Here is a 137,411-nt window from a genome sequence, read left to right on the forward strand (position 1 = left end):
TGCCACAGATTGGGCTTCAGGCGCCTTTCCCCACACTAGGGGAAAAAAAAAAGACCCAAAACAAAACCTTACTACGCCGGAAGCCAGGTAGTTTGCCATAATCACCTGACCCGTCAGCTGCATTCTGATTGGGCGTTGATAGTACGTGTCCAACGATACGCCGTTCTAGGGGCGGGGCCAGGAGTTAGAAGCTACGGTATTGGTTAGAGCCTCCAGGGCTCATCCAATCAGAATCATCCTTCTTGCGGCGCGACGCGTGCGGCGCGAGGGCAGTGTCTGCGCGCGGAGTTTGGATTGTGGTTCAGCGCGGCGCGACGTAAGCCTGAGTGAGGTGAGTTCGGCGTGCACTGGGTTGCGGTAGCTCCGCCGAGTAACCGGCTCCCCGCGGCTCGGCCTGGCCCCGAGCCCGAGGCCTTGGCCATTTCCCCAGTCATCCGCCCCAGGTACTCCAAGCCTAGCTTGTGTCGAGAGACCCGGAGACCCAGAAAAGGCCATGTCAGGCGGCTGAGGCTTGAGCCTCACTGTCCACACATTCCTTAAGGTCTAGGACCTTGATTACTGTCTGTCATTCTCGAGAAATTATCTTATCTGCTTCCCGTAGTATGTGTAATCCTGCAACGACCCCTCATAGCATGCATGCTTTCGAGATTCTAGAAGAGGTGGAAATGCTCTCTTTTTAGCAGGGGAAGCCGGAGCTCAGACCTCGTTTGCCAGAAGGGCGTGCGGGCTTGGATGCCAGATGAGATTTGAGTAAGACCTGCCCAGCCCGTAGTATATCTCACTGTCCCAGGCCTTCTTCCAGTCCCTCTAACTGTCATAGGTTGCTGTGTGACTGAGATGAACCGGCCTTCCACCTGCCATCTCCCGATGTCTCCTTTGAATTCACAGCGTTCCTACCTCAGCGAGGGTCTGGGGTGGGAATGACTGAGAGATGGAAAGATGGAGCAGGAGAGAGGCCGACGCCTGAGAGGTAACACGTTTAATTGAATCTGTGGTGGAGCTTGCTAGGATCTTCTTGCCCCAGCCATCCAGCGCTGAGTTGACATCACACCAGCGTGCATCAACATTTTGTTAGCCTGGCTGCTATTCTGTTTGAATGTCACTTTACATTTGCTTGGATGAACTGGGATTTTTAGGTTCCCAACATACGGAATTATTACCAGTTTGTTTGTTTTGGCTCTTGTAGTCCAGGCTGGCCTCAAACTTGTAGAGTGGAGGGTGACTTTGGACTTTGTAATCTCTTCAGCCTCAACCTCTCAATTGCTGGAGTTACAGACCCATGTCACCATCCCTGTTATTTAAAATACATATATTCTGAAATGTGTACCTTTAGAAGAGAGTAGCACAGATTTCTCTGTGTAGCCCTGGCTGTAGACCAGGCTGGCCTCAAACCCAGATTCCACTGCCTCTCCCTCCTGAGTGCTGGAATTAAAGGTGTGGGCTGCCACTGCCAGACAGAATGTAACATCTTAAACTTGGTTGAGGGACACGCTCTATTTTCTGTATTTTTACCTTTTGTCTTTATGGAGAATGAACCTATGAGTATGTTCTTGTTCATGTTTGTGCAAGGTGTGTGTGTGTGTGTGTGTGTGTGTGTGTAAGACCAGAGGTACATTCTGCAATTGTCTTCCATCTTAGTGTTTGGGGCAGTTTCACTGAACCTGGAACTTACTGATTAAACTAGCAAGCCTCCTAGGGCTGGCGTTATAGATGCACATTACCACACCTGACTTTCTAGGTGGGTTCTGGAGATCTGAAATCAGGTCCTAATGTTCATACTACAAGCACTTTACTGACTGAGCCATCTTCCCAGGCCTTTTCTGTCTTACCAGGTCCTAAGTAATTGAAAATTTATCTGTACAACCTAGTGCCTAAAAGCCTCTGAGCATCTTGCCTACCTGTAGAATGAGATCAGTTGCCATTAGGAATGGTGTTTCATACCTATTACCCTAACACTTTGTATAAGACAGGAGGATGGAAAGTTAAGAGCAACCTTATAAAGACTATCTCAAAAACAAGCTACCTCCCAGAACAAGCCTATAATCCACACACATAGAAGGTGGCGGCAGAAGGATCAGGAGTTGAAAGTCTTCCTCAGATACATAGTGAGTTTGAGACCAGTCTAGACTATATGAGACCCTGTCTCCAAAACCTAAAACAAACATTAAAATGTGCATTACATTTATAATGCTGTCTTTCTGTCACTTTAGCTATTATTATTGTCGTTGTTATTGTTTTTGTTATTATCATTTGGGGGTGGTTTCAAGTCACGGTTTATCTGTGTAACCCTGGCTATCCTGGAATTTACTCAGTAGACCAGGCTGGCCTTTAACTCAGATTTGCCTGCCTCTGCTTCCTGAGTGCTGAGATTAAAAGTGTGCAGCACTACTGCCTGACTCATAACAAAATGTGAACAGTATTTTTTATTTGTGTGTGAGCTTGTGTGTGTCAGAGAACACCTTGCTCTCTTCCACCATGTGGGGCCTGGGGCCTGAGCTCAGGCTTACGGGCTCAGGGCTCAGCACAAACGCTGACTGCCTAAGCCAACCAAAAGGTCCTGTTTTTGTTTTTCATAAGCTCCTACCACATTTCAATTATAAAATAAGCTATGTAGATTTTCTTAGGTAATTGTTTACAATGTATTCATGCTTGAGTGGTTCAGGTTTTTTAGTTTAGCATTCTATGTTGTACTCTAACTGTGAACTGCATACCATCAGCTCTTGGTTTTGAGACAAGGTTTTATTTATAGCTTAGACTGACCGTGACCTGGCTATCCTTGCTTCAGCCTCCTGAGTGCTGGGATTATAGGGGTTTTTTTTTTTTTTTTTTTGTCACCACACCAGTTCTTTGTATGTTCTGTGGGTTGTTTTTTTGTTTTGTTTTGTTTTTCTTTTTTGCTTTTGTGATGCTGGGATTTGAACCTATGGCCTGGTACCTGCTAGGCAAGTGTTTTGCCACTACTAAGTTGCAATCTAGTAGTTTATAATGTTTCTAAGATTCACGTGAGCAAGAGAGATGGTTCAGTTGTACAGTACTTTACCTTACAGGCATGAAGACCAAAGTATCAGATCCCACAGTGAGATGAGCCAGGAGCTTGCTGGACAGCCAGTCTAGCCAGATGGCTGAACTCCAGGTTCAGTGAGAGGACACCTAATGTTGACTTCTGCCTCCACAGTAACTCACATGTACACACATGTACATTCTCTCTCTCTCTCTCTCTCTCTCTCTCTCTCTCTCTCTCTCTCTCTCTCAGATATGCCTTAAAATTACATTATTCATAAAGTTATGTAAATGATACATTTTAACTTATTACATTTATTTATTCATTATATTTCATGTGTGTTTTAGCTGTATGTGTACATGTGCTCTGTGTTCCTACTTGGTGCCCACAGAGGTCAGAATGGGTCTTGAATCGCCTGGAGCTGGAGCTCTGGATGTTGTGAACTACCTTGTTGGGCTGGGACTGAGACATAGGTCCTCTGCAAGGGCAAGAAGTTCTCTTTACCTCTGACCATCTCTCTAGCCCCCAGTGTGTAATTTTCTAAAAAATGTATTTAACATTTATGGGTCATTTGCCAGCATGCATGTCTGTGTACCTTGAGTGTGCCTGGTATCCTTGGACGTCAGAGAACAGTATCAAATTCCCTGAACCTAGAGTTACAAATGGTAGTGAGCTGTAATGTTGGTGTTAGGGATCAAACCTGTGTCCTCTAGAAGAATAGAAAGTGCTCTTAGCCACCGTGTTATCTCTTTAGCTTTGATTTTTATAACTTAGGAATAAATTTTGCTAATAAAATATTGTGTTATGTGATTATACCAGTTTCTATTTTATTGTGAGAAGCACACCTGGCATCTTCTTTCTCAATGGACTGACTGTATATTTGTTTTGAGACAGAGTCTCACTGCATAGCCCAGGCTGGTCTTGACCTCTGTGTGCTTTCTCCAGTTTCTCTGGTGAATAATACAGTATAGGGGAGTGCTGCGCTGCACACCTCCAGACTTGCTCATGGCACTGCGACTGCACTGCCACTGGACTTATGCAGTACTTGACCTTCAGTAACTGGCTATTTTGCTTAGCAGAATGTGTTCAAGGTTTGTCAGTGTTGCTTGCTGTAGGATTGCCGTCTTTTTAAAGGCTAATATGCCATTGTGTGCATGTACCACTGAACAGGGGCTTCCTACCCATCTCATACTTCATTCCTGTCCTGCTATCAGGTCGGGGTGCCCTCATGTTCTGCAGTGTTCCTGCTGCCTCAGCTTCCTGAGCACTGGGGTTACAAACATGCACCACCACGCCTGGCCCCTCATCTTTCTTTCGTCTGCTTCAGACTCTAACCACAAATAAGGAACCCCAACATTACCTACAACTATCTAACCTGGCTACAAATCAGATTTGCATGATAGGGTTTTATTTTGTTTTTTGAGGAGTTTAGTAATTTGCTAAGTCAACATATAGACCTCAAGGAAAAAAACAGACATCTGCTTTCTAGGTTATAGTTTGCTTTTAAAAGGGTACATTTCAGGGAAGTGGAAGAAATAACTTAATGCAAGGGATGTGGGAAGGGGTGGAGCCTCCATACCCCAGCTCAGGAGTTCTTCAAAGCCTGTGCTTTCCAGGGTTTGTGTAGTCTTCATTTCTTAAGTGAGATTGAGTCTATCATTGTCATTGGTGACTAAGTCACTCCTCACCAGTCTCCCCACTTGGTAGCAAGAGTGTACTGACGTTCAAGTGGTTGAAGTCAAGAGTAGACATATTTTACTGCTAATGTTAAGTGGTTGCTTATCCTCCACTGTACTGATGTCATGCTGTCCCACATCCTTGCTAATTCTATATACACATGTGTATACACACACATGTGTCTTTTTAAAATATTTTGAAGGCAGGGTCTCATGTAGCCAAAGATAGCCTTGACTTTTGCAAGTCTAGGAAGTATAGGCGTGCACCAACAGCCGAGCTCTTTCACTGTTGTTTGCATTGCACTGGGAGGGTGCAGTGGTCAGGCAGAAAACAGGAAGTTACGTCCATTTCTTTGTTTTGTGATACTTACTCTGTAGCCCAGGCTGGCTCGTCACTCATACAGTCTTCCTGCCTCAGCATCCTGAGTGCTGGGGCTGCAGGAATGGGCCGCTCTGCCCAGCTCTCAAGGTGCCGTTGTTATCTCATTTAATACATCTCTTAAAGGTTAAAAGTTATTTTTGTAATTATATCCTAGAGACTTTATTATTTGTCTTTCATACTTAGGTCATTTGGTTTGTTTCTTTCATTTGGATGAGTTTTACAAATTTTTTAAATTTTAATTTGTGAGCACTGCAAATAGGGTATTCTATGTCCTAGACTTTCCTCAAACTTGCCAAATAGTTGGAATAACTGGACATTTTCTCTTCCTGCCTCACTTTCTGAGACCAGGTTGCAGGTGTGCACTCTGGTCAGTAGTGGGTGAGCACAGGGCTTTGTGCAGGCTGGTCAAGCATTCTAGCAGCAGAGCCACACCCCAATGCAGGGGTGAATACCTTCTGCCTGAGGAAGCTCCAGGTCTTAGCACCAGGACCGTGCTCACCAGTACCCGCAGTATAGGTCGGGTATGGGTTTATGCTTGTGTTTTGAGTCAAGAGTTTCATTGTGTAGCTAAAGTTTTTATGTCGTTCTGTATCTTGCAGAGCAAATCTCAGTATTGTTTTTCATGGGTATCTTGGCTATTTTTTGCCATTTTATATCGTATGTGTATGTATATATGTATATATACATATATATACATACATACATACACACCACACACACACACACACACACACACACACACACACGTGGTTTTTCGAGACAGGGTTTCTCTGTATAGCCCTGGCTGTCCTGGAACTCACTCTGTAGACCAGACTGGCCTCGAACTCAGAAATCCGCCTGCCTCTGCCTCCCAAGTGCTGGGATTAAAGGCGTGCGCCACCACTACCTGGCCTATCTATTATAATTTTACATCCAAGGGGTTGATACAAGTGCTTGTCATTTCACAAGCCTGACGGCCTGAGTTTGGGTTCCCAGACCCACGAAACCAGATGCAGTGGTTCAAGAGAGTCTCTAGAAGCTTGTAAGCCAGCTAGCCTAGCTTACACAGTGGTGAGAAAACCTGTCTCAAGCAAGCTGGGATGCCAAGGTGCCAATAACTGAAAGTTGTCCTCTAACCTCCACACACATGCCACACTGATGCAGCCCGGTGTGCACACAGATCCACTATTAAGTAACTCCAGAAAAAGAAAACTGAGAAGTTTGATCGGAATTTTATTGTCATAGATCAGTTTGGGATTGTGGCATCTTGAGAATATTGCTTTCCTGTTAACGAATATGGCTCATTTGTCTGTTCTCTAACTTTTTAAAAATAACTTAATAGTTTCTTGAACAAATATGGCCATAGTTTGTCAGATATTTTTGAAGGGTACTTGAATGTTGATGCCACTGTAAATCAGTCTTTTGGTCTTTATTTTCTAGTTGTCCATCAGTGACACATAAAAAGAATGTTTTGTGGTGACTTCTTTTCTAGCAGCCCTTCATAGAGCTGCTGTACCAAGTTCCTACAACATGGTTGCTTAGATGCCAGCTTTATCTTACAGTTCAGTACTTCACAAGTCTGAAGGGCTTGCCTGGAGTGAGGTCTAAAGGGTTTCCAGAGCTGCATTTGTTCTTCAGGCTCTAGGAAAAGATGCTCATTGCCCTTCTCAGCCGCTTACAGGTGACCATGTCCCTGGCTTGAGATTATCAAAACCAGCAATCTTGGGGGGAATCCTTCTCAAGTTGTCAGCTGTCTGGGTGCCACCAGATTTTTCTTTCTCACTTAAAAAAACACTGTGGTTACACTGGCCCTGCTTGCACAGTTCAGGAAAGTCTGTAGTTTTGGGGTTTTGTTTTGTTTTTTTCTTTTCACCTTAATTTTTCACCCTAAAGACCCTTAAAAAGCATTTTTAATACCTCAGATATGTTTGGCAAACTTCCTAAAATAAGATTTCAAAATTAAGTTTTCAGTTTGGAAATTATTTTGGGGTCAGATGTGGTCACTTTAATCCTAGTACTTGGGAAGCAGGGGCAGGAAAGTGTCAGTGAATTTGCTGTCAACCTGGTTAACATATGATTTCTAGATCAGCCAGGGCTATGTAGTGAGACCCCATAGCTTCTTATACCTATTACTCCAGTTCAGGGGATCTGATGTCCTCTTCTGATCTCCCCGGGCACCCTGCATGTGGTGCACATATGTACATGTGGGCAAAGCACTCATTCATATAAAACAAGCAAATATTTTAAAAAAAATAAATAAGTTAAAACAAAAAAGAAACTAATGAGTTTATAAAACCACTAACCAAAATCAGAACAAAAATTCACTAACATAAATGTTGTTTTAGTCATTCTGGGTTTTTTGTTGTTGTTCTTCGTTTTTATTTCTGTTTTTTGTTTTTGAGACAGTTTCTCTGTGTAGCCCGGCTGTCCTAGAACTCACTATGTAGAGCAGGCTAGTCTCAAACTCAGATTCACCTGCCTCCACTCCCCAGATGCTGAGATGAAAGGCATGTTGCTACCAGCCAGTGGTTCTTCTGTTTTAGGATGACCCACCTGCAGCAGTAGTAGCTCTCCATTATCATATGACTGGACAGTCACAGCTTGAAAAGATTAGGGTGTAGAGCTCTGTGATAAGACGAGTACTGGGCATTATTCTGGGTTAAGTGTTTTCATAGTTTAGTCTGAAGATTGCTTTAGGTGCTATACACACAACCATACAATTTGTAAATGTTGATGGCCTTGCTTCTCTCCCCAGGAACCTTTCGTTTGTCTGCTTCTCCTCTTTGGCTCAGGTTGTATGTAATGAATGTCCTCTGAAAGTGGGGCTCACACTGCTGCACTGAGAACAAACCTTTCTGTGTGCAAAACTTTCTGCACTTGATGGCACAACAATGCCACTCTCTTGAACATTAAACATTTAATTTGGTCTCGTATTTTTGATTCATGGTACACATGTGAAGGTCAGAGAACCACTGGTGGAAGTTGGCTTCCTCCTGCCTTAGGTTTCCAGGGTTTAGTTCCAGTTATCAGGCTGTATCAGCAAGAGCTTTTACCTGTTGACCTCTCTTGCCTGCCCCACAGAACATTCTATAATGACAGTGAGAGTAAATCACGTGTCTTATATAATTTCATGCAATAAGCAACTTTAAAAAGCCAGCTTGAAGCAGTACCAGTCCCATTGGCCATATCCCACCTCAGATGATATGCATGTCAAAATACAGTTATCCCTTTATGTGTATGAGAGATTGATTTTGAGATACTCTGGATATACTTTAAGGATGTATGTAGAGGCCATATGTGAAATAGTCTCATTTGCTGGTGACAAGTTACTGAATTTTGATCATTTTAAAATATGTGTGTGTGTGTGTATAAAATATGTCCCTAAATATACTAAATACATACACACACACACACATACACACACACACACACACACACACACACACACACACACACACACACACAGCCTTATTTGCTGGATCTTCTGTTTCCTGAGTGTTCAGATTATAGGTGTATGCCACTGTACCCAGTGCTCTCTTCTCTTCGTGTGTGTGTGTGTGTGTGTGTGTGTGTGTGTGTGTGTGTGTGTGTTAGTGTGTGTTAGGAACTGAACCCAGGATACTTGTACATGTTTGGTAACTCATTGTAAAAAATAGATATACACACACACACACACACACACACACATATTTATAAGTGCATGTATGGGGCACCTTTTGTTTTGTTTTGTTATTTAGACAGGGTTTCTCTGTGGAGCTCTGCCTGCCTCTGCTTTCCAAATGCTGGATTAAAGCTATGGGCTACCGCTGCCCAGCAGCAGCACTTTTTTTGTAAAAAAAAAAAAAACAAAAAACCAGCTTTATTTTATTATCTATTATTAAAATAACATATATTTCACATAAAATCCATTTATTTAATGTGTACAATTCATTGGCTTTTAATATATGCAGAGGTGTGCATCTGTCACCACAATCAAGATTAGCCCATTTTCATAAACCCAAAGAAACTCTAGGCCCCTTGCCATTAACCTTAAGTTCTGTCATCCTCCCAAATCCTAGACCGTCTGATTTTGGGGTTTTGAGACTTGCTATATAGCTCTGGGTGTGCTTGTACTTGCTCTGTAGCTTAAGTTGGCCTGGAATTTGCAGTGAACTTGAAGTGCTAGGATTTTAGACATGTACCACATGTACTACAGTACCTGGTTAGTAGCCTTGAGTTTTAATTATTTTTGTTGTCAAAGCAATGACAGGTTCTTCATATTGATGACACCAAGTTATTTATTTGTTGAGACAAGATTTATAATCCAGGCTGGACTTGAATGCTCAACCTTCCAGTTTAGGCTCCTCTTGAATTAGAGATACGCATCATGCTACTTACTCTTTTGGCTTACTATCCAGTTTATATTTTCTAAGTCTTGCAGATACTGCCAAACACGCCTTTTATTTTTGTGAGAATAGTGTCTGGTTGTCTTATACTCAGATCTGGAAATGTTGACTCTTGGGCTCTACTTACTCATCTTATTTCCTATGTCTTGTTTGCATGTGTATGGCTATTGCAATGCCTGTTTTCTTAAGTTGTTCTTGCTCTAAAGTCGCATTCTTCCCTACAGAGTTTCATGCTTGCCACGTGTTTTGGTGTTAGGCTTTTGAAGTCACACCATAGACTTTTAATTACGATTATGCAGGTAGTGAGAGTTATTCAGGTTTGTGTTTTAGTTGCCTTTACTTAATCCTTCAAGAACAAGTAACTTTACTTTTCCCGTAGATTCTTAGGAAGTAGGACTTGGGTTTTTTGGTTTCCGTTTCCGTTTCCCCAGTGGAGATAATTCTTGGGAATGCTGGTTTATAGAAGACTTCACACCTTCCTGGGCCTTAGCCTTGACTTCTAAGCTCCTCCTCAAAGGCATAAACTGGTGTTCTAGTTCTCAGAATTAGACAGACATCCTCACAATAGAAGTCTCTGTGCTCTGTCACCTTTCTGGGTTCCCAGTGTTGTTGAGATTATGGCTCCAGAATTTTTTTAGAGAATATGTAAAAGATTGGATAGATATACTTCAGAATTTTTTTTTTTAATCTAGCAATAATCTAGGGCAACAGCCAATAAGCCATGTCTGCAAAGGACCAGTTAGTGAATGACTATATTTAGGCTTTGCCCTACTGCCAGGTCCTGAGATTATTCTGTACAGCATACTTACAAACCAGGCCTCAGCTCAGAATCGGCCTGAGCCATGGACTATCCATTGTTTATCTGGAGAACAGTGCTGACTTACTGTCCTGGGAACATTTGTTAGGGATTGTTTCCAATCCTTATGTTGTTGTTTCTCTCATTATGTATTATAATATAAAATATTATACCTTATAGGTCAGATGCTTGTGTTGCATATTTTGAGGATGAGTAGTATAACATTTAAATGTATCATTATAGGAAGGTGCTATTGGGACTTAAACCTAGGGCCTCTGCCTGGCAGGCTGTGCTATGCTGAGCTGCGTCCTCAGCCCCAACATGTTTATATTACTAAAGCCTAGTTGTAACTCTAGTTATGTAATATCTCTATCTTCTGCTTTTGTTAAATGAATTTTATTTGGATGAATTTTTTAAATTTTTTGGCTAAAATAGAATTACTTCATTTTTTTCCCTTTCCTTTTCTCCCTTCAACTCAAGTTGATTACCCCCCCCAACTCTCTTTCTGTCTGTCTCTCCCGACCCCCACAATACAAACACAATTTGTATTATGTTTTATTGCATATGGAAGTCCCAGAACAACTTGCAGGAATTGTTTCTCTTTTCCCATGTTCCCAAGGGTTACACTAAGTCCTCAAGCTCAGCAGCAAAAGCTGTTTTCTGCTGAGTCATCTACCTGGCCCTCAACTGAATTTTAGTGGCTTTTTTTGGGTCAAGTTTTGTAAAATATTCTTTTAGTATTTTAATTAGAATTTTGTTAGCTTGTACTAAATTACATTACTGTTATCTTTAGTACTGTTATCCTTATATCTATTTAGGAGCATGAAATGTTTCCCTAAGTCTTTTACTTTTCCCAATAGTATTTGGTCATTTTCTTCTTATCATTTTATATGTCTTTTGTTAAGTTAATTGCTAGTTGTTTAATACTCTACACAGCGAGTGCAACTGAATGTCTTTTTAAAACTGTTTTCTAGTTAGTTATTACTACTATATGATAATGCATTTGACTTTTGAGAATTTATATTATGTTTCATTTTCTGAAGTTTTAATTACCTATTGTTATGACTGATTTTCTTGGATTGTGTTAGTGTATAAACAAGTTGTCTCCATATAAGGTTAATCTCATCTCTTCTGTTATTTCCATTTTTTCCATGAAAAGAGTGGCCAGTATGAGAGTGGAAATGAAAGAACAGTCTTGGTTTTTGCCTTTATTTTTAATAGATTTACTGTTAATGTAAAGTTTGACGCTATAATGTCTGGTTTGGTGGTACGGTTTTCGGGCTTTTTTTTTTTTTTTAAGATTTATTTAGTTTTATATGAGTAAAAGTTTGCCTGCATATATGTCTGTGTACCATGTATGTTCCTGATGCTTGTAGCGGCCAGGAGAAACTGTTGGATCTCTTGGAATCATAGTGATAGGAACCAGTTTGTGGGTATTGAAACCCAAACTAGGTCCTCTGTAAGAGTAGCAAATGCTTGTAACTCCTGAGTTAATTCTGCAGAGTTAACTGTAGAAATGGCTAGGGTTGAAAGGATACAGTGTTCTTGCAGAGTGCCTCAGTTTTGTTCCCAACCACCCATATTGGGTGGCTCACAACTGCCTGCAACTAGACGGATCCAAAGACTCTAGCATCCATGGGTATTTTGCACCAACAGATAGACAGACAGACAGATAGACACACACACACACACACACACACACACACACACACACACACACACACAGAGTTTGAAATAAAATAGAATAATGGTTTGAGGTTTTTTTTTTCTTTGGTTTTTCGAGACAGGGTTTCTCTGTGTAGCCCTGGCTGTCCTGGAACTCACTCTATTGACCAGGCTGGCCTCAAATTCAGAAATCCGCCTGCCTCTGCCTCCCAAGTGCTGGGATTACAGGCATGCGCCACCAGGCCCGGCATCACACATCTTTTTTTTTTTTTAAATGTATTGATAACAAGCAACATGTGAACCAAGAAAGTTCAAGGAGCTACGTGTAATGGTTATTTCTATAATCCCTGCACCCAGGAGCTAGAGTCAGAAGAATTGTGAGTTCCAAGCCAGCCTGAGCTACATAGTGAGACCCTGTCTCAAAAAGAAAACAAAACAATAGGCTGAGATGGCTCAGTGCTTAAGAGCATGACTGTTCTTACAGAGGACTTAGCTTCAATTCCCACCTCTCAAATGGTGGCTCACAACCATCTGTAGCTACATTTCCAGGGCTCCAACATCCTCTCCACCCTCTGTGGGCACCAGTCATTGCAAATGCAGACAAAATATTCGTAATGTTTAATAAGCCTAATAAGAAAGGAAACAAACCAGAAAAGAACAGCAAAATGAATCTAACTAAGAAAGGACTCAGGAAGCCTCCTGTGCATTGGGAATGATCTGTGCATTGGCTGTGTATGTAAATGAAACCGTTGAGCCCATAGTCACAACTTTTTTCTTTCCTGAGAGAGGGTTTCTCTGTGTAGCCTTGGCTGTCCTGGAACTACCTCTTTAGACCAGGCTGTCTTTGAACTCAGAGAACTGTCTGCCTCTGGTATGAGCCACCATGCCAGGTTTCACAATTTTTGCATATCATTGCATAAATGCTACATCTTGTTAATACAAAAGTCTTATTTTAGTTATCTGGTTATACTTGTTTTTATTAATTAAACTGTTTGAATGATAGATTATTAGTTTAACTTAATTTGTTCCAGCTTTACACTTCAGGGATAAATCATAGTTGATCACAATTTTAATCCTTTTCAGACATCTTTTTTATATTCTTTAACATTTTTTGTTCTCATTATAAATATTGGTTGAGCTGAGCATGGTGATGCACCCCTTTAATCCTAGCACTCTGGAGGAAGAAGTCTGTGAGTTCAATTCAACCTGACCTACATAAGCTGTACATGGTGAGACCCTGCCCATAGATAGGTAGGTAGGTAGGTAGGTAGACAGACAGACAGACAGACTGACTGACCTGCCGGTAGGCACGCAGACAGACAGACAGACAGACAGACCCTGCCTGTAGGTAGGTAGGTAGGTAGGTAGGTAGGTAGGTAGGTAGGTGGGTAGGTGGGTGGGTAGGTGGGTAGGTGGATGGATGGATGAATGGATAGACAGACAGATAGACAGACAGACTGACCAACAGACAGACCGACCCTGCCTGTAGGTAGGTAGGTAAGTAGATAGATAATTGGTTAAGCTCTAGACATAGAGATGGTTAGAAAACTAGTAATAACTCATGTTTGTCTATGTTTACAATTAAGTGAGAAAACAGCCAGTCAAATAATTAATAAAATTGCAACTATAAGTACTCTAATTGAAAGCTCTTTATTCTTTTTTTTTCTTTTTCTTTTTTTTTTTTTTTTTTTTGGTTGGTTTTTTGGATTTGTTTTTTTTCCGAGACAGGGTTTCTCTGTGTAGCCTTGGCTGTCCTGGAACTCACTCTGTAGACCAGGCTGGCCTCGAACTCAGAAATCCGCCTGCCTCTGCCCCCAAGTGCTGGGATTACAGGCGTGCGCCACTACCGCCCGGCTGAAATCTACTTATTCTTATGATAACATTATAGGGTAACTTAACTGAACTCTTGATGCTTATTGTTTATACTCCCTTTTGTACTTGTGTGACCCTGTTCTTAGGTAGATGTGAGCAAATGTCCATTCTCCTCAGACAAAACTGACAGTAGACGAAAGGGCTGATATACCACATGATTGCCACTTGGTTAGCCAGTGAACTTTAGTGTGGGGCCTTATATATTAATGTATTCTGTTTGCATAACAGGAATATGGGAGAGAGGTTACTTACAGGAACAGAAATGACTACGCTGATCTCTAAAGCTCACCCCAGTAGGGGTGACAGCTCATGAAAGCTGGAAACATGAAGTGCATGGCACATTTAAACAGCTCAAAAGCGACCCGCCCAGGCTGCTCAGTTGATCTGACTGAGAATGTCTCAGCCGCCTGTGTGCATCTGAGTGAGTGTATGTGCTTGCACAAGACTGGTCAGTTTCAGGAACCTCCTGAAGTCATTGAGTGTTTACTTCCTGAGTTTAACAAGCATCCTTTTAGGATAGAATATTCTACTTCCTTATAGGATATCTTATTTCACTTCCCCTTTAACATTCTGTCTTAAAAAACAAGATTTCCCTTTAAGATGGACAGGTTTTTGGAGGAAGTTGCTAGATAACAGTACCTTAAATATTAATGTATTCTGTTTGCATAACAGTCATATGAAATAAGCAGGCTTTTGTTTTACAAAAGCAAAGGTGGGCTTTATGAAAAGGTTTCGATACAGATTTGAGTGTAAGCATTGAAAGAAAGGAAGACTAACAGGGTTGTTTTATGTACCCAAGGATAGATGGCTTCTCTGTAAAGAGACACCTAGGTAGACCTGGTTGTGTTGTTTATCTTTGAAGACACCCTCACTGTAATCTAGGTGGACATTTTTGTTTGTTTGTGTTTTGTTTTTTGTCTTTTTGTTTTTCTTTTTCAAGACAGGGTTTCTCTGTGTAGCCCTGGCTGTCCTGGAACTCACTCTGGAGACCAGGCTGGCCTTAAACTCAGAAATCCACCTGCCTCTGCCTCCCAAGTGCTGGGATTAAAGGCGTGGGACACCACTTTCCAGCTCCTAGGTGGACCTTTTATTCAAGATCTTTTTGATAACCCTCCTGCCTCAAGTGCTAGGATTACGCAGGTATACAACATCCCTAACTTTGTTTATATGTCTACTTTTAGTTTTCTGCACTTTCTTGTTATGTTCTTATAGATGTCATATAAATTAAATATAGTTTGGATATTTTAGCATATTTTTATAACTTTTTAATTCCTGAATTGTCTTTTTATATAATATGTAGATTCTATTTATTTTTTCTATCAATTGTTTTGCTTAATTTTGCCTGTAACACATTATTGAAACATAGCCTATTTGTAAAAGGCTGAGATTACTTGACTACATTTTTACTGTAGATTTATTTTTAATGAGACAAACCTATTTCTTTAAAAAAAAAAAAACAGTAAATGAGAAGAGTCTTGTAAAAAATGGGCTAAGACTCTGATAAGCATAACTAATTCAGGAATACATTGGACAGCTGTTTTGCTACTTTAAGTTACAGAATATTGCAAGTCTTGTCCTAGTTTCTTTTGCTGTTGCTATGCTAAAATTCCTTGAAAAAGGTACCTTCAGAGAGAAGGGGTATACAGTCCATCATTTCAGGGGGATCAAGGCAGCCACAATCAGAAAGCAGGGGGGTGAGTGTGTGCAGCCTCCCAGCTCCCTCTCTTCACCTTAGATCCCCAGCCCAGGGAATGCCCTACACATGGTTAAGATATGTCTTCCCATTTCAGTTAATGTAATCAATATGTTTTCTCACAGACATGCCTACAGGTTCATTTCCCAACTGATACTACATTCTGTCAGGTTGATAATAAACCCTCACATTACTTTTTCCAGAAGATAAACTATGTGTATGTGTGTGTATTTACATATATATATGCATATACATACATATGTATTTAAAAGAACATAAAGTTAATAAGAGTCCTGTCTAAACTCTCTGTCCAGAAATTGTTTGCTTAGTGTTTGGTTTCATGGAGAGCCCTTGTTTCTAAGGTCGTAGCTTTATGAGCTATGTTCATGTGTGAGATTTACTACTTTTGTCCCAGGGAAGGTCACCTGGTAAGAGGCTCACAGAGCTTGGCTGTGTTTTCAGGAACAACTTCCTAAAACCTCTACTTTTAGCAGAAAACTAGAGCATGCATCTGACTGTTACTTGGCATCAAGTGTCTTAGAATAGTCATTTTGGCAGTCCACCTCTTGATATTCTGAAATAGCTGTCTTATTGCAACAAAAAGAATGAAAGGAACATTTGACCTAGAAAGAGAAAGTACTCCTAATTTTTTTTCTTAATTTTTATAGATCGAAAAATTATTTCATTTATTTGAAAGAAAAGGATCCTCCACCTCGCCCCCAAACAACCTGTTCTTTCTATGTCATGTCTCTGTGTTAATAAAGAGGTTTATTTATTTATCTTTTATTTACTGACTTGATTTGACTTTAAGACAATCTGTATAAACTATCACGGAACTCACTGTGTAGACTGGTCTTAAAGTAGATCTACCTATCTCTTTTCCCCAAGTTCTGTTGTGCTAATATGTTTGATCTGTTTGTTTTATTGTTTTGTTTTTCGAGACAGAGTTTCTCTGTGTAGCCCTGGCTGTCCTGGAACTCCCTATGTAGACCATACTAGCCTCAAACTCAGAGACCCACCTGCCTCTGCCTCCTGAGTGCTGAGATTAAAGGCGTGCACCACCACCACCTGGCCATGCTTATTAAAATATGGTGTGATGTATAGTGTATGGTCATTGTGTGCTTAGTGAGTAAAGGTACCTGCTGCCAAAACAACTTGGATTTGATTTCCAGAACACATGTGGTGGAAGGAGAGAACTTTTTTACAGGTGTCTTTGGAGTACCACACAGAACAACTAAACAAATAAATATTTAAAAATCAAAGGGTATACAATAGCACAGGCCTAGCACTTGGGGAGCAGAGGTAAGCAGATCTCTGTGAGTTCAAAGACAGCCAAGGCTACATAGAGAGACCCTGTCTAAATAAATAAATAAATAAATAAATAAATAAATAAAAATAAGGGTGGAGGGGGGACCTCCTTAGAAAATATTTCCCTTCCTATCAAATGTGAGTGAAAGTTACCTGTTGTTTTTCCTAATATTCCTAAAAATGTTCTTTTCTATAGTTCTCAAACAAAACCCAAAAAAGAATGGTATTCTTGTTTGCTGCTTTTCATTATTGACTTTTTTTTTCTTATCCACTTGGAGAATTTAGACATTCTTTTTCAATTGGCCTAATTTTATAAGATACCTCTTAGGACTCTGACTGAGGAGATCAAGGCTGATATCTTGTATCAAGGTCAATTGGAAAAATTTAGTGTGGCCCTGTCTCAAAATCAAAGTTTTAAAAGGGGTAAGAATGTAGCTTAGTGACAGAGCACTTACCTAGAGTGTGAAGCCCTACATTCAGTCCTCAGTGTTGCAGGATATTTGATCACACTGTGGACCCCAAGATTGTGTTTACTGGAACACGTTTGTTTGCGGTAATGGTATGGCTCAGCCTTAGCACATGCCTTTAGTCACAAACAGTGAAGGTAAAGGTAGTTTGTAGAGGAAGCACCATGATGAACCAGAGAGATTTGACAGAATAAGATATGCTCAATTTCATGACGACAACGAGAAGAAAGGCTACTCAAGAGAACAACAGAGAGAAAGGAGGAGGAGGCAGTTTTACCAGGAGAGTTTTCAGAGGCAGGTAGAAGACAAGCTAAACAGGTGTCCTGGCTGGTTTTGTGTCAACTTGACCCAGACTGGAGTTATCACAGAAAAAGGAGCTTCAGATGAGGAAATGCCTCCATGAGATCCAACTGTAAGACATTTTCTCAATTAGTGATCAAGGGCCTTCTTGTGGGTGGTGCCATCCTAGGGCTGGTAGTCTTGGGTTCTATAAGAAAGCAAGCTGAGCAAGACAGGGGAAGCAAGCCAGTTAGAAACATCCCACTGTGACCTCTGCATCAGCTCCTGCTTCCTGAGCTGCTTGAGTTCCAGTTCTGACCTCCTTTAGTGATGAACAGCAATGTGGAAATGTAAGCTGAACAAACTCTTTCCTTCCCAACTTGTTTCTTGGTCATGTTGTTTGTGCAGGAATAGAAACCCTGACTAAGACAATAGGTGAAGATAGAATGAGCCAGAGAATAAGAGGGAGCCTGAAGATTAAAACAGATTGCTAGAATTAGTTTGAAGCCAAGAAGAGCAATTCAGTCAGAGGCAGAGAGAGGTAAGATTATATCAGTCAGCTTGGAGAGGAGTTTAAGCCAGATTAGCTATTTGAACCAGACAGAGTTCAGAAAGAACAAGAAAGAGTGAGCTTATTCAACAATAAGTCTCAGAGGATGTAAACATTCTAGGCCTAGATAAGATTGTATGGAGGCTAGAAGGTTCCAGGACTAGGCCTAGGTTAGCAGAAGGAGATAGTTCTTGGAGCCAACAATTAATTCAGGCAAATAAAAGATAAATTTACACCTCAGTACCACCAAAAACAAAAAAACAAAAAACAAAAAAACAAAAAAACAAAAAACAAACAAACAAAAAAAAAACCCTACCCTGGAATATCATGGCTTGATAGGCTCCCTCTGTTTCTGATCTAAAATCTTAGTGTCAAGACATAGTTCAAATAAGATTCCTTTAATCATTTATTCTTTTCATCATTTGAATTTTTTTTTTTTTGAGATAGGGTTTCCTTGTGTAGACCATGCTGATTCTGCGCTCACTATCTAGCTCAGGCTGACTTCAGACATCAGTGATCCTCCTGCCTCAGCCTCCCAAATTTGAGCTGCATGCCTTTGCAGTTTGTTTGATTCAATACTTTTACTTTTTTCTTTTTGAGACTGTGTCTCATTCTGTTGCATAATTTTCTTCACACATGAGCTGGGTTCCACACACCCTGTGAGCATATATGCTCTGCACTCAACTTAGCTTTTTGCTTACTCATGTTCTGTTAAAATATCATAACTTCTCTTTTTCCATGTAAAAGACATTTTTAATCACTTCCCAAGTTGTGCTTGTGATTGATATCTGATTTGTCTGAAGCAAATTCCATTGGCCAAACACTGCACATGTGACAGTCAGAGAACAGCTTTGGATATCAGTCTTTGTCTCTACCTTGTTTGAGACAGAGTCTCTTCATTGTTGTCCACTCTGTATACTAGGCTAGCTGGCTCTCAAGATTACAGATATGCACTGTACATGTATTTTAGTCTCAAACTCAGGTCTTCACACTGAGTTTACCTACTGAACTATCTCCCCAGACCAGATTTATTATTTTGAAACTAATAAGACAATTCCAGTTACTGAATTAAAAAATTATGATTCAATTTAAATATTACCATTTTCAGAAGTGGACTTCTAGAACAGTGTAGTGTAACCTATCTAATATTATAATCCTTCCTCCAAATATATGGTATAAAACAAGCTGTATTATAAAAGTAGAATGATAAACTGGGAATGATAGCATTTGCCTGTAATCCCAGCACTGGACACAGGAAGTCTGAGGTCAGCCAAGGTTATATAGTAAGACCTTGTGTATTAGTCAGGATTCTCTTGAGGAACAGATTCATAGAACTAATCTATATGTGTATATAAAATTTATAATATATATATGTAAGTATATATTATATATGTGTATTATATAAGGGGATTTATTAGAATGACTTACTAGTTATGGTCCAACTAATCCGACAGTGGCTGTCTACCGAAAGAAGTTCCAGGAACCCAGTAGTTCTTCAGTCCATAAGGCTGACTCTCTCAGTTGATCAGTTGATCTTTTTAGTGCACACTGGAATCCTGAAGACGTAAGCTCTGATGCCAGTAAAGGAGTTGATTAGCCAGTGAAATCAAGCAAGTAAAGAGCAAGCTTCCTTTTTCCATGTCCTGTATATAGGCTGCCAGCAGAAGGCTTACCTCAGATTCAGGGTGCATCTTACAACCTCAGAGATCCAGATTAAAAGTGGCTTTTCCATTTCAAATTAATTAATAAAAGAATGGCTGGGATAGGTGTGCCCAGCCATTTGAGTTTTAGTTAATTCCAGGTGTAGTTGATAACCAAGAATAGCCATCACAAGTCCATCCCTTACCCACTTGACATAATCATATCTCCTTGTGTCATGCTTAATTTCTAAATGAAAACAATAACCAGGTCATAATTACACCTAACATGATGTAACTATCCCACATACAATCACAAAATTCATTATATATTTAACCAAGTTATAATTACACCTAACATGATAAAAACTACTTTACATACAACCACAAACACTTCTTACTCAGTCTTCTGTTGCTGTGAAGAGACACCATGACCACAGCAACTCCTAATTGGAGGTTTGCTTGCACTCTCAGAGGCTTAGTCTGTTATATCATTATAGTAGGGAGCCTAGCAGCGCACAGGCAAACATGTGCTAGAGAAGGAGCTAAGAGTTCTACATCTGGGTCCTCAGGCAGCAGGAACCTGCTTCCTCTAACAAGGCCACACCTCTAATCCTTCTAATTCTATCTGAGTCCCCTCCCTGGTGATATATATGAGCCTATGGGAGCCGTTCTTAGTTAAACCACCACACCTTGTATCAGGAAAAATCAGAGGGGCCTATAAAGTGGTTAAGTGAATAAAAGTGCTTCCTCTACAAGCCAAGGACCACTATTCATCCCTGGAACACGCAGAAAAGTGGAAGGAAAGACGCTGCTGGAGAGTTGCCCTCTGACCTCCATGTCTGTGAGTGACAGGTGTGCTCCTCCCCCATGCACACATACACACTAAGAGTAAATTGTATTTTAAATCCAAATTAAGTGGGAAAGAGGAATTATAATTCATCCGAAATAACTTTTTAAAACATGTTTATAGATGGCAGCTGTCTTTAGCTCAGTGATTTTGAGGTGACTTGAGCAGTGCTTTATCTGGTGAAAACTAAGCTTGTTACATAGGGATATAGATGTGTGTGGCCCACTGCCATGGGCTGGGGCAGGGTGGCTGGAGTGTGTCTCGTGCTGGCCAGCCTTTGCACTCGCCGTGGGAGTCCTTTATTTACTGGGTCTTTACTTGTGCACAGGGACTTCACTGAGTGGGTGTCCCCTGGGTTCCTAGCTTGCCTTGATCACTCCTCCTGTCTCACTCCCCTGTATCCTCCAGGCCTGGGCCAGGTTCCATTTTCGACAAGCCTTCTATTATCTGTTGTGCTGATTTTAGCGTCTGTTGAAGAAAAGAGGAAACCAGGCCATTTTGCTATTCAAGTAAATCTTTAGTGAAAAAATACATGTTTTAAATGTCACCAGATGTAAATGTTAAAGCAGCCTGTTGATGGGGGGGGGGAGTGCAGAAAAAGTAGCAAAAGGCTGGGCACATCTCCTTTACCTCCTGGGTAAATATGCTGAACAATACAAAATACCTAACTCCATTAATGCTTGTCCTCTTCCTTTTTAGGATCATGGCTGCTGTTCCTCTGAACAATTTACAAGAACAACTACAGCGTCACTCAGCCAGAAAACTTAATAATCAACTCAGCCTTTCAAAACCAAAATCTTCGTAAGTATCTTCATTCTCATGTATCGGACAGCTCGGGTATCATACAAATGGAGCTCCTGCCTTTCAACTGAGTCTGGGATGTCAGCAGGATCCCATGCGTGGCCCCTACTGACCTGGAACTTAACTCCAGTCCAGGCTGCCTAGGCTCACACTTGCAGCAGTCCTGCCTCAGCCTTATGTGGGCTCCGATTCTCACCACACCAGGCTTCCTCCAGCTCCCTCATTTTACAGAGAAAATGAGGGGCCCAGTGATTTTCCCACTTTGCAGGTTAATAGTAGAACCTGTGCTAGCACATCTGGTTGTGATTGTTCTAGCTTTACACGGCTCCTGGCACATACTTGTTCAGTAAAGTCGGATGAACAAGTAATGAATTTTCTTGTACATTTGGGCACATATTATACTTTAGTGTAATCTCATATTCTCTGCAAAACTGTATAGGGAAACGACCACTCTCTAGTTCTTGTGTCTCCTGCAAGCTATACCCCAGTTCCCAAGGTGCCTCATAGTAAATTGTACTTAGATTGTGCCCTCACCAGATCACATGTGTTCCAGGCATGTGACTTTAACGTCATTTTAATGTCACTTTAATGTCACCGTGGACCCTCAGTCACTAATGTCAGCAGACAGGCAGGCCTCTGCCTCATGTGTCCTTCAGATCTCAGCAGCTTTTTTTAAAACTCCTTTCTCCCTTCAAAATATTTTTGTCACAGTAGCAAATTCCACTCCATCAGTCAGCCAGTCAGTCTGTCTTTTTCTGTCTCTCTCTGTCTGTCTCTGTCTCTGTCTCTCTCTCTCTCAACAAATCCTGTCTTTTCCTTCTGAAGGGACTATTAAGGACCTCCAGCCTGACAAATAACGTGTGGGACTAGCCTGAGAACTCTCAGTGCCCAGTAATTAGCCTCTGAATGGGAAGGATCAGAGCAACCAAATGTATTTAAGTTACCCGGTAAATTTTCAAAACCACAGAGTAAGACGGCTTCTGTGCTCATTTATAATACAATTAATGTGACTTGTACTTGAAATGTTTTATAGGGGAATAAGTTTATTAAAATGGAAATGGTTCCATCGGGGCCTGGGATTATAGGTTATAATAGAATGCTTGCTTAGCATAAATGAGGCCCTGGGTTCAGTACTCAGCATCAGAAACAAATGAATTCACTAATTCAGTTTTTCCACTGTTTTTCAGAGGTTTTACGTTTAAAAAGAAAACATCAGAAGGTGATGTGTCTATAACTAGTGTATCTGTGGTAAGAACACCTGTGTTGAGTGATAAAGATGTGAATGTGTCCGAGGCCTTTTCAGTCACTGAGCCTGCACTCCACAGACCAAAGCAGCAGACAAAGATAGATGGCTTCTTTAACACGTCCCCTGGAGGGCAGCAAAGCAAGGGGACGTGCTCTGAACTGTCACTGCCGGACCTGGTACAGACTCCTCAGGACACTTCATGTGCTACCCCAAAAGCCCCAGCTGTAAAGAAACCCCACATGGCACTTTTCAAGAAATTAGAGTTTAGTTCTTCAGCAGACTCCCTCAGCGACTGGGCTGATATGGACGACTTTGATATGTCGGCGTCGGATGCATTTGTTTCACTGACCACAAGAGAAAGCACCGCTCAGAAACCAAAAAAGACTAAGAGAAACGTCTTTAAGCCACCACCTCATAAAGCAAATGCAGTAAAGCCTGACTTGACTCCTCCTTCCCCCGAATGCCTGCAAGTGGATTTAACAAAGGAGGAGGAGGAGGAGGAAAAGGTGGACTGCCCGAGCAGGGATGTGATCTGCATTGACAATGACCCTGCTTCTGAGGAGCTCGTGGAGAAAGACACGCAGGAGAGTCAGGCTTTGAAAGCTCACTTGGGAACTGAAAGAGGTAGCCGTCATCTCCTCTTCATTTCGGTGCTTTCTAGTTTAAAGCTGAGCATTGGGAGCAACAGTAACAGAACAGTTGTGTCCTTGAGGGTCTTACTCTCTGCTCTGTTGGGCTTAGGTCCGTGAGTTTAGATATGAAGAAGGTAGGTCCGCAGAGGCTGAATGGGTATCTAGTGATAGGACTGGAAAGTGAGTGTGTCATTTCTTAATGGCTTGCCACCACCAAGTGTACGTGCAATACTGTCGGGAATAGGTAATACCTGATCATCCTGTTTACTGCAGTCACGTATCACTTAATAACAAGGATATGTTCTGAGAACACTACATCATTAGGCCATGTTAGGCAAACATGGTGTAACGATGGCAGAACTGACTACGCATGTCAGCCCTATGGCTTGCCTTGTGCTTGGAGGCTCCACACCACATGTCTGAATACTGTAGGTATTTGTAGTACAATGAAATACATTATGTCCAAATAGTTCTAGAATACAGAAGGTACAGTAAATATAAATACTGACCTTTTTCCAGAATTGTTTGTACTGAATAGAGTACACACCATGAATGGAGCTATACATCCAGAAGCTTCTGAGTGAGTGGGTAGTGACGCACGCAAGGCTTAGGATGCTGCTAGCCATTTCTGTATGGTATAAGTTCTGCACTTGCCCATCGCAATTTCATAATAAGGGTACCCTTCCTCAATAATTGCTTTCAGTTCATTTTTTAAGCTTTAATTCTTTAATTAAACACTTAACTTAAGGCATAAAAAGCACTGGTTGTAGAATCATGTAAAATGTTTTATTTTATGTTATACTGGTTAGTTTTATGTCAGCTTACACAAGCTAAGTTACTTGTGAAAAGGGATTCTCAATTGAGAAAATTCCCCCACCAGACTGACTGGTGGTACATTTTCTTGATTGATGGCTTATTAGGAGGGCCCAGCTCACTAAGCGGTGCCACACCTGGGCAGATGAGCCTGGGTGCTGTAAGAAAACAGATGAACAGGCTGATAAACAGAGCTCGGTGGCCTCTGCAGCAATTCTTGCCTCCAGGTTCCTGGAGTTCCTGCTCTGACTTAACCTGGAGGGTGGGTGGACTATGAGTTAAGCAATGAGAAACATTTTCCTCTCTAAGTTGCTTTTGATCATAGTGTTTCATCAGAGTAATAAAAACCCTAACTAAAATGCATGTTTATGAGTGTTTTACCTGTATATATGCACACACACACACATACACACCCATGTGTGTGCTTTGTGCCTTCAAAGGCCAGAAGTCATCAGATTCCTTGGATTTGGAGTTACAAATAGTTGTAAGCCATCATGTGGGTGCTGGGAACCCAATCCAGGTCCTCTGCAGAAGTAGCAGGAGCTCTTAAGTGCTAAGCCATCTCTCCAGCCCCTGGTCTTAAATTCTTGATACTCCTGTCTCAGTCTTCTGAGTGCAGAAATTAAGGTTATAAGCGACCACATCCAGTTCATCCTTTTCTTTTCCTTTGTTCCTTTCCCTTCCTTTCTTCCCTCACTCATTCCCTTCCATCCTTTCTTTCATCTTTCCTTTCTTTATTAACATTCTTTAAAACTAAGACATGAACATTAGCTTAACACACAGTCAGGACTGTAAATACCATTGTCTTCTATAATCACATCTCTTCCCCAGAGTAGGCCTTTGGGAACAAGAGCTGGAAATAATTCTTCATCTTCTGTGCATTTCTTTTGTTTGATTATTTGCTTCATTTATTTTATTTTAATTTATGCTCATTGGTGTTTTGCCTGCAGGTATGTCTGTGTGAGTGTGTCAGAAGCCCTGAAATTAGAGTTACAGACAGGTGTGAACTGCCATATGGGTGCAGGGAATTGAACCTGGGTCCTCCGGAAGAACAACCACTTAACCACCATTGTTTGTTTTCTTTTTTTGTTTCTTTTTTGAGACAGGGTTTCTCTGAAATTCTGGATACTCTGGAACTCACTCTGTAGATCAGGTTGGCCTTAAACTGAGAGATCTGCTTGCCTCTGCTGAGATTTAAAGGTGTGCACCTCTACTACTGACATTAAATTTTTTTAAGTTGGGTGTTCAGTGGTGGCACACGCCTTTAATCCCAGCACTTGAGAGGCAGAGGCAGGTGGATTTCTGAGTTTGAGGCCAGCCTGGTCTACAGAGTGAGTTCCAGGACATCCAAGGCTACACAGAGAAACCCTGTCTCAAAAACAAAACAAAAAACAAAAAACAGGCCCACAATGTTTGTGCTATTAGGCTTACCTGCTTCATATTACTCTTATTTAAATATGAGTAGAAAACAGAAGATCTGAAACACAAGTTTTATAATTTAACTAGAGCTAGACTGTGTTCCCTAAGCAAATCATTTGCGCTAGTCCAGCCTCAGCCTTCTAAAAGTTGTTTCACTTCTTTGTGACAAAGTCAGCCAGCATTAACCTGCACAAGACTCCCTCCCATAGCAAAGGTTCTGGTGGTTTATGACTTTCCCAAAAAAACCCACTCACTCATAAGAACTCATGCCTGTTCTGTCTGATTATTAAAATAATCTGTGTTTATCAACTGTTTTTCTGTAGATGACAGTGAAAAGAAGAGCCCTGAAGACAACGCTGCCTTCCACTCAATTCAGAACACTCTACACTTTGAATACAATGACAATGATTATGATATAGATTTTGTTCCACCTTCTCCAGAAGAAATCACTTCTACTGCTTCTTCTTCCTCATTAAAATGTTCCAGGTAAAAATAATCAATAATCAATATTCTTGTTTGTTTCTAAGATGCCTTAAGTAATGTAGCTTAGCTAGAGATTATCATTTCTATATAAGTATTCTTTGTACTTCTGTAGCTTATTTTGTATTCAAATGAAAGCATCCCCCCCAAAAAAATTGTTACTCATTTATTTGGTTGTTTAGAAACTATTCTTAAGCCAGGTGGTGGTGGCGGCGGCACACGCCTGTAATCCCAGCACTCTGGGAGGCTGAGACAGGTGGATTTCTGAGTTTGAGGCCAGCCTGGTCTACAGAGTGAGTTCCAGGACAGCCAGGGATATATAGAGAAACCCTGTCTCTCAGGGAAAAAAAAAAAAAAACCAAATCCAAGAAACTATTCTTAGCTGGGCTTGGTGGCTCATGCCTTTAGTTCCAGCACTGGGGAGACAGTACAGACAGATCTGAGGCCAGCCTGGTCTTCATAGTGAGAATGTGTCAAAAACCAGAAACAAATCCTCTTACTATGAAAGAGGCCTTAAATTCAGGATCTTCTTGCCTTAGCTCCCAAGTGCCAGGATTACTTTTGGGAACTTCCACACTTTGGGGAAGGGAGGATTACTATTTATTTTTACTGGTAATAGTTTAAAGACCTCCTACTCCAAAGACTTAAGGCAGGAGATTGACTGATCCAAATCTCAACCCAGTTATGTGGGGGAGATCCGCTATTATATTGTTTAGTCACTAATTTGAGAGAAACCTCCCCATAGTATATTGTCTGGATTAGGAAAAGAAAGAAGGGTTTTATATGCAACCTGTGCAGTTCCTTGTGCTTTGTGCCTTAACATTTTTATTATCAGATTTATTCATTTATGATGTGTTTTGCCTGCATTTATGTATGTGCACCATTATATATGCTCCGTGCCCAAGAATGTCAGAATGAGGTATCATATCTTCTGGAACTGGACTTAGGAGAGGTTGAGCATCATTATGTGGGTTCTAGGAACTGAGTCCAGGTTCCCTGCAGGAACAATGTGCTTAACCTCTGAGCCATCTCTTCAGCTGTGTGCTTTAACCGCTGTATTGTGATATCTGGAGAAGTGATGGAGGTTGAAGTGTGATTACTATTTGATACAAACAGTTTATGAAACAGGTAAAATGTGGCTAAGATCCATGTATTGTCTTTTCTCACCCTGCTGTTGACTGCCTAGCTTTATTCTTTATTAAATATGTTTGCTGCACAAATGACATTTTAGCCACCTTAACTAGAATTTTAAATAAGAGGGAAGAAGTATTTTTAGCTCCTAGATTCTAACAAACTATTTTCTTGTCCTTGTTGGTTTCTGTCTTTCTCCATCTGCTTGATTGTTGTAATTGACACATCTATAATTTCAGGTTCTTTCTCTAACATTATTCTCCATAGTGCTACATTTAAAAATTGATAATTTTGCCATGCAGTGATGATACATACCTTTAATCCCAGTATTTAGGAGGCAGAGGCAGGCGGACCTCTGTGAATTTGAGGACAGCCTGATCTACAGAGTTAAGTTCCAGGATAGCCAGGGCTACACAGAGAAACCCTGTCTTGACAAACAAATAAAACAACAAGAAGATTATAATTTCATACTTTTTTGAGTTCTTACATCATGAGTAACTTTACTTAGCGTATTGATTTTCTCACTGGTGTGCCAAACAACTTGAGGGTCTAAGTATTTTGGCTTACAGTTTCAGAAGTTGCTGGCCATGCTGATAGGAGCTGCATGTGGGGTAGAAGCTTAGGACATGACTGTCACAGGTTGGTGGGTCAGGATGTAAAAATGGAAGGTCGAGCTAAACTGGACTGTATTTTCCATTGCAGCCTAATGTGACTAATTGTACATATTGTGTATTAGTTAGTGTTCTGTTGCTATAAGAGACACTATGACTTTACAAAGGAAAAGCATTTCCTTGGGTTCCGAGGTGCAGTCCATTATCGTCATGGCAGGAAGCATAGAGATAGATGCCCAGGCAGAGATGGTGCTAGAGAGTAACTGAGAGTTCTCCACCCAGATCTGTAGGCAGCAGAGAAGGGGACACTGGGCCTGACTTGAGCATTTAAAACCTTAAAGCCCACTCCCAGTGAAATACTTCCCTTAACAAGGCCACACCTGTGCCAGGCAGTGGTTACGCACGCCTTTAATCCCAGCACTTGGGAGGCCGAGGCAGGTGGATTTCTGAATTCAAGGCCAGCCCGGTGTACACAGTGAAACCCTGTCTCTACACAGAGAAACCAAAAACAAAAAACAAAAACAAAAAACCCAAGGCCACACCTTCTCAAACAAGGTCACACCTCCTAATAGTTCCACTCCTTATGAGCCTATGAGGGCCATTTTATGCATATTTTACTTAGTATTATGGCTCTTATTTGTTGTATTTTATTTATTTATTTATTTATTTATTTATTTATTTATTTATTTATTTATTTTTGAGACAGGATTTTCACCAGTTTGGCTAGGCTTACTGTCGTGTAACCCTTATGTATCCACATGTCTCTGTCTCTTGGGAGTGTGAAGTAGATATAAACTCAGCTTCATATGTTTGCAGTGCAAGGAACTGAGCAGTCCCACCAGCCCTGTGTTTGTTTTGTAGAAAAAAAGATATCAACTTCAACTCGTTTCATAGCCAAGAATGACACTGAACTCCTGATTCTCCTGTCCCCACCTCTTGAGCACTGAGCCACACCTAGCTTAAACAATTTTCCTATCCAATTAAATAAACCATGTTTTTAGTTAATATATTTTTGCATAATCTATAAAGTGTGTGTGTGTGTGTGTGTGTGTGTGTGTGTGTGTGTGTGTGTGTGTGAAGGCCCACTTTCTGGAATACAGATTGCACCTTCTAGTACACACACACACATACACACTGAAAAGTTCAGGTAAAGCTGCTTGGAGTCTCAGAAAACGGTGTCATTAATAACTCCTCTTCAGGGAAAGCAAAGAAGTAATGCTTGGACTCGAAGAACTGGGGTACAGACTCTGTATGACTGGGGTACAGAGAGCTTGGGAAAGTGGATTTTCCAGGTTGAGAGAACAGACGCTGTGACCTACACAGCACAGAGCTCGTATGGAATGTCAGTGGTGGAACTTGATTGGAGCCTGGTGTAACAGGAAGGATATACTTGGAGATGAGAGTTAAAAGGGTCTCTTGGGGCCAGAAGATGGAAGGCTTCAGGGTCAGTTAAAAAGAGATACAAAAAATTTTCCCAGCTAGATGTGGTACGAGACTGTACGCTTGGGAGGGGAGGCGGGAGGATCCAGTCTAAGTAAGCCTTGGTCATATAGCAAGTTCCAGGCCATCCTGTGCTACTTGATCCAGTCTCAAAAAAACAACAAATAGCAACAACAAAAACCATTCCTTTATCTGTTACATATATAGAGAAAAATAGTGGGAGGCCAAGTTCGCATTGATTTTGTCCAGACATGATTGGGGTAACTTTTTTCTTGCAGTGTGCTAAAGGATCTTGATGACTCTGACAAAGAGAAGAACATTTCTAGCTCCTCAAAAGATCTTCTGTCAAAACCAGAGAAAACAACTACACACAAATCTGATTCAGGGACCAATGAAGACTGCGATGGTATGAAAACATATTTTGGTTACTTCTGTAAATAAAATATCTACATTTCCATACTGTAACTACATAGTATAAAATGGTACATGTCCTGATAACATAAATAATTCTGGCTTATTGCTTAGCTAGTGTTTACTTGAACTTCACAGCTCAATATCTCACAAGGCTCATCTTATCTTGAAAATAATGCTTGTTGGCTCATTTCACAGGTAGAGCCAGAAGTTGCCATTTGACTACCTGTGAACTTAACTTTATTAGGTGAATTAAAAACCCCTAGAAATTTTATGAGTTTTGGTGTGTGTGTGTGTGTGTAGGTGTGTAGGTAGACGGTAGACAGGGCCTTGTTATTAGCCCAGGCAGGCCTTGAACTCATTGGCCTCTTGATTTCTGAAATTACAGAAAGTTCCTCTAAGTTTTACACACACACTTTTGAGTCTCCTTTACAAATTACAGTGATTTTTTTAGATCATTCAGCTCCCCTATTGTATATGTTCTGATCTGGATCTGGATGTCCATTGTAAGTCAGTACTTATTTTTTGCTTGTTAAATTATTCCTTTTCCTATCTTTAATGCTGGACTTGAACCTAGGGTCTCTGTGCTCTACAACTTATCTGTATATCCAGCCTTGTCTCAATTCTTTCTGATTCTCTTTTGTTGTTGTTTCCTCCTTTCCAAGTATCTAGTATAAATAAGCCAACTTTTTTTTTTTTTTTCTGTTTTTTTCGAGACAGGGTTTCTCTGTGTAGCCCTGGCTGTCCTGGAACTCACTCTGTAGACCAGGCTGGTCTCGAACTCAGAACTCCGCCTGCCTCTGCTTCCCAAGTACTGGGATTAAAGGGGTACACCACCACTGCCCGACCTAAGCCAACTATTTATCTTTTTTTAAAAGATGTATTTATTATATGAGTACACTGTAGCTGTCTTCAGACACACCAGAAGAGGGCATCAGATTCTATTACAGATGGTTGTGAGCCACCATGTGGTTGCTGGGAATTGAACTCAGGACCTCTGGAAGAGCAGTCAGCGCTCTTAACCTCCAAGCCATCTCTCCAGCCCCACTAAGCCAACTTTTTAAAAATTTATTGTTTTTATTTATTCAGCTCCTAGAAGCACAGGAGCTCTTTTCTGTTTTCTGAATATTTTTATAGGTCAGGAGACTCGTGACATACTCTTGAGACACTCATGAAACATAGCCATACTTTCCTGCAGTGAATGTGCCTGTGTGGGGGTCGTGTTCTCTGCTGTTTGTTCTCCCCAAGCTTATTTTATTTCATTTTGATCTCTGCTTTTCTTACTGGAAATGTCCCTGAAAATGTTTTTCACTCTCCTAAGAGCCCTACAGTGCAAACTGTTGAATCCTCTTTTCATCCCCCTAAGTTAATTACTGTTATCTCTCATTGGAGATAAGGAAAAAAGGAAACTAAGTACAGGAGAATTTAATTAAGTAGTTGTAGAATTAAGGCAGCAGCAGAGCTGGGATTTGAACCAGCAGCCTGGAAGCTCTTAAATTTCACCCTGATAACCATGGTACTAGCCTGTTTCTCCATCTGTAAGTTTCCCTATTACGTTGGCTCCAAGGATAAGGATGTGGTCAGAGGCCTTAAGTGTCATTAGAGACTTCCCTCTTAGCTAGGATCATATAAATATGAACCTTTCTTCAAGATATTTCTCTTCCTCTCTATGGAATTACAAAAGACTAGGATACAGGACTCTAGAAACACCACGGTCTGAGGCAGGAAGAGTGAAGGGATGTGGTGTTAGCTGTACGTGCAGACCTGCAGCAGATGCCTGTCACCTGCTCCTGGGACTGTGGCTGCACTTTAACTGAACCTCCTTGGACCATACTGAGTTTGTGGTTTTTTTGAATAGGGGTCTCACACTGTAGCTGAAGCAGCTTGTAGCCCACAATCCTGCTTCTACCTCGTGAGAGCTGGGATCACAGGTGTGCAGCAGGGCACCTCTCTCGGGTATTCTTGTAGGAAACAAAGAGAATAATTCAAGTGTTCTGTAGGCCTTCAGGAAACGGCAGCTATTATTGTATGCCAGTCTAGTAATCCTTCCAAGAAGGAGCATTAAGATGGCTATTGTGCTTTTATGAACTCTTCCTAATTCCATAATTGTTTCCTCTTCTTAGAGCTACAAAGCAGCATTTTGATAACATGTTCTAGAATTTTGCCTTGAGTCCACACAAAAGTTACTAGTTTATAGCTTTTGGCAACCTCCCCCCACCCACCCCCCCCACACACACTTTTCCCTGAAAATCAGAACAATGGTTATCTGTCATGTCTTTCTCCATGCCTTGGTCTACAGTGAGATGTGGCCTATCTAGCAGAGAAATCTCAACTCCTTGCCACTGTGTGGGTACTGGTGTCTTTCTGAGCCTGCCTTAGCTTTAAGTGTCTTCAGACCACTGGGCAACCTCCTCTTTCCAGTCTGAGGCTCCGTAAGTAGAGCAGCAACATGCCACAGGAGCTCAGCCGCTCACAGCCATGCCATTTCCCACAGTTCCTAGCAGATGACTGGACTTCCTGGCCCTCCTGCAGACTGTTGTTTTCACAGTCTTTGTATGCCTGTTTTTTCCTCGGGTCTCCCTCCTGCCCCTTAAACCGGTCAGCAGTTTTTCTTATTTTATGAGACAGGGTTTCTCTGTGCCCTGGCTGTCCCCAAACTCCATCTGAAAACCTGGCTGACCTGGAATGTGGGGGTCACGTGCCTCTGCCTCCCAAGTGCGAGGATTAAAGGCGTGCACCATGGCCAGCCCCCGCTGGCTGATTTCATCTGCAGCCGTGTGTGCTCATTTTCTTCTCGGAGCACTTTTGTCCTTTCTTATTTCCTTGCCTCCAGAGAATGCTGTCTCCCTGGAGCCCGTGTAAACTCCCTTCATATTATAAACCCTGAAGTTGAGTGGACACTTTCTTTGCTTATATTACTTCCAGACCTCATTTCTTTTCTTTCTTTCATCTGAAACATCAACTCCTTTGAAATTACATCTTAGTTGTATGGGTTAATAAAGAAAAAGGTGGAGGGGCCAGTGAGGTACCACGCTGGTAGAGACTTGCCTGGCATGTCTGGGCTCTGGGTTCCAACCTACCTATCCATCCATCCATCCATCCATCTATCTATCCATCCATCCATCTATCTATCCATCTATATATCTATCTATCCATCTGTCTATGTATCTATCCTTCTGTCTATTTATTTATAATTGTTTTATAGCCCAGCAGATGAGCATACAGCAGCAGCTTATTCATGTGATGGAGCACATCTGTAAATTAGTTGATACTGTTCCTCTTGATGAACTGAAAGCTTTGAATTGTGGGACCGAACTGCTTCAACAGCGAAACATAAGGTATCTTGATTATCCTCCTCCTGGAAGAGGTCTGATTGCAGTTCCACTACTCCAAGTAACAAAATGGGCCAAGTGTCCAGGCTGCGGCCTAGACATAAGGATGGTAGTCACACCACTAAACTTTAAATTTATCCAAGTTTCAAACCATTCATTTAAGATTCATACTCAAATTTTTGAGATGGGGGAGAAAGTTCTATAGTTCTGTTGGGGTAAACTTTATGGCTACTGTAGCACTAATCATATTTAATATGTGAATCACATTCTTTCTTCAGGAGGAAGCTCCTAGCTGAAGCGGGTTTTAATGGAAATGATGTCAGTCTTCTGGGTTCTCTGTGGAGGCACAGGCCTGATTCACTTGCTCACACTGTCCAGGGTGACTCCTGCCCTGTGGGGCATCCTAATAAAGAGTTAAATTCTCCATCCCTTCTCTCACATTCCCCTTCCACCGAGGAATGTTTGCCCGCCACCACTCCAGGAAAGACAGGATTCTCAGCCACCCCACAGAATCTCTTTGAAGGGCCGCTCCTGAATTCCCATTTACAGAAGTCCTGTGTAAGAAGCAACTGGGATGAGACGCCAAGGGTGGAAAACAGGAACGAAAGCACTTACTTCCCAGGGAGTGTTCTCACAAGCACCACTGTGAAAGATCTGAGTAAGCGTCCTGCTTCAGAATTTGACAAAAAGAGAGATACCCAGGCTTCCTGTGATATCGATAATTTTAACATTGATGACTTTGATGATGATGATGATGATGACTGGGAAAACATAATGCACAATTTCTCAGTCAGCAAATCTTCCACGGCTGCCTACCCACCCATCAAGGAAGGTGGGCCAGTTCAATCTCTGTCTCAAAGGATTTCTTCAGCCAAGGCAAAATTTCTTCCAGTGGCATCAACCGCTCAAAATAAAAACCCCTCAGAGTCAACTCAGAATTGCTCTGGTAAGTCTCAAGTAAATTGAATGTATAAATGTTATAGGAAAACAAAACTGTCCAAAATAAAAATTGTATAGCATAGCAGCAGCCATTGCCTGAGCATTACTTTGTTTCTATGCAAATTTCTACTGATAATATGAATTACAAATCACAATTTCAAAAGCAAGTTGCTCTTTTGTCTATGTAGCAGCTGCAGGCTTATAAATGTGTAATTATAACCTATTGTAGTAAAGCTCTAAAGTCATCACAAATGCCTTTGCCTTTAAAGTATCATTTTTTAGTCCCTAAAACAATAAAGTTCGTGGGTGCCAAATTTTTACTGATTTGGAGGTAGACAAAATAAAAACGTGAATTTATATACTCAAAATATGTATATTTTTAGAACTCTGAATGTTGAGAAGTACTTCATTTATAAGCAGAAAATTGTTGAATATCTCACAGCATCAAAATGTGAGACAGCATAAGGATGTGAAATCAGAAATCCAATAAATATTAAGTTAGTCATGGTGGCTCACATCTGTAATCCCAGCACTTGGGAGGCTGAGGCAGGAGGATGGACTAGAGAGTGAGACTGTGTCTCAAACAAATATTCCTTAACTGCTCAGAAGGCTCTGTGAGCCATGTCCTGAACTGGGCTGTGGGAATTTTTCAGTGGAGCCATGCTGGAGCTCACTGTTTAATGAGGAATGAACTAAGCTATTGCAAAGGCTTCAGAGTGAAGCCTAAATTAATTTTAAAGCCTTACGTCAGCCCTATAAAGTTATCTCAAAGTGGTTTTACTGAAACAAGAATACATGTGCAAAGTTTTATGAAATACAACCCTCCCTGTTTTTGCCATTGATGACTTAATAGCTCTGAGTTGTTCTTAGAGTGATGCTGTTGACCTTTAAAATAGCCACTAATGGATTTATTTTGGTATGTTAGAATGTGTCATACTTGATGTCTGCAATTATCTTTGAGACAGTTGAGTGTTGGAGTGAGAGGAGCTGCCAGCGCTGGTGTGTGAGAGAGAGCCTCTTGTTCTCTAGAGCCAGTACGGCCCTGGTAAGAATGCAAGCAGGGAGAGATGTGAGAGACAGTGAGGAAGTATCTGAGAAGTTCAGGTGGCACTGAGGTTTCAGATCTGGGTGACTGTGACACCATTCACAGAAATAGGGAAGTCACAAGGCTGAGTTTGATTTAGAAAGCAGTTGAGAAAGGCTATTTTCAGACTGTTGAACTTAAAACAATTGGAAAATCATTCACGTAGACATGTCTTTAGGGTGTGTGTAGAGATGGCTTGTCAGTTAAGAGCACTGGCTGTGCTGAGGACTTTCATTGGGTTTTCAGCACTCCCATAGCAGCTCACAGTTGTCTGCAACTCCAGTTCTAGGGGAGCCAGCACCGTCTTGGCCTCCTCAGGCACCAGGCACATAAGTGGTACACAGATATACGTGCAAGCCAAACACTCATACCTATAGAATAAATCCAAAAATGCTCAAAAGAAAACTGTCTTATAGGCAGTTAGATGTGTGTGGGATGGGAACTTAGGAAGATGTCAGACAGCTAGTCATTCTCTGTACACAGATGATGTTTAAAATAACAGGACTAGAAAAATTCCAAACAAGAATGTGTCAAGAAACTAGTCCAAAATATTTGAAAAACTACCAAAGTTAAGAGCAGAAGTGGAGCTAAGAAAGGGAATTCAAGACTGGTAGAGTGGCTGGGCACAGCTCACTGTGTGCTTCACACTGCTGTGCCCTGGTGATAGGGCCCCTCAGCCCAGCATGGACAAATCCTAGGTTTGCTCTGTAGCACAGCAGAAATAAAACAAGTAGAAAGGGAATGGTTATCTTGAAGACTAAAGGAGAAGAGGAAGGAAGGATGGACAAAGTATATTGAGGGTGCTACAAAATAGTCAGGAAAGTCTGGATTCGGCCCGGAGGAATGGCTGAGACTAATTGGGAAGGAAGCCATGTAAACAGTACAAAGTGTGCTGTAGGGAAAGCACCTTTAGTTCTCCAGGGGAAAGGTGAATGCTAAATTGTGTTACTGTATTAATGTACTGATGTTTTTTTAAACATTGATTGTTTTGTAGATAAGTTGGCACAAAATTTATCATCAAAAAATTCAAAATATGAACATTTTCAAAGTCTTAATTTTCCTCACACAAAAGAAATGATGAAGATTTTCCATAAGAAATTTGGCTTGCATAATTTTAGAACTAATCAGCTAGAGGCGATCAATGCTGCACTGCTTGGTGAAGACTGCTTTATCCTAATGCCTACTGGTATGTATTTTTAGATCAGAGTTGGCAGGAGTCCATCGGCAGATGTTAAGTGAAAGCCTTTTAATAGAAATAAAAAGAATACCTCACATTATTCTTACTGTGTAGGGACCCTTTAGACCCCAAAACCACAGTAAGAAAGTCTGTCTGTTCCCTCAGCCTTGGCTCTAGTTGGTGACGTGGGAAGCTTCATAGTTGTTGACCGTTGTTAACTCAAAGCTCATTGGGTTGGCCTGATGTAGAACTTTTCCATGGGAAATTTTTTTTCTAATCTAAATAAGCCTAGAAGGGAACAGAGGATGGGTGTGGGTGTGGGAGACTGAGACCACTCTGGCTGGGACTTTGATAATGCTGCTGTCCATTCTGATCATCTGCTCCGGAGTGAAGGCCTGGAGTTCAGTGTAGTCTACCCCTCGGGAAGGTGGGCCCATGGACAGGCACTTCGAGTTCTGTGGGTATGTTCAGGACAGGAAGGAGGATAGTGTCCACTTCACAGATGAGGATCAGATGAAGAGGATGCAGCATGGTTCATTCTTAGCCTAGGCGTTGAAGACACGGGGGCTGTGCATTGTTATAAAAGCCTGTAAGCTGCTTAATGATTTCAAATCAAACACATAAGGATGTTAGCTAAAGCCACTCAGAGGCTAATGGGCTAATGTCTTTAGTTTCAGCACTTGGGAGGCAGAGGCAGTCGGATCTGTGAGTTCGAGGTCAACTTGGTCTGCAGAGTGAGTTCCAGGACAGTCAGGGCTACATAGAGAAACCCTGTCTCAAAAAGCAAACAATAAAACAAAAATGAAAACAAAAAAGAATGTTAGCTAAGCAGTTAGGCTAGGAGCAGGTTCAGTTCGTCCATATAGATCTTCTGTGTGGTGTTTCTCTTGTTTGGCAAGGCCCAATTGTTACTGCTGTTATCATCACATACTATTGACTAGACATCTGAATTTTTTCACACTGGTTTGAATTTTTAAAAAATGATTATCACATAATTATATATGTGATGGGGAGTGAGAGAGCTGTGTGCACAACAGGGCATATATGTGAAGGTCTTGTCAGACTTGGGCAGCAATCTTTATCCAGACCCTCAAACTAGTTTTAAATGTCAGACAGAGATGGCTCATCCACATTTCAGACTTTATTACCTTAGTGACACTGTACCTCCATTTCAACCTGGTTTGGTCCTTGAAAGCTCTGACCTTGGGAAGGACTGTAGCAGTCATCCAGTCAGAGGTTTTCACTGCCTCTTCCCAGCTTCAGGAGTTATTCAAGACCTTCCTCTCTGATTTCAATCTTTTGACAGATATAATAAAAATATTCCAAATAAAGTTTCTCTTGGACAACTCTTTAAACCATTGATTGACCTTATGGATTTTACAGGAGACTAAGCCTAGGCAGGTTGAATGTCCTGAGTTCATGCAGCTGGTAGAGCAGGTCTCTATTCTCAGCATCCCACTATTTTTTTTGACATGTCTATGTACATGCCAAAATGAAATTTATTCACTATGTGAAAAAAAAAATGCCGTATATGTTTTTAAAATAAATTGAAGCCCTAAAAACTACCTATCCCAGCTTTTGCCATTAGGAGAATGGTGAAATTGCACATTAACTAGAATATAATCATGTCGTTATTTTAAAATATGTTCTTGGGAACTGGAGGCATAGCTCAGTAGTAGAGCACTTGCCCACTGTACACGGAGCCCTGGTTTTGAGCCCCAGCATGGGGCAGAGCAGGCAGGGAGAGGGAAGTCAGTACGTATGTAGCTTTACCCTTTTATTTCAAAAGAATAATTTTTATAATAATAATGTTAGTCAGAGACTTAGGATTTTAGAGACCCCTTATATTACCAGAAGCAAAAGAAGTTTACTCTATTTGAATTTCTCTGGCAGTTTTTAAGCTGTTCTCTTGAGAGTTCATTTAGTTCATTATGGCAGATAGCTAGCCCTGCAGGTAATACTATTTAACATCCTGCTAATTATTTTGAATATTATATTGCTTTTCTTTGTAACTTTCACCTTCACACTCAAGTTGGAAACTGACATGTTTTTTCATTATTTGTCTCTTAGGAGGTGGTAAAAGTTTGTGCTACCAGCTCCCTGCCTGTGTCTCTCCTGGGGTCACTATTGTCATTTCTCCCCTGAGATCACTAATAGTGGATCAAGTCCAAAAGCTGACTTCCTTTGATGTAAGTTATTACATAAAACTATTAATAAAAATGCACTTTAGAAACACATGTCAGTATGCTAGGAAATCTTATTAACTATTGTTTAAATTGTAAGAATGATTCACAAATTATTCTGGGTATATAGCTTCATGGCAGAATGTTTGCCTAACATACTGCAAAAAAAACAAATAAGATTAAATAAATAAAGCATACAGTTAAATTAAGCTGTAGAGTTAAGCACATGTGTTAAAACATTTTGATTCAAATAACCATCTGTAATTCAATCTGATTTTATTCATCTAAAAGAATGTATTTTAGTAAAAACTCTTAGCCTGCATTTTGCTGATGTAGGTTTTTGGGCTTTTCTTACTAATATAAAGGGGTTTCTTTTCTTGGCTAGTGATCATCATAGTTCTCTTTCCCTATGCACACGTGTGTGCCTGTGTACCTGTCTTTTTCCTCGTTGCTGACTTGAAGGAATTATGACCGCTGCACTCTATTAAGGTCTTCACGTTGCAAAAGAGTTGACCAGTGGTTATGCATCATACCATCTCAGTGTGACAACTGGTTTGATTTTTCTTCCAAAGAATGTCATGGCAGTGTTGGAAACCATTGCCCAGCTGTTCACCTTGCTATAACCAGCAGTCACCATCAAGGCCATGAGACCTGTAAATGTAGCCAGACCTTTAAACCCCAGCACTTTAGGAGGCAAAAAGAGGTTCTTCTCTGACAATTGGAAGCAAGCCTAGCATACAAGCAAGTTTGGGGCCAGCCAGGGTTATATAGTGAGCCTCTGTGGGTTATATAGTGAGTCCCTGTGGGTTATATAGTGAGACCCTGTGGGTTATATAGTGAGTCCCTATGGGTTATATAGTGAGACCCTGTGGGTTATATAGTGAGCCTCTGTGGGTTATATAGTGAGTCCCTGTGGGTTATATAGTGAACCTCTGTGGGTTATATAGTGAGTCCCTATGGGTTATATAGTGAGACCTTGTGGGTTATATAGTGAGACCTTGTGGGTTATATAGTGAGTCCCTGTGGGTTATATAGTGAGCCTCTGTGGGTTATATAGTGAGTCCCTGTGGGTTATATAGTGAGTCCCTGTGGGTTATATAGTGAGACCCTGTGGGTTATATAGTGAGTCCCTGTGGGTTATATAGTGAGCCTCTGTGGGTTATATAGTGAACCTGTGGGTTATATAGTGAGTCCCTGTGGGTTATATAGTGAGCCTCTGTGGGTTATATAGTGAGACCCTGTGGGTTATATAGTGAGTCCCTGTGGGTTATATAGTGAGTCCCTGTGGGTTATATAGTGAGCCTCTGTGGGTTATATAGTGAGCCTCTGTGGGTTATATAGTGAGACCCTGTGGGTTATATAGTGAGACCCTATGGGTTATATAGTGATTCCCTGTGGGTTATATAGTGAGCCTCTGTGGGTTATATAGTGAGCCTCTGTGGGTTATATAGTGAGACCCTGTGGGTTATATAGTGAGACCCTGTGGGTTATATAGTGAGCCTCTGTGGGTTATATAGTGAGCCTCTGTGGGTTATATAGTGAGACCCTGTGGGTTATATAGTGAACCTCTGTGGGTTATATAGTGAGACCCTGTGGGTTATATAGTGAGACCCTGTGGGTTATATAGTGAGACCCTGTGGGTTATATAGTGAGCCTCTGTGGGTTATATAGTGAGTCCCTGTGGGTTATATAGTGAGTCCCTGTGGGTTATATAGTGAACCTCTGTGGGTTATATAGTGAGACCCTGTTACACATGGACATGTTTTTTGTTTTTGTTTTTGGGGTTTTTTTTTTTTTTTTTGTTACAGATAGAAAAGATGGAACAGTGGAGAGGCTGTTGCAGTTTTTCTTGACACAGAAGCATCTTGCCATAGCACAGGCTAGCTTCAGATTTGCTAGGATGGCAAGGCTGGCCTCAAATTCCTAAACCTCCTTTCTCATCCTCCTGCATGCTGGGATTCCTCATGGTGGGAAAGCTATTTTGAGTTGCGTTTAATATGAATTTACTAGCTAGATGTGACACATGCCTATAATTATTTATAATTTGGAAGCTGAGGGTACAGAAAGGTCCCAAGTTTGTAACTCAAAGTGAAAATTTTGACTCAGAAAACAAAACTTAAAAATAAAAATGGTTCCAGGCGGTGGTGGCGCACGCCTGTAATCCCAGCACTCTGGCAGGTAGAGGCAGGTGGATTTCTGAGTTCAAGGCCAGCCTGGTCTACAGAGTGAGTTCCAGGACAGCCAGGGCTATACAGAGAAACCCTGTCTCCAAAAAAACCAAAAACAAAAAACAAAAAACAAAAAAAAAAAGGTCCATTGCTTGTTATGGTGAGGTATTTGTTTCTTTTGGCAAGTGTGATAATATGACTTATAAAATATAAAACCTAAACACAGTCATGTCTGATTAATACATAAATAAATGTAAATTGTTACTTTTAACTTAGATTCCAGCTACATATCTGACAGGGGATAAGACTGACTCAGAGGCTGCAAATATTTACCTCCAGTTATCAAAAAAAGACCCGATCATCAAGCTTTTGTATGTTACTCCAGAGAAGGTTTGTACGTCCTTCCCTCTTCAGTGTAGTATTACAGCACTCTGAAAATGAATGATACAGTCTAAGAACTTTGTGATCATTTTTTATATACATTAATGGATTCTTGTATAACTTTCATCTAAGCCACAAATGGTAAAGCCGTCTCTGCCTCCTGCATTGTTCATGCTTTCTCCAGTTTGTTCTGAAACACTTAATTGCAGTGAGTTGCAGACCTGCCATTTTAACCCTGCTTTACCTCACTGTGCATTTCCTGACCATATAGCATTCCCTTAGTAACCACTGTATAATTTACCAGGCAGGAAATGTACAGTGACACATACTGTTACTTAAGCCATTAACCTTTCAGTAATGACCTTTGTAAAAAAGAAAAAAAAGAAAACCCCTATTTCATCTCCTTCTGTCTAAATGGTTTCAGTATTTGGCATCTTTGAAGAGTAAGGGCCAGTTCTGAGGACCGCCTCAGTTTGAACTCGCCTTCTTTCCTGCTGACTGCATTCACCTTCCTCACTTTGGCAGGGGTGCCGCAGATGTGCTGTGTGCTATCAGTGTCTCACCCCGTCCCCAGTGTTCGCTGACTGATCTCTTGATCAGAACAGTGTTGCCGAACTGCTGCTATGCTGTGCTTAGCTTTTCCTTCCCCTTCCAACTTAGTAGTGAGTACTCACTCACTCTGCTGTAGGACAGGAGGTCTGGGACTGTGCAAGCACCATGTTAGACAGCAGAGCCTCCCACCAGCTTTACTATCACTGAGGAATTCTTTTCTCAATCAGTTATTACTATAATGAATACCAGGTTTTGAATTAATACAGTTCATCCTGGCATTATGAAAGCTTTGCCTGGTGCTGCATATTTGTCAGTGTGACCTTGGGGGGGGTCTTTATTAATTTAGTAAATTATAGTCAGTCTTCTCTATGTATTTTGATGCTCTAATTGCCTAGATTCTACCAGTGAGGAAGCTTCATCAGCCTGACTTCTCTGTCTTATGTCCCTGTCAAGATTTGCTTGTTATTGAGATATAACTATCTATATGTGTAATACATAGAGTTCTTCCCCAAGTAGTATGCATGTACCAAACACACATCCAAACTCCCATTATCAGGCTGCCAGGGTGGCTCATGGGTAAGGGTGCTTGCCATATAACCTAAGGACCTGACTCTGATCCTGGTAGGAAAGAACCAACCACCTTAAGTCTGAATTCCTTGCATGTGCACCATTGTGTGCACAGACCTACCCCACATGTGCATGCACACAGAATGAATACATGTAAAAAAAAATTAATTCCTGTAACCAGAGTAAATATGCGGTAACTCTCAGGTATGTTGAGACAGAATAGAGTTTTAGAGCTGCTAGCCTGATAAGTAAAACTGTTGGATGTGGATGAGGTACTGAAGTGTCTGTTTGCCGTTTGCTTCTGCTCTCTTCATAGACTGCGGAAAGAATCAGTCGTGTGACTAGTTCTAACAGGGAGTAACTGGGAAGGTAGTGACGGCAGTCATTCAAGTGATATGTTTATATCTCTCATGTCTCTCTGTTCTAGGTCTGTGCAAGTAACAGGCTGATTTCTACTCTGGAGAATCTGTATGAGCGGAAGCTCTTGGCACGTTTTGTCATTGATGAAGCGCATTGTGTGAGTCAGGTAAGTTATTCTTGGATATCAGTTTGTTTATACCACCAGTAGTACTCAGAGCCACAGCATTGAAGTCGACCTACAGTGGCCGACTGATCGATCTGCTGCCTCACCGGAGAATAAAATGCATCTTATATCTTGACCCAAGAGGTACAAATAACCTGAAAGCAATATTTTTTTCCAATTAGTGGGGTCATGATTTTCGTCAAGACTACAAAAGGATGAATATGCTTCGCCAGAAGTTCCCTTCTGTTCCAGTGATGGCTCTCACGGCCACAGCAAATCCCAGGGTGCAGAAGGACATCCTCACTCAACTGAAGATTCTCAGACCTCAGGTGTAAGTTGCTGAAGGTTGTAGTTTCGCTTTTCTGATTCAGTACATTAGCATTACCTATAGGGCTTTATCAAGCCAAGTATCCAAGGACAGCTAAATCAGAATATTTGAAATTGGAAGGAAGTTTGGTTTTTTTTGTTCTTTTTTTAATCCTCAAGTGATTCCAAGTGCAGTAAAATTTGGGAACAAAATCTGGGGTTGTTTACTTAACAAAAGTAAAACTCTAGGGCAGCTTAGATGGCAGCACACATAAAGGTGGCTGCAGCCAGGCCTGACCACCTGAGGTCAACCCCTGGTATCTTTGAAGGAGAGAACTGACACCTTTCAACTTCCACAAGCAAGCCCTGATAAACAAACTGATAGAAACAGAAGGAAAATCATCCCACCCTCTGCTTTAGAAGTGGGATAAATCAAGTTTGGTACTGGGTGACCCTGATGTAATCCTTTTAACAGATAATGTATTGCATATCTTACTTTGGCTTCCACACTCCCCGTGCCTTCATGGGATGAGCAGGTGAGCCTGCTTTGTCATCCTAAAGTCTCTGTTACATGTGTGATTTGAGAGCAGTCCAGAACCCTCCTAGCGCAGCACTTTGACTTGGATTTCATCTCAGCAGTGTGCGTCTTGCTACCTCCAAATCTATAACTAATTGGTAACAAGAGCCACTAAAAATATTTACCTGTATACATTTAGGTGATGCTGGGATGTTGTGCCTCTGCCTTAGTTTGTCAATGTTTCTCTATTAAGTTAATTTGCTCAGCAAACACTTAACATGTTTGCACACTGAGGTTTTTCTGAGGTTCAGGGAGACTGAAGGAATAAAGGCTGAACACAACAGTGAGGTGAATTTTTATATTCTTAGTGACTTATTTTTATTTTATGTGTATGAGTGTTTTATCTGCATGGGTATCTGAGCACCACACGTGTCCCTGGGACCCAGAGAAGCCATCAGATCCCTGGTGGTCTGACTTTTATATACCACTGATGACCATACTTGAATACAAGAATTATTGAGTTCTCAGAATGTTTTTTGTGTACAATCACAAAATATGGAATGGAATGTTTTAATTTAATGCCATTTGTATTGAGGATTATTTATGTAAATTTGGGGTAAGAGAATACATTTTGCTTTTGTATTATGTGCTCTAACACTATATTTAAGATTAATCTTATACTTTAGGTTTTAATAAATACTGAATGCTAGAAATTTGTTTCTAGAAATGCTATACTTCCTATAAAATGTTGTATTTCAATTCTATGTGCACCCCTCGCGGTTTTTATTGAGATGAGGTACAGAGTCTTAGAGTCGTGCTATGAAGCCCCAGTTGGCTTGAACTTAAATGTAGACCAGGCTATCCTTGAACTTACAATGTAGACCAGGCTGTCCTTGAACTTACAATGTAGACCAGGCTGTCCTTGAACTCTTGGCAGTCTTCCTCTTTCTGCCTCATCTTCCCCAAAACTGTGATTGCAGATGTACACCACCATGCTGGATTATGTATATTCTCTCTCTCTCTCTCTCTCTCTCTCTCTCTCTCTCTCTCTCTCTCTCTCTCTCTCTCTCTGTGTGTGTGTGTGTGTGTGTGTGTGTGTGTGTTCATGTAGGTGCTTATGTTTGTACCTGGATGCCTCTGAAAGCCAGAAGTCAACCTGTCAACCTCAGGTGTCATTCCTTAGGAGGCATCCACCTTGGTTTTTGGAGGCTGGATTTCATTGTTGTGGATGGAGTTCACCATGTTGACTAAACTGGCTGGCCAGAAAGATCCAGGCATCCCCGTTTCTGCCTTCCCAGTGCTGGGATTACACGTGGTAAGCAGATGCTGGACCACTGAGCTATCTGTCAGTTAGTTATATTAATTGGCAAAAGCCCACAGTTAAAAGAAATTGTGTAAATTCCCTTACATATGAATGATTTTTTTTAAAATATGGGACTTATGTTTTATGTTTGAGTGAATAGTGCAAGTATTTATCTAGAGACAGACACCTTGAATAGCTTTTCCTGGAACCGTAATAAAGTGATGTGTTGAGAAAGCAAAATTATATATATCCGGATGTTAGCACATGGCGCCTTGTGCATATCTGATAATCAAAAGAATGAATAAGTAAAACATGGAAGGATTTGGTAAATGTGTATAAAATGGAAGTCTGCTGATTCTTTAATATATTTGCTATTTCTTCTTTAGAAAAATATAAATCTCTTAGTAAAAGTAGATTTTAAGAAGCACTTTCTGGTGCCGGGCGGTGGTGGGGCACACCTGTAATCCTAGCACTTGGGAGGCAGAGGCAGGTGGATTTCTGAGTTGGAGGCCAATCTGGTCTACAGAGTGAATTCCAGGACAGCCAGGGCTACACAGAGAAACCCTGTTTCAAAAAACCCAAATCCAAAAAAACCAAAAAAAAGAAAAAGAAAGAAAGAAGCACTTTCTGGTAGTTTCCTGATCTTTTCTGCCAGTAGTCCCTTATTTGAATTCATTTGCCAACTGCTGCCGTGTCATGGTGTTAGTGGAGTTGGGGGCTCCTCTCCTACAGCTCAATGATAATATTCCTCCTCTTAAGCTGGCAAAGATGAAGTCTACTTGGGAAGTGCAAGAGTGGCTAATAACAGGTGAGAGCAAAGAGCCAAGCACACAGATGTAACTGCCACAGCCCCGGCACAGCTAACACACGCCTCCCCACAGTGGGCCGCAGCTGCTCCTGGCACTTTGTGACATTTTATGTATTCAGCCTCACAAAAGTCTTACATGATATATAATCCTCCATTTCCTCATTCTCTAGATAAAGAAACTGAGTCACAGCCAAGTGACAAACCTGAGTCACAGCACACAGGATAGCAAATGCCTGAAACCCCAGCACGTGAGGTTTTTTTTACTTGTGTTTCTGAGACAGGGTCTTACTGTGTAGCCCTGGAGCTCACTATGTAGACTGGGTTGTCCTCTAACTCAGAGAGATCCACCTGCTTCTGCTTCCTGGGTGCTGAGATAAAGGCATGTGCTACCACACCAACATTTCAGCACTTGGGATCGGAAGCAAAGGCAGTAGGATCAGAAGTTCAAGGCCATCCTCGCTACAAGCAAGCTAGAAAGCAGCCTGTAATGTAGTATATGAGGTGATGGTGTGGGACTGGAGAGATGGCTCACTGGTTAAGAGCACTGGCTGCTCTTCCAGAGGATTTGGGTTTGATTTCCAGCAACCACATGGTAGCTAACAAGCATCTTTAACTCTAGTTTTAAGGGTTCTAATGCCCTCTGGCTTTAGAAGGCACTATATGCATATGGTATAAGGCTATATATGTAGGTAAATCACTCATACACATAAAACATAAAAATAAAATTTAAAAGACTGACAAGATGCATCGGTGGGTAAAGGCACTTGCTATCAACCCTGACAATCTGGTTTCAATACCCAAGGCACTCATGTGGAGTGAACCAGTTTCCCCAAGCTGTCCTGAGACCTCTGCATGCCCAGCATAACACACCATTCACATGCTTAGGCACAATATCCAATAAGTACATGAGAATAATTGAAATTTATTTTTTAAAGCGTAAAAGAAATAGTCACAGAGAATTAAGTATCTTGCAAAGTTCATAACCCTAGCAAATATAGGAGTGAGGGTTTTGAGCCCAGCAATCTGGTTGCAGAACCTTAAATACTGCTCTAAAATGCAAAACAGAAGTCACGACTGAAGATAATTGCAGACAGGATGGCCAGAAAGTCAACATTCTAACAGAGTGTAGCAGCTAACAGTGTGAAGAGGTCAGATGATTTTAAAAGGATGCGGGTCTTATATTAGGAGTGGTTTGGTAGACACTTTCTGTAGCTGGACTGAGATCCGCCTTTCATACCATAAAACTCACTTATTGAAATTGCAGGATTCAGTGCAGTGTTTAGTTTTTCATGGAGTTATACAATCATCACCGAGGTCTTTTTAGGACATTTTGTCTGCCTTAAGAGCTCTGTTCTCCTTAACAGCTAATTTCTTCCCCTCTGCCCCAGGCAATCATTCCTTGTCTTTCTGCCTTCACAGATTTTTGCTGTTCTGCACATTTCACATACAGGTTAATTATTCCCAGTGCTTGGGACCAGAAGTGTTTTAGGTTTGAGGTTCTTCTAGATTTTGGAATATTTGCGTAAATATAATGAGGTATTTTAGAGATGTGACTTAAGACTAATTAGACATGAAATTCGTTTCATATATGCCTCATACAGTTGGAAGGTATTTTTCATTTTTTTGTTTCATTTATTTACAATTTTTCACTTTTAGGGACTGGAGGGATGGCTCAGTAGTAAAGAATGTTACTATTCTTTCAAAGGTCCTGAGTTCAATTCCCAGCAACCACATGGTGGCACAGAACCATCTGTAATGGGATCTGATGCCCCCTTCAACTGTGTCTGAAGATGGCAACAGTGTTCTCATATATATACAATAAAACTTTTGAAAAATTTTTCACTCTGTGTGTGTGTGTGTGTGTGTGTCCGAGCATGAATGTGCTGTGTGTGGAAGTCAGAGGGAAACTTGTAGCAAATGGTTTTCTCCTTCCACCTGGTAGGAAGATCCCTCTGGGATCGACCTCAGGTTGGTGGGCTTAGTGGCAACTCCTGTAGCTGCAGATGCATCTTACTCATTTTGAGACTGTATTACTGTATAGCCCAGGTTGGCCTAGAACGAACTAGGTAGCCTAGCCTTTTCTCAGATTTCCTGGCATGCAGAATACCAGGAGTTCAGGCATTCACCCAGCTTAGGAAGATAATTTTATTTTATTTTTACCTTTTTTTTCTTGTTTCATTTCGTTTTTGAGCTGAGTCTCATACCTGTCAGACTAGCCTCACATTCTGTGTAGCAGAGGGGTGGCCTTGAACCTCTGATCCTGCCTTTACCTCCCAGTTCTGAGATATAGACTGTCATATCCATGTGGTCATGGAGATCCTGTCCAGGGCTTTGTGCGTCTTGCGCAAGCACTATACTAACAGAGCTCCAGCTCCTTTGTGAATAATATGTTTTTCTCTCATGACCCAGATCTTTAGATTTATCACTCCAGTACCCAACAGCAACACCAAACACGTGTGTGGTCATTTGTCAACAATAACATTTAAAACAAATTTTAGATGTATTTAATGTATATGCATGAGTGTTTTGTCTATGTGTATGTATCTGTGCTGTGTGCCTGCCCAGTATCTGTGGAAGTCAGAAGAGGGCTTCAGATCCCCAGGTACTGGAGTTGTAGATGATTGTTAGCCACCATCAAGTTCTGGGAACAGAATCAGGACCTCTACTAGAGCTCTGAACTCTGGGCCATCTCCCTAGCCCCTGAAACAACATCATTTTAAAACTATCATGTAGCTCCTTAGTGTTTACGCAATAGAGCATAAATACTATCACCATTTTATGCTCACTACATGAAACTCACAGATTACATTGTGAAAGTATAATTTGGAGCTGGAGAGAGGGCTCAGTAGTTAAAAGTGCTTGCTGATTAAAGGCGCATGCTGCCAAGCCTAGTGGCCTGAGCCTGGCCCCAGAACCCGAATGGTGGATGGTGGAGGGAGAGAACTGCCTCCCACAAGCCGCCTTCTGACCTCTACACATGCACTGTGGCATGCTGCATTAATGCATGCACACACACACACACACACACACACACACACAAGTAATTAGATGTTAAAAATAAGTAAAGAAAATCATTAGTCATCATTACTGTAGTAGTTACATACATGTCTATATTACTTTTTTTTTGTTTTGGGGTCATTTGGGGTTTTTTGGGGGTGGGGTGGGGTTTTTTTTTGGTGTTTTTGTTTTGTTTGGTTTGTTTTTTTCGAGACAGGGTTTCTCTGTGTAGCCCTGGCTGTCCTGGAACTCATTCTGTAGACCAGGCTGGCCTCAAACTCAGAAATCCAACTCACTCTGCCAGGCTGGCCTCAAACTCAGAAATCCTCCTGCCTCTGCCTCCCAAAGTGCTGGGATTACAGGCGTGCGCCACCACGCCCGGCCCTATGTTACTTTCTTTAAGGCACATACTTCATTTAGTATAGCTAAACAGAGTCTTACTTTATGTAGATGAGTACACTGCACCTGTCTTCAGACACACCAGAAGAGGGCATCAGATCCCATTACAGATGATTGTGAGCACCACCATGTAGTTGCCAGGAATTGAACTCAGGACCTCTGGAAGAACAGTCAGTGCTCTTAACCTCTGAGCCATCTCTTCAGCCCCAAAGGAAGTCTTGCTATGGTACCAAGACTAGTCATGAATGCATGGGCTCAAGCTATCTTCCCTCAGCTTCTCCAATAGCTTCTGGAATACGCACCACTACATCCATCTTAAATGTGTTTCACAACAGATCCGCCTGCCTCCGCCTCCCAAGTGCAGGGATTAAAGGCTTTTGCCACCACTGCCTGGCTCAAAAATAATTTTAAGCATAAGTTTTTTACTGAGATTATATCTCTGAGATACGAATTTTTGCTTTGCTCAGGTGTTAATGGCAAAGGCCTCTAATCCCAGCATTTGGGAGGCAGGTGGATCTCTGAATTTGAGAGCAGTCTAATCTATAGAACAAGTTCCAGGATGGCCAGAGCTACACAGAGAAACTCTTATCTAGAAAAACAAACAAAAAAGAAGAATTTTTGTTTTACAGTTCATATAACTACAGATGAATTGACTCAGTTCATATATTTTACTTTTATGGACATAAACCCAAGAAATGTTGCTAACATAAACATGTAGATGGTGATGAAAAACTTATTTCAGCAGAAATAAATACTCAATTATTTGAATTCTTTCTGAAGCATATGCCAAAATTACATCATGATCTGTCATCAAAAATTATTTTTGATGATCTGTCAACTGACATCTCAGGTGCTCTAAATTTTGTGGGAGGTAAAAATTTTAGAAAGTATTTGACTAACAAATCTGACTACAAATAATAGTCTTTTAGTCTTTTTTTCTGAACCATATACTGTTAAAATTTTTTGCTAGGTTTTATCTGAGGTATTCTCTTTTTACTTTTTCAAGAGGAACCTCTACAGTGTACCTGATGTATTTGAAATATCCTGACAGGGCTGGAGAGATGACTCAGTGGTTAAGAGCACCGCCTGCTATCCCAAAGGTCATGAGTTCAAATCCCAACAACCACATGGTGGCTCAAACCATCCATAACAAGATCTGATGCCCTCTTATGGAGTGTCTGAAGATAGCTACAGTGTACTTACAAATAATAAATCAATAAAAAAAAATTAAAAAAAAAAAAAGAAATATCCTGACAATACATTCTGTTCATCTTCCTAAAAACAATTGCTTTTAGACAGGTTCTTGCTCTGTGCCCTGATTGTCCTGGAACCCACTGTGTAGACCAAGCTAGCCTTGAATTTAGAGAGCTCCACCTGCCCTTTCTCCCAAGCTTGTCTCCTGAGCAACAACACACCTGGCTTGGTTTGTTGCAGTTACAGTTGTAGTAGTTGTTGTTGTTTGAGGTTTGTAGCCTAGGGTAGCCTCAAATGCGGTATATAACTAAGGCTGGTCTTGAGCTCCTGATTCTCCTGTCCCTGCTTCCCTCATACTTGAAATTACAGGCATGTATCAACATGGCCTGGTAAATTTTCCATTTAAAGGCAACATTTAATACTTCTATATTTAGTTAGGAGTCAGTGAAATCTAATTTGGGTTGTTTGGGTTTTGTTTGTTTGTTTTAAGTACTTGTTGAGATAATTCATGTATCTTAAAACTCAGCTATTCTTAAGGTACAGTTGGGTGTGGTTTTTACATTTTCATAGAAGGCTGGGGAGTGGTGATGCACACCTTTAATCCCAGCACTTGGGAAGCAGAGACAGGCTGATTTCTGAGTTTAAGGCCAGCCTGGTCTACAGAGTGAGATCCAGGACAGCCAGGGCTACACAGAGAAACCCTGTCTCAAACAAAACCAATAAAGGGAAAAAACTAAACAAAACAAACCCATTTTCATACAGCATGAGTCTAAATATACTTCCATTATTTTCCACAATGGAGTTAAGTTTTATCATACTTCCTCCCTGTTTTCCTCTCCATTCCTTCACTAATCATGTTTGCAAGAATCGTCTAGGTTATATTATAATATGTGTGTGCGTGTGTGTCTGTCTCTTTGCGTGCGTCTGTCTGTCTGCCTATCTCTGATGGCTTGATGGGGATCATGGTCTAACCAATGCTAGGTGAGGACTTTACTACTGAGCTGTACATGCAGCCTTTATTCTCCCCAACCCTCCCCCCCCCCCCCCCCAGACAGGGTTTCTCTGTGTAGCCCTGGTGTTCTGGAACTCACTCTGTAGACCAGGCTGGCCTCCAACTCAGAAATCTGCCTGCCTCTGCCTCCCAAGTGCTGGGATTAAAGGCGTGCGCCACCACTGCCTGGCCTTTATTCTCCACTTTATGGTTGAATAATATTCATTTGCATAGCTGTCCCAGATGTTGTTGTTGTTGTTGTTGTTGTTGTTGTTGTTGTTGCTGTTGTTGTTGTTGTTGTTGTTGGGCACTGTCTCTCACTTGGTATCTGGTGATCCTTAACATTCCTGTTTTTCTACAGGCGTTGGAGGATTTGTTAAAAGCAATAAACTCTTGTGGTCTGTTTACTTTTCCATCATAACAAACTGTGTGAATGTTGTTCTCATTTAGTGGCCTGCAGACCTTTTGTGGTAAAATGATTTCTTTGTTTTAGTTTTAATTGGATTTGTGATCTACAAGTTTATGTTCAAAGCTCATATTATTTTATTCTTTTTAGTAAAGGTTTATTTGACCAAATTAAGTAGTAAATGGTTCTATTTTCCCAATTAAGTCACAAATCAAATTTCAGATTCTGTTCCAGATGTTTTTAATGAGAGCTTCGCTGAATACATCCACATCATCCAACTCACATTCTTAACATGTGACCCAGTAGTTTACAGGGTTATAAGTTGTACACCATCACCATAGTCTGAGAACTTTGCCACCCTCTAACACTTTACCTGCTATCCATGGTATCCTTCCCCTTTCTTCTCCCCGCCCCCACCCCACCAGCCATAGGCACCACCAGAGTACTTTCTGTGCATAAGTGCCCACCCTGGGTGTCTCATAAACATTCATTCTATGTGTATATGATTACGTGTGTGTGTGTGTGTGTGTGTGTGTGTGTGTGTGTGTGTGTGTGTATCCTGGGACCAAATTTAGGTCATTATTAGACGTGGCAGCAAATGCTTTTACTAAGACTAGGCCATCTCACTGCCCCCCTCACTACTTAGTAGCAAAATATTTTCAAGATTTGATGCTGGAAAAAATATTCCATAGTGTGGTTTTAGTTCCTTCTTTAGCTACTCACCTAATATTAGGATCATTTCCATTTTGTTGGCTGTTATGAATAATGATCTTATAGGTGTTTCCAAGATCTTATGTAGGTGTGCTTTCCTTTCTCCTTGGTGTATTGCTAGCAGTGGAATCAGGTCATATGATAGTTCTGTTTAAAAGATTCGTTTATTTTTGCTTACACTTATGGGATGCATGTGTGTGCCAGCCTGTTTGTATGTGAAACACATGCCTTCAGGTACTTGTGAAGAGAGAAGAGAGACTTGAAGGCAGTTATAAGCTGTCTGTTATAAGTGCTGGGTACCAAACTCCAGATTTTTTGCTAGAGCTTACATGCTATTAACCAGTCCCTGTTTCACCCTTTAAAGAACTATCAGGCTATCTTCCAAAGAGGCTTCACTGTTTTAGATTCCTAGAATCCATCTGTGAGGGTTATGACTCCCTCACATATATCCCAATGTTTGTTTTTGATCTAAAGCATTTGTCATTTTAAATGAATGAAACTGTTTTTAAAAACTAAATGTAGTTTAAAGTGGGGAGTGGGTAGGCATAAAGCCATTCCTACACACAGTCCCTACAGCATTCATGTCAGTCGGAAGCTCACATCAGCTCACATAATTCTGCAAATTTCTTCGTCATTTATATTGCTAAGCAGTTATTTTGGATAGGGTCTCACTAGTTAGCCTTGTTTAGCTCTGAAATCCATATGTTCTTGTCTGGTGCAAAATGATTGTTAAATAATAGTATCAGAAGAATCAGAGTCCTGCATCCTGTGGCAATTTCAAGGGTCATTCCCTCTGCATGGTTGACATTACATCTGAATCAGGACCCCCTGGCTGGAGTTCTCTGTTCCCAGCAACACTCTTTACTGTTAACAAAAGTAGGGAAAACAGCTAAACACAGGCAGTCCTGCCGGGGTTCTAGTGTTGTGACCGAAGACATTTCACCTACACCCATGCCATAATTTACTACAAATTCGTTTTGTTTGATATCCTAGAACAATGTGTGGTGATTACATTCTGAATGCATGGAAGGTAAGATTCCATTGTTTATATTAGAAAGGACAAAGAGGCATGTGAAGAGGCAAATAGGAAAGGTCTGACCTCTGCACGTATGCCATGAGTGCCCCCCATTAATACATAAGTAATTTTAAGCTATAGAAAAGAAAACATAACAGCAGATATTTGATAGGTTAATGGCAGAAAAAGAAGAGAAGTGGTGAGCAGTAAATGTGTGACTAGTTGGTCTGAGGACAGAGCTGGATGTCAGAAGCCTACACAGAGGGAAAGAGGGGAAGGAGAGAGAATATGGGGCCAGGAGAAGCGTTCAGTGTTCTGTAAGATCCTGAGACAGAAGGAAGGAATTTACAGAAGAGTCTAGAAGGAAGACGGAAGGCCATACGCAGAATGAACTAAGGAAACCTGAAGGATTAATGGGTGCCAAGAGTGGTGACCCAAAGGAGAAGGATGCTTGTGTCAGAGTCACCGCATTCCCTTTGCAGCTCAGAGCAAAAGTGAAGTGCCCGTGATCTCTCCATGTATTTAAATATTAAATCTTTTAGTCATGTTTGTTTTTGTTTATGTTTTTGAGAGTCTAACTATATTGCCATCTCTGTTTAAAAAAAAAAAACTGTGTGTGTGTGAGATATGCTGGTGTGTGTTTATGCTAGGTGTAAGCATCTGGTGTCTTTCTCTCAACTATAATTGAGACAGGGTGTCTTGATGAACTTGGAGCTTACCAATTAGGCTAGACTAATGCTAATCACCTGGCTGGCCAGATGAGTCCCTGGATCCTTCTGTCTTCGCCTGCCATTATTACTGGAGCATGCTACTGTACAGAGCTCCTGGCATGGGTGTTAGGGATCCAAATTCAGGTCCTCCTAATAGGCAGCAAGTACTTGACCCACCGAGCCCACCTCTGCTTCCCACGTCACCTCTGAATCTACAGTTCAGATCTCTGTCATCTAGTCTGTAGACATTCTTCATCACCATTTTTTAAATTTTTAATTCTTTTTTTCATATTATTTTATTATTATTTATTTATTTAATGTATATGAGTACACTGTAGCTGTCTTCAGACACACCAGAAGAGGGCATCAGATCCCATTACAGATGGCTGTAAGCCACCATGTGATTGCTGGGAATCCAAGTGCTCTTAACCACTGAGCCGTCTCTCCAGCCCTTATCTTTAATTCTTAATGCCCATTTCAGTGTTTTATTATGTCACCTGCCAGGGATAATGGTCAACATAAGGCAGCTTGTTAATGAGGTTTGCATGGTGGAAAGAAATCAATAATATTTGAAGATGCTACCTTCATTTGAGTTGCTGTAACAGTATCATAGACTGGATGGCTCAGACAACAGAAATTTATTTCTTGTGGTTCTGGAGTCTGAAAAAAAAGATCACAATTCCAGTCCATCCTTTCTCTGGTGGGTGCCTCTCCCTGTTTACTTGGTGGTACTCACATGGAGCCTTTGTACTAGGGAGGGAGGGGTCAGTGAGGTCTCAGGATAGTTTTGTTTCTGTTTTCTTTAATATTTACGTAACTGTATCTTTGAATGCACACATGCTTGTATATGTGTGGGTTACCCATGAAGGCCAGAAGAGAATGTTGAATTTTTTTAGAGCTAGAGTTACAGATATTTCTGAGATGTCTGATGTGGATGTTGGATTTCAAACTGCAGTCCTCTGATAGAACAGTAACTGGTCTTAACAGCTGCCCCATCTCTCCAGCTACTCTGTTTTTATAAGGAGCCTGATCTCCTTGGTAACTCTACCTCCTCACCTAATTACCTTCCAAAGGACCCACCTCCTAATTCTCTATCACTGGGGGGAAGTATTTTGGGTGAAAACATCCAGTTAATGATAATGGTACAACTGTATTTTCTCATAATTAAATTTTATGTTTGGATCTTCTTTTAGGTTTAGCATGAGCTTTAACAGACACAATCTGAAATACTATGTATTACCAAAGAAGCCAAAAAAAGTAGCATTTGATTGCCTAGAGTGGATCAGAAAGCATCACCCTTGTGAGTACAGTTGTGTAATTAAGTCTAAAAGTTATTATTCACTGTGCTACAATAGAATATATAAAATTTCATGTTAACATTTTCTTTCTGCATTATGATAGCACCAGCTTACTATTTGTGGGGAATATTATAATTTTGAAATCTCATTTTGTTAGATAACAATAAATCCTAACAAAAATATATTAAGTATACCTCCTACACACTTATATTATCCTTCTTGGTGTCGGTGTCTTTTTCTCTGGCATATCTCAGTGTATGAATAACACAGTCCCTGCTTTAGTGCCTTCTCCCAAGTGTGTTTGCCTTTGACTTACCTTAGGTAAAATGAGTCTCTGACATTCATAACCCATCTTCATGTGACCCATCTTCAACATCTTCATCATTTTCTCATAGCTTTCATGAACTTAGAAAGCACTTTTAATAATTATAATATATTTATTTCTTAGTTCTTTATCTTTTTTTAAAGATTTATTTATTGTTATATATAAGTATACTGTAGCTGTCTTTGGACGAACCAGAAGAGGGCATCAGATCTCATTATGGATGGTCGTGAGCCACCATGTGGTTGCTGGGATTTGAACTCAGGACCTTCGGAAGAGCACTCAGTGCCCTTAACCACTGAGCCATCTCACCAGCCCCAATTTTATTTTTTTTAAAGATTTATTTATTTATTTCATGTATGTGGGTACACTGTTGCTCTCTTCAGACAAACAAGAAAACAGCATTAGATGCCCATTACAGATGATTGTGAGCCACCATGTGGTTGCTGGGAATTGAACTCAGGACCTCTGGAAGAGCAGTCAGGTTCTTAACCGCTGAGCCATCTCTCTTCAGCCTCCATAGTTCTTTATCTTAATTATCCTGATATTTTCTATTGAGCTTCTTTTGTATCAAAACATTGAGTATAACTACTTGTGCCATTTTATTTCTTAGGTTCTTTTCCTGGAAAGAAACTGAATCAACAGGTTTTTATCAGGCTCTTGATAATTTTTGCCATATGTTGCTACAAAATTTTTATCAAGGTAGCTCCCCATTGTTGAGTCAGTATGAGACAGCCCAGGACTAGTCCTGGGCACCCTCACAGGAACAGGGTTTCAAGTCTAGTCTTATTTTCTGTGTTCACAAATTCCTTGCTTGAACTGTTCTGCGTGATCATCCTGTATGATAAGAATGCTATGAAGGTCTATTTACGGGATCATGTATTTCTAAGGACATGTGTAAATGTGCTGTTATTTAAGTTAAACATCCTGATTCCTCACTAGTCTTTGGGCTTCTTGGCAGATGATTCGGGGATAATTTACTGCCTCTCCAGGAGGGAATGTGACACAATGGCGGTCACCTTGCAGAGAGAAGGTCTTGCTGCTCTGGCTTACCATGCAGGCCTCAGTGATTCTGCCAGAGATGAGGTGCAGCACAAGTGGATCAACCAGGACAGCTGCCAGGTGATGCTTGCAGAAGTCTGCAGACCTTTCATTGTGTATCAGCAGTTTTGCATGTACATAATTCAGATTTTGTTTAAAACAGGGCCTTGCTATGTAATTGAAACCAGGGCAACCCTCCTGCCTCCACCTTTTGCCTGGCTTTGCTATTTCCCTTTGGGGGGGGGGAGTGGGGGAAGGAAGGAGACTTACTGACTGACTATGTGTGTGTGTGTCTCCTGGCGAATATGGCATGCACATGCATGTGTGGTCAGAGGACAACTTTCAAGAGTCTGTTCTTTCCTCCCATGGTATGAAACTTAATGTCTTCAGGCTTGGCAGCTCTCTGAGCTTGTGTTTATCTTAATGGTAATAAATATCCAAGTAAGAGTGATAGTGAATCTATAAGGCAGTGAATAACTTGAGAATGTTACTCATTCTCAAGGAGACGACAGTTGAGGCAAGGGCTAAAATGTTATTTTTAGTAATAGGGAATAGGGATTCATCCTAAGAATAATAATTGCATCCAAGGAAGACTTCAGTAGAATAGTAGACACAGATGAAGTAGTCAAATGTATTCTACATTAATCCATGAAATACATGTACCAAACACAGGACAGAACCAGGAGGGGGAAGACTGGGCCGGAAACATGTCCCAGCCATTCATTGTCATTTTTTGTGTTCAAAATAACAAAGGCAGAATGCAATGTGGTGGCTCACTCCTTCAGTCCCCACACACAGGAAGCTTGCCAAGAATTCCAGACTAGCCTAGGCTATAATGTAAGACCCCTTTAAAAGGAAAAAAAAAATCAAATAAGAAAGTAGTTTTTTGGTTTATCTTGACTGAGTAAGTAGAGATTTCAACCTGTATATTAAATCAAATTTCTAATATTTTTTCTTTGAAGAACTTTTATAAAATTTGTCTAGATGATATTCAAGTGAAGTTATAAATTTAACAATAAAATCAATAACATGACTGGGTGGAGTTGGTGGCAGCATGCACCTCTAATCCCAGCACTTTGGAGGCAGAGGCAGGCAGATAACTCTGAGTTCAAGGCCAGCCTGGTCTACAGAATGAATTCCAGGACAGGACAGGGTTTCGAAAAGCAAAACAAAAGTAATAACATGAATGCTGTTTTCAGTTTTTTACATGTAAAAATAAATGATAAAGTTTATCATATACCCTGGATTCAGGCCTCATCACCACATAAAACTGTACATGGCAGTATAAGCCCATAACCTCCATCCTCAGGAGGTGGAGGCAGGGGCATCAGTAGTCCAAAGTCATCCTCAGCTATATGCTGAGTTTGAGGCTAGCCTGGGCTATATGAGACTCAATCTCAAAAAAAGAGAGAGGGCTGGAGAGATGGCTTAGCAATTAAGAGCACTGATTGCTCTTCCAGAGGTCCTGAGTTCAAATCCCAGCAATAGCATGGTGGCTCACAACCATCTATAAAGAGATGTAATGCCCTTTTCTGGTGTATTGAAAAGGCAGCTACAGTGTATTTATATATAACAAATAAATAAATCTTTTTTAAAAAAGGAGAGAGAGAAAAGAAAGGAAGGAGGTTAGAAGATAAAGGGGTTGTTTAATGGTTAAGAGCATACATTGCTCTTGTGAAGGACCTAATTTTGGTTCTCAGCACCCACATAGGTTCTCACAGACACTTGTAACTCCAGCATGAGGGCATCTCACACCGAGTTCCAGCACCTGTGGTCACACATGTTTGTAACACATGCATACAACATGCATAATTTTGTTTGTTTGTTTTGAAACAGGGTCTTTCTATGTTGTCTTGACTGTCTTAGAACTTGCCATGTAGACCATGTTGGTCTGGAACTCACAGAGATCTACCTTCCTCCGCCTCTCAAGTACTGGTATTAAAGGCATGTGTCACCATTGTAATTTTTAAAGATAAAAAGTTATTCAATTATGGCATTGGTTACCTGGTTAAAAAAAATCATTTTACCTTCTATTTTGTTTGTTTATTGAGACAGGGTTTCACTGTGTAGCCCTGGATGTCCCAGAACTCACTCTGTAGACCAGGCTGGCCTCAGACTCAGAGATCTACCTGCCTCTGCCTCCTGAGTGCTGGGGGATTAAAGGTCTGCACCACTACTGCCAAGCTCAGTTTAGATTCTTATACCAAAATAAAATATACAGTGCTGGAGAGATGGCTCAGTGGGTAAAGGAACTTACTACCAAAAGTGACCTCCTGAGTTGGACCCAGGGACCCACGTGGTGGAGGGACAGCATCAATTCTCACAAGTTACACTTGGACCTCATACATGTAGTGTGTGTGGTATATGCATGTATGTGTGTGCGCGCGCGCACACACACACACACACACTAAATGTAGTAAAATAGAATACAATATAGAGCTAGGTCTGGTGGTATATGGTTATGAGTCAGGAAGCTTGCCATGCGCTCCTGACCAGCTGATGTGGAATGAGTACTTGACCAATCAAGGGCCTGGAAATACGCTTTCCTGGTTACACTACTCACTGGTCAAGCTTAAAGACTCGCGTGCAGATCTCCAGAACCTTGTAAATGGCCCACCTCTAATTATAGAGCTGGAAAGGCAGACATGGGCTCAACAGGACAGAGGGCCTAATTAGATTAACTCTATGGAGATAATCTGGGACCCTGCCGCAAATAAGAAAAAAAGTGATCAAGAAGGACTATACGCACAAGTGCTATACACACATGCACTCGAGAAGGAGAAAATAACAGCCATGCATGGTTGTACCTGCCTGTAGCAGCACTGGGAGCAGAGACAGGCAGATTCCTAGAGCTCACTGGCCATGCAGCCTAGCTAGCTCTCTTATCAGTGAAAGACAGTGTCTCAAGCCAGGAAATCCAAGAGCGGTAGGAAAGGCCCCACCGTCCTTCTCTGGTCTCTGCATGCACAAGCATAGGCATACAGACCTACAGTCAGGTGCAGGCACCACAAATGCAGACCACATAGCACACAGGGATCTAGACATGCATACCCATGAGCATGGACCACATACATACAATTCACAATATGTCATCTGCATACACGCATTAAGTTTATTTTAAATAGAGGTTAAGTGCAAAGTACTGATTGTGATTGGTGTTTTATTATTTACACACTCTTGAACAATGGAAAAACTAAGCTTAAAAAACATAACTGAGAAGAAAAGAATTGCTAACAATGTCTCAGAAACTAAGCATGTTCACATGGGTAAATAGAAGGTAAACGGCTGCACAGATTGTATTTTCAGCATATAAAATGTACAAGTTTAGGGTTTTTTTTTTTTTTTAAGTTAAAAAATATATATGAGCCAGGTGTGGTGGGCACATCTTTAATCTCAGCTCTTCTGTGAGTTTGGGGACTGTCTGGTCTGCATAGCAAGTTCTAGGACAGTGGGGACTACATAGAAAGAGACCCTGTCTCAAAGAAAAAACAATTTCAAGTAAATAAGAAAGAATGAATGTAGCCCCAAGTTTAAAAGGAACACAGAAATAAGGATGTTAGAATTCAGCAAAGCCATTTTCCGCCAGTTCTATAGTGTTGATAAGTTAGCATGGTAGCTTGTGCCTGTGATCCCCTCACTTGGGGAGCTGAGGCCAAAGGCTCATGAGTTTGAAACCAGGCTGTCATAAATAAAAACAAAAGGAAGAACTTTCAGAAATGATTGGGATAGCCTGTGCTATGTGCCTCACAGCCATGCACTTACTGTGGCACTGGAGAGCTACTGTGGGCCTGCATCGCTCATTGCCACAGCCTTTGCCAGCTCTCCATCAGCGACTGGCCTGCACATTCTGTTACCTGGAACATTGACTCTTTTTTTCAATTTTAAGTACATTGGTGTTTTGACTACATATATATATATATGTCTGTGTGAGGGTTCAGATCACTTGGGACAGGAGTTATAGACAGGTGGGTGCTGGAGCTGAACCCAGGTCCTCTGGGAGATCGCTGAGCACTTAATTGCTGAGCCATCTCTGCAGCCCCAGACATTTCTTTTTCATCAAAGAGCCATAGGTTTAGATGTGTGAGTGACCTTGAATACAAGCCAGTCAGTGCAGCCTGTACTAATGGTATACTGGTCTGCTGACCCTGTGCCTCTTTTACTCACAGTGGCAAAATCGGGTCATTAGCCTTAGTGTGACTACTAGATATTTCTGTCACTTTTGTAATGCTGTTCTTACAATAGCAAGTCTTTTTTTGTTTTTGTTTTTTGGATTTGCTGTTTTTGAGACAGGGTTTCTCTGTATAGCCCTGGCTGTCCTGACACTCACTCTGTAGATCAGGCTGGCCTCGAACTTGGAAATCTGCCTGCCTCTGCCTCCCAGAGTGCTGGGATTAAAGGCATGTGCCACCACTGCCCAGCTGCAAGTCATTTTTTAAGTGCTTAAAAAGACAACTTTATTTTGTATAATGTAATTTTGCCTGAATATACAGTATTTTGGCCTTGATCAAATTAAGGCCTAGATTTTCAACTAAAATACTTTTTTATTTTTTATTGTGTATACGGGGATGGGGCAAACATGCACATGTGAATGCAGGTGCCCTCAGTCCAGAAGACATCGGATTCTCCCCCAAGACTAGAGTTACAGGCAGTTGTAGAGCTTCTTACAAAGTCCAACTCATCTATTTAATTAATTTATTTATTATATGTAAGTACACTGTAGCCATCTTCAGACACTCCAGGAGAGGGCATCAGATCGTGTTACAAATCGTTGTGAGCCACCATGTGATTGCTGGTATTTGAACTACGGACCTTTGGAAGAGCAGTTGGTGCTCTTAACTGTTGAGCCATCTCTCCAGCCCCGCTCATTTTGTTTTTAATCCTATGTATGTGTGTGGGTACCCACAGAAGCTGAAGAGACCATTGGATCACCTGGAGTTTATAGGCAATTGTGAGCTGCTCCTCTTGGTGCTGGGAGCTGAACTTGGTGCTCTACAGGGGCTTTCCCCTCTTAACAACTGCTCCATCTCTGCAGGCCTCAAAGTAGATACTCTTGAAAACAAATTCATCAACCTCCTAAAGATTAACTGTTGCCTAGCTCCCACTGAATAATTTGTATGGGCCAAGGAGAATAGTCCATGGCCTTCTGTTTGTTCAGTTTTGTTTTTATGGTTTTTGTCAATTTGTTTCCTTTCTGTATAAGCAACTTGGGCTTTTATCTACAGTTAAAATTACATAAGCTTTTACTTTGAAATCAGCTGTTGAATAACATGCATTAGCTTATGATCACTTGGTTACATGTTGAAGGTTGGTGGTAACACTAGAGCAGATGAGAGAACTGGCAGTCATTACCTCTGAGGGCTAGAGACCACCTTGGAGCCCAAGCCATGGCTTATGCACCTTAACTTGGGTGCCATAGCTGTGTAAGCCACACCCACCACACATGCCTGTCAGGAACAGAGGACAGACAGCACACAGAGGTCTGCTTGCAGTTGATTCAGGATCCCTCGGATAGTGATACCAAGTATGCAGAAAGATCCTGCCACCCTGAGCAGGGTCTTCTACCTTCTTGGATCTAAATAAGTTGCCTATATGAAAATCTCACCTTGGTCATGCTAAATATTGTTGTGCACAATTATTTTAAGTTGTTGTTCAATACATTATGAGTCTAATAGGCTTCTATTTTCATATCAGGTTATCTGTGCAACAATTGCATTTGGAATGGGAATTGACAAACCTGACGTGCGGTTTGTCATTCATGCATCTCTTCCTAAATCTGTGGAGGGTTATTACCAAGAATCCGGCCGAGCTGGAAGAGATGGGGAAATATCTCACTGCGTGCTTTTCTATACCTATCATGACGTGACCAGACTGAAGAGACTTATAATGAGTAAGCCACTTACCACATTCTGTCTGTCATGGCCATCTCATGAGAACAGTCTGCCCATGCTGTGGTAGTTTGTGGGTTCTGCTCTCATTAAATAGTCATGAAAAATTAAGGCATTTAATATATGTTGTAAAGTTTATTTTAGTTCATTATAAAGGTGCTACATTCTTGTCTGGTTAAGTTAAGTGATACTGACATGCACAAAGCAGTGTGCTTCCAGAACAGGCAGACTAACTCTCCAGATAGTGGCTTCCCTTATCCCCTTCCAGACCCAGTCTTACATATACCACCACTCCAGGAGAACAAGGAACTCTCCTGTAGAACCATCCAGGTTAGTGGAGAGTTGGGGAGGGCCAGGTGTAGAGGTGTATGACTGAGTCTCGCTGGCTGATGTAGGAGAATTGCTTGAAGCTAGGAATTGGATTGATTCTGAGGCTGGTCCTGGCAACAAAAAAGTGAGAGGGGATAGTGAGACCCAATCCTAGTGGGAGGAGAAAAGGAAGACAGGCAGGAGGGGCAATAGAGCCAAACTTCCCTATGTACCCCTCTTCTACTTTACCCTTTTCCATTAGAGGCAGGCAGCATCTTGCATTTGGTGTTCGCCTTTCCCAAGTGCAAGTGTCTTAAAATGTAAATGGATGGTGTGTGAGGTGTCTCAGTGGTTAGATGCTTGTCACCAAGCCTGATAACCTGAACTCAGTACACCTAAGAGCTGTCCTCTGTCCTTCACACAATATGAGATAGCACTTGTCCATGCATGCATATATTGGTGTGCATTTGCACACATAAGTGAGATGTAAATTTAACTGTTACAGAATCATAAGTTTTAACTGAGGTCACAGCCTTGTACAGATGCCTTTCAGCATTTATACAGTTACGTAGATCAGGTCAATTTTGGCTGTCTTAGTAGGTTGATTTATCATTTGAGCTCCCTCTTAAATAGGTTTTGTAATCCTGTCCCTGTGTTTTGAGACTCTGGTCTCATTTATGCTGGCATGGATATTGAGCATGAGAAGTGACAGTAAGCACAGTAACGCCTGTGACAAAGTGAGTTACAAATAGACTTTGTAACCTGCCCCCATGGTTCTTGAGAAACCACTTATGGGAGGGACAGACTGATGCACTGCACTATTGGTGTGGTGTGGTTCACCTGCACTTCCCATATGTTAGGGCAATTTTTGGTTTGGGTCGGTTGGTTTGGTTTGGTTTTCTGTTTTTTGAGACAAGGTTGTTAGTTTCTTATTGTTGTTTCTCGGGCTTTTTGTTGGCTTAATTGGTTTTCTTTTAAGATACTGTCCCACTTGGTATAGCCCAGGTTGGCCTTGAACATGTAATCCCTTGCTTTGGTCTTTTAAGTTCTGGGACTGCAGCAGTGAGCCACCAAGCCCATTGTCTTAAATGAGTTATTACCTGACACCTCGTTTTATCTTTACCACAGCTCTAAATGATGAGACTGTTAACATGCCTTATTGCAGAGGAGAGATGGGCTGTGAGAAGGAGAGGTAGTGAGACACAGGTCCCGAGGCTGCAAGTTCATCTAACTACAAAGCCTGAGCATGATCTTTACTGCACCAAAAGGACACTCAGCACAAAGCGAAGAGTCGTTCACATCTGGGTGGCTGATGTGTGTTCTTAAACCTGGACAAGCAGCCTTCATTTGTGGTGCTTGGCTGATTTCAGCTTTCTGACAGAGTGATGTGCTCAATTAAGCCATACGTTACATTTTACATTTTGGTAGGGGGAGGCTTAGGAGGAAGGCTCTAATGTTTTTCAACATTTGTCTGTTTTTGTTTTATGTATGTGGGTACACTGTTGCTGACTTCAGACACACCAGAAGAGGGCATGAGATCCCGTTACAGATGGTTGTGAGCCACCATGTGGTTGCTGGAAATTGAACTCATGACCTCTGAAAGAGCAGTCAGTGCTCTTAACTGCTGAGCCATTGCTGCAGCCCCTCTAATTTTTTAATGATTTATTTTATGTATGTATGAGTATTCTATCTGTATGTACACCTGCATGCCAAGAGAGGGCATCAGATCACATTATAGTTGGTTGTGAGCCACCATGTGGTTGCTGGGGATTGAATCGGGACCTCTGAAAGAGCATCTAGTGGTCTCAGCCCTGTCTAAAGTTTGTTTTATATGTATATGTAAATTCATGAATGTATATGTGAACCATGTGTGCCTGGTGCCTGGGAAAACCAGAACAGCACATCAAACTCCCTGAAACTAGAGTTATAGCTGAATATGATCTGCCATGTGGGCCCTGAGAACCAAGCCCACATCCTCTACATGAGCAGCAAGTGCTCTTAACCGCTGAGCTCTCTCCACCCTTGCACGTCTGTGAGCTAGTAAAACACAGTTTGGTTTTATCTGGTGATGTGGGTGCTAGCAGCCCCAACTTGAAGTCAGCCGTACAACCACCAGGGTCAGTGAGCAGCAGCTGACGCCTGCTGTCTTACTCACCTAGGATCATTAAGTGCATGGTCTGTGTATATTTTCAACTCAAACAGGCTTATCAAAAATATCATTTTTCATAACTCTAAAGAGCATTTGTATTATTAAGTCTAAGTATTCACGATAACCTAGCAACCATTTGAAAAAAATAATACTCAGAAACTGGAAGTAAAATAATAATTTGGTTCTTTAGTAATAATTGCGTATTGATGGAAAGTATATACCAGTGGTTTTTTGACTTTTTGGGGTTTTGTTTTTGTTTTTTTGTTTTTCTGAGACAGGGTTTCTCTGTATAGCCCTGGCTATCCTGGAACTCACTCTGTAGACCAGGCTGGCCTCGAACTCAGAAATCCGCCTGCCTCTACCTCCCAGAGTGCTGGTATTACAGGCGTGCACCACCACTGCCCAGCTATACCAGTGGTTTTTATTACATTTCAGTTTATCATGTATGTGCATGAATGTGTGCATTCACATGTGCATGCCACAGTGCATGTGTAGTGGTCAGAGAACAAGCCATGTAAGTTGGTTCTCTCCTTTTACCATGTGGGTTCCAGGAATGAAGCCCAGGTCATCAGGTATAGCAGAAAGCACCTGTCCTGTTCAGCATCTCACCAGCCCCATTCTTGTTCTCTTTTTTTGTTTTGCTTTTGTTTTTGGTTGGTTGGTTGGCTTGGGTTTTTTTGTTGTTGTTGTTAGTGGTGGTGTATTTTTTTCGAGACAGGGTTTCTCTGTGTAGCCCTGGCTGTCTTGGAACTCACTTTGTAGACCAGGATGGCCTCGAACTCAGAAATCCGCCTGCCTCTGCCTCCCAAGTGCTGGGATTAAAGGCATGCGCCACCACCACCCGGCTCCTGTTCTTGTTCTTAAACGTTGGACTCAGATAGCTTACTTGGCACTTTCGCTGTTTTGTGTAAGCACGTGTAGTCCCGGGATGCTAGGCATCAAACCCAGGGTCCTCCATGTCCATGCCAGGCAAGCTTTGTACCACTGAACAGCATCCCCAGGCCTGGGGGCTTTTTGTCGGGTGGTTGTGGTAGTCGTCTGAGACTACCTCTCAATTATGAAGCCCTGGCTGGCCTAGAACTCATGTGTAAAGAGATCAGGCTGGCCTTAAACTTTCAGAAATATGCCTGCCTCTGCTGCCTCAGTGCTGGAATTAAAGATATGCGCCACCATGCCTGGTCGTTGTTGTGTTTTTGTTTTTGTTTTGTTTTTGGTTTTGGTTGTGTTTTTGTTTTTGTTTGTTTTTGAACCAAGGTCTCACTCTGTAATCCAAGCTTTTATCAAACTCATGATCCCCTTGCCTCGTTCCTGGGCTGGGTTCGCCGGCATGTACCACCAGCCTTCTCATATTTGCTTTACTGTACTACACCACAGCAACTATAAAAGTTAAATCACAAGCCTGTGATTCCACCACAAATATTATATTTAATATCATGAACTACCTCAAATGACCAGTTTGGACAATGTGCAACAGATGTAGGTATTGCTACTCCCCTTAAATCTAGGACCTCCTTTCTCTGAGTCCTCTAGAAGTCCCCTGGATTCTTGAGCACCCTTTCAGAAGCCCTGGTGCACTGGGACTTCGGCTGTGGTACCGCCTGCTTCCTCCAGGTATCCAGCTCAGCACGTGTGCTTAGAGAAAGAGTATCAAGTCCATCACTGGGGAGAATGAAAATGTAAAGGAATCTTCAATTGGAAAAAATAAACATTTAAGGATTGTCTTAGTCAGGGTTTCTATTCCTGAACAAACATCATGACCAAGAAGCAAGTTGGGGAGGAAAGGGTTTACACTTCTGCATTGCTGTTCATCACAAAAGGAAGTCAGGACTGGAACTCGAGCAGGGTTGGAAGCAGGAGCTGATGCCGAGGCCATGGAGAGATGTTCCTTACTGGCTTGCTTCCCCTGGCTTGCTCAGCCTGCTCTCTTATAGAACCCAAGAATACCAGCCCAGGGATGGTACCACCCACAAGGGGCCCTCCCCCTTGATCACTAATTGAGAAAATGCCTCACAGTTGGATCTCATGGAGGCACTTCCCCAACTGAAACTCCTTTCTCTGTGATAACTCCGGCCTGTGTCAGGTTGACACACAAAACCAGCCAGTACAAGGATGAAATAGCTTAGGACAATAATCCCAGTATTTTAGAGCCTGAGGCAGGAGGATTTCACAATCTCAAGGTCATCTTGTAAGACTTTACTTGGAAGAACAAGAAGATGAAGAGGAGGAAGAAGTACAACATTCCTATAAAATTAAACCCAGGAGAGGTGAACCTAAACATCCAGTAACTTGCAGCATAAAAGATGTCATTGGAACTGTGTTGTTAATAGCAATTTTATTTATGAATTTACTTTAAAAACTTTTAATGTTATTTTTGTTTATACTATAAAATTTAATTTTGTTTTGCTCTTCATCTCTTTTAGTGGAAAAAGATGGAAACTATCATACAAGAGAAACACATGTCAATAATTTATATAGCATGGTGCATTACTGCGAAAATATAACAGAATGCAGAAGAATACAGCTCTTAGCTTACTTTGGTGAAAAGGGGTTCAACCCTGATTTTTGTAAGAAATACCCAGATGTTTCCTGTGACAACTGCTGTAAAACAAAGGTAAGCACTTGGGAGGCAGAGCCATGCAGGTCTCTGAGATCAAGGCCAGCCTGGTCTACACAGTGAGTTCCAGGACAGCCAAGGCTACATTATGAAACCCAATCTCAAAAAAAAAAAAGTAAAATAATAAATAAAAGTAAGCCAGGCAAAATGGCACATGTTTGTGGCCCAGTGCTTAGGGGGCAGAAGCAGGTAGGTCAGAAATTCAAGGTGGTCTTTTACTGTATGGTGTGTTTCAGACCAGCCTGGGCTACATGAGACCTTACTTCAAAAAGTAACAAAAAATAAAAAAAAAGTAAATATCCAAATAGATCCAACATGGGCAAGCAGGGTATTTCACACTCAACTGTAATCTATATTTAGAGATCTCAGTCTCAGAGCAGTTGCAATAGTAGTAGTATTTTTAAAAATCACTTGTTTAACTGTAAAAGCAGTGAAAACACCATACTGATGTAATCCCAGCAGTTTGGAGACTGAGACAGGAGGATGGAGAGTGTAAAGCCAACCCAGGATCACAGTGAGATCATGTCTTAAAGTAACAGCAGCGTGGGATCTGGGTAAGCTTAAGCCAGGCCTAAATAACCTTGGAGACTGGTAAACTCATTCATTTAGGTACTTACTTAAATTCTCTCTCTCTCTCTCTCTCTCTCTCTCTCTCTCTCTCTCTCTCTCTCTCTCTCTCTCTCTCCCCCCTACTCTCTCTCTCTCTCTTACACACACACACACACACACACTCACTCACAATCTCCCTAGTACTGGATTGATCCTAAATCCTCAAGCCATACTAGGCAAGCGCTCCTCCAAACAACTATATACCCTCGCCCCCACCTCTATTTTATTTTTTAAAAGACCAGATCTTTACAGTTGGCCTAGTTAGCTTAACTGGCAACTTGGCACAGCCTATAGTCATCTTCGAAGAGAGTCAGTTGAAGGATTGATTGCCCAGAATTAGCCTGTTAATGTAATGTAACAGATTAGCCTGTTACCATGTGCCATGTGTGTAAGGGATTTTTTTTTATTGTCAATGTCTGTAGGAGGGCCCAGCCTACTCTGAGCGACATCGCTGCCTGGGCAGATGATCCCTGTCTATATAAGAAAGCTGACTAAGGGCCTGAAGAGATGGCTCAGCAGTTAAGAGCTCTGACTGCTCTTCTAGAGGGCCTGGATTTGATTCCCAGCACACATATTCTCACCTCTGTCTGTAACTCCAGCTCCAAGACTTCTAACACCTTCACACAGGTACACATGCAGGCAAAACAGCAATGCTTATATAACAAAAATAATAAACATTTTTTTAAAGGAAGAAAGAAAGCTAGCTATACACAAGCCAGCAAGCAGTGTTCCTCCATTGTTCCTGCCTGACTCCCCTCAGCGATAGGCATACCTGTAACTGGAATAAATCCTCTTTCCCTCTAAGTTGCCTTTGGTCACAATGCAATAGAAATCAACCTAAAATAGTAGCCCGGTCTGTCCTAGAACTCAGCGTGTAGCCCAGGCAGGCTTCAAATCTGCAGTACTCCTTTTGCTTCAGACTCCCAAATATTGATGTTCCATGCACTGAGCCATTCACACCTGGATTACAGTTTCATGTTTTAATGTTTATGATGCCTCACTGTTTACAGACTTTTGCATGCTTGCTATGTTATTTAAACTAACTTTAGTGTGCTAGGAACACCCAGTGAAGGAAGACAGACATGTAATACAGCATACTATGAAGTGTTACAGAAATATAGAGAGTTAGGCAGAGCAGAAAGTGATTTACTCTGTGCAATCTGTAGATTCATTGCCCATTCCACCCACCTCACCCTAGAAATGCTGCTATCTGTTGTATTGTAGAAATTTAGGGTACATCCAATATGGAGAATTAGGGTAGATGAAGGCAGAAGCATCATCTAGTAACGAGGACAGACGCTGAGGAAATATGAAGAGGAACTAAAAGGAAACAGTTAGGAAAGAAGAGATTGTCACGGTGGCAGCCCAAGTGGTTAATCCAGCATTCAGAAGGTGGATCTGTGGACAAGGCTAGCCTGGTCTACATAGTGGGAAAGTTATAATAGCACCAAGGACTAAGGAGAGATGAGAAATCTGTAACTGTGCAGATGGCAGCGCCTTTCTTCCTAAAGGTTGTCATCTCACGAGGGATGGAGCACTGCTTCAGGAACTGTGAAGGACGAGGAATGTAAGCTCTTCCACATGCAGTGCTGGTAGGCCCTTGAAAGACAGGACACATGTCTGAAGCAACAGAAATATGGCTATTGTAGAGGCCTAATTGTGTTATCCTATTCTAGAATGTAAGAGTGAGAGCATTTAACAGAGGCAGAGAGGCAGAGGCAGGAGGATCTATGTGATTTCCAGGCCAGACTGCTCTGTATATTATCCAAGATAAAGCTAGGATTGTTACACAGAGAGATCCTGTCTCGAAAGAAAGAAAGGGGGGAGGGGAGGAAGGGAAGAAGGGAGGGAGGGAAAAGAAAGAACATTCGAAACTGCCTTAGTTTTTTTAGTGTGGAAACAAATTATAAGTTTTGCCATAATTACTGTTAACCTCTAGTGACCTGGGTCCAGTTATCTTAGTTATAGCAGAAAGTAATTTTTTTATTCGTAGGATTATAAAACAAAAGATGTGACTGATGACGTGAAAAATATTGTAAGATTTGTTCAAGAACACAGTTCATCACCAGGAACAAGAAATATAGGACCTGCTGGGAGATTTACTCTGAACATGCTCGTCGACATCTTCTTGGGTAAGTTAGTTACAGGTTGTTTGAATTATATTCCTTCAAATTAAACATCTAAGGAAGTGATAATAAGTACATTAAAAAAAGTCAGCCAGGCAGTGGTGGCACACACCTTTAATCCCAGCACTTGGGAGGCAGAGACAGATGAACTAAGTTTGAGGCCAGCCTGAGTCTGACCCCAGAACCTGCTTAAAGAAATCCAAATGGCCTGCTAGCACATGGCTTTAATCCCAGCACCCAGCAAGCAGATCTCTAAGTTCAAGGCCAGCCTGGTCTACAGAGCAAGTTCCAGGACTACACAGTGAAACCCAAAGAACTTAAGGAAGGAAGGAGGAGGAAAAGAAGTGGAGGAAGAGGAGAAGTCCAGACATGGGCTGGGGGTGGCTCAGTGAATAATGTGCTTGCTGCTGCAAGCTTGAGGATCTAGAGTCTGGATCCCAACACCGTGTAAAATCTGGGCCTAGTAGTACCTGCCTAGAACCCAAGTGATGGGCAGATCCCAGGAGCTTGCCAGCTAGCAGTCAAAGTGCAGAGCTGCAGAAAGAGGCTTCACCTTAACCTCTCCTGCACACATACATACACTCAAGCATTGCATGCACCACACACACACAGCCAGATGTGACTAACAAATGCTTGAAATCCAATGCTGCGAAAACAAACAGATCCCTGAGCTTCACAACCCAGCAGGCCTGCCACACGTTGAGCTCCAGGGCAGTGGAGACCTGTTTCAAGAAGAAAAGGGGAAGCCGGCAGTGGTGGTGCACGCCTTTAGTCCCAGCACTCAGGAGGCAGAGGCAGGTGGAATTCTGAGTACGAGGCCAGCCTAGTCTACAGAGTGAGTTCCAGGACAGCCAGGGCTACACAGAGAAACCCTAGACAAAAAAAAAAAAAAGGAAGAAGAAGAAGAAGAAGAAGAAGAAGAAGAAGAAGAAGAAGAAGAAGAAGAAGAAGAAGAAGAAGAAGAAGAAGAAGAAGAAGAAGAAAGGGGGGCACACATTCGCAAGCGTGCACACAAATGACTCTACTCACACGGTCAAGATCATGCTAGGAAATCTTGCACGTGTTCATCTGAGTGAGTAGAATGCAGTTTGCTTGGAGAACTACCTGTAAACTGCCTTCCCATTTAAATTGTTTACTTTTTAAATTTCATGTGCATGTATGGTTGTATCATTTGCTTTCTAAGTGCTGGTAGATTGGTAGAGTCCAGCGGGGAGCACTGGATATCCTGAAACTCGGTTACTAACAATTGTATAGCCACTATGTGAGTGATGGAATTCAAACTCAGGTCCTTTGGAAGAAAGGCTACTGCTCCTAACTGCCAATATCTCTCCCACCCTACCCCTGTGTGTGGGTGTGGGTGTGGGTGGGTGTGGGTGTATGAGTATACACACATGGAGACCAGAAAAGGGAGACAGATGTGGGTGCTGGGAACTTGAGTCCTCTGTGATAGAAAGAAATACTCTTTTGTTTGGGGTTTTTGTTTTGTTTTTTGAGACAGGGTTTCTCTGTGTAGCCCTGGCTGTCCTGGAACTCACTCTGTAGACCAGGCTGGCCTCGAACTCAGAAATCTGCCTACCTCTGCCTCCCGAGTGTTGAGATCAAAGGCGTGCGTGCGCCACCACAGCCCTGCCAAAAGTACTCTTAAAAGCTGGGCCATCTTTCCAGCTCGCAGCTTCCAATTTAAGATGGCAACCTGTCTTTTCTGCTTGAGGCCCTATTAAAATGATAGTGAAGAACCTGGTGATGTGAGAATAGTGGTACACAGCTAATCCCACACCAGGGAGCCTGAGGCACAAGGACTTTTGAGGTCGAACCTCCTCCCCCCCCTCCCCCAATACACACCCTGTCTTAATTGGGGGAGACGGATGGGACAGTTAGAATGAGGATTTTTGATGTTTTGGTTTGGTTTGGTTTTTGGATTTGGTTTTTTTAGAGACAGGGTTTCTCTGTGTAGCCTTGGCTGTCCTGGAACTCACTCTGTAGACCAGGCTGGCCTCGAATTCAGAAATCCACCTGCCTCTGCCTCCCAGAGTGCTGGGATTACAGGCATGCGCCACCACCGCCCGGCTAGGATGAGGATTTTACATATATCTTTATACAGGGTGGGGAATTAAGAGACAACAGTTGACTTTAGGTAGACAAATGAGTGCTTAGGCAACAGTAGGTGGATGGTAGTGTTTGTGACATCTCTGTTTAAATGAGGTGTGGAGATCTCTCTTCTCTGCTTATGAAATCAGCCTTCCCTAGGTTTGGTTTGGTTTTATTTTGTTTTTGCTTTTGGTTTTTTCAGAGCGATTGATAAAAAGTGAGTTTTAAGGGGAGTCTTGGTTTTTTTGGCAGATAAAAGATCAGGAATTCAAATGGTTTCTGCTCAAGTGTTTATGCCATGGAGGCATATTGGGACTCCTTCAGAAACAGTGCTGAATGCTTTAGAAAGATAAAACAAATGCTAAAACCAGACTGGTGTTAGGTGGCTATCCTAACCCTGCAGCAGCCTAGGAGGCTAAAAAACTAAGAACACAAGTGCCTATCACTAGAGTTCACGGTGGCACTGACTTGCAGGCCCAGTAAGAAGTACTAATGGGCAGCACAGTGTGGGGCCCTGCCTCTGAATGAATAAAATAAGTATAAAAGAAGTATCGGCTGCTTCCCATGGTCATACTCCGTGCATGCAGTAGTTAGAGGTACAAAACACCCAAAAGGTTAGCAGTAGTCATCAGTCACAGCAGGGGTGTTGGTTGTTGGTATCAAGTGGTAAGGAACTCCTGTGGTGGGAGGACTGTCAAGGTGTGTGTGTGCTATGTTCACTCAGTTGACAACAAAAAGGTGATTGCCTGGCCTGAGTTGTAGGTGCATGGTAGCATTGGCCGGCCTAGCGTGCTCCAGGCCCTCAGCCTGACCCTCAGGGACTTACAGATTAAAGGTGACTGACTTAGAGTGAGGCAGAGAGGGGAAGGGTCGGGGGAAGGGGGCGGCTTACCTGTCCACCCTCTTTCTTCTCCCCCTCCCACCTCCCTCCCTCGACAAGCTTCTGTTTATCATATTGCAATAGCTAAATGTCTAGAAGCTAAATGTCTAGAAATGTCTAAATTAGCAAAACAGTAGTCCTGATTCTAGAATGTTAAGAAATGCTGATCACTTGGAAAAAAAAAAAAACAGTTTAATAGTGCAAGATACATGACCAAAAGCCATCTGAAACTTCAATTGATGTAGTTATTTGGCCCTCTTAAATATTCAAAATAAATGCTAGTTCTGCTTTTCATCCATGTTTCCAGTTTTTTAAGTAAGTTGTTGCAATAAAATTATTAAGCCAGGCATAGTGGGGCATTCCTATAATCCCAGCACTTCAGAAGCAGAGGCAGGAAGATCACAAGTTCAAAACTAATCTTGTATGTAGATTGAGTTTCAAGCCAGCCAGAGTTGTATAGCAGACTGTCTCAAAGATTTTGAATCCTGGGTATAGTGGCACACACCTTTGTCTGTCCCAGCACTTGAGAGGCAGAGGCAAATGGATCTCTAAGTTTGAGGCCAGCCTGTTCTACAGAGCTACTTCCAGACCAATGAGAACTACATAGTGAGACCCTGTCTTTTAGTGGGGAGCTGGCAGAGGAGCAGGAAAGAGGATGGCTCAGCAGTCAAGAACACTGTACTCTTAGAGAGGTCCTGAGTTCAATTCCCAGCAACTATATAGTGGCTCAACCTTCTATAATGGGATCTGATGCCCCCATGCAGGCATGCCTGCAAATAGAGTTCTCATATACAGAAAATAAACATTTGACTTAACATTTAAAAGCATGTTAAGTTGAGAACATACCTGCGCTGTTCTCAGATGGCAGAGAAAGGGGCAAGACTTCACCTCCACCTCCTTTGAGACTGGGTGAGATACTATATTCTGGTTGTGGAATTTGTATATTTTTTTTAATTGGTATTTTGTTTTGTTTTGTTTTTTGGAGACAGGGTTTCTGTGTGTAGCCCTGGCTGTCCTGGAACTCACTCTGTAGACTAGGCTGGCCTTGAACTCAGAAATTTGCCTGCTTCTGCCTCCCAAGTGCTGGGATTAAAGGCGTGGGCCACCACCTCCCTGCTTTGTATATGCTTTATCAGAATGTAATAGAATATATAGACTTAAATATGTGCTTTATAAGCAAATAGATATTTAAATAACTAGGACCAGAGATGGTATTTAGAAACTGATTCAGAGGTTCAGTGATAGAGGTCTAGTGTTTGTGAGATCCTTGATTTAGCCCCAGCACTGGAAAAAAATCTCAAAAGTTCTTTGAGGGCCAATAAAATGGCTCAGCAAGTAACAATGCCTGCTGCCCAGACTGACAATCTGAGTTCAGTCCCTGAGTCCCACGTGGTTGAAAGAGAACCAACTCCCGTAAGGTCCTCAGCCTCCACAACAAATGCTGTGGCACATGTGTGTGCACAAGAAATAAATTAGTAAAAAAAAAATCTTTAGAACGTCTACAAGCTAGGTACGGTGGCACACACCTGTAACTCTCAGCACTTGGAAGGTGGAAATGGGAAGATCAGGAGTTGAAGTAACTTTAACAGCATCCTGGACTGCCTGAGACCCTGTCTCAGAAAATATACAGTACAAGAGAGTAGTATAAAGCTATCAGCACTTATGTGAATTCTTTATTTCTTTACTAGTTTTTCTAGTATAATTTTATAAAATGTGAATGCAACAGTTTGAGATAACAAGTTTAATTTTGCTGTAGTTTTTGGTTAACATGTGTAATAGAACAAGGAAAAGTAGGAGCAGTCGGGGACTGGGGTGGAGTTCAAGTGTGCTCACATTCCGGGCTTCTACCCCAGCACTAAGACAAAGACATGCAACCACAGGAGCCTGGAACTCTCCTCAGATATGTTCATAACTCAGAAATGAGGGTCTGTTTGTGCTGTGGGGTTTCCTGTGGAATAGATGATCCCTTGTTTGTCCACAGATGTCCTTGAATGACTTTTTAGCTTCCTGTCTGAATGATTATGCACCTGTATTAATCATCTAACCTTTTGAACCTTACTAGGGAGCAAGAGTGCAAAAGTTCAGTCTGGAATATTTGGAAAGGGGTCTGCCTATTCACGACATAATGCTGAAAGACTTTTTAAAAAGCTGATTCTAGACAAAATCTTGGACGAAGACTTATATATCAATGCCAATGACCAGCCAATTGCCTATGTGATGCTAGGAACAAAAGCCCACAGTGTGCTGAGTGGCCACTTGAAGGTAAGGTATTTAAACATGCATTTTGCTATCACACAGTGAATGTGCCAAAATATATCATGACAAAGTTTATTATCCTTCCTGAAGCTTTAGGTACCAAATGGAACATATTATGATTTTAATTAGAAAGATCTTGAAATTGATCCAATTAATATGCTATTTGTCAAAATGAACTTAATAGATATTCAAGCTACTAAATCTTCCTATATTCCATAAACAAACATGTATGGGCTTGCAAGTGGGTATGGGTACTTGCTACTAAGCTTCACAATCGGATTAACTCTCAGGGACCTACATTGGAAAAGGAGAAAGCGGATTCCTATAATTGTCTTTTACAGATACACCATGCTATGTATATGTAAGTGCACACACACACACACAAAAAGAGAAAATAATTAAATAAGTAAGCATTTTTTTTTTCGAGACAGGGTTTCTCTGTATAGCCCTGGCTGTCCTGGAACTCACTCTGTAGACCAGGCTGGCCTCAGGCTGGGATTACAGGCGTGTGTCACCACCACCCGGCATAAGTAAGCATTTATAAAGAGGTGGTCTCATGTGCCAGGTCCTGGAAATAGAAAGAGGGAAAGCATAGGCTTGCTCTGGGAAGGAAACGCAAGGGCAGGCAATGCGGCTCCACAGGTAAAAGGTATTGCCATTCAAGAACCCAGGTAGGCCGGAAGGTGGTGGTGCACACCTTTAATCCCAGCACTTGGAAGGCAGAGGCAGGCGGATTTCTGAGTTAGAGGCCAGCCTGGTCCACAGGGTGAGTTCCAGGATAGCCAGGGCTACACAGAGAAACCCTGTCTGTCTCAGGGGGAAAAAAAAAAACCCAGGTAGAAGGAAAGAACTGACCTCACAAAGTTGTTCTCTGACCTCTATACCACAACATACATACAGGCACACTCATGTACACACACAAAGTATTAATAGATATTATTTTAAAGTAAATTAAAATAAATAAATTAAAAACAAACAAACTGGGAAGAGCCCTTCCTTGGGTACACATATGCCTCTGCCCACTCTGCTGATTGATTTCTTTGTCACTAAGGTGGACTTCATGGAAACGGAAAATTCGAGCAGTATTAAAAAGCAAAAAGCTTTAGTAGCCAAAGTATCCCAGAGAGAAGAGGTGGTTAAGAAATGTCTTGGAGAACTTACAGAGGTCTGCAAATTGCTGGGGAAGGTCTTTGGTGTCCATTACTTCAATATTTTTAATACAGCCACACTCAAAAAGCTTGCAGGTAGGTACCTGTGGCCCTGCTCTTCTGACCCAGGTTAGTGGCGTTCGTCTTACTGCAGGGCTCTGTGTTTTCTCTTTATTGTTTCCCAGACGGGATCTTTTAATTACTTTGTTGTTGTTGAAACACGGTTACTCCATGTCACCCTCACTGGTCTGTATCTCACAATGTAGAGCAGGCTGACCTCGAACTCACAGAAGTTTGCCTTCCTTTGCCTCTACCTCCCAAGAATTGGGGCTGAAGGCATGTGCCACCATGACATGATGAGACAGGGGATTATTATAGTTCAGGGTGGCTGCAAACTAATCCTCCAGCCTCCAGCTTCCTGAGTGCTGGCCTTATGCCTGAGCTAAGGGACTTTGTAAGTCTTGGTCTATTTTAATTTTTGGTTTAATCTCTGGGTTTTTAACCCAGAGACACTATTTAAACTCTTTCTTGAGGTAAAAATATATACAGTTCAGATATATGCTATAATTTTAATTTTATGCTTTTCTGTAAAGCTGAATGTTAGAATGTGAATAATTGCTTCTATAAAGCCAGATGTCAAGTATTTGTGCGGTCTGCCTTCCGTTCTGATGCTCAGCTATTTCCGTGCAAGTGCTTTGAAATGAGGAGCTAAACATGAAAGAAACTGTTTCAGGCTTCTTAGAATCTGGATCTATAACACTGCTGTGTCTTTAGTTAAGAAATATTTGCTGATCTGAGTTATTTGCATGGACTGAGATTACTTAACTTAGAATTTCAGTGGTAAGGTCTCTGGAAAATAAGTTGTCCTAATTGCCTGTGTGTTCCCTGCAGTTCCTCCTTCATGAACCCACAGTAACCATCTAACCTTGGCCTTTCCCTGCACTCCCATGGCAGTCGCCTTCTGTTCAGCCCCCAGGCCTTGCTTTCCCTGAGTGTCAGGCAGCCCAGCCTGGGCATTGGTTGGGGTATTGGTTTCCTTTTGTTCTGGGAATTTACCCCGGGCCAGGTGCACCTGTGCTGAGCACTGACTCAGCACTGCTGAGCTTCAGCCCCACCCAACCATGCTGTTCCAATACCAGTGCCTTCTCCATGACACCAGAAGATGTCAACAGAACACGGTACCTCTCAGGGACAAACGTAATACTATTTTATCAAACCTAAACATCTTTTTTAGGTCATCAAAGTATTAGTGTCACTTGCAAGAAAACTATGAAATATGGTCATTTCTCAAAGACAGTACTGTATTAATGCCAAATTTATTACCTGTTACTTGGTCTCACTGCCTACCTACCTTTTTACATTTTTATGTTAATATGTCCTGTGTTTTGGGGGAGGGGGTGGTGTGTGTGTGTGTGTGTGTGTGTGTGTGTGTGTGTGTGTTGTTCTTCAAGCAGCATCTACTTTTTTCAACATGGGTCGTTCACTAGGACCTTGGGCTAGACAACTTGCTCGGCTAACTGTCCAGTGAGCCCCAGAATTCCTGTCTTTACATCCTAGGGACTAGGATTTATGCACAGCTTTTATACTAGTGCAGGTAACTAGACTAAAGTGCCTGTCCTTTGCAGCACTGTACTGACTCAGCCATCAACTTGGCCCCAATCATCTTTCTGAAGACATTTCATGTCGTTAAACTCACTCTGTGCTGTGACCCGCAGTAGCACTTATAGCTGCACTTAGTCTCACATGCAAGGGCAGCAGTAGATGCAGGACAGCTGCAGTCTGTCGGCAGTATTCCTAAAATACTGCTTGCTTTCAAAAGTGCACTATTTTAAAACAGGGTAAAGCTGGGTGTGGTGGTATGGGCCTTTAATCCCAGCATGGGAGGCAGAGGCAGACACATCTCTGAGTTGGAGGCCAGCCTGGTCTGCAGAATAAAGTCCAGGACAGCCAGGACTCTGTTATACAAAGAAACCTTTTCTAAAAAAAAAAAAGAAAAGAAAAGAAAAGAAAGAAAGAAAGAAAGAAAGAAAGAAAGAAAGAAAGAAAGAAAGAAAGAAAGAAAGAAAGAAAGAAAGAAAGAAAGAAAGAAAGGAAGGAAGGAAGGAAGGAAGGAAGGAAGAAAGGAAGAAAAAAGTTAGAACAGTATGTGAGTTAGAATCCATAAAAAATGGTGGGGTTTGTTGGCTATTAATGTAGTTTCCTAAGTGGTCTCCTGCATTTCAGATGTGAGCATGGTGTGCTTTTGATCTTATTTTTTCCCAAGCCACTAAAGCTACAACAGCTCACTAGATACAATACAGATTCTGTCAAGGGGGTCATAGGGTCTGCATCTGTTTTCTTCTTCCATTTTGTCTCCCACTAGCCCTCTTGATGAAGAACCTGTTCTATCCTATAGTCTATCACTTTCCTCTAAGCATAAGAATGAGGTAAAAAAAAATCACAGATTGGAAAGGATCTAAAATCTACCCTCTGCTCAGGCAGAGACATAGGGATTAGCACCCTTTCACTCTCCAGAGTCAACATTCTTGGCCTCAGAACAAACCCAAGCCTTGATTTCTACCACTGCATCCAGCTTATTCCATTCTTCTTCTTCTTCTTCTTCTTCTTCTTTTTTTTTTTTTTTTTTGGCTTTTCGAGACAGGGTTTCTCTGTGTAGGCCTGGCTGTCCTGGAACTCACTCTGTAGACCAGGCTGGCCTCAAACTCAGAAATCCACCTGCCTCTGCCTCCCAAGTGCTGGGATTAAAGGCGTGCACCACCACCACCCGGCCCATTCTTCTTTCAGAGCCACTAAGCGCGCCCCCTTCTACTCTTTACCAAACAGTAGCCATAAGACGGTGTGCTATCTCTGCTTCAGCCTGCGTGGGACAGCGTCAGTGTAGAATGTCTCTTGAGATGGAGTGTGCGTGTCTGCAGTGCAGAGAAAGGATCAAAGCTAGACATAGAATGTCAGCATTGGTTACAAATACAGAACATTCGTCTTGCAGCTAGGCAGGCCTCGGCGGCGGGGACAGTGGGCAAGTTCCAAGTTCGCTGAGAGTCCGAGCACGTGGCACAGGCCCCACTCTAGATTTCCACAGCACTTGGCTGTCTCCCACCCTCTACAGTGACAGCTATGCCGTTGTGGCTGAAACAACAGTGGGTCCTGCCTCCTAGCCCGTCGTGTGCTGCATTTCCAGTCTAACTTCACCTTTTAGGAAACTCCCCATGGGCCTGGTGCCCAGCAGTAGTTGGCGCTTAACAAACATGAGCTAAAGGAGTGGATGCACATGAATTTAGTGGTTTTTCTATGAGTGGTAATTTAAATTCTAAATTTTATGTCCACACACAGAATCTTTATCTTCTGATCCTGAGGTTTTGCTTCAGATTGATGGTGTTACTGAAGACAAGCTGGAAAAATATGGTGCAGAAGTGATTCCAATATTACAGAAGTACTCAGAGTGGACGTTGCCAGGTTCAGTATCCTCCAAACCTGCTCTCTTTACATCCCATTGTCAGCCCCCCTCAGAACTGTGTTAATGCTGAGCAGTGTGTCTCACCGAGTTGGAACCATGTTGTTAATCATCCTACACCAGTCACATTGAAGTTCAAACCCTAAGAATAGTTCCTGAGTGTGGCAGGCACCTCTGAAGAGGGAGGTATTTAGGTCCTCAGGGAAGCCAGTCATTAAACCTGCTAATGGAGCACAGGTGGGAGCCTCTGCCTATGGGCCTACACATTGTTGTTTTGGTAAGACAAGTAAGTGGCCAAGGAGTCAGGAACCCTGGGACCTGTTCCAGATCTACTGTCACCTCGCTATGTGGTCCTGGCAGGACGCCTGCAACCTCAAGGCACTTCACTGTCCTTATCTAAGGAAGGGGCATGTTATCTAACAAGCTTGTCTGAGATAACTTGTGTTATCCTTAAGTGCTTTGGGAAAATGAACACGTGACTGGAACACTCTTGTCATTGGAAGAGTCAGACTTTGTGAGGACATAAAAGCAGAGGTTCCCAAAGGTCTGTCCTGTGATGCTTCGTCACGAGCCCTGGCACTGGTACAGAAATCACTGGATGAAGGAGAAAAGGGAGTATTTTGCTGTAGGGATAAAGGGGCACAGAGTGCTGTCCACTTAGACGCCAGCATTAAGTTGTCATCCCCAGCGCACTGCTGGCTTAGTCAGGTTTCTATTGCTGTAGTTAATACCGTGATCAAAAGCAACCTGGGGAGCAGGAGGTTTGGCTTGCCTATATATCCTGAACCATCATCCATCAAAGCAAGACAAGTCAGGAGTTGAAGGAACACTGCTTACTGGCTCGTTCCCTCTCTTGGCTTGCTCAGCCTGTGTTTCCATTTACCTCAGGACCACCTCAAGGACAGCATAGCCAGAAGTAAGCTGTGCTCCTCTTTATCAATCAAGAAAATTCAAGTCAGGCAGTGTTGGCACACACCTTTAATCTCAGCACTCAGGAGGCAGAGGCAGATGGATCTCTGAATTAAGGCTAGCCTGGTCTACGAAGCAAGTTCCAGGACAATCAGGGCTACACAGAGAAACCCTGTCTCAAAAAAACACAAAAGGAAAGAAAATGCCCCCAGCATCGCTAACAGACCACTCTGGCGGAACTCTCTCCGTTAAAGTTCCTTCTTTTCCAGGGACTCTAGGTTATGTCAAATTGGCAAAAAACTTACTCGCACACCTGCCAAATTGATTGTTTCCCTAACAAGCTGGGTTAGAAGAATCTTCTCAAGGGTAATAGAAGTAGTGAACACGGGGAAAATAAGTGTAAGTGTGTGTCTCAAGTTCTCCATAGCATTTTCTCTTCTTTTGAGGGGGAGGGGGAATCTTTTGTTTGGGTTTAGTTTGGTTTGGTTTGGTTTTCTGAGACAGGGTTTCTCTGTGTAACCCTGGATGTCCTAGAACTCACTCTGTAGACTAGGCTGGCCTTGACCTCAGAGATCCCAGAGAGTCCCTGTCTCTGCCTCCAGAACGCTAAGATTCTGGCATGTACCACCCACCTCCCATCTCACAGCATGTTCTTAATCCATTTAACAAAGGACTAAGAAATAAGGCTTTCATAAATTCCTTCATAGAGTAATTATTCAATAAAAGGCATCTTCTGAGTATATTTGTCTTGGTAGGAAATTATATTTGGTTCATATGATAACAAATTTGGAAGGGGACTTAGCTGACTTAAGACAACCCTGCTAAGGGAAGCAGACAGAGGCAAGGTGGCCATTGTGCCTGTGTATTAAGCCCAGGTTTTGCTTATCTGGAGCCTTCCCCTCCGACCTAGGTGTGATGGTGCACACCTCTAATCCCAGCACTCGGGAGGCAGAGAGGCCAGCCTGGCCTACCAAGTGAGCTCTAGACCACCCAGAGCTACACAGATTCTGTCTCAAGGAAAAGCTAAAGTGACATCGAGTGAGTGTGTACCTTGCTTGTAGTTTTGCTGCCTCTCCTCACACCATCTGCTTCTGGATTAGGAGAGTGAGGCACAACAGGTCAGAAGAGCTGTGCCCCGTGCCCTCCTGCCAAACCAGACAGGAAGTGGAGCGGGGACCACTGTGTGACCTTAGGCAGGTTTCGAGTTTGTGGGCACCTTAAGATACAAAACTGATGGAAATTATGTTCTCCCTTGCAAATGTTATGTTTTCACTCAGGCCAAGTTCCTGCTTGATATGCCAAGTGTTCATAACAGTTATGCAAAGACATGGCTTTTCTCTTCCAGTTGTAAAATGCAGCACTGAATTTTCTGCTGTGTTTATTAAGAGACTATTGGTCAAAGATGAGGAGAACAGAATTTGTTGCCTTTTTTTATATTGGACTTATTTTCTCAACGTGTTTAAAATGATAAGTAAGATCGGCTAACACGGCAGCCTTTACTTCAATTCACAAGGATTAGCTGCACAATGTAAAATAACACAGGCCTCACGCAGTAGAATATGAACTAAACCTGACATCTCCAGTTGAGTTGAAAATTATCATAAAAATTTTAAGTAATGAGTTTTGATTCTCTTTTATTAAATACAAATTGCTATTGAACACACTTGAGCTTTTCAAAATAAAAATGTATAATTCTGCTGAGGTGTTGAATCCATACAGCAGGAGAGCAGCTAGTGTTGAGCTCCAAACACGGGGTCCCCTGTAAATGTCTGCATTTCCTGTCTGTAGCTGAGGACGTCTCCCCAGGCACCAGAGGCTCCGGCAGCAGACGCTCTGAGAGCACCCCAGAGGGAACTGAGGAGGAGGAGGAGGAAGCACCTGTGTCTTCTCACTACTTTGCAAATCAAGCTAGAAATGAAAGAAAGAGAAAGAAAATGTCAGCCTCCCAAAAGCCCAAGAGGAGAAGAACTAGTTACAGTGGCTTCAGGGCGAAGGGGTATGTGTGATCTTTATGTCTTTGCAGCTTGGGTGAGGGCAAAGGTGGGGTGCACATAATTGCTCTAGCAGGCATCCGTTAACAGATGGATGGTTAGCCCCTAAACCAAAATAAAAACATGACTTCAGATTTTTTTAGTAATCTAATTTGCAAAAACTTCTCCAACTTTGACCTTACCTTGGAATTTTTGTTTCTTTTGCGATAATTATTCTTCTTAAGGTATTTTTCCACCAAAAACACACTGAGTAAATAACACGGCTGTGTCCTTCAGGCTTTTGAGAATCTACAATTGTTTGTTGCACTCCTGCTGCTGCAGGATTCTGTCGGCTTTTCTGCTGCTCTTTGAAACAGGGTCTCCTCTGTCACAGTCTGGCCTTGGACTTAGTTTACACTCCTCCTGCACCCACCTCCCAACTTCTGAGATCACACATGGGCCATCTGGAACACCTGGTTTATGCGATGCTGAGGTCCAGCCCATGGCTTCCTACAAAACTGCCTGAGCACTGCTAGCCCAACTGTATCCTCCGCCCTCCCTTCCACTTCTAATGCCCCGGAGACTGGGTCTCCTAGTCTTGGCAGGATAGCTGAGAGGAGACCACTTCAGGAAATCCAAAGGCCAGACAAGCCAAGTTTCCTTGGGGCTATGTAAGTGGTTTCTGTCTTCCCTTCCCTTTGCTTGGCTTTGGGCTGCAACATGTCTACACAGGAGACGCAAAGGTAGAGTGGCCAGGTCTTGGCACCAGGTTTGTTTTCCACCATTGGACTGTGTCCAAGAGTCCTTCCCTCCCCTCCTCCTCTTTCTCTCCTTCCCCCTCCTCCCCTCCCCCTCCTTTCCCTCCTCCCCCTCTCCTCCCCTTCCCTCTCCTCCTATTGGATGCCCATCCCCTTCAGCCCTCAATCCAGAGATGGTGGACCCAGAGAACTACACATTGTAACAGAACTGCCTAGAACAAGGGAAACAAGGTTGCATGGCTTAGACAAGCTGTTTGCTTTTACAGTTTTCTACCTTTTCTCCTTCTAAGTGAGAAAAACAAGATTGAGTGGTGATGCAGGGGGAGAAAGGCAGACAGTGTCACCAAATTGTCATTTCTTGTTAAATCCATAAACAGACTTCTTACATGTGCTAACCTTCTTCCAGAGTACAGAATTAAAGACATTTGTAAATGGTGGTTTAACTTTGTGGTTTTGAGTGCGCAAGTAAGCATCAGATATCCCTCAGTGAGGACATTTTCTCATTTCCTTCATTTGTTCCTCTCCCTTGGGAAACACTTATTTCCTTAGTTGCTCACAGAGCATGAGATCTTAAAAAGCTTCTGGTCCAACCCCCTTGGGTTTAGGATGGGGAAACTGGCCTGGCCTGTGTGGGAGGGAAGGGCTTGCCTGAGGCCAGTCTCTCCTGGTCTGGTCGGGTTCAGAGATGGGATTGGACACTGGCCTGGCCTGACAGCTCAGAGCACTTTCACTGCTGCGAGTCTCCTTGAAAACGTGGGTGATCCAACATCTGGCTTTTACTTACTGGAAGAGAAAAGACCAACATTCTTCGTTGCTGCTGGCTCCCTTACTTCATTTTCACAGCACTTGTTGTGAGAAAGGAGCTCTTTTCTGTGTTGCCCGTAATCTGATTTTTTTTTTCCTCGAGACAGGGTTTCTCTGTGTAGCCCTGGCTGTCCTGGAATTCACTCTGTAGACCAGGCTAGCCTTGAACTCAGAAATCCACCTGCCTCTGCCTCCCAAGTGCTGGAATTAAAGGTGTGCGCTACCACTGCCTGGCTGTAATCTGATTTAATAAGGAATAAAACTCAAATTTAAACCAGGCATAAAAGCTTACTCTAGCACTTGGAGGTAGGAAGCAGGAAGATTAGAGTGCAGGGTTGTCTGTGACTACATGTTGAGTTCAGTGCCACACACGGACATGCGTGCCTTAGTCTCAGCAGTTGAGAGGCAGGCACACAGATCTCTGAGCTTGGGACCAGCCAGGGCTATACAGAGAAACCCTGTCTCAACAAAAGAAAGCAAATACATAAATGCATACACATGCAAACGTGCACACACACATATACATACATACATACATACATACATACATACATACATAGTCCAAAGCCAGACTGTGCCATATGAGACCCTATCTCAGAAAACAAAGCCAACATCCTAGTGCTCCACAGCCAGCTCCTGTTTCCATGCAGGTGTAGTTAGCCTGTATAAGAAGGGATTCTCTTCTGCCTGCCAGCTTGTAACTCTTCACCATTAGCGCTTCTTAGCATCTGCTCTGGTCCTCTGGGTTTCACAGCCCACCCTGGGGGGGTTTCCAGCCCCCAGGCTGCTCACCTGTGCAGTGGGAGAATACTTGGGGCTCCTTGCCAGAGCCCTTCACCCCCGACAGACCACTGGGGCTCACATCTCCAGAAAGCACACAATGAGCCAGGTGTACTCTGGGCTTTCTGAGTGGGAAGAAAATGGATGAGCCGTTGGAATGGAGGCTGCTGTTGGCAGATGCATTCTGTAAATCAACAGAAACAGCAGGCTTTTGCTCCGGGCTTCATTTCTCAGCAGGAAATGAGCAGAGGGAACTTGAGGCTGCTTCTCCGCCAGATCTGCAATGAAATTGCCTTCCCTCCAGCGAGAGGTTTAATATGTTGAAAAACTCTTTACCTAGTCCCAGCAGCATGCCCTAGGATGCCACTAGCTGCCCTGGATTATACAACTGATGGCGCACCTCAGTGGGTTTGCAGAGCTCTGAAAAGGCTGCACACCGTCACTGTAATCCAGCTGGCAAGGTGGTTCACTTTTTGTTTCATTAAGGGTAAGAAAATTGCTATGCTCAGGTCAGCAAAGAAGTGATATGCACGGCTCAGCTCGGGCTCTGGCAGGGCCCTCTCTATCTTTGCATGAGGCAGTAAGCAGAAAGGACAAGTTGGCAGTTCTTTGGGTACTGGGGCAGGGGAGTTGTAGGCTACGTGGCCCTGACACATGCCAGACCACTGCATGAGGCAGCTTGGTCTTCCCTAAGGAGCCACGTGTGCAGCCTTCCTAGGACTCATGTGGCTCGGATGAGGCCACCCAGAGGCTCTGTCCCATCTCTACTCTCCACAAAGCTGCCCTGCTCAGATCTGGGTCAGTGCAGTAATTCTAGGGTATCCGATGGCCAGAGATTTGGGGTCTTAGAGATGTCTTCACTTCCTCTTTGTTAGAATAGACCCAGAGGATTCCTAGGCTGTGGAAGGTGTGGCTAGAGAGGGAGAGTCTGTGGGTTGGTCACAGGCCACAGAATTGAGATACTTTAGAAAGAAGTTCAGGGCAGACTTGTGTAGTGGGGTAGGGAAACTTACCCTCTCATGGGGTTTCCAGACCAAGAAAAACCATGTTTGACCTCCTGGCAAGTTAACAGACAAGACTATTAACTTTGTCTCATTTAGCATTTTAATTTTCTTCTCTTTGTCACATTTTAGGGGATCTACAGCATGCAGAAAAACATCTTCTAAAAGCAAATTCAATGGCATATCTGGATCCACCTCAGCCTCATGTGCTGTTCAAGTATCAGCAGCAGCCAGTAGAAAATTGGGGATTATGGCTCCTCCAAAGCCTGTGAATAGAACGTTCCTCAGGCCTTCATATGCCTTCTCCTAACAGTTCTGCTCTGTGCAGATCTTGTTTGTCGGCATCTGACCATCTGTGAATAGAAAGCTGTTAGTCTTGTTACAGCATTTGAAGTTTTCACTTCTATCTATTAATATTTAAATGTATCTCATGTGATAGTTCTTATTTTTAAATAAACATTTTCTTTGCTGCTACTGCAAATGTAGTAGCCCTTGTTTCTCAGAGCATCTGTAACATTGAAATAATGTCAGAATCATCCCAGAGAACTCCTGAGTGTGACATGACCCACCGAAGCCAAACAAAAGGCGGCATGGGACGTTGTGAACTGTAGAACTGCTGGTGGGGACAGCCTGGACAAATGGCAGAGAAAACAGTAATTCCTATAATATACAAAGGGTACTTATAAATCATAAAGAAAAAAATCAGCATGGAAGACAGCAGAAGAGAGGCTGTGAATAGCCTAGTCTCCACAAAAGAAATTCCAGGGGCCACAAATATATAAAAAATACTCTATCTCCCTAATTAAAAGTACAAATTAAAGCATGAGGTGCTGCTGTTCAAATTGTCAACACTAGGGCTGGATGTTGTGTCCCAGCTGTAGTCCCAGTGGCTCCAGAGGCTGAGCCAAAAGGATTGCCTGAGCCTAGGAGACACATTCTCTGTAAAGGAAGGGATGAGGGAAGGAAAAAAACAACAACAACAAAAGATTGCTCATGAGAACCTATTAAATATTGAAAGGTTTCCTGCTTTGCTCTTTGTGTCATGCCCAGACACTTGACCTCACTCGGGAGAAGGAAGTTAGAAGCCTGCAGGCCACTGTCCTGAGACCTCAGAGCTGAGGTGGCCATGCACCTGTGCTGAGGGGCCGCTTCAGCAGTGTAGTGAAGAGACTGGCCCAGTGAGTTAGCTGAGAGCTGGTTGTGGAATAAGCCTTCCAGAGCTGCCAAGCCTTGACCCCAGGGTGGAAAGAAGAAAGGATGGCCCAAGTAGCCAAGGTCACTGGAGAGCTGGGGGTCTGACAAGGCCTGCCATCCTCTGCGGCAGCCCCTCCAGAAGGAAGGACCGCTGCTACCATCTGTATGAAAAGCAAATCTGCTTGAGGCCAGCCCTAGAGCTTCACTCAGCTCTGGAGAAACATTGTTTGGAACAGCTGCCTCCTTCCTCCAGCTTGGCCTCCAGTCTGAGCAGGTACCCTGGGAAATGCACCATTGGTGTGGACAACCCTGGTAGGAGGCAAGCAAAGGCACGTGACTGAAGCTATCCTGGGCTGGACCCTAATAAAGGCGCTAATACAACCACCGCCTGAGGGAAGGTGAGACACTTGACCAAGGCTGAGGCCACACCAGACCCTCTCTCCAAGATAAAAGGATAAGGCAGGATACCAGGAAAAGTCTAACAGAAACGCTTGTGTTTTATTAAAAAAAAAAAAAAAAGACGAAGAAAGAGAAAGGAAAGAAGAAAGGGAAGTCAGAGACGTTTGTTAGAGCAAAGTATGGTGAGGTGGAAGAGAATGCCTCTGCAGGCCGTGCTGAGATGTCCCTTCCCCCTGAGGTACCCACCATACAACAGATATAATATGGAATAGAGTTTGTTTAGGGTCTGGAAGGGACTTGAGGAAGTACAGACAGAAAGGCCTTGAAGAAATGCTAACAGGCCTTCCCCTAGGAGCAGAGATGTGGAGGCTTGACTCCTCAGCCTCGGCCAGCGTCCATGGAGCCTCCCTGTCTAATGCACACACCCCTGAGGTCCTTGTATTCAAGAGAGCTGATAGGTGACCCCTGATCACTTCCAGGGACAAATGATCTTCCATAACCTCACAGAGAAAACGTGAAGCGTCAAGTCTATACCAAGGCCATCTTGTGCATCCACCCACCCTCCACCAGCCCTGGGAAGCGGAGCATCATAGAATCTTTTTCCTTTTTTATGTAGGAAGCAGGATTCAGAACGGTTTATGTAGCTTGCCCAAGCACACACACCAAGGAAGTAATGAGCAGGGTGACACAGGGCTCTGCCCTGGAGTCGCAGTTAGTCTCTGATTTTCCTGGTGGAGCTAACACAGCCCTCTTTCATTCTCGGGCATGTTCCAGTTAGGACAGCAATCATGTACAATTCAGGCCTACATGCTCACAAACCTGTTCTTTCCCTAAGCAATCCAACCTCCTCTCCCGGCCCCAATTTTCCAAAGCCTCGGGGGCTACCTGCCCTGGCCTGTTCTGCCTACTTGCAGCAGGCTCCAGGGACAGCCAGCCTGCACAGCTCAGCCATAGCTTCTCCACAAGAGGAAATGGAGGCCCAGGGCCCCGCTCTTATTGAGAAACGGCTGTACCTCCACCTCTCACCACAGCCTAGAAAACTCCCTCCATCTTTAGAAAGTTCCAGAAGCCCAGCCGAACCGTCTCCACAACTAGGTAGGAACAGCCATAGGCCTGGAAGTCTGCCCCCGACCCCCAGTCCCGGTAAGGCCTCAAGGACAGAGTCTAGGCTGAGGGACTGTGTTGAGCAGATGCCCTCACAGAGCTCTGACAGCCTCTTAGTCAACTCCCACAGCCCCTGGGTAGCCTCCCTGGTGGGGACCAGAATCTCACAGAGTAGGCAACTTGTGCCCAGCCCTGCAGGGTGCTGTGATCTGTATGCTTAGCTCTTGAGTGCTCTGAGGCAAGGGCTCAGAGCTGTGTAGGACATAACAGAAGCTCCAAGGTCCAGACCATGTAAGCTTGGGCTTCCAAACACTATTTTTACCACCCAGTTCATCCAGCCACGGGAGGAGGAGGGAACAAGATACACAGTGGTTGGAGTAGCCTTTGGACCTGCTCTGCTGATGGCTAAAAACAAGGAACAAGATAAGCCAGAACTTGAGCTCCATCCCCACCCCCATACGGTAGGCTGTTCTCCCAACCATCATGTAGGGCCTGGGGCTAGATCCCTATATCCAGCCAAGTGTGCACAATGGGATTTGGTCTGAGAACTGGCAGGAGGGGACAGGGATAACACTACGTATGGCACCTACACCAAGGTCTGTTCACAGTACAGCGTTTACCCCCTCCCTCCTCCCGCAAACGATCTGTCTGCCCCTGTGGATTCTATTCAGGGCCAGCCATACTCATACTAAGGGCAGCCTGGCTGGGCCCTGTCTCAGTCCCTGCTGGGAACTGTGTGACCCTTTACCTAGGCAGGGCTCTACCTCTCCCAGTGAAGATTCTCTCATAGGAGAAACCCTAGACAGTGACCCTTGGGACATGTGAGGCTTGAATTTAAAAGTCTGACTTGGGGAGAGATGGCTGGAGAAATGGCTCAGTGGTTAAGAGCACTGGCTGCTCTTCCAGAGGTCCTGAGTTCAAATCCCAGCAACCACATGGTGGCTCACAACCATCTGTAATGGGATTTGATGCCCTCTTCTGGAGTGTCTGAAGATAGCTACAGTGTATTAATATAAAAATTTTTAAGAAAATACAGAAATATTAAAATAAAAGTCTGACTTGGAGCTTCTGGCTGTTAACAGCCTCTGACATCCTAACCTGGAAGGGAGGGCAACAGTGACAAGTCTGCTAGCCAGAGGCCAACTGAAGCTGGCATCCTTGGGTCTCTTCCATAAGAGGGACCTTGAGCTCCATCTCCTCTTGACTAGCAAACAGTAACTCCATTAATGTCAGAGGAATGTCAGCACTGCAGAAACAGTGCTCACTCAAGCTCCACCAGACAACATCCTCCCAACTGCCTGTGCCTGGCGCACAGTGAGAACCTGAGCATCCAGGGTCAGCCTGGGGCTCTTGTGTCCCACCGAGGAAGGACCAGCAGGACACTGTCCTGGCCTCAAAAGCCCCGTGGCCTCGCTGAGCCTCCTTTTTGTTTGGTTGGTAGGTTGGTTTAGTTTGGTTTGATTTCTCTGTAGTCCTGACTGTCCTGGAACTTGCTCTGTAGATCAGGCTGGCCTTGAACTCAGGTCTGCCTGCCTCTGCTTCCAAAGTGCTGGAATTAAAGTCGTGCGCCTTTACCACCAGGCTCTCTTTTTACTTCTTGGGATAGTCTCACTAAATTGCCCAGGAAGACTTTGAACTTGCAATCCTGCCTTAGCCTCCAGAGTAGCTGAAATTATAGGTCCACACCATCAGGATCAGCTCCACCTCCCCCAGTGAATATTCTCTCACAAGAGTGAGACCTAGGCAGTGACCAACATCAGCCTTGTCACTGCCTCCCTCCCTGGTGGTTGTAGATATCCCTCTTTAAGGAGAGAAAAGAAGTGTGGTCTCACTCTGTTGCTCAGGCTAGCCCCTAAACTCCCAAGTAATAGACCACAGGCGTACACTACCATGTCCTTCTGGCCACATACTCTACACTAACAGTTGGCCCCAGACCCAGCCATAGCCCTCAGCAGGCAGTGGGAACACACCCCAAAGAAGGAAGAACAGCAAAGCTAGGAGTGTGGGGGCCAGTCATGCGTGATGTGGAGGGTGCTCAGGACCTGCAGATGGTCAGGCTTCTAGGTCAGGGATCTAGTTTCTGGTCAGCGCCAACAGGGCTCTCTGACTTCCATCTTCCCTTCACCTACTGAAGAGAACAAGCACCGCCTTGCCTCACTGGTGGTCTGGGTAGCCGCCCCTTAACAGAAGGCTGTGCAGCTTGCTGCTCTCCGCCCTGAGATCGAATCACCCTTAGCCAAGGCACCTGCCCAGGCAAAGGGGATGGGTTTCTTTAAAAGCACAGAAATAGTGCAAGGATGTGTTTGTTTAATCCCAGGTGTGGGATACGGGGCTGCCTTAGATTGTCCACAGCAGCTGACTGATTTGCCTCGTGCTCTAGCGGGAGTGTGTTTTGCCAGCTGCAGATAGTTTTTTCGAGTGTGTGACATTTGGAGTTTGGGGGGCCTTCAGAGGATATATGAATGCTAGGGCCCCAATAGTTGTGTGGCTGGTCGGTGGTTGGATACTTCTAGTTGCTGTTGATTGTGGTTTGTCAAGTAGTCATGCACAAAGAGAAAAAGAAATTAGATATCCTGATGGCAAAGATCAAACTTGCCCCTGATCAGCAGGAAGTAGTCTACCTTTTGTAGAGGTAATCATCTCTTCTGCAATGTGTGGAAGCTTCACCTGTCAATAAAAAAGCCTCTGGCCAATGAGCTGAGGCAGAGTTAGAAGGTGGGATATCCGGCAGAGAGGGAGAATTCTGGAAGATATTCAGGTGCAGGAGATTCACTCCAGACACAGAAGAGGCATGACTTAGAATAAACAGGCTATTAAGTCATGGGCTAGTCAGGGATCAAGCAAAGCCTTTGGCCTAGGTATTTATTCATGAATATTATGTCTCAGAGTCATTATCTCTGGAAACAAAGTGAGAGAACAAGGTGTTTTTAACAGTTAAAAACAGATGGTTTTAACTAAACTATATCTTGTCAACCGCTGACTTTATTCAGGGATCTCTCTCTCTCTCTCTCTCTCTCTCTCTCTCTTTCTCTCTCTTCTCCTTTCTCCCTCTCTTCCCTTCCTTCCCTCTACCTAGTGTTAGGGGTTGAAAGGGAAAAGGGTGGAAGAGAGAAGAGCCCATAGAGCAGTCAAAGGTCCAACACACGGCCCAGATCGACTCTGGTCTCCTTAGAAGCCGTTAGGTGGAGTGTGCTGTGCGCCCCTAACTTCCTTGCTGGACAGCCAAAAATGGCCTTCTGCTCTTTGTTTTCTAGGTTTTGCTTTGTTTTGTTTTAACCCGGAACAGGCTCACTGTGTGGCCTTAACTGTCCTGGAACTCACAGTGTAGACCAGGCTGGCCTGGATCTACCCTCTCTTTCTGCCTTTCAAGTACTAGGATTAAAGGTGTGTGCAACCATACCCAGCTTACCTTCAACTCTTGATTTCTTCTCCTTTGCCTCCTACATGCTGTGATTGTGGTGAGTGCCATTTTACCCTACCAAATGGTTCAGTACAAAGTGATTGGTTTATGTACTACTGGGATTGAAACTAGAGCTTCCTGCATGTTAGACTCTTGTCCACTGAGCTACATCTCCTTCCAACTCTGAAGTGCAGCTGGGGTGGGGGGAAGGGGAGGAACACTTGAGAGTCTTACCTATCTTAAGCTGCCCTTGAACTTGCCGAAGTAGCCAAAGACAGCCAGCTCCTACCGCTCCTGCCTCCAGCTCTCCAGCAGGAGCCTCACAGACACCACTACCATGCCTTTGCTGGTGAGGCTGCGGGTCTGGAACTCAGGGCTTCATGCATACTAGGCAAATACTAATAACTGGGCTACAGCCCAGCCTGGTTGTTGTTGTTGTTGTTGTTGTTGTTGTTGTTGTTGTTGTTTTGCTTTGTTTGAGGCAGCATCTCATTCTGCAGCCCTGAACTCTCTGTGTAGACCAGGCTGGCTTTGGATTTTTAGACATCCTCCCTTAGCCTCCCGAGTGGTGGGATTACAGGCATGAAACGCCATACCTGGTGCGCAGCACAAAGCGTATCTTTTTTTTTCTCTTAATGGTGCTTTGTATGAAATGCGGGGCCTTACACCGAGTTAGCTGGTGCTTTGTTGCTGAACTCCCCCAGGCCCCCACAAAGGTCTTAAAGAGATTGGTGACAAGGAACAGATCTGCCACTCCCAGCATGCACTTTGCCGAGTGTACTGGAAGCAAAGGAAGCAAGTCTTGAAAGCAGTGGAAGCAAGTGTGAGCTGACATTCCCCAGGCCTTGCCAGCCCTGGGGTCAACTCAGGGCAATCGTCAACCAGATATGCCGACCGCACCGCCCGGAGCAGAGCTGCCTCCCCGCTGGGCTAGGCAAATGCTGCTCATGATAAGGTCTGCTGAGGACTCTTCAGGACGGGCTGTAGGCACCGACGGGAAATAGGAGCATTCTACAAAACATGGCTTGTAATGTTTGCTTAAGATCTCTGCTTAGAGCCCAACAGGATCCAGCCACCCTGTCTAGGAACAGAAGCTCCTGAGGCGAGCGGCCCAGGCTCTCCTATCAGTTCCTTTCATGGAGATGACTGTTAAGTGGACTTGGGTTTCTTAAAGTCGAAGGCCAAATTTACCATTTACTGTGTGAGCTTGAGTACATTGCTTAACTTCTCTGTGCCTCAGAGAGATCTCAACAGCATACCCTGTAAAAGAGATTGTTCTGAGCAATCTGTCGAGATAGTGTGAGCAAATTTCTGGGGTTGGGACCATAGCTGTCAAAGGGGCTAGTGACACCAGCTTGTGATGTAACTGAAGGAGGTCTGGCTAGCTCACTTGCAGGGACACTCCCACCTGTCTGACGCCAGCAGGCTGCTCCTTCCTCCATGGGTAGGCCCTCCCCACAGCAGGACACGCAGTAGGAGTGAAGCCCTGGGCCATGGTGTGTTAGAACATTTGTGACTCCAGCTGCCCCAGAGTCTGGTGTGGAGATAAGTCCTGGAACCGAGGCCCTGCCTCATCAAAGCCTGGCAAGGCACATACGCAGTGTGGCACCGGGCAGCAGGCCAGGGGAGGAAGAGGCACCAGACGATCCTTCCTCAGACATTCACAGCAAGGAGTGGTGGGCCAGCCAGAGTCAGACGCCTTCTTATCTGCTCCCCGAGCGCTCGGCCTCTCTTGCCTCAGCTTCCTCTCTTGAAGATGGAATTCCAAGGGAGGGGATGACTGCCTGGCCTGCCTCCATTATGGCTGGCTGCACTGGAGAACCCAGAAGCCCAGGTCTGTGAGTAGTACCTTCCACAAGTACCTTGTGGGTCTGCTGGGACCTCAGAACACAGTCACAGCACACCCCTCTCCCACCCCAAGCCTGCAACGCCCAGATGCGCCACCAGTGCTCCGGGAGCAGGGCAGTGCTGCACAGGCTGACTAGCTCCACATACACTGATGGATGCTGTCCGTGACACACTTTGGACAAGTTCTATACAAAGACAGTGATGTCTAGACAGGGATCCTGGAAGATGGAAACTGGGTGCACAAAGAAGAGGGAGAAGTTAGCAGACAAAGACCAGAAATGGTCCAGAAAGTAATGGCTTTCCGGCTTCGGGAATGCAGGAAATAAAGTCTGGAGTCCAAAGACTGCATGGATAGCAGACGCTCACAGAAAGCAAGAGTTGGCAAGGCGACTTTTATGTTTACAGAATGGTACAGTGAGGTGTATTCTTCGGTGGCACGTGCCATAGGATTTGGTCATAGCATAAGAGCACTGTGTCTTTTCCCCACTGGCTGGGGTCTGGTCTTATGGTCTTTGAGGCTGTCTTAACTTTTTAAAAGTGAATAGATAGATAGATAGATAGACAGACAGACAAAAGGTAAGGGGTGGGATCCCGTGGCAAGGCCTTTGCTTTGACAAAAAGTTTGAGGAGGTGGAGATGTTACAAGCATTACAAAGGTGACATTCCTGTGGGGGCTTTTTGGTTTAGTTGTTGTTGTTGTTTTGGTTTGGTTTTGGTTTTGTTTGATGGGGAGGGGTGTTTTGAGACAGTGTCTCACTACTTGGCTAGCCAGGAACTCATAGGGATCTACCTGCTGGGATCAAAGATGTGAGCCACCACACCTGGCCTCCTGTGAGCCTTTGTTTGTTTGTTTGTTTTTGATAGAAAAGACTGGAAAGATTCCCTTCCTGTCTCCTAAACTTCAGTATGAAGTAGGTCATCCTGTGGGGCGGGTCCACTTTGAGCCCCGCCCTCTGTGGGCGGGTTCACTTCGAGCCCCGCCCCCCTGGCCTTCATCCAGGATCCTTTCTCACATTCCTTCTCACATCCCACAGCTGGGCCCAGAGGTGCGGTGCTGTTTGCTCCTGCCTCTTGTAGCTGAGGCCTCTGAGCGGCTTGGGGGTGTGGAATGAGTGAGACGTGGTCAGAACTGACAGGGCTTCTGCTTGTCACCGGGCAGACAGCATCAGGTCACCTCTAGGTAGGACAGAATGAGGACAGAGTCAAGAGCTATAGAACCCAGGACACCTTGGCCCACCTGCTCTGCCCAGCTCTGCCCTGCTCTGCCCAGCTCTGCCCAGCTCTGCCCTGCTCTGCCCTGCTCTGCCCTGCTCTGCCCTGCTCTGCCCAGCTCTGCCCAGCTCTGCCCAGCTCTGCCCAGCTCTGCCCTGCTCTGCCCAGCTCTGCCCTGCTCTGCCCTGCTCTGCCCAGCTCTGCCAACCAGTCATGACCCAGTAGCTTCTGGCCCAGGGATCCTCCCAGAACCAATCATCAGGTGCTGTCCAGACGCCTGCCTCCTCTATGCTGCTTACGCTCCTCGGCCAAGGTCTACACCAAGCCCCTAGCTGGGAGCCCTGCTGGAGCCGCTATAATTAGAGCAAGGGCCAGGAGGAGCTAGCGTTGGTACATGCCTCTTAATTTGACCATCTTCCCCAGGTTACAGTTACAACAAAAGTCCCCAGAAGAAGACCATGACCAGCTGAGCAGTAGTGGCACATGCCTGTAATCCCAGCACTCTGGGAGGCAGAGGCAGGCAGATTTCTGAGTTCGAGGCCAGGCTGGTCTATAGAGTGAGTTCCAGGACAGCCAGGGCTATACAGAGAAACCCTGTCTCGAAAAAACCAAATCCAAAAAACCAAAATAAAAAAGAAAGAAAGAAAGAAAGAAAGAAAGAAAGAGAAAGAGAGAAAGAGAAAGAGAGAGAAAGAAAGAAAGAGAGAAAGAAAGAAAGGAAGGAAGGAAGGAAGAAAGAAAGAAAGAAAGAAAGAAAGAAAGAAAGAAAGAAAGAAAGAAAGAAAGAAAGAAAGGAAGAAAGGAAGAAAGGAAGGAAGAAAACCATGACCAGCCGGGCTTTGGTGGTACATGCCTTTAATCCCAACACTTGAGAGGCAAAGGCAGGAGGATTTCTGAACTCAAGGCCAGCCTGGTCTACAAAGTGAGTTCCAGGACAGCCAGGGCTACACAGAGAAACACTGTCTTGAAAAAAAAAAAAAAAAAAAAACCATGACCATTTCCTTTCTGAGGCCCAGAAATGAGCAGGGCCTCCTGGTGGCATAGACAAAGACTTTTCTGCCCTCTGAGGTGGACCACCCAGGTTCTAGGCCATAGATCTGTAATCTACATTTTGAACTCTTTGACCCTGCTGTGTGAGACTGACTCTGTGACCAGAGACAAGTCACTTCTTATCTCAGGGCCTCAGAGGCCTCCTCAATAGAATGGGGGCTTGATCCAGTCTGCCCACCCGCCTGGGCATTCCCAGGCCGTAAGGGCTTACAGAAGCAGCTGCAGGGAGCAGTTGCATGCCTTTACTGCCTAGAAGGCAAATACCCTGGATGTGAGTCACCAGCCCTCGGCCCCAGGCCTGACCGCCACCTACATCACCTGCAGGAGGCCACCATCCAGCCCAGACGCTCATAACCCGGGGGTACTGCTGGGGCCTTGAGCCTGGAGAAGCAGGGGGAGCTCAGACTCCTGCCCATACTTGACAAAATGAGTAACAAATCACAGGGAGAATGAACCCGTAAAACCCCAGCAGACAGCCTCCGTTGAAATGCCCAGGGCCTGTTTCAAGGACACAAGGCAGCACCGGTTGAGAGTGGACACTGTCCTGGCTGGGCAGGATCAGCCCGAGGAGCAGGGCATTGAAGGGAGGGATAACAGGAAGGCAGCGTGTGGCCCCTTCAAGGGACGCCTCAGTCCAGGGTCCAGGGTCCAGGCCAGCTCTGCTCGCAGGTTACTGCAGGCCTCACTGTATAGCTCAGGCGAGGCTTAAACTGCTAAGCCCCTGCCTCAGCTTCCTGATGCTGGGACCACAGCCATGAGCTACTACGCCTGGTTTTCACAGCCACGCTGAGAGCCAGATGGGTGGGCTGGCTCCCGTGTCAGAACAAGCAGTGTCTGGAGGGGTTGGCTGACAGTAAGACGGGAACTTGCATGAGAGCTTCACGGCAAGTGGCAGGCCCGAGAGGAAATCACATGAGTGACTGATGAAGGGACCACAGGCCGCTTCCTGAAAACTGGTCCCTCAGGCCACAGCAAAGTGACTGTGGTTGGATGACAAGGGATACCGACACAAGCAAAGAAAGTTTGCAGAGGCGTGGGAACCACCCAGAACACCAACATCATGGTTACCTGGCTAAGGCTGCCCCCAGGACGTGCACACATGCAGAAGGCAGAGAGCAGGGGCAGAAACACGACACCAGAGTATGAGAGCTGTGAGTTCAGAGAAAAACAGGAGCTCGCAACCAGAACGACGACGACGGTTTTGAGGAGCCCGGCCCTCAGCAGCAGGGTCACGCGTTCATGAAGAAGACTCACCCACACTCAAGTCCCAAAACACAAAGCTTGGGTGGGGCATGTGCTAAGCATGTGCCAGGCCTGGGGTTGGCTTACCTGATACACATTACATAATCTAGCCTGGCTTCAAATTCCTGGCAATCCTCCTGTCTCAGCGTCCCTCCCAAGTCCTGAGTTCCAAGCAAGTGCCACCACACCTGGGTCGCTAGACTTGTGTGAGCATGTGTTTGTGTGAGGGTGTGTTTGTGTGTGTGTTTGTGTATATGAGTGGAACTCATGGGTCATGTGTTTGTCCTGGCCTCTAACCTTGTTTGAGACATGGTCTCAAGCTGGCTGGTGAGTTTCCAGGGTCCTCCTTTCTCAGCCCCACTGGGATTACGACCCACCAAGTCCACTGCAGGAAACACTTCACTCTCTGACCCATCTTCTCAGGCAAAGATTTATTTATTTATTATACGTGAGTACACTGTAGCTGTTTTAAGACACTCCAGAAGAGGGCGTCAGATCTTGTTACAGATGGTTGTAAGCCACCATGTGGTTGCTGGGATTTGAACTCAGGACCTTTGGAAGAGCAGTCAGTGCTCTTACCCACTGAGCCATCTCTCCAGCCCCTGAATAAAGAAGGAGGCTAGGCATGGAAGCCCGCGCCTTTAGCCACATTATTAGGGAGGCAGAGGCAAGTGGGTCTCTTAAGTTTGAGGCTAGCCAGTGCTGCATAGTAAGACTAAGTCTCTTCTTTTTTTTTGGGGGGGGGGTGTTTTTGTTTATTTGTTTGTTTGTTTGTTTTTCGAGACAGGGTTTCTCTGTGTATCCCTGGCTGTCCTGGAACTCACTCTGTAAGCCAGGCTGGCCTCGAACTCAGAAATCCTCCTGCCTCTGCCACCCAAGTGCTGAGATTAAAGGCGTGCGCAAAAGAAAAAAGAAAAAAGAAAAAAAAAAAGAAAAAAGAAAAAAAGAGTAAAATATAAAAGGAAGATTGCACCCAGAACAAGCAATCCACAGGAAAGGGAGAGATCACTGTGTGAGCTCAAGGCCAGGGTTCTGGTTTGCTTCCTGTTGCTGTGACAAATGCCACCACCAAAAGCATCCTAAAGGAGCAAGGCCCTGCTCCAGTTCACACCTGGGTAACAAACAGGGAAGCCTGGGCGGGTACCTGGGGCAGAGGCCGAGCAGGAGCATCCCAGCTCGCTCTGACTCCTGGCAGCCGGCTCTCTTATAGCCCAGACTCACCTGCTTAGAGATGGCCCACCCACTCCTCCTATATCAGTTAGCCATAAAATAAGTTTTTAAATGTCCCATAGACATGCCCGTTAGGGTTAGGGTTAGGACCATTCTGATTTAGGAAATTCCTCAGTTGAGCTTCTTTGTCCCAGATGACTGTAATTTGTGTCAATTCAACAAAAATAAGCAGCACAGGGAGCTAGGGACGGAGCTCAGCTAGTGGAGTGCTGCTTGGCTTGCACAGAATTCCAGGTTTGGCCCCAGCACCACATGAAACCCGGTGTGGTGGTACACACCTGAAATCCCAGCACTTGGGGAAGTGGAGGCTGGAGGATCCGGGTTACTGCTGGCCACAGTAAATCTGAGGCAAAACAGTGGACTTGGGACACAGAAGGAATAAATAAAGAAGATAATTGTTAGGCAAAGAGCAGTGCAAGCATGAGGGCGGGACTTTGGATGGCCACACCCACAACTCGGTGAAGCAGTGGGAAAGTCAACCCGGGAGGGGAATCTCAGAGCCAGCTGGCTACCCAGACTGTGGAATAGGCAAGCTCTGGCTTCAAGGAAGAGAGCCTGCTTCCACATGTAAACTGGAGAGGGAAGACACCAGACATCCACCTCCAGCCTCTACACATGTGCACCTGCTCCCACCATGTTCACCCGCATACATGTGGACGCGCGCGCATGCACACACGACTGTACACAAAAAAGCAGACCTCAATCAAGCCTTTCCATTGCATTCAGTGCTAGAGGGCAAGAAAGCCGAATCTTCAAAGTTGTGTAGAAAAGAGGAAGCCAAGAAAACTACACCCAGTAAAGTTGTTCAGATTTATAGAGAACATGGAAAGGTCAGAGAAAATAGCACCCACGAGCCCTTTTTAGAAGTAAGACTGAAGCGGCTAGGCAATGAGATCTAGCTAGCTGTTTAAAAGGGTACTTTTTTTTTTTTAGCAGTAAAATCCTGACTCTCATACAAATATAAAATGAACACATGTCAAAATTTTTACTTAACTTGTTAAGTAATTAAGGAATGAATAATATGTGACAGCTGGTTGGGAGAAAATTGGAACGCGGATCTGTAGGCAAAGAAAGAATGCTCACTGGATTTACATCTCCACGCAGAGTTGACCAATACCCTCGGGGCAGCGAATGGTCTGGTCGCATTCCACAGGACCCTGTTCATCCGCGCCTCCCTCCCTCCCTCCCTCCCTTCCTCCCTCCGCAACAAGCTGCGCCAGATTTCCACAGCTCTGATTTGATGATGACGCTCATGGCCCAAAGTGTGAAGTAACTGGGCCCAGAACGTAAGTCGCTGATGGAGGACTTATCTGCCTGTGCGAGGCTCTGCGTTCCATCTCTAGCACAGAAGAAAGAAAATAAAGGGGGGGGGGGCAAGCTTTCTGCTCCAGAAAAAAAAAAAAAAGAAAAGAAACCTTGAGAGCAGGGGTGTAAGGGAGGAAGGATAGGGAGAGGGGTGAGAGAGACGTGGGGATCCTTTTTAGCCCAAGAGCTGATCCTGTTCTGGGTGAAGCATCGGTTCCTCTTTCTCTGTGCTGGTTAGGTCTTCTTGGTCAACTTGACACAAGTCAGAGTCCTCTGGGAAGACGGGACCTCCACCGATGGATGGACTGCCTCCACCACTGTGGGCAACTGTGGAGGGGGCATTTTCTTGATTAGCAATTGATGTGGGAGGGCCTAGCCGGCTGGAGTGGCGCCACCCCTGGGAAAGGTGGGCCTGGGTGGTTTAGAAAAGTGGCTGAGGGAGCCTACGGACAAGCCAATCAGCAGCTCTCCTCCATAGCTTCGGGTTTCCTTCCTGCACCCAGGTTCCTGAAGTGAGCTCCAGCCCAGCCTCCCTGATGACGGATTCTAACCTCCAAGGGGTTGTAAACTTCCAAGGGGTTGTAAACCTGCTCTAGTTGCTCTTGGCAGGTGTTTTATCACAGCAACCGACAATAAACATTTTCCAAGACCGGATTTTGTGCAGTTCAGGCTAGCCTTAAACTCAAAATCCTCCTGCTTCAGCCTCCCCGGAGCTGGGACTGCAGCACACAGCATCAAATCTGGCTTCCAACCATTTGTGTGTGTGTGTGTGTGTGTGTGTATCCGTGTCGTGTGTGCATATGCATGTATGTGCAAGCATGTGTATGCAGGACGTGTATGTGTGTGTAATGTTTGTTTGTTTGTTTGTTTGTTTGCTTGATTTTAGATACAAGATCTCACTATGTAGCCCTGGCTGACCTGGAACTCACTCTGTGGACCAGACTGGCCTGCCACAAACAGAGCTCCGTCTGCCTGTCTCCCCAGAGCTGGGATTACAGGTGTGTGCCACCATATCAGTTCTTACTTCATTTCATTTTATTTTTTAAAGTATGTATTTGTATGTGTGTGTGTGTGTGTCCTCATGAGGGCAAATGCCCACGGAGATCAAAAGGGCCGCAGCTTTCCTGGAGCTGAGGTTCTGGGCAGCCATGAGCAAGCCAGTGAGCCTCAGCACCCACCTGCTTCCGCCCAGCAGTTCTGTAGTTTAGGTAGGTTCTGGGTATCCGAACTCAGGTCTCCATCTTATGTGGCAAGGACTTTACCCACTGAGTCATTTCCTCAACCTCACACTTGCAACTCTTAACAAGTTCAGTAGAAACTCTTAACCTTAGAGAAATCATTAATGAAACAATGTATCTTATAAAAAGATTGATTCAGTAATTTGGTTTGGGTTTGGTTGGTGGTGGGAGTTTTTTTGCTTGTTGGTTTTGGTTTTGGTTTTGTTGTTGTTGAACTCAAATAAAACTCAGTCCTCTTAAACCAAGTGCGGTGGTTTCTATAATCCCAGTTTACAGGAGGCTGAGGCAGGAGGATTGCTGCAAATTCACAGTCAACTCTGGCTACAGAGTCAAGTCCTGTCTCAAAACAATAACCAAAGTAGAAGAGAACAGGTGAGAGATCGTCCCTTCTTTTCTCAGTGCTGGAGCCGGAGGCCTGGGTGTCCACGTGTGATCGCATGATCTCACTGGGCTACGGTCTACAGCCCAGACCCCACTCTAGGATTATTCGGATCTAGCATTTGTTTCCTTCTCCTGTCCCAAACTTCTCTATGTAAATGTGATGTTCAAACTGCTTGTGAAGGTGTACATCTGCAAGCCCAGTGCTTGGGAGGCTGAGGCAGGAGGATTACTATGAATTTGGGATCAGCCTGGCCTTGAAATAGTGAGACCTTGTCTTGAAAAAGACAGAGTCTGGGCTGGGAATGAGAGGGAGGGGGGGAGGGGAGAGGAAGAGAGCAAAATGGTAATGTGGCATTCCCAGGGCTCTGCCACAGGACAATGGCTGAGGTGAGCATCTACTTTGTACTAGGAAGTTCTAGATGCTGAAGGCAGAGCTGAGACCAAAACAAAAACCCTGCCCTCAGGTGGCATTCTTTTATTTATTTATTTGTTCATTCATTCATTCATTTACAGTCCTTTTTTTTTTTTTTTTTTTTTGGTTTGTTTTTTCAAGACAGGGTTTCTCTGTATAGCCCCGGCTGTCCTGGAACTCACTCTGTAGACCAGGCTGGCCTGGAACTCAGAGATCTGCCTGCCTCTGCCTCCCAAGTAGTGGGATTGAAAGTGTGCGCCACCACCGCCCAGCCTATTTACAGTTCTTATTACATTGTTTTGTTTTGTGGGTGTATGTATGCTTGTCCCCGTGTGCTACAGTGTATGTGTGGAGCTCAGAGGTGAGCTGTCTACAGTCGATTCTCTTGAGCTATAGAGCTGGCTCAGCAGTTAAGAGCACTTGTGGTTCTTGCAGAGAACCAGGCTCAGTGACCATCACCCACACAATGGTTCACAACTGTCTGTTAATCCAGTCTCAGGAGATCTAATGTCCTCTTCTGGCCTCTAGCACTAGGCTCACGCATGACCTACATGCGGGTAAAATGCCCATACACACAGCACAAAATAAATACAGACATAAAGAACTTCTAAAGAAGTCCTTAAAAGTCTTTCCACCATGGTCGGTCCTGGAGATCTAACGCAGGTCCTCAGATGGGGAGACAAGGCTGAGCCACCCTGCCAGCCTCTCTGTGAGACAGGGTCTCTAGGCCAGGCTGGTCTCTGTGAGACAGGGTCTCGAGGCCAGGCTGGTCTCTGTGAGACAGGGTCTCTAGGCCAGGCTGGTCTCTGTGAGACAGGGTCTCGAGGCCAGGCTGGTCTCTGTGAGACAGGGTCTCGAGGCCAGGCTGGTCTCTGTGAGACAGGGTCTCGAGGCCAGGCTGGTCTCTGTGAGACAGGGTCTCGAGGCCAGGCTGGTCTCTGTGAGACAGGGTCTCGAGGCCAGGCTGGTCTCTGTGAGACAGGGTCTCGAGGCCAGGCTGGTCTCTGTGAGACAGGGTCTCTAGGCCAGGCTGGTCTCTGTGAGACAGGGTCTCGAGGCCAGGCTGGTCTCTGTGAGACAGGGTCTCGAGGCCAGGCTGGTCTCTGTGAGACAGGGTCTCTAGGCCAGGCTGGTCTCTGTGAGACAGGGTCTCTAGGCCAGGCTGGTCTCTGTGAGACAGGGTCTCTAGGCCAGGCTGGTCTCTGTGAGACAGGGTCTCTAGGCCAGGCTGGTCTCTGTGAGACAGGGTCTCTAGGCCAGGCTGTTCTCACACTGACTAAACAAAGCTAGCCCTGGACTCTGAATGTTCCTGCCTCATCTCCAAAGCGCTGGGATTACAGGTGTCTGCCACATCTGGTTTATGAAACGCTGGGGGCTGAACTCTAGGTTTCATCCTTACCAGGCCTACACTCTGCCACTGAGCTGTAGCCCCGTCCAGCCCTTGCTTATTTTTTTTAAGGTAGAGTCTTACTACTTACTCTGGATGGCCTGGAACTCATGGCAATTCTTCTGCCTCACCCTCAAGAATGTTGTACTCACAGCAATATACTACTATACCCAACTGAAGCTGGCGTTCTAAGGCGAGAAGGCTGCTGTCCTGTTCTTTGTTATTTTCCTGAATATTTATTATGCACACACACACCCTAAGATGATTCCTATGAATACCCAGACCTGAGAGTCACTCCATTTTAAGCTGTGTGAGTCACTGATAGTTTAATGTAAATAAGCTTTTCAGGAAGACAGTGTGAGAACCCAGAGCCTCTGAAGGGCACAGCTGAAGATAAGATGTCCAGTATGACTCTGACTCTGGGACTTGAGTCTGCTGACTTTCCAGCTAAAGCAAGATGTGGCTGGGATGTGGCTCAGTGATGGTATCTACTATAATGCACACACACACACACACACACACACACACACACACACACTCAGTGATGGTATCTACTATAATGCACACACACACACACACACACACACACACACTCAGTGATGGTATCTACTATAATGCACACACACACACACACACACTCAGTGATGGTATCTACTATAATGCACACACACACACACACTCAGTGATGGTATCTACTATAATGCACACACACACACACACACTCAGTGATGGTATCTACTATAATGCACACACACACACACACACACACACACTCAGTGATGGTATCTACTATAATGCACACACACACACACACACACTCAGTGATGGTATCTACTATAATGCACACACACACACACACACACACACACTCAGTGGTGGTATCTACTATAATGCACACACACACACACACACACACACACACACACTCAGTGATGGTATCTACTATAATGCACACACACACACACACACACACACACACACACACTCAGTGATGGTATCTACTATAATGCACACACACACACACACACACACACACACACTCAGTGATGGTATCTACTATAATGCACACACACACACACACACACACACACACTCAGTGGTGGTATCTACTATAATGCACACACACACACACACACACACACACACACACAGTGATGGTATCTACTATAATGCACACACACACACACACACACACACACACACTCAGTGATGGTATCTACTATAATGCACACACACACACACTCAGTGATGGTATCTACTATAATGCACACACACACACACTCAGTGATGGTATCTACTATAATGCACACGCGCACACACACACACACACTCAGTGGTGGTATTTACCTATAATGCAGACATGCACACACACACACTATAATACATATACACACACTATAATGCATATGTGTGCACACGCATGCACACGCTTGCACGCACACACTGGCTGGAGTGTCTGCTCAGAAAGGCAAGTTGGTTCCCAGGCATTCAGCCCTCTTAGGAGGAGGAGCCAGTGGCATTCTTGCCAGAAGTGTGTGCCCTAGTGGTGGGTCCTAAACCCAGGTAGGAGTCTTCCAGCTAGCGCCCAGACAAACTGCAGAAGCTGCAGGACACCCTGGCACCTGAGGCCCTCCAGCTCTGCCCCTCCCCCATGAGCAGAGTCCCAACTCCTGTTGTGAGCCTTCAGCTTCACTCAGGACTGAACTCCCCTTCCCCCACACCCTAGAAGTGCTGTCTTCCTACCCTCCCCCCAACTCCAACCCCTCACTAAACAACCTCCACCAAGTTCCCATAGCTGGGCGGGGGCGGGGGGGGGGGGGATCCCTCATCCACAAAGATGGGTGTGGCAAGATCCTTGACAGTAATGGAGGAGATGATGGGGGAACCTAGCTATTTTTAGTTTAAGGTTTGTTGAAAAAATGATGAGACCTGAGCTCAAGGAATGGGGTGGGACAAAGAGATACAAAAGGCCGGGCCTGGTGGGTCAACATTGGGAAGGCTGAGGCAGGGGAATCATGAATTTGAGGCCAGCCTGGAATCCATAATGAGATCCTGTCTCAATAAGCCAAAATAAAAAAATAAATAAAAAAGAGCTGGACTTGGTGGTTCTCAGCTATGTTCCCAACCCTCCTACACACCAGGGCAGGAGGATAGTTCAAGGCAACTTGAACCAGGGCAAGTTCAAGACCAGCCTGGGCTGTATAGTGTGTTCCAGCAAGCCTGGGCTATGGAGTTAGACAATTTCATCCCTTACTCAAAAAAGGAAGGGACCCTTTAATCCCAGCACTTGGGAGGCAGAGGCAGGCAGATTTCTGAGTTTGAGGCCAGCCTGGTCTACAGAGTGAGTTCCAGGAAGACAGCCAGGGCTACACAGAGAAACCCTGTCTCAGAAAAAAAAAAGAAAGAAAGAAAGGAAAGAAAGAAAGAAAGAAAGAAAGAAAGAAAGAAAGAAGGAAAGAAAGAAAGAAGGAAAGAAAGAAAGAAGGAAGGAAAGAAAGAGGAAGGGATATTGGGCTTAAATGGAAGCCCAGTTTTGGTTATCATTCATGGAGAGACAGGGCTTCCTAGGGAAGATACATAGGGCACTGGATCACCAGAGGACTCCATGGAGGATTCTTGACACAGCTGGGCCTGGAAACCACTGTCAGCAGAACTACCCTTCTCTGCCTCATCTCTTACAACTCAGACCCCGTGCCCTGTTGAGAGGTGTCACCCCAAATAACCTCCACCATCTTCCCCAATGCTGCCTGAACCCTACCTTCTGAGTACCCCAGAGACCTTCCTGATAAAAGAACCCCAGCCAGGCGGTGGTGGCGCACGCCTGTAATCCCAGCACTCTGGGAGGCAGAGGCAGGCGGATTTCTGAGTTCGATGCCAGCCTGGTCTACAGAGTGAGTTCCAGGACAGCCAGGGCTATACAGAGAAACCCTGTCTCGAAAAAACCAAATCCAGAAAACCAAAAAAAAAAAAAAAAAAAAAAAAAAAGAACCCCAAGGTGAGCCCCAGCCCGAGGACCCTTCTCAAAACCCGTGGGTGAACTGAGCTCACCCCCTCCCTAGCAAGGCAGGTGAATGTCAGAACACTGGGGGAGGGCGGGGGCTGTCACCTCTGTCTCAGGATAGAGTGGCACTTCTCCTGTAGTGTACTGTCTGCTGTGCTGTGAGGGCGGCTCAGCAATGACACAGAGAGGTGACATGCAGAGAGCTCTGATTCATCTCTGTGACCCAGCAGACCATGGACTCCCACCCCGCCTACCAGTTCCCATCAGGAAAGGCTCTTACGAACCAGTCACAGTTTTTTGAGATGCACTCATGTAGCCCAAGCTGCCCTGGAACTCTATATACCTGTGGATGACCTTGAAATTCCGACTCTCTGGCCTCTACCTTCCGAGGGCTGGAAGTGTGCATTGTTTTTATGGGATGTTGGAGTAGAACCCAGGACTTCGGGCATGCTAGGCAAACAGCCAACCTACTGACCTCCATTCCCAGTCATAGGTTCACATGACTCAAGGCCTTCTCTCTGCCAGATGTTTATCTCATCTGGGAGGTACAGTGTTGCTATGTTACAAATGAGGAAACCGATGCAGAATTGTGTGGAGAATAGGCCACGTGACTAGCCTACTAGCTCCTGAGCTTTCTGCCTTCCATCTCTCTCCTCTGCCTGAGACCCAGGCAAGGCGGGAGTCAGATTGAGCAGGAAGGTTGAGTTTCTGAAGAATGTGGGGGGCTCCCAGCTAATTGGTGGCAGCCTCATCGGCATGAGCAGGCCCCCTTCAGCACCCCATGGATCCTCACTGTTCCTAACGGTTCCCAGCACTTTTTACAGACGCCCAGAGTCTCAGATCCCCAGCTCCTGTACACACAGTCTACTTGAAGGCTTTGGCTGAAGAAGCCATGCTGTGACAGCCACCCTGTCCGATGTCCCGTTGCATGCTGGAATGTGTAAGAGAATTGAAGAGGCTGGGCTCTAGCGGGCCCCCCACCCAGGACTGACCCAGGCTCGCCCCAGAGCAGGTTTCCAGGAGCTGACTTCAGACACAGAGTAGACTTTCCATCTTGAGAGTACTTTCCCTCGGCCCCGGAGGGCAGTGGTGGGTGCTGAAGGGACCCAGCTGCAGAACAGACTGTCATCAAGGCATCTGACTGAGCCTGGCCTGGCCTTTTGGAAGAAGCCTAGCCCAGCTCTTAAGAAGGAACAGGATCCTGAGGAGATGGACTCCATAGGGACTCAGCCACTGCAGTGCACTTCTTGGTGGCCTGACTCGGTCCCCGCCACCCTCCTGAGTGACTGCACAGAGCCTCTGACTCCAGCCCTGCAGCTTCACAGCCGTGACTGTTTTGTTGCCTCCACCAATTAGGGTCTCTAGGCTCCATGAGCATTCTTGGGGCTCCCCTGTGCCCATGTTTCCATGTATCTTCTTCCAACACCGGCAACTCATGAGCTCACAAGAACAGTGTGTGTGTGTGTACACATATGTGCATGTCTGTATGCATGTGTGTGCATGTGTGTGCATGTGTATATATGGTATGTGCATGCATGTGTATGTGTGTGTTTGTATGTGTGTGCGTATATATGTTTGTGTGCGTGTGTGTGTGTGTGTGTGTGTGTGTGTGTGTGTGTGTGGTGTGTTGCTCTTGTCCATCCAGGGCCTAGATCAAGAAGACAAGGAGAAGGAGGACCCGGGGGACAGCTCTGTGGGTAAAAGCACTTACTTCATATGTCTGAGACCTGAGTTCAGATCCCCAGAAACCAAATGAAGGCTAGACACGGTAGCACAAGCGTCTGTAACCCCATCGTGCCCACCCACAGGAAATGGGAGGCAGATCTAGGGAAACTCCTGAAGCTCAGAGCCTGCGAGTTTGGCTTCCAAAGCCTCAGTGAAGGTGAAAGGTGAGGGCTGATGTCAGAACTTCGTCCTCTGACCTCCCTACTAGCTGCAAGACACACACCTCATCCACACACGTGCCCACCTATACTCATACCTACAAACAACCTAGAGGCTGGAGGGCCTCGCTGTCTGTAGCCTCTCACATTGGCCAACCCAGAGAAGTCATCACGCGATCTCTTCTAGTATGCATGTAGTAGGCAACAGTCATAGATGCCAAGTCCAATGTCTTCTGCGTTTGGCTTTGGCTTTGGTTTTGGTGTTTGGACACCACTGTCTTGCTCTGTGGCTCTAGCCTGCTCTCAAGGTGTTGCCCAGGTTAGCTCTGATCATGTAGCACTACTTCTTGTCCCAACCTCTTGCGTGTGGAATCACAAGTGCACAAGTGGAATCACAAGAAACTCCACTGAGTTCCTTTTATTTCCAGGTTGACTTTCATGGCAGATTTTTTTTTCAGCTAGTTGAAATAAGAGCTTATATCTAGCAACTTATTTTATTTTATAAGGTCTCATGTAACTCAAGCTAGCCTCAAAGTCACTAATTGGACAGAGGATGACTTTGAGCCCTTGATCCTCTTGCCTGTACTCCCCAAGGGCTTACAGGCTGGGTCAAGCTTCTTGGAGGAAGAAAATGCACCCCCAAACAGACCAGTTTTTCCTGAAAATGAGATTCTAATCTGCCAGAGTCAACACAATAAGAAAATCCCTTTTGCTTTAATCCTTAGGAAAAACATCTTGAGAGGCTGGGTACAGCTTGGTGGCAGGAGTGTTCCGCGGCTCCTGCAAAAGGCTCTGGATTCGATCTCTGGGAAACAGAAATCTTCTCTCTATGCCCCACTTTTTTTGGAAGATTTTTCCTTGAAAAACCATTGAAAAATGTTTTTTTTTAATAGTGAACGTAATTCCCCCTTCCCCTACTGCTCCCAGATCCTCCCACCCATCTGATTCCAGGCCTCTTCTTTCTCTGTTTAGAAAACAAACAAAGCCAGGCAGTGGTAGCGCAGGCCTATAATCTCAGCACTCTGGGAGGCAGAGGCAGGCAGATTTCTGAGTTCAAGGCCAGCCTGGTCTACAGAGTGAGTTCCAGGACAGCCAGGGCTATACAGAGAAACCCTGTCTCAAAAAAATCAAATCCAAAAAACCAACCAACCAAAACAAAACAAACAAAAACAGGTTTTAAAAAACAACCAAGAAAGACATACACAAATAAGATCCATAAAACCACAAAATCAAAAACCATACTATAGAAGCAAAAGACCAGTAAGACTAAGGAGCGCCCAGATGAAGCAATATAGACAAAAAAAGCTACAAAAACCGCCATTGCGCTCACTTTGTGTTGACCACTGGGGGTGCGGGCCTGCTCTTACTTAGAGTTAACATACCCGGTGAGACTCCATTAGGGAAAAATAGTTTTCCTTTGCAAGGTAGCACTTGCAGAGAGCTTCTCGGTTAGGGTGGAGTCCACGTCCGCACTCCGGTCCCAGTCAGTGCGGGGACCCAGTCTGTCTTGAACCTGTGCAGGTCCTGCGCATGCGCCACAGTCTCTGAGTGTGCATGCGTCCTTCGGTTCTGTGGGGCCTGAAGGACTGCTCCCTTTGACTCCTCCATCCCCTCTGGCTCTTCTGATCCCTCGGGGCTTCCTTTGTAAATCTCCCTGAGCCCCGAGGGGAGGGCTTTGATGAAGACATTCCTTTAGGATTGCCCCGTGTTCCAAGTTCTCTCACTCTCTGCACACTGTCCAGTTGTGTGTCTGTCTCTGTGTTAGTTTCTGGCTACTGCAACGGGAAGCTTCTCTGATGGCGGCTGAGCAAGCACTGGTCTAGGGTAAAGCAGAACGTCTGTCCTTAGGGGTCATTTGACTGTCGGGTTCCTTTGGTTTCCTCCTTGGCCTGTGGCTAGCCTATTGGGGAATGTTTCTAATGCTTTGATTTAATCCGGAATCTGTGTGTCCAAACGCTGAAGATCCTTGTCCCCAATTGGTTTTTGATCAATCAAATAAAGAGCCAACAGCTAGTGGTTGGGCAAAGGGAGATGAGGCGGGACCTTTAGGTTTGCGCAGGCTAGGATGGAGAGGAGTAAAAGGAGGATCGCTATGGTGGTGTGGAGGGGAGAGACAGATCAGAGTTAGAGCTGCAGGAGAAAGCATCAACAAGCCATGTAAGAATTCAGGTCACTGGCCACTTCCCCAATGGGGCCTGGGGTAGCCGGGGGAGGATTAGACCTGCCCAGCCACTGAGCTAGACAGCATTTCCAAAAGAAGCTAATGTGTGTGTGTATCTTTCATTCGTGGATACAAAGAGTTCCTGGGCAGGTGGCTGGTGCGAGACCCTCCTGGAGCAGAGTGGCTAAAACCTCAGGCTGCACTCTCCAATCTCAGGCGAGCTGCGTCAGACGTGGGCTCTATCTCCTGGGTCAGGCCTTAAGTTCAAGCAGAGAGCAGTTGGGTTGCGGCCACAGCCTCAATGTTTGTCACCCACTACTGCACCTGCACATCTTGCACGTAGGTCACCCTTGTAGATGACAGGGTTTGTAACTGAGCTGGTGGTTACCTGTCTCCTCTGGCAACCAGTGCCATGAGCAGTCAGTAGGAGCCAAGGCTCTAATTAGGCGCCAGCTCAACTCCTCTCTCTCCATTGAGTGCTGGCTTCAGTAGTTAAGCCTTACCATGGGGTTGGTAGAGTGCAGCCTTGGCAATAATCTGACATCTGTGGGGTCTTCATGGGGCCCCTTTGGCCAATGACTCAACAAGATAGAACCCATTCCCCACACTGGAGATTTCACTTGGTGGCAAATGACATGGGAGGGGGCACATTGTCTCCCCTGTTATTTGCGACTGTTTCCCTCACGTATGTATATATCCTAAAGGAAGCTTCCACAGTAGTAGGATTCCGTGTAACCCTCAAATGGCCCTTAGTGTTCCTTGTCCCTCCCCACAGCCCCTCCCTCACCCCTGTCTTCCATCCCACTCCCCACTTAGTCTCCCTTTGTAGATTTGGCCATCCTCGAGCTCACTGTGATCCTCCTGCCTCAGCTTCCTGACTGTCATACTGACAGGCATGCACAACCACACCCGGCTTAGTTATTTTTCTTCTGTCCCATTTCCTCATTTGCATCTTCCCAGTCCCTTTGCTAATTTGACACAGGCAATGACACTCTGTTCTGAATAATGGAAGCCACCCCTCCTTGATTTCAGATACAAGGTTACAATCTCCCCTGCCTGGCTTCCCTGGCTTCTGGGTAAGTGTCCCCTAACCTATGTTCAGGGTAAACTCACTGAACGCGACAGATCATGGGGTGTGGTGACTCAGGCCAGTAATCTCCACAGAGACTTGGAGAGCAGAGGCCAACAGATCGGCCTCAGCCACTGAGTGAGCTCAGGACCAGCTTGGGTCACACACGCAGACTGGCTGAGAGAGGAAAAGGAAGCCACGTGCCTGGTGCTAACTGTACCACTGCTACCCATGAATGCTGAGTTCCTGCTTCTGTTGGCATTGTTGCACATGACCAATGACCACCCTTGGCAACTGGAGGAGGCCACAGGAGAAGAAGGAGGAGGAGGAGAAGGGGACGAGGAGGAGGAGGAAGAAGATTCAGAGGAAGAAGTCACTGACCCAGGCCTTACAGCTGGCAAGTAATCCAGCAATCAGACCTAGTGCAAGGCCCCAAGAAAACTGCGTCCAGCTGATGTGGCAGTAGGCATTTAATAAAGACTTCCTTTTTTCCTTTCTTGAGACAGGGTCTTGAAGTAGAAATTTAAAGGTTCTTTGGAACGTCTGTTGGATGGTGTTTTGCTGGGACTGTGAAGGAGTGTTTTCCTGAAACGGACACAGGTGTGAAAGGCTGAGGCAGACTCATGAAGGAACATTGTGCTGAAGCAGACGCAGGAGAGAGAGGATGTTCTGCTAAAGCAAGCACGTGAAAGGACACGTGATGAAGGGTTCTTTGCTAACAGCACACATGCATTGATCCGCCTTACATTGAGCAGTTGAGGTGCATTTGTCAGGATTTCATAGAGAGGAACACGCCAAAAAAACTTCTGGTGGTGTGTAGCAGTTTGTTGCCACTTCTGCAGACTTGGGCTGATTGGATGGCCGTGCTGAGGCAGGGTGCGTGGAGGACACTGATGTTGGGAGGGTATAAAGAGGACTCCACGGTGCCGGAGAGGGAGCTTGGCTGGCGGGTACAGCTAGCTGTGTGACGCTTGTGGGTCTCACATCTTTGCTGATCTTTGCTTCCCTGAGAGAGGCACAGCTGAGAACGTCTCCTGGAGCTCCTGCTGGTCCCTCCTGCTGACTTGAGCTGAGGCTGTGGCCTGGTTGTCTCTGCTAGGTCTTGTCCTTGCTGTTCTAAACAGGTCAACTTTCCCCCCCACACACACTGTATTCTTTCTTTTCCACTACCTCTGGTGGGTGGTGGGTTATAAGGAAGGTTAAAGCGGTTAAGAACCATCTTTAAAAAAATAGGATTTGAGTCGGGCGGTGGTGGCACAAGCCTTTAATCCCAGCACTTGAGAGGCAGAGGTAGATGGATTTCTGAGTTCGAGGCCAGCCTGGTCTACTGAGTGAGTTCCAGGTCAGGGCTACACAGAGAAACCCTGTCTAGAAAAACCAAAAAAATAAAAAAATAAAATAAAAAAAAAATAAAATAATAAAAAAGAAAGAAAAAAAGAAAAAAAAGAAAGTTACAGAGTTTCACTATGTAGCTCTAGCTGGCTACCCTCAAACTCAGAGATACATCTGCCTTTGCCTCTCCGGGGCTGGGATTAAAGGTGTGTGCTACCAAAGGTCATGAAAAGCTGTTCTGGGGTTACATCACCATGAAACAAGGTTTCTTTGTGTAGCCCTGGGTGTCTTAGGACTCACTCTGTAGACCAGGCTGGCCTTAAACTCACAGAGATCTGCCTGCCTCTGCCTTCTGAGTGTTGGAATTAAAAGTGTGTGCCACTACAGCTGGCTTGATATTTAACTCCTTATTTTTTAGGGTATGGTATAAGTGGTATATGATATAAGTGCATAAATATGCATTTATGTCTGGGCAGCACATGAATGCATACTCAAAGAGGCCAGAAGAGGGCGCTAGATCACCCAGAACCTGCGTTCCAGAAGGTCGTTCATTGCTGCCTGGGAGCTAGGAACCAGACCTAGTTCCCGAAGAGCAGCCAGCTCTCTCAACCACTAACCTATCTCTCCAGTCTCTTTGTTGGACATTGTTAAGTGGCATCGCCCACCCTGTCATCTTCCATGGCTTTCCTGTCTCAGCAGATCACCTTACCATCCCCTCATTTAGCTCCAAATCAAGGAGTCATCTTTGGTTCTGAGTTTGGCTTCTTTCACCCCACGTCCAAGTCTCCACTGAGTCCTGTCCAGTCTGCCTACAGCCACACCTGCCCACCATTTGCATTCAGGACTGTTCATTGCTCAACTGGACCCTGCAGCAGTCACCAAGTGAACGCCCAGCCCTTTGGCCTTGGCCTCCGATGGCCACAGCACCCCACCCACCATTCCTCCTCTTAGTGTCTTCCAGGGAAGTGGGTGTGGTGGCACAGTCTCGAAATCTTAGCACTCAGCCAGGTGGTGGTGGCGCACGCCTGTCATCCCAGCCCTCTGGAAGGCAGAGGCAGGCGGATTTCTGAGTTGGAGGTCAGCCTGGTTTACAGAGTGAGTTCCAGGACAGCCAGGGCTACACAGAGAAACCCTGCCTCGAAAAAAAACAAATCCAAAAAGCCAAAAAAAGAAAAAGAAAAAGAAAAAGAAAAAGAAAGAAAGAAAGAAAGAAATCTTAGCACTCCCACTAGCAGAGTGGCTCAGCAGACAAAGGTCCCCGTCACTAAGCCTGAGAACCTGAGTCCAATCCTCAGAACCCACAAAGTGGAGAGAGAGAGCTTCCTGGAGGGTTCACACAAGCACCATGGCACCTGCAGGAAGGCACACGACAGTTAACTAATAATTAATAAAAAAAAAAAAAAATAGAATCGGGGCTGGAGAGATGGCTCAGCGGTTAAGAGCCCTGACTGCTCTTCCAAAGGTCCTGAGTTCAAATCCCAGCAACCACATAGTGGCTTACAACCTTCTGTAACGGGATTTGACACCCTCTTTTGGTGTGTCTGAAGACAGCTGCAGTGTACTTACATATAATAATAAATAAATCTTTTAAAAAAAGAAAAGAATCCCAACCCTCGAGACACAAAGGCCAAAGGATCAAAATTCAAGGCCATCCTGGGTTACATGAAACCCTGCCTCAAAAAACAACCAAACAGGGGGTTGGCTGGGTGGCTCAGTGGTCCAGAGCACTGTTGCTGTTGCAGAGGACTGGGACTTGGTTCCCAGCCCAATGGGTTAGCTCAGGAACACCGTAACTGCAGTCGCAGGTGACCCTGTGCTCTCTGACTTCCTAGAGCAACAGGCACATAGCACAGTGCACAGGCATACATGCAGGCAAGACACTCCCACGCCGCACACACAAATCTTTTAGAATTTATTTTAAAACAAAGCCAGTGAGATGGCTCAGGGCAGGAGTGGGGTGGTAAAAGCACTGCCACTCAAGCTGGCGATCTCGGTTCAATCCCTAGATCCCATGTAAAGGCGGGAGAAAAGCAGCTCCAGATGACCTCTGACCTCAGTATGTGCACTGTGCCCCTCCCCCATAATCTTTCTTTTTTTTAATTAATTAATTTTTTTTTTTAGGATTTTTTTTCAAGAAAGGGTTTCTCTGTGTAGTCAGACAGCCCTGGAATTCACTCAGTAGACTAGGCTGGCCTTGAACTCAGAGATCTGCCTGCCTCAGTCTTCTGGGAACTGGGACTAAAGGCGCGTGTGCTACCAAGGCCCAGTTTGTAAATAACATTTAACAATAAATGAATACAAGATAAAAGGATAATAGCAGAAGATTTTAGGAAACGTTTAGGAAACAATGGCCAAGGACAACAAAAGGATTTTAATCCCTGATAGGGGCCTGGGGAGGCTCCTGCTTTCTTCCGCCCCTTCCCCCCCCACCCCCCAACAGGAGCGATCCAGCCTCCAGGTCAACGGAGAAGCAGACAGGCAGGTGCCACTGCGCCACTTTAGCTAAGTAATCTTTTAAAGAAGTTAAGCAGAAAGCTCTGGCAACAGGCTATGAAGAGAAGCCATGGGGGAAGGGCACAGGCAGGGGACAAGCCAACAGGAGGCTTTGCCATCTGACAGAGGAACTCCAACTACCAGAAGATGGGCTCCGGGAAGACGGGCTCAGTCTAATGGGCAAAGCTGTTCCATCCGGGAGAGTAAAATTAGCTCCCTCCCAGCTCCAGGTGGGTTCGGGGCTCACAGATGAATAATGAAAGTTTAACTCGAGAGGAGAATAGTTTTACGATCTCCCGGCAAGAAATAATGTTTTGAAAGCAAACTTGAAACTTGCGGCCTGCACAAGGAAAGGCCAGCACTTTCCGAAAGAGTGCAGCTAGATAAGATTTTGTAAAGTAAACGCAGCTGAGCACTCCCAGACCCCGTGACCAGCACCTCCCTCGCCCCCTTGGCTGACAGATTGTCTTAGGCTTGTAGATGGAGCTCTGCAGGAAGGCTTATCAAGGTTCTGGGTTCAATCCCAAGCACCTTCCACCCCACCCCACCTCCGAAAGAAAAGAGAAACCCCTGCACTTGGGAGGTAGATGCAGGAGGATCAAGAGATCAAGGTCATCCTCAGCTATGTATGGAAGTTCAAGGCTAGCCTGGGGTACTGGAGACTGCTAAAAAAATAAAATAAAATAAGAAGCCAGGTGTGGTACCACACTTAATCCCAGCACTCTGGAGGCGATGACAGGCAGATCTCTGAGGTTTGAGGTCAGCCTGGTCTACAGAGTGAGTTTCAGGACAGTTAGTGCATCACAGAGAGACCCTGTCTCGAAAAGCCAAAAACCAAACAGAAAACAAGCCAGTTTAGATGCTGAGTTCAGCTGGCAGCGTCCTTGCTTGGCATACCAGAAACAGGAAGAGTGGGGCGGACTTCTGTAATCCTGGCATTGAGAGGGAGAGGCAGGAGAATCAGAAGTCCAGGGTCATCCTCTAGTAATGAATTAAAGGCCAACCTGGGCTACTTGAGAGCTTATCTAGAAAAACAAAAACAAAAACTAAGACACAAAGAAAAGTGACTGGGGCTGGAGACAGTGATCGCCCCGGCCAGGTTCCCAGCACCCACACGATGGCTCACCAGTGACTGTAACTCCAGCTTCAGGGGACACTGCATCCTCTCTGGCCTCCGAAAACACTAGGTGTGCACACGGCCTACAGACATACATGTAGAGAAAACACCCATACATATGGATAAAATAATTTGTTTTTTGTTTTGTTTTTTTGTTTTTGCTTTTTGAGACGGGGTTTCTCTGTATATCTCTGGCCATCCTGGAACTCACTCTGTAGACCAGGCTGGCCTCAAACTTAGAAATCTGTCTGCCTCCCAAGTGCTGGGATTAAAGGTGTGCGCCACCACCGCCCGGCCTGTTTTTTGTTTTTTAAAGGAACACAGTATGCCAAGTATTAGCTTGGTGTGGTGCTACATACCTGTAAGAGACAGCCTAGGCTACATAGTAAATTCTAGGCCAGTCTGGGCTAAGTAGACAGACCTTGTTTCAAACAAACAACAGCAGAATCAGCAACACAATTATTTAATTCTTTTACAGTAACAGAAAATTACTCAGATAAGGTTAAAAAGAGAGGCCACAATAAAAAAATTACAACACATCTAGTAAGCAGGAGATTCGTACTCATCGCAGGGCAGTGGTGGCGCACACCTGTAATCCCAACACTCTGGGAGGCAGAGGCAATCGGATTTCTGAGTTCGAGGCCAGTCTGGTCTACAGAGTGAGTTCCAGGACAGACAGTCAGAAAACCCTGTCTGGAAAAAAAAACCAAATCAAAAAAAAAAGAAAGAAAGAAAAAAAAACCAAAAAAAAAAAAAAAGATTTGTACTCATCAAAGAATGCGGTATTTACATTCAGGAGACAGACAAAGAGGCAGCTCAGACACAGGGCACAGGTTCAGCCTGCACTAGGCCAGACGATCAGCCCACTGCCGTAAAACCTCAAACAAACAACATGAGATGTAAAATCCAATTCTCAGCAAGACTGCCAAGGCCGGTTCAGACTCTGCTGTGGAGGTGGGAGCTCGATCAGGGCCTTGGGGAAGAGAGCTCTTTTTGCCGAGGCACTAGTCCTGGAGAAGTGAGACTCAGCCGAAACCTTGCACACGGGCGACAATTTGGGCAGGAAGAAAAGGAAAAGTTTTATCTCCCTTATTTTTCATTTTTATTATTTTATGTGTATGAGTGTTCCGCCTTCGTGTGTGTCTGTGCACCACACGTGTTGGTTCCTGAGGGGGTGGTGAGTCTCCAGGTGGGTGCTGGGAATCAAACCTGGGTCTATTGCAACAGCAAGTGCTCTAAACCACTGAGCCAACTCTCTAGTTTGTCTCCCTTATTTTTTTAATTTTTCTTTTCCTGTGTTTTTTTTCTTTGTGTGTGTGTGTTTTTTGAAGGTGGTAGTAGTTGTAGTAGTCTGTGCATGTGTGTGTGTGTGTGTGTGTGTAGTGTGTGTGTGTGTAGTGTGTGTGTTTGTGTGTGTGTAGCGTGTGTGTGTGTAGTGTGGTGTGTGTGTAGTGTGTGTGTGTGTAGTGTGTGTGTTTGTGTGTGTAGCGTGTGTGTGTAGTGTGGTGTGTGTGTAGTGTGTGTGTGTGTGTAGTGTGTGTGTGTGTATTGTGTGTGTGTGTGTGTGTAGTGTGTGTGTGTGTGTAGTGTGTGTGTGTAGTGTGTGTGTGTGTGTGTGTGTGCGCCTGCGCGCCTGTGTATGGGGTGTGAATGTGTCCATACCACAGTATGGGTTGTGTAGATCAGACCTCCTCTGCTTCCTGTAACATGATAACTAACACTCACTAGGTAGGACTCCACCACCGAGCTACAACCCAGCCATCTCTTTTTTCCTTTTGAGATGGGGCCCTATTAAACTGACCTGTCTGGCCTTAAATTCGCTGTAGCTCCCGCACCTTCCTGCCTCAGTCTCTCAGGTGTCTGGAATTGCAGGCCTGAGCCACCCGCTTAGGCTCTGTGCGTGTCTAATCCAGTGTTGGACACTCCTCTCCCCTCTGTCCTCACCAGGCGGGGACTGGGTCTGAGCCTCCACACTAACCTCCCTGCCTCTGGTTTCTCCAGTTTGCATATGGACTCTGAGGCCTCTGTTGTAATCATAGCCCTTTCTTGGCCAACGGCCCAGTGGTTTCTGACCTGAAGCAGAAACTCTCTCTCCTAGCTTCCTATTCAAGACTCAAACCCTGACTTCAAGGTTCTCGGGTTAGTCCTTAGAGGAGAGCCATGGAGAGCCAGGGCTGGAGCCCCAAGGCTTTCGCAAACATGGCTGGCTGCTAGTGCTGGCGGAGACGATTGGGATCACGAGTGGCAACTCTGCGTGGCCCTGCCTGGGGCTTCCTCACCACAACAAAGACGGCTCCGAGAACAAGCGTGGGGGAAGGGTGGAGACTGACTCTGGAGCCCAAACAGCATGGCTTCTGCCATATTTCATTCTACAAGAGGCCCCTGGGCCAGCTCCACTGCAGGGGGCTGGGGAAACAGGCTCCACCTACTGAGGGCACAGAGAGGGGACTAGTGCGTGGGACAGGATACACTTCTGTGGCCACATACTGGACTGTATTAGGATTTCAATGGATGTCTGCTGTGGCGGGATCCTAGACTCTCTGGATGTGAGCACTGCCTCTGCCCCCCATCTTCCCCAGGACACAGACCCTTGTTGATTTCTGAGGCCATGCTCTGCAGCTCTGGCAGGCCTGGAGTTTGAACTCCTGACCCTTCTCCAGCATCTGCCTCCCCAGCGTTTGCTTTAGAGGAACTCCCACCCAACCTCAAGAAGTCTTTTAAGCTGAGCAGGGGTGGCGCACCCTTTTTAATCCCAGCATTTAGGACACAGAGGCTGGCGGATTTCTGAGTTCAAGGCCAGCCTGGTCTACAGAGTGAATTCCAGGACTGCCAGGACTACACAGAGAAACCCTGTCTCAAGGGGAAAACAAAAGAAGTCTTTTAAATGTATCAGACTGGAGGAGGTGTCTTTATGTGTTAAACAGAGACCCGAGCAGCCTCACCCTAAGAACTGCCCCAGCCCAAACATCAAGAGCCTCTCCCAGTCTCTGCAAACGATGGCCTCTGTGAGGGAAGCTGCCCGCCTCAGGTCGGGCACCCACTGATCTGTCTCACCGAACTCCCACAGGACAGTATGAAGCCGGAGAGTCCCTTACAGCAGGGCATCTGCGGCCACAGCCTGGTGGCCAAAGTCTGAGAGGCCACAACGGGCAGGGGACCATGCTGGTGGGGACACGGGTATCTCTGCTGTGCTGTCTCCTCACCTTGCCCTCTCTCCACAGCTCCCAGTCCTCAGGGAAGCTCAGAGACTCACAAGCTCCACCTCCTCCAAAGGACCCTGCTTCAGCAGTGGAACAGATGAAAGAATGTGGGGAAAATGTCACCCTTGTGGCCACCATCCCTCCATCTGGCCCAGTTCCTCAGGGAGTCTGCCCCCATCCTCATCCCCACCCCCACCCCCACCCCCATGGGCCAAAGCTTCTTCAAGGTCAACTGCCTTTGATATCAGGTGACTGAGGTCTAGGTCAACCTCTCAGGCGACTGAGAGGTTTCCCAGGACTGAGGAACAGGGAAGCTGACTAGACTCTGAGCCAAGGAGCAGCCCCACCCTAGGCTGATGGCTATCCAGATAGGATAGCTAAGGAGGCCTGCTGGTTCATGGCTGCAGTCCCAACCTGAGGCGGCTGTCACCTGGCCTGAGACTGAGTTAGCCCTGCATGTCCGAGGCTCTGGGTTCATGTTGGAGGGATGGAAGACATCTGTCCATCTTCCTGGTGGAATATCGATATATGGATAGTGGGGTTTTTTTGTTTTGTTTTGTTTTGTTTTGTTTTGTTTTGTTTTTGAGACAGGGTTTCTCTGTATAGCCCTGGCTGTCCTGAAACTCACTCTGTAGACCAGGCTGGCCTTGAACTCAGAAATCTGCCTGCCTCTGCCTCCCAGAATTACAGGTGTGGGCCACCACTGCCCAGCTAATGAATAGCGTTTATTGTGCTATTTGGATTTGTGTGTGCGTGCATGTGCGTGTGCATGTATATGTGTGTGTGTGTGTGAGAGAGAGAGAGACTATGTAGCCCTGCTAGAATTTGACACTAAACCAGACTGCGCTGCAGTTCTGTTTTTTTTTTTTTTAAATGCAAATCATGATTACTAAGAAAAAGGTTGACAGAAGAAAATAAATCCAGCCTCACAGCCTTCACCAAGCAGCCTGCCTCAGCGCCAGGTTCCTCTTTGTTTTGCAGCACTGGGACTAGAACCCAGCATCCTGCAACTGCTGGATGAGGGCTCCCTCTCCGAGGGACAGGCTGCTGCTCATGATGTAGTAGGGAAAGCCACAGCTGATGCAGGAGGGTAGCTCAGATCACACACTGAGGGAAACATGAGAGAACAGACAGTAGTTGCGGGGCAGCCGCTGGCCAAGCCTGACAGGGAGTACAGGCCGAGATGCAGACACCCCAGAGGCTGAGCTGGGAGAAACAAGCTCATGGCCAGCCTGGAAAAGTTAGTGAGACCCTGTCTCAAACCAAAAATAACCAAATTATCATAAACAATAACAACAACATCTTTCTTTCCCCCACCCAGAGCCTCCTTTTCCTCTCTGGTGATATGAGAGGGCACGTGGGGCTGAGGATATGGCCTGGGTACGGGTGGGAAGCAGACTTGGCAGATACGTTCTTCTGATTCTAACTGGGAAAAGTATGAGGTTACCCATCTTGGCCCCAGAAAATACTAGGAATTCTCTCAGGGAAAGACAGGAAAGGGAGGGGTCTATCGAACACGCACACACATACACATGCACACCATGAGAGGCCACAGGACACTTGAGGCCTAGTCAGGAGTGCTTGGGAACAACACCCTCAGTCATTTTGCACAGAGAGACAAATTTTCTCACGCTCCAAGTTTGGCCAATGTATTCTGTCTCCAGTGCCTATTCTACAGGTGTGAGGTAGCAATTCCCAAAGGAAGTAGGGATCACAGACTGGCCTCTTAAAGCTGGAAAGTCCCCTAGTTGAGTCATCTTGCCAACTGTCTTCTGTGAGCACCTGCTGTGTGCCAGGCACCATGCCAAACATTTTATAGAATTAGTTCACCCCATTCTTGTGACATTGCTGCAGGGGGAGGTACCATTATCCCCATTTAATAGATGAAGAAACTGAGGCTTCACAAAATTATTTCTGGGTCAGCTTCCTCAGCAATGGCTCAGGAACCTGGGGCATGGCAGAGCAGCCTGGTGTAGACCCAGGACCACCCTCAGGCAAGCTTGCTCTGCTATATTGGTTCTGTCATCTGTGTGTGCCTGGGTGGCTAATCCAAGAGACAGGACATATCATTCTTGGTACTGGGGAATCAGCTGAGGACACAAACCCTGAGGCCTTGAGGAGTCAGCTGCCTGTCTGGGCGCTGAGCCTCTCAGTGCTACCCTACTGATTCACAGAACTCAAAGTTCAGATTTTATAAGGTCATTCAAGTCCCCTGGGACTTCACACTCTGCTTGTTGACATGCAGGGCTGGCATGGCATCTGCGGATTGACATGTGACACGTGGGCACTTTTTCTTGGCTCCATCATCCAGACACAAGACCTCAGGCCGGGGGCCACAGCTCCCAGCCTACAAAACCAACAGGGTCTTGGTGTGTATTGCAAGTCAGCCTGGAACGCACTTTGTATCCGGGACTGGTCTGGATTCCCCACAGCAGTCTTCCTCAGCCTCCCAAGCACTGGGGTCGTAGGCGAGTGTAACCACAGCCAGGGCTCATGGGTAAATCCTGATAGAGCAACTGTGGATGTCTGGGACACTGGGGACAAAGGGGTCTGTCCCCCTCCGGATGGATTACCAATGTCTGCCACAGGCTAGGATGAAGAAGTGACAGCTGTGTGCTGTGAATTTGCTTAATTAGGCCTGCTTCTGTGAACCCTTAGGAAGTTCCCCTAATTCGCCTTATAGGTGAGGTGTCCCACTAACCTATTTCTGTGAAGACGAGTCCTGGGGAAGAATATGCTGTGCTGTGGGGATTTCATGTTGGTTTAGACTTCCCATAGCCACTTCCTGCCCCAGATAAAGGCTAGGACCCACACTTCGGGTTATCTGTGAGGTCACAATTGTTGTCTTGAGGGCTCCATTTTAAGGACTCATGTGGAGAACAGCAGTCTGAGGTCACCTCTCTTCCTAGCAGTGTCCTGTTACTCATTACATCAACCGACGCCCACTGTCAGAGATGATATGCAGGTTCAGACCTGGCTTATACGGCTGCCACTGGGGAGCACACAGCTCTCCCCAGAGCATTTGCTGGTTCTGGTTTTCTTGTTTGTTTGGAGGTTCTGAGGACTGGGCCTTTAGCTTTCCTTCTGCTAGACATGCCCTCCCTCCAAGACAGGGTTTCTCTACATAGCCCTGGCTGTCCTGGAACTAACTCTGTAGACCAGGCTAGTCTCAAACTCACAGAGATCCTTCTGCCTCTACCTCCCAAGTGCTGGGATTAAAAGTCTGCACTACCATCTCCCGCCCACACCATGAGTGCATTTTAAAAGCAGAAAACCAGGCACTTTAAGGCTCAGGCCTTAAAGTGTTTGCAAGGTCTGAGTTCAGAACTCAGTACCAGGAAATGAAAGTGGTGTAGCATGCCTGTAATCCCAGAACTCTGGATCCAGAAACAGACAGATCCCTGGGGCGCTAAGCAGGAGCCTCAGGTTCTATCAAGTGATCTTGTCTTCATAAAACAAGCAATGATAGTAGGTCAGGTTAGCCTCTGGCCACCACTCACACCTGGTGTGTATGCCCACACCACACACACACACACAAGGAGAACACTAGCTAGGTGTGGTAGCTCACCTGTAATTCTAGGCTACCTCGAGTTTGAGACTAGCCAGGACCATGCAAAACCCTGTCTCAAACAAAATTTCAGAAACCTAAATGGCTCTAATGGAGGGCTTTTAGGATGTGTAGCAGGTGAACGGGGACCCATTTGAGGTCCCCTGTGTCCATGGGGACTGTTGGTCATTCCTCGAATACACTCTGGTTGGTTACAGGAAGGCTGACAGCACCCCACCCGCGTCTCTGTTTGCTAAGCCTGAGCAGGCCTCTGCTGTTTCCTCGTGAGACAGTCTTGTTTGGTTCTGATAGGTGGTACCACTCCACCCTGTTCCCCAAGCCTTCTGGGTCGTAGGGCTCCCCACCCAGGGCAGAGGACCAAGGGGAAAGTCTCATGTTAGAAAAGTCATTCGTGGTCTCAAAGTTCCAGAGAGTAACTCAGGAAAGGGACGGGGAGAGATGTTCTGCACACTCCTAGAAGTTTCCTGAGCAGGGAAATTTCGTTCCTAATCCTACCTCCGTCACACATATCTTCCCATAATCCCCCCCCCCCCCCCCCCCCCGTAGAAGCCACTCAGTTCCCAGTGTCCCCAAAGACAGGGAGCTCGTTGAAGGGCCTGAAGTCTAAGCGCCCTTTTGTTTGTGTTTGGTTTATTTTATTTTATTTTATTTATGTTTTGTCTGTTTTGAGACAGTCTTCCTGGCTGACCTGGAACTCCTTATGTAGACTGTACTCTAACTCAGAGTTCTGCTTAACTCTGCTTCCCACACGGTGGTGGAAAGGAAGGCGGGCACCAGGGCCTTCCTTAGCCTTATGTTGTTTTGAGAAAGACTTACAGGCCAGTGTAGCCTCGAACTTTCTATGTAGCTGAGGGTGATCTTGACCTCCGGATCTACCTGCTTCTCCCTCCTGAGTGCTGGGATTAGAGCATGTGCCGTCATGTCTACCTTCCAGGCATTTTCTATTTGTGTTTCTATGTGGAAACAAGTTTTTGTTGTTGTTTTGGTTTGGTTTTCTTTTTTCTTTTTCTTTTTCTTTTCTTTTTTTCTTTTTTTTTTTTTTTTGCTGTGACATTATTTATTCAGCAAATATCGACGCACCATCCACTAGGTGACTGGTCACTGGAGATACAGCGGTGGATAAAGCACAGCCCCCTCCACCTGCCTAGACCTGATATCCTAGTGTGAGAGAAAGGCAGTAAGCAAACAATAGTAGTCCTGTGGTGAAGATGCTGTGGAAAAGGAGAAGAAAGGGAGCCTGGTGCTGTGCTTGCTTTTTAGCATACAATAGTTAAAAATGGTGACAGGCAAGAAAACTTGCAAAAGATAGGAGAGGTGAAGCCACCTGACTGAGAAAGAGAGAAACTTGGAGAAGTAGTTGGAGACGGTCTGCAAATTTCCAGAAGTTTCCCAAGCAGGGAAATTCAATGTTCCCATTCCTACCTCCATCTGACACCTCTTTCCAGAATCCCTTTCCTAACTGCCACTTGGCTTCCAGGCGAATGTCACCAGAGACAGGGAGTCACCTTGGGCTGTTGCTCGGGAAGGCAGCAGCCAGCGCCTATAGTAAACTACTACCCGGTCTCTCTTTCACACTGGCAAAGGTAGGGCCAGAGCAAAGGCCCTGTGGTGGGAACATGGTCAGACAGAGAAACAGGAGGGTTCGGAGCGGTGTGAGCGGTGTGATCAGGGCAAGGTGGGCACGGGAGTGAGGACCGTGGTGTCTTTACAAGAGATTCAAGTTTCGTTGTAATGTAAGAAAGTAAAGCCAGGCGGTGGTGGCGCACGCCTGTAATCCCAGCACTCTGGGAGGCAGAGGCAGGTAGATTTCTGAGTTTGAGGCCAGCCTGGTCTACAGAGTGAGTTTCAGGACAGCCAGGGCTACACAGAGAAACCCTGTCTCTGGGGGGAAAAAATTAAAAAAAAAAAAAGAAAGAAAGAAAGAAAGAAGAAAGAAAGAAGAAAGAAAGAAAGAAAGAAAGAAAGAAAGAAAGAAAGAAAGAAAGAAAGAAAGAAAGAAAGAAAGTAAATGTTTAAAGTTTATATTCTAATGGAGACCAAACCCAGATGGAATAGGAGCCCCTCCCCCAAGCATGCCTGCTCACAGCAAGTATAATGACTGTTCTAGGAATTGTAAAGTGGGGCCATCACTGTCACCTGAGCTTCGCCAGTGCTACAGGGAGCCTCACGTCTACAGCCAAGGGCAGAGGTCTAGGTAGAGCAAAGACCCGCTGCTGTGTAGGGCCCAGGCTGGAACCGAAGGGGCTGCCTGGCCTTGTCAGACAGGGGAAGTGGGTTGGCATCCTCAGGCCTGGGCCTGAGTCAGGGAGGGTAACACTACCTCGCTCAGATGTCCCCTTGAACTGTGTGGTCCTTCTCTGTGGTCTTGTCCAGAGAGGCAGTGCAAGGGGCCAGGACTCAGCCTGTTGTGTTGGGTGACCTTCAGAGACAGAGGCTGTTGCTCGGAAAGGTGACAGTCAGCTCTTAGAGTAAACTACTGCCAGGTCATCCACCTTGGGACCGGAATCGGGGAATCTCCTTGTGCAGGAATTCCTGTGAAGCTCAGATCTGGCTGTGACTTGGATCTAAGCTTGGCTGGGGGCCCCGACTCCAGGCTGCTTGGCTACCCTGTGTTTCTTCTGGACATGCAGTTCTAGCTGCAGGTGCGAACAGGCCCAGAACAGGGAAGAGGCAAAGGGCAGGGGACAGGAGGAGGGGAGGAAGTGAGGCAGGAGGGGGCAGGGTGGGTACTGTCATGAGTGTGTGAGTGTGTGAGTGTGTGTATGTGTGTGCATGTGGTGTGTGTTTGTGTGTATGTGCATGTGTGTGCGTGTGTGTGTGTGTGTGTGTGTGCATGTGCATGTGGGGTATGTGTATATGTGTGTGTGCATGTGTGTGTACATGTGGTATGCGTTTGTGTGTATGTGTATGTGGTGTGTGTGTGTGCATGTGGTGTGTGTTTGTGTGTATGTGCATGTGGTATGTGTGTGTGTATGTGGTGTGTGTTTGTGTGTGTGTACATGTGATGTGTGTGTATGTATGTACATGTGGTGTGTGTGCATGTGGTGTGTGTGTGTGTGCATGTGGTGTGTGTTTGTGTGTGTGTACATGTGATGTGTGTGTGTGTGCATGTGGTGTGTATGTGTGTGTGCATGTGGTATGTGTATGTGCATGTGGTATGTGTTTGTGTGTGTATACATGTGATGTGTGTGTATGTGTGTGCATGTGGTATGTGTGCATGTGGGGTGTATGTGTTTGTGCATGTGGTGTGTGTGTGTGTGTGTGCATATGGTATGTGGGTGTGCATGTGGTATGTGTGTGTGTGTGTGTGTGTGTGTGGTGGGCTTGCCGAGAACCAGGCAAGCACTCTGCCATTAATTTCCGTTCCCCCAGCCCCACAGACTCCCATCTTCAGCACTGCCAATTTAAGCCCTGCCTGGCCTGCCAAGGACTCTGCAAGATTCTACAGAACCCTTATCCTCTGCCAGCACCTGACACAGGGCCATTGTTACAGTCGTGGACCTAGGCCATTATCTTCTAAATGGCATCTGTGGTGTGCATGTTTGCTAACTCTGATTCGGATGAGAGGAGTCCAGGTCACATGGCCAGTGAAGCAGGGGAGGGGTCCAGGCCCCACGGGGACGTGACCACCACTCTATGCCTCAGGGCCCACCCAGTCCAGGTGTGGCCAGAGTAAGCTCCTACAGCCAGGAACAGGTGGCAAACACCATCGCTGGGTCTCTGGCTCTGCCACCTCCCAGCCCGAGTGGTCCCCAGAGTCAGACTGACAGTTTCTAACTGGGACATCATTTCCTGAACAGGTGACTGAGCAAGTTATTCAGTGACCTTAAGACTGAGCAGGGGTTTTCGTTTGGTTGCCAGCAGAAATGTGGTTTCTTTGTGACTCGGAGATTGGACCCGGAGCAGTGTCCATGTTAGGCCAGCTCGACCGCCTAGCTAGAGTACGCAGCCGCTTTCTCTTGGAGATAAGGTCTCAATAAGTTGCCCAACCAGGAACTGACCAACTTTTTCTCCTACCATCCCAAGTAGCTGAGGTTTCAGACAGCGAGCCCAGCTCAAGATTGAGCTGTAAAATTGGTTATGTTTATTTTGCTGGGCTTTTGGGAGGAATAAATAAGACCCTGGGGCTATGTTAGCTGAGGCTGGACCTCAGTCAGCAGAGTGTCTGCCTAGCCTGCTTGAAGTCCTGGGTTTGAGTCCCAGCATCACTCAAGCCAGGCATGGTAATGGACACTTGTAATCCTAGTGCTTAGGGAGTGGAGGCAGGAGGATCAAAAGCTCAAAATCATCCTCATTTGCAGAGAAAGTTCAAGGCAGGCCTAGGATATATAAGACCTTGTCTTTAAAATAAAATAAAGCAAGGCCCCGTGTGAGGCACTAGGCTTGGTGCCTTGAGTGATAGTAAGCCACGGTAATTATCTTCACTGTCAGCCCTGCCAGCGTGGCCACCGTATGATCTACTGTTGTCACGGGATCTCCCTGCCAGAGTTTGGATCTGCGTCTATTATGGTGCTGGCGTGGAGCGGTCCTTTTTAATTGCTGCTGGCGAACGAACGAGCGAGGAGCGAGCAGAGGTGGACTTACCGTGTAAATAACGCGTGGAAGCAGAGTGAGGCCCAGCCGAGGGACAGCCCACCACGTGGACGGAAGAGCCGCAGCAGCTCACAGGGAGCCGTGGGGGCGCACTGACTCATCCGCAGCACGTGGCAGCATCCCGAGGCACGCCACGCTCACTCGGGCAAGAGCGGCTCTAATTGGTCATGTTTCCGCTAGCAGCAACTCGGTGTCAGCCAGAGAGCATCATCTGGCTCCGTTCAACTCCGACTCCCTAGCATTTTGCTGGGTTTGCAGTTTTCATTCATTCGTTCACTCTCATTCATTCACTTATTCATTCACTCACTCCAGTGATGCAGGACCTCAAACCTAGGGCCACACACAGGGTCAGCAAGGGCTCCACCACTGAGTGATGTCCCAACTCTGTGTCTGCATGTGTGTCATGTGCATCTCTCTGATGCGGGCAGATTGCTACATAAGGAAACCTATATGAGAAGAAGGTAAGTATAAAAATAGATGTGTGTGTGTGTGTGTGTTCACAATAAAACAATGGAGAACCAAGCATGGTGATACCTGCTTATAATCCCAGCACTAGGAGGCTAATGCTGGAGGGTCAAGAGTTCAAAGCTAACTCCAGCTACATAGTAAACTCCAGGCCAGCCTGGGCTAAAGAATGAACCTGACTTAGAAAAGAAAGAAGCAAACAAAAAGAGAAATTTCAGGGATAAATAATATGCAAAGAAAACTGTTGTCCCTGGGAAGTGACGGTGCACTCTTTTAATCCCAGCACTTGGCAGGCAGAGGCAGGTAGATTTCTGAGTTCAAGGCCAGCCTGGTCTGCAGAGTGAGTTCCAGGATAGCCAGGGCTACACGGAGAAACCCTGTCTAGAAAAACCAAAAAGAAAAAGAAGTAAAAGAAAACTGTTGCCGAGGTGTGCAGAGGGACTGCCCAGAGAGCAGTGCCAGCTGCCAGCTGCTCTGTGTCTCTGTCCCTGTGTGCTGTGACCTGCCTGTCACGCTCAGCTACTCATAGTGCGCGGACAGTCACCCAGAGTCACCCAGGCACAAGAAGCGAGGTGCCCAGCATTGAAAGAGTCAATGAGCCGAGCAGTGGTGGCGCACGCCTTTAATCCCAGCACTTGGGAGGCAGAGGCAGGCGGATTTCTGAGTTCTAGGCCAGCCTGGTCTACAGAGTGAGTTCCAGGACAGCCAGGGCTACACAGAGAAACCCTGTCTGGGGGGGGGGGAGGGGGGGAAAGAAAGAAAGAAAGAGTCAATGTTAAGCCCTGGCCTGTGACTGCAGCAATCAGGAGTGAAGCAGGAAGGTCAGGAGCTCAAGGTCATCTGTAGTTACATATGAAGTTTGAGGCATAGTTACATAGCCTGGGCTACATAAAACAAAAATAGAACCTTGTATACTTTAGCACGGGGAAGATAGCACAGAGAAGATACCCTGATCTGGGAGGGTCTGTTAAGGCCGAGTGGTTTTGAACCTGTGGGCTCAAGACCCCTAGAGCAGCAATTGACCTTTCTTGGGGGTCACATATCAGATATCCTGCATATCAGATATTTATAGTATGATTCATTAGCAGTAGAAAATTTACAGTTATGAAGTAGCAACGAAAGTAATTTTATGGTTGGGGGGGGGGCCACCACAACGCAGCTTTAGAAAGGGAGAGAGGCACAGTGTTAAGGCCGAGTTCAGGTTAGAACATGTCTGCACTGGTAAGACAGAGTCAGGAAGAGGGGCCCCCGCTCTGACCATGTGAGGGGAACACTGAGCAAGCAGAATGCAAGAGGGGGCAGGGCCACTGTCCTTATGAAGTAAGGCCACCAGGGACGACTCAGAGAATCCTGTCCAGTGGTGTACTTCTAATGAATTCTAGATCCTGCCTGTCCCCCAAGCAGGTGACATAGCTTGGGGTGACAGCTACCAGGAAGGCCCCACTGGTCTGTCTCAGCTTGGTCCATGTGTCCCAGCAACCTTGCCTACAAGTCCCACCTTGGGTCAAGCTGAGAGGTACTGCCTCACACAACTATCGATCCCCAGCCTCCGCCTGGGGGAGGGGGGGAAGGAGTGTGGGGTAGGAGCGGCTTGCCAAGTGATAAAGAGGCACCAACGGCAGAGACCTGGGAGCCAGGGCCACCAAAGGCAGGGCTGAGCATGGACAGCCACTCCAGGAGACTGGCCCCTCCCTCCATAAGAAGACCATGGGCGCCCAATACTATGAGGAAGGGTCCTCAGTGAGAGCGCCTTTCAAGCAAGCTAGGTGGAGAGCACAAGGGTCCCCACAGCCTTGGTGCCCGCAGGGCCTGTGCTTCATGAGCACTTAGTTAACAGGATACGAGCTGCTACTGTTAATGCTGTGTGGGGGGAAAATGAGGAAACTGAGCCCCTGAGAGGAATCCCCGGGGCGCACTCTACCAGCCTCTGCCAAGGTCAGGGGAAAGGCCTTTCGGTGACTCATCAGTGAACACTATGGAAAAGTCAGTTTGTACCTACTGAGACAACACAGGTGAGCAAGACTTGACCAAGAAAGGCAAGTGTGAACCCCAGTTGTGCCACCCACAGAGCCTTCCCAAGTGAACCAGGTCTGATTCAGTCACAGCTTAGCCGTCAGGAAGGCAGGAGGCAGAATGGTCAAAGTGAGTGGGACAATACTAGCTGTGTGTGCACAGGAGGCGAGAGTTGTAGGGTGTGAGTCACACTGAGCCTGTGAAAGCTGTGAGCACTGCAGTTAATTCAAAAGATCTCTGTCTCCTTCAAAAGATGCTCGGAGATGTGGCTTAGGAGAAGCACCTAGCCGGGCGGTGGTGGCGCACGCCGTTCATCCAGCGCTTGGGAGGCAGAGGCAGGCGGATTTCTGAGTTCAAGGCCAGCCTGGTCTACAGAGTGAGTTCCAGGACAGCCAGGGCTATACAGAGAACCCTGTGGGGGGCGGGGGTGGGGGTGGGGGGAGAAGCACCTGATCCTACCTTCTGGACTGAACTGTGTGATCACAAGATTGGTTCTTGCAGAACCAATTTCTTCTCTTTCTTCTTTCCTTCCTCCTTCCTTCCTTCCTTTCTTTCTTTTATTTTTATTTATTTATTTATTTTTTGATTTGGTTTTTTCTGAGACAGGGTTTCTCTGTGTAGCCCTGGCTGTCCTGGAACTCACTCTGTAGACCAGGCTGACCTCAAACTCAGAACTCCACCTACCTCTGCCTCCCAGAGTGCTGGGATTACAGGTGTGTGCCACCACTGCCCAGCTCCTTTCTTTTTAAAGATTTATTTTATTTATTATATGTAAGCACATTGTAGCTGTCTTCAGACACACCAGAAAAGGGCGTCAGATCTCATTACGGATAGTTGTGAGTCACCATGTGGTTGCTGGGATTTGAACTCAAGACCTTCAGAAGAACAGTCAGTGCTCTTAACCACTGAGCCATCTCTCCAGCCCCAGAACCAGTTTTCTATTTTGGGTGTACAGAACCTCTTCATCTGCTCCCCCCCACCCCAGGCCCCTCAGAGTCCACATGCCTGCTTACACACTGATAAGAGTCACTTGGCTTCCCCAAGCCAGATGCCATGTCATGTCAGGAGGGTCATATATAGCACCTCTTGTGCAGCAATGTGTGTAAGGCCCTATTTTTGTCTCCCCACAGTGGGCAGATGGATGTGTGTGTGTGTGTGTGTGTGTGTGTGTGTGTGTTTGAGACAGGGCTTTCTATATAGCCCTGGCTGATCTGGAACTCATTATATAAAGCAGGCTGGACTTGAGTTCACAGATTCATCTGCCTCTCTGCCTACAAAGTGCCGAAATTAAAGATGTGTGCCGCCATACCCCGCCTCAGATGGACCTTTTGTTTTAAAAAGAGAGCATATGAGTGTGTTTAAAGCCAGCCTGGGCCACTTAGTGAGTTCCAGACCAACTTTGCCTACATAGACTGTAAAAATAAATGGGGCAAATGAATGAAACTCTATAAGAAGTATCCATTGCTCTGAGCACTGAGTTTGGCACCTAGGTTCTGCCCATCGTGCGCTCTGTGATCTTGTCAGCCTCTCGTCTCTCTCTACACACTCTCTCTGCCAAGTGCCTGTTCCCCAAACCCTGTTCTTGGAGCTCTCTCTACACATTCTCCTCTGGAGCCGGCCGTCCACTCTGCTTCTGTTTTGAGACTTTGGCTGAAAGATCCTTCGTGCTCATAGGCCTTCTCTGACACCCCAGAGACAACGACTCTTCCCCAGGGAGATCCACTTGATGGGGGTAATGGTGGTGGTGGTGGTGGTGATGATATGATGATTTTGAGACAGGATCACACTATAAAGCCCAGACTAACGTTGAACTTAAAATCCTCTTGCCTCGGTTTCCTGAGTGCTGGAATTACAGGTGTGTACCACTGTGCTAGGGAAGTCCTAGAGATCAAACTCAGGGCCTGTACGCCGTGGCAAGTGCTCTACCCCTGAGCCACATCTCTAGCTCCTTTGCTGTCTCCCGGAAGGTGCATGGTGATCTGGACCCCTGTTTTACCTATTGTCAGTGTCCCTCCCTACAGCTGGGACACTGGATAAACTCTGGAGTCTGAAGGTCTCAATCAGCGCCTTGGTTAGCGTCAGATGTCCACGTGACACACCTGGGAAGAGTGACCCTCCAGTGAGGACTTGCGTCCATTAGATCAGCCTGTGGGCGTGTTGGCAGGTGCACTCCTAGTTGCTAACTGAAGTGGGAAGAAGGCCCAGGCCACAGCTGAGCCTGGGGTGCCATCCTGAGCTTGTGGTCTACTCAAGGAAGCTGAGCTAGCCTGTAAGCAGGCAGCACTTGTCTGTGAGCCTGGCTTTGTTCCTGCCTCCGCTCCCTCAGTGATGTACTTACTGCAAAGCAAAAGGTGAAGAAAACGTTTCCTCCTCCAAGTTACTCCTGGTCAGTGTTCTATACCCGAGAGACTCTGTTCAGGGCTCCTGAGGACCTTGGGATCTCCGGTGGCTCAATGGCCCCTGGTCCCCTAGAGAGACCCTGGGCCTCACACAGGTCTCCTTCCTGTGCCCCTCGGGTGTGTGTGCTGAGTGCAGCCCCTCAGGCGGGCAGCGGCTGTAAGGAGCAGGCTGGCACGGCTCTGCTCCCCAGGTGTACCTGCCATGCGGAGAAAGCATGGCCCTCCCCCAGGTATTAGCTGATTTCCCTTGCAGTGTTTGGCTTAAGGATTAAAGTTGGTGGAGGAACCTGTAATTTCCAGAGTCGTCTGTTTCTTTCTTGGCTACCCACACTACATTCATTGTTTTGTTCCCAAGCCACTGATAATGCTGTTCCAGACGGGTCTGATGTCATCTGACAGGACTAAGCTTCCCCAAGCCGGAGACCAGACGGCTTCTCCGTGAAGTCCCAGCCAGCTGTCCTGGACTCCTTGAGCTCTTCTCCTTAGGTCGGCCCTGAGTCTACCCCCTATCCCTCCCTGCCTTTTTTGGAGACAGGGTCTCAAGTAGTCCAGGCTGATCTCTAGCTTGGTTGTAGCTGCGGCTGGCCTCAACTCCTGATCCCTCTGCCTCCCTCTCCCAAGCGCTGGGATTACAGCATCCCACGAGCACGTTTCCTTTTATTTTAGAAGGGTCTTACTGTGTAGTCCAGGCTGGCCTCCAACCTAAACCAAGCAGCAGCATCTGAGGGCTGGGTTATAAGTGTAACCCATCACACAAGTCCTGTTTATTTATTTTGGTACTGCTGTAACTCTCGCTCATAGTATAGTTAAGGAATGGGGTTCTCCATCCGCTGGCCTCCGACAGGCCCGAGGAACGAGGAGCAGAGCGTCCAGACAGGAGCCTGGAGAGGATGCCTCCTAGGAGTGTCTCTCAGCAAGTGTATTGAAGCGGATGCAGAGACACTCAGTCAAACATCCGGTGGTGCTCTGGGAGTCTTGTGGAAAAGTGGGAGACAGAATAGAGCGAGCTGGGGGGGGGAAAGGACACCACCGGAAGACCTACAGAGTCAACTAACCTGGGCCCACAGATGCAGCTTGGTCTTCATGTGGGTCTCCTAAGAATTGGAGCGGGGACAACTCAGACTCTGTTTCCTGCCATTGGATCCCCTTCCCTTAACTGGACTGCCCGGTAGACCTCAGCAGGAGAGGGGGTGCTTAGTTCTGCTAAGACTGGATGTCCCAGGGTGGGGTGGTGCCTGGGGGCTGTAGGGGGCGTGGCTTCTCCTTGTCTGAGGAGAAAATGAAGCAGTAATTGGGGGGAGGGATTCATAAGGGAGGGACTTGGAGGAGGGGGTAAGCATGGTCAGGATGTAAATAAATAACAGGGGGGGGGGGCTCCATAAGTGAATTTTCAGAATAATGCCTGTGACACACTAAAGCACTAAACAGGCAGAATCAGCTTTATTGAAGTATAACTGACACTCTATAAACTGCATATATTTAAAGTATACAACTTAATATGTTTTGACACAAGTACACACTCATGAAAATATCACCACAATCAAGATAAGGAACATGTCCTCCATCATCACCCAGGCTTCCTGCCACCCCTCCCTACCCACTTCCCCAAGCAACCATAGATCTGCTTTCTAAACACATGTGTAATGCTAAAATCTCTCTCCCATTTCCCCACTTTAGTCAGCAGAGTGTGATCCTTAGTTCACCTTGTCACGAACACTCGGAAAGCGATGTCTTCAGATGTCATGAAGATGTGAAATCCGTTTGCTCTGAACACTAAATGACCCATTGTCATATTGCCACACAAGGTGGCTGGGCCCTGAAAGCCATCTGGGCATAGGGTCCCCAGCCGACAACTCCTAATCCTCCAGACCGCCCTCACCTTGTGACTTCCCTATACCATCCTGTGGATCAGAGCTCTCCTCAGGATTTTGTCACTGGAAGGAATTTAACAAAGTCTAGGAACTTGGGGGAGTTGTCACTATGGGACAGTGCCCACCATGGAGACTAATCTGGCCCAAGGTGTCAGCAGTGTCGAAGTAGAGAAACTCTGTGTGGGACAGCAAGTCAGTGGGAACCTCAGCATCAAGTGGTGGCGACCATCCGGGACAGGGAAGGAGGAGCAGTGACTGGTTGGGGTTGTGAGGCACAAAGGTTAAGGATCCTGCCGCAGTCTCCTGTCAGAGGCGACTCTGGCCTCCTGAGGACAAGCCCTGAGGGAAAGACTGTAGAGGCACCGGGACCCAGAACCTAGCAGGTATTCAGCAAATGCCCGGCAAACAGGGCTGCACCCCAAGTATTTATTAGGTGCCTAATTGTGGGTAGCACTCGTTGGCACAGAAGGTAAAGCTGAAGACGTGCAGCTGGCCAAAGGAAGCCATTAAACCATCAAGTGACCAGGATGCAGAGGAGCCTGCGGTAGAGGCAAGTGCAGACCCACCCCAATAAATGAGAAAATGAGAAGGCCTGGTCACCACCACGCTGGGATCCAGTTCCAACGTGACCAGATAAGTCACTGCCACATCACTTCTAACTTGAAGCTCCTCCCCCCACCTACAGACACCTCTTGGCCATATAAAGGGTTTTTTCCCAAAGTGGTTTAGCCAGAACTGGAAAGTTACCGTCTGATGTGACAGGAGCGTCACCGAGGAGGCACCAGCAGCCAACAGGGAGGCAGAGGCCGGCAAGATGGATCTTGGATTCTCTGGAGCTAGATGGTGACGTATGAGCTCACTTCACTCGGTTTCACATGACCTGAAGCTTTCATTAATGTATTATAGGAGCTATGGAGACATTCCTGAAGATTCTGAAATAAAGGAAGGAAGGACGCAAGCCAAAAGCTCCCCATCCTTTATACACACATGCTGTCTGTGCAGGGATGTAGACCAGGGGTGGCTGCTGGGGGTTTCTGGGTGCCTCGGGTTAGGGGGAGGTTTGAAAGATAGAGAGAGACTCCTACAGTTCCTCAAGCGTACAAAGGGACTGACTGGTTTTCAGCACTAAAGCTCTCTACGGTTAGGGTTACTAACGGATCAGCTCCACATCCAAGGGTAAAGAGAGACCAGGCTGGCCCTTCCTCTTGCCCCTCCCCCCTGTCCAGATGGCCCCGCTTCTCCCATCTTAGACTCTGAGTACTAAGGATTCTGTAAAGTCGTGAAGTGTCACCGCACGTCAGGAACTGAGTGCTGGAGGCAACTGGGCTTCCTGGACCCTTAGGCTTCAGGTCAAGGGTAAGAACGATAAAGAGTACAATACCCGCCTATGGGACTTGTCGCAGAGAGATAAGAGAATGTCCCTCTAAGGAGAAAGACTTTCAGATTCTTGTCAGCAGAATTATTGCAAATGTAATCTCTGTGACCGTTCAGATGCGAGAGAGGCCAAGTGTGGGCAGCTGTGGCAGTGAGCAGGGCAGCTGCCCACCTGCTTGGAGCCTCCACACAGCCCTCTCCCTCAAGGAGGCGCAGCTGACTGCTTCCCACTCAGGAATGGGCAGCAGGGAGGCTGGCAGAAGGAACTAGTCGTGCCTGCCCGTAGCCTTCAGGGTTCTGGCTAGTCATTCCCCCCAAAGGCCCATGGGGACTCCTCTGGGCCAGCCCTCCAAGGAAGGGTGAAGCCACAAGGCTTTCTTTCTGGGGTAAACTTTTAGGTCAGCGGACGATTGGGAGGGGCACTAGGGACTCCCTTGCTAGACAGAGCCAACCCTGCCCCGGTTCCCCTAAACGGGTGACGTTGCTCATAGCCTAAGGAAAATCTCTGACTCACTTCCTGCCTCAGTCCACCACAGGAGTATTGTTCTCCCAATGTGGGGGTGGGGGTGCTGCGGCTAGGGGCTACCCCATAGTGGTCCCAGGGTCTCAGCTCCTTCTAAGGGAAAGCCCCAATCTGGGCGGAGCCGGAAAGGCTTACAGACCTATCTCCCAACTTTAGAGACCCCGTGTCTGCAGTGTTTTAAAGGATGCTCAAATAATGGATTCAATTAACTTCACACACATCTCCATTTTCAAAGCGGTAAATCGGGGGCTCTGAGAATTTAGGGTCGGCATAATACAAAATAGTACCACAGGGATCTGAGGCAGCTTTGCTGGCTGACTCTCCACACAAATGACTTTAGGAATACACACGTGTTTTGTATGTGTGTGTGTATTTCTTTGGGGGGTTTGAGGCAAAGTCTTTTTATACGTAGTCCTTGTCTAGCCTTAAACTTGTGGTTATTCTCCTGCCTCAGCCTCCCCAGTTTGAGGATTACAGCCAGGTGCTACTACTCCTGCCTCCTTAGTATATTATTTAACCTCCCTGGGCCTAAATTCTGTCCTTTGAAAACGTAACCCAGACACAGCAGAGGTACCTAGCCATCACGTTTGTGGATGGAGCCAGCTTAGGATAATGTCCGTCTTCTAGAAGTGCTTGGTGGCATTTGTTTCTATGACTGTACAGGAATCCGTGTTAAAGACACACGGAAGAGGACAGGATAGCATCATGTAGCTAGCTTATCTCGCCGAGAGCAAGAAGGGATGTTCAGAGGCTGCTGGCGAC

The 137,411-nt window shown here is 45.1% G+C and overlaps 1 protein-coding gene across 2 annotated transcripts; it reads left to right on the top strand.

The window, feature by feature from the left end:
• The first annotated feature begins 250 nt into the window (after window positions 1–250).
• Window positions 251–86,689, top strand: Blm (BLM RecQ like helicase). 2 transcript variants are annotated; one of them, XM_052159883.1, is made up of 22 exons: window positions 251–331; window positions 21,240–21,341; window positions 22,529–23,211; window positions 25,775–25,937; window positions 29,392–29,519; window positions 32,730–32,862; window positions 33,135–33,802; window positions 35,874–36,065; window positions 38,127–38,245; window positions 40,684–40,797; window positions 42,335–42,433; window positions 42,613–42,761; window positions 54,981–55,087; window positions 56,369–56,529; window positions 62,140–62,335; window positions 67,212–67,402; window positions 70,008–70,146; window positions 75,171–75,370; window positions 76,416–76,608; window positions 79,843–79,965; window positions 82,661–82,868; window positions 86,318–86,689. In XM_052159883.1, exons 2-22 carry the CDS (start codon window positions 21,244–21,246, stop codon window positions 86,493–86,495), a joined length of 4,242 nt encoding a protein of 1,413 aa, XP_052015843.1. In that variant the 5' UTR covers window positions 251–331; window positions 21,240–21,243; the 3' UTR covers window positions 86,496–86,689. The 2 variants fall into 2 exon arrangements, with proteins under 2 accessions (XP_052015843.1, XP_052015836.1); XM_052159876.1 differs by lacking the exon at window positions 251–331 and adding an exon at window positions 832–970.
• The last annotated feature ends 50,722 nt before the right edge of the window (window positions 86,690–137,411 follow it).

The sequence above is a fragment of the Apodemus sylvaticus genome, chromosome 1 (assembly GCF_947179515.1).
Source record: "Apodemus sylvaticus chromosome 1, mApoSyl1.1, whole genome shotgun sequence".
Classification (NCBI taxonomy): domain Eukaryota; kingdom Metazoa; phylum Chordata; class Mammalia; order Rodentia; family Muridae; genus Apodemus; species Apodemus sylvaticus.

Excerpts from the sequence above, each read along its gene's own strand:
- Blm (XM_052159876.1), top strand. The coding sequence starts at position 921 with ATGACTGAGAGATGGAAAGATGGAGCAGGAGAGAGGCCGACGCCTGAG. Across the intron at positions 21,342-22,528 it reads CTTTCAAAACCAAAATCTTC|AGGTTTTACGTTTAAAAAGA; the intron begins GTAAGTATCTTC and ends ACTGTTTTTCAG. Across the intron at positions 42,762-54,980 it reads AAGATTCTCAGACCTCAGGT|GTTTAGCATGAGCTTTAACA; the intron begins GTAAGTTGCTGA and ends ATCTTCTTTTAG.